We start from the raw sequence: 121,600 nt of genomic DNA on the forward strand, positions 1-121,600 counted from the left end.
TTGTTTTTCTTTATATGAAAACTTACTTGAGCACAGTACATATAAAACAGACAAACTGGGCCCTGGTTGACGTGCAGGACAGGGCACCTAGAGCTTTGACTTTGGCCTTTTTTTCCCCTTCCCTTTCTCCCTTTAGAGGCCCTTAGAGCATCTCTGAAAAATCCTAGGGCATTACCTTGAAAGCCACTGATGTAGTAAATCATAGCTCCAGGGCCTCTTGAAGTCCCTGAAATCTGATCATTTGGCTCCTCTTAAACTTATATTCTACGGCCTGGAGCCTCCACCTGGCATGAGTGGCAGGAGATGGGTAAGGCAGGTGGACAGCTCCAGGGCAACAGAGGGGTAGAAGAGGAGGTTTCTAGAACAAGAAAAGAAGCTGGACCAGATCTTTACAGGCTCTCCCTGAAACAGGAACAGGGCCATTTATGAAAAGGAAACAGTATCAGCACCAGGAGAGCTCAGGGGCAAGAAGGGTGAAACAAAAGGGGCTAGTTGTTTGTGCTGTCATTTGCAAGTCAGGAACTGATTGACTTCATAAACATTTTATCATACCTGACTATTTTAAGAGAAAGAGTTTTTGTGTATATTAAGATCCTTGTACAAGCGAATAATCTTTTTTTTTTTTTTTTTGGCCACACAGCACAGCTTGCAGGATCTCAGTTCCCTGACCAGGGATCGAACCCGGGCCACGGCAGTGAAAACCCAGAATCCTAACCACTAGACCACCAGGGAACTCTCAAGGAAATAATCTTTGTCACAGTAATTCCACTTCTAGTAATTTCCACTAAGGATACAATCACAAATGTGTGCAAAGAAAAAAAAGATATATACAAGGATATTCATTGCAGTTTTATAAAAGTAAAGTACTCCGAGAAGAAGAGGTATGTGAGTTGAACATTAAAAGGTGAATACGAATTAACCAGGCCCTTTGGGCCAAGAATAGAAAGAAGACAAGCTGTTCCATTTAGGGGAAACAGCATATACCAAGATATAAAGATGTGACAGTTTTGGTATTGGAGAACTTTAAGAAATTGGGAATTATTGGAGCAAAGGATACACTGTGAATGGGGGAGAGGATGAGGCTGAAAGGGAGGAAAATGTCAGAGGCAGAACAAAATTATAATTCATATTTTTAAAAATCACAGTAATTTTACTCTTTGAGTGAAAAACAGGTTCTTTAGGTTGGCATGTGTACACAGAGAAATAAGAAATCTAACCCTGTGTGTAGGAAATTCAAACCAAGGGAAGTAGTGAACTATCCTTGAGTTTAAATGTTATTTGAAACAATAAAATAAGGAAGATTCATGGGTCACGGTACTTTGATGTCAGATACAATCATCTCTACGTATGATACATTGGTCAAAGTTCAAGAACTGGTTATCTTTATAAAGATATTGCTCTTCTGTTTACAAGGTCTTCTCAACAGTTCTAGAATTATTTGGCTAATGTTTTGTTTCTCATGCAAAAAGTTATGCTTTTAACCAAGTTGACTGTAAAACCAAAATTTGCATATTGTTAATAGATTTATGCTATTTGCATAATAAAAATTGCTCCAAATTTACCATTATCATATTGACTCAATCATACTACACTGTTGCTATCACTGGCCTGTTTTAAAACTCCTCTTATAGGAGTTTAACAGGCAAAATCAACATCTTTTTGCTACTTCTACTACTAAATAATCTTCTCAACGTTTTTTGTCTCACCTCTTCCCACCACCTTATTGTTCTCTAACTACAAAGCACTCACCCAGGGGCTTCCCTGGTGGTGCAGTGGTTAAGAATCTGCCTGCCAACGCAGGGGACATGGGTTCGATCCTTGCTCGGGGAAGATCCCACATGCCGCGGAGCAACTAAGCCCATGCGCCACAACTACTGAAGTCCGCAAGCCTAGAGCCTGTGCTCTGCAGCAAGAGAAGCCACCGCAATGAGAAGCCCGGGCACCACAACGAAGAGTAGTCCCCACTCACGGCAAATAGACAAAAGCCGGAGTGCAGCAGCGAAGACCCAACACAGCCAATAAATAAATAAATAAATAAAAAGAGTAAAAAAGCTCTATAAAAGAAAAAAAAATGCACTCACCCACCACCACAACATTTATTGCATCAACAGACACTGGGTCAATGTCAGTACTTGATCACAGGTGGAAGGTAATCAGACTCACCTGACTGGTGAATTGAAACAATTGCATCTTAAAATCTCCCTCTGTAGACCTCAAATATTTAAGTCTCAGAGGAATGCAACTGGTTCTGAAGGAACAATTTATGGTGGAAAAACCTGTCTCACAACTTGGAATCCTAAGACTATAGAATTTTAGAGGTGCACACCAGCCTGCGTTTCAGAAATTATCCAGCTCCTTACAGATGAAGTAATTGAAGCCTAGGAAGACAACATAGTAACTATGTGACCTTGGGCAATTTACTTATTTTCTCTTGCCTTACTTTTCTTATCTATTAAATCGATCTTAGGGTGTGGAGAAAAGGGAACCCTCCTACACTTTTGGTGGAAATATTAATTGATACAGCCACTATGGAGAACAGTATAAAGACCAAAAAAACTTAAAAAACTAAAAATAGAGTTGCCATGTGACCCAGCAATCCCACCACTGGGTATATATCTGGAAAAGACAAAAACTCTAATTTGAAAAGATACATGCACCCCAGTGTTCATAGCAGCACTATTTACAATAGCCAAGACATGGAAGCAACGTAAATGTCCATCAACAGATGAATAGAGGACTTCCCTGGTGGTTCAGTGGTTAAGACTTCGACTTCCAATGCAGGGGCTGCAGGTTCGATCCCTGGTCAGGAAGCAAAGATCCCACATGCCTGGCAGCCAAAAAAAACAAAGCATAAAAAAGAAGCAATATTGTAACAAATTCAATAAAAGACTTTAAAAATGGTCCACATCAAAAAAAAACTTTAAAAAAACCCAGATGAATGGATAAAGAAGATGTGGTATATACATATACAATGGAATATTACTCAGCCATAAAAAGGAATGAAATAATGTCATTTGTAGCAACATGGATGAACTTAGAGATTATGATACTGAGTGAAGTCAGACAGAGAAATACAAATATATGATAGCACTTATATGTGGAATCTAAAAAAATGATACAAATGAACTTATTTACAAAACAGAAATAGACTCACAGACATAGAAAACAAATTACAGTTACCAAAGGGGTGTACAATAAGCTTATGATATATTTTCTATTGGATTAATTATTACAATACTCTTGTTTTCAGACTTTCCCCAAATAAAAAGTGTTTAGATTTACATGTACTGACTGTATCAGATTCCAATATAAAAATTCCATACTGTTCTTTCTTTTTTGCCTTTTCAAGTGTCTTTGAACTAATGTTTCCATTGTATAAAAAAGTTAAAGGGCATTGATTTTCATCAGATGAGAAATGTAACTCCACCCCAATGTTCATAGCAGCACTATTTACAATAATTGAGTGCCCATCAACCCAACTGCCCATCAACAGATTATTGGCTTAAGAAGATGTGGTGTATATATATATAATGGAATATTAGTCATAAAAGAGTGAAATATTGTCATTTACAGCAACATGGACCTAGAGAATATTATGCTTAGTGAAATAAGTCAGACAGAAAAAGATAAATATTATATGATATCACTTAAATGTGGAATCTAAAAAATAATACAAATGAATTTATTTACAAAACAGGGGCTTCCCTGGGGGCGTAGTGGTTAAGAATCCACCTGCCAATGCAGGGGAGATGGGTTCGAGCCATGATCCGGGAAGATCCCACATGCCGCGGAGCAACTAAGCCACAACTACTGAGCCTGCACTCCAGAGCCCGCGAGCACAACTCCTGAAGCCTGGACACCTAGAGCCCGTGCTCCGCAACAAGAGAAGCCACCGCAATGAGAAGCCCGCGCACCGCCACGAAGGGTAGCCCCTGCTCACCGCAACTAGAGAAAGCCTGCGTGCAGCAACAAAGACCCAATGCAGCCAAAAATAAATAAATTCAATAAATTAAAGAAAAAAAAACAAACGGAAACAGACCCACAGACGCGGAAAACAAATTTATGGTTACCAAAGGGGAGGGGGGCAGATAAATTAGGAGTATGGGATTAACAGATACACACCACTATATATAAAATAGATAAAAAATAGGACCTACTGTATAGCACAGGGAACTATATTCAATATCTTGTAATAACCTTTAACGGAAAAGAATCTGAAAAAATGTATAACTGAATCACTTTGCTGTATACCTGAATCTAACACAATACTGTAAATCAACTATACTTCAATTGAAAAAAAAAGAGAGAAAGAAATGTAACTCTAAAAGATATACAGCTTTCTACTGTGTAATTTTTTTAAAATTTATTATTTATTTATTTATTATTTTTTTGGCTGCATTGCGCGGCATGCGGGGATCTCTTTGATCCCGACCAGGGATCAAACCCGCATTCTCTGCATTGGAAGTGCGGAGTCTCAACCACTGGACCACCAGGGAAGTTCCTCTACTGTGTAATTTTAATTCTCATGTAGAACACACCGAGTTCAGACTCTGTTACAAGGCATTGCAGTCAACACAATGGATCTGAATGTAAATGAAATAACATGCTTCTGAATTTTCATGAAGATTTTATTAAAGCCTAAATTTCATACTAATATTCTTACATATGCATTATTATCATATGATGGAAAGTACTGTATATACAATGAAAAGGAAATCTTTTGTCTTGCCTTGACTCCTGTCTCTGGGTTCCCCTACCCAGAGATGACAACTAGTCCCAGTTTCTTATCTATCCTTTCAGAGGTATTTAATGCATTTTTCTGCTATAAGAAAGCAAAACTTCAATACACATTATTTTATTTGATCCTTACAAAAATTCTGTAAGGTAGACAGAAGAGGTTTTCTTCCCGATCACAGAAATGAAAATGCAGGCTCAGAGAAGTAAATCAATTATTATAACTCTGTTCTACAACTAATAATTTGATCACATAGTCAGATCTTTATTAAGCACCTCTTGCATCCAGGCACTGGGCTGAGGGATAGAGATAGGATGCCACGTTCAAATGCATTATACCTCGATGCTGTTTCTATTACTTGGAGTGGTTCTTGAATGCTTCGGTGCGAAAGACTGAACATTTTATAATTTGGGTGAGGTTTTCATACAATGTAAGCATGATTAATAGGGAAATCTTAATTCATGAGTATAATATACCCAGCACTATTCTGCAAGAGCTGAGGCCAGAGGAAAGAGAAAAGTAAATGTTGGCTTTTCTAACTATAGTATTTGCCTGCCTAGGCATCTGGGTTTTCATTTTAAAGATTTCTTAGGAAACCCCAGCTGTTACAAGGAAGTGTTGCTTTTGGTTTAATGTTTATCCCTGCTTGTGCACTCCACCCTTAAGTGATCTTAGTGACTAATAGGACTGGAACCAGTTCTCATTTACCAGATGCAAATTCCACTTTCCAGCTTGTTTTTTGTGCCTTCTGCTGATTTGCAGTCATAGGCAAAACTAGACTAAAGAACTTCTTAAGATAAATGAGAATAGGCAACGATGCAGTTGCTCTTTAATTTTGAAATTGGCCTGGCGCAGTGGCCTCACCTAAAAGTCATAGGGTCAGTCGGTCTGTCCGTTGGTCTTCTGTTCCCTGACAGTTAGAGGGTCCTCCCTGGCCACCTGCAGTGACTCAGAGGCAGCTGCAGAGAACAGGAAGGCCTGAGATTCATGTGACAAACCATCGGCCTTCACCAGGGCCAACAAAGCAAGTGGGTGTCATCTACCCCCCACCCCCCCCCACCCCCGCCCCTTAGCTTTATGTTGCATTTCTGGATTTTTTTTTTTTTTTTTTTTTCTGTCTCAAACAGCTCTGAATTTTCTCCTTGACCTAGTTTCATCTGTGGAAAAATTCTGTCCGAAAGGAACTGCTGAGATGTTGTCTGGGCCTGCATCCCTGAAGAAGGCCAACAATCTGCACACAAAGAATGGAAAAAATGTTTCCGTGCTTTAAAGATTACTGAACACACTCTTTCCAAAATGAATCAATTCCTTCCAGCAGGGATAATTTTCACTAATCGGGAAAACAAAGCTGTCAATATTCAGTAGCCAACCTCTTGATTTCAAAAGAGACCACATGTCCTGATAGTTTTTTGCAGTTTTTCTTGGCCAGGTTTAAGTCATTGTTTCCCCAAGTGTGGCCTGAGGGCCACCTACATTAGAATCACGAAGGTTAAGGAATCATGATCGCTAGAGAAGGATCCAGTAATCTGTGATTTTTTAACAAGCACTACAACTCATTTTTATGCATGAAATTAACTCAGCTAAATCAGAGTTCACAAGCCTTCACTGGTAACATCAAATGAGACAGTCCTGGGGAAGAGGGTTGTTAATACCTCCCCTGTTCTTACCTCTCTATTTCCCCTTATCCCTGCCAAAATGCCATTTCTGAAAATATTGCGTGGTCACTATAGAAGGAAATAGAGGAAAGAAGAGCTAAGGAAACAGCAGTGTTCTCGCTCGATTGTGCTGGTGTGGGAATATTTCTGACTTAAGAAAAACCTCATTTTCTAAAAGTTGTGAGTTAAGTTTTATTCCAGGACCTTACTGAGGACTATAGCCTGGGAGACAACCTCTCAGATAGCTCTCAGGAACTGCTCTGAAGTGGTAAGAGAGGAGCCAGGATATTTAGGAGTTTTTTTTGCTGGAAAAAAAAAAACCCATGTAGTTGAACATCGAAAGATTACTGCTAATCACAAAGAACAGACATGTCAAGTTAATGATTTTAGTGCTTTTCTATGAATCTATGTATGGGAAGATGCAAGGATCTGGGTTCACTGAAATTATTTCTTAGATATGCATCTTAACTAAGTCCAGTATCCAAAGCACAGAACGCTTCCTGTTTTTCTCTATCCTGAATTCCCCTCAGGGCGCACTGTCCTTGGTAGGTGGCTGAAGTGGCTAATGGCTTGATCCTTGTAGAACTGGGATGGTAAGCAACATTTTGTGTTTTCTGGAATGGCAGACAACATTCCCTGTCCACAGTTCCTTGGCCTGTGCTGGGAATGTGAGAGGTCAGACTCCCAAGGTGGCCGAACAGGAGAAAAAGAAGATAGGCAGTACATCCAGCACTTTGTCTATGTTGTGCCCACCTTTGGCAAGAAGAAGGGCTCCAATGCCAATTCAAGTCCTTTGTAATCCTGGTGTTCTCTAATAAAGCCCCTTAGTCCAGTCAAAGAAAAAGAATGATTTCACAAATGCCTTAAAAATAGGCATTTCTAAAAGGACTAATTTTAGAAAGCAAAGGACCAGAATGCTTAAGAATTGTCCACAAAGCCTGTTAAAAATGCAAATCTCCCCTTCTCCCTATTCTAATTAAGTACATAAGGTGTGGGGTCTGGGAACCTGCATTTACTAAACCACCTAAAATGATTCTAATGCAAATTGATCTGGGGGCACATTAGGTTATCACTTGTTTAATTTCCTGGAGCAAAGATAGAGGGGAAAAGAAAGACATTTGCAATGTCCACAGGAGATTTCATAGCCAGAACAGCAGTTTTCAAAGTGTGGTCTCGGACCCATGGAGTCTCTGAGAATTTTCAGGAAGTTTGAAAGATCAAAGATGTTTTTATAATAATACAAAGATTTTATTTGCCTTTTTCCTGTGTTGACTTTTGCACCCAGTGTCCAAAATCAATGTTGGGTAAAACTGATGGCCTAGGTAACCTAGTGAATTTGCTGATAGAAAACATAGGAAGAATAGCCTAAGGGGAAGGGAAGACTTTGATGTTGGATGTATTGATTTTGAGGTGCCTATTGGACATCCAGATGGAGTTGGTCTGTAGGCATTTATGGATCTGGAGCTCAGCAGAGAGTTCTGAACTGGACATATATGCAATGAATAGTAATTATGCTTCTTTACATACACCCTAAGTCTCCTGACTAGGTTAAATCTCCATGACATTCTCTTTTTGTCCAAGGATACACAGCCAAGGATACACTTATCTGTCTATGTAACCTTGGGCAAGTTAAAAAAACCTCTCTGTTTCTCAATTTTCTCATCTATAAAATGAGGATAAAGAACTTGTATTATAGGATTGCTGTGAGGATTAAAGAACCTAATAGTGTTAAATGCTAAGAATAGTGCATGGTACACTTGAAAATAAAATACTGAAAATGCAGACTTCTTTTTTCTATTTGGCCATTAGATGTCGCTCAATATCCAGGAAGTGTAAGAAACCAGCTGTGCATGATTAAGTTCCTGCTTGGTCCTCCAGGGCCTGCCCCGTCTCACTGTCTGAATCTGCAGTTTGCTTAGTCATGTATTGGTATCTGTGTGTCAGTTGTCTTGCTGTATATAGCCAGAAATCCCCTCAACCATCCAGAAAATGTGTTCTGCAAATGTCCTAATTTTGCCAATTAGGTCAGCATACAGTAGTTGAGGCTTTGGTTTATGACATACCAGGATGAAAGCACTCCATGGCAGAATTCCCACTCATCTTTCAAGGTCCTGCTCGAATGCCACCTCCTCTGTAGAGCCTTATCTGACCCTCTTCTTTAACCCAGAGCACTGCAGGAAAATCTCTGTCACGATACATTTGTATTGTGTTTGTTTACAAATGTCTCCCTAAATTCTAGAAAAGATTCCGAATCTCCTTCTTAATAAAAGAAATACACACTAAAACTACAAAGAAAAAGCCATTTTCACGTAGGAGATTGGCAGATATCCACAAATTTGATAATATATTTGGTTTAGGGTAACAGGCGATCCCATACATTCTTAGTGGAAGTGTACACTTGTTTATACTTTCTGGAAGACAATTTGGCAATCTGTCAAAATTTTAAACACAGCAATTCTTTTTCTAGACATTTTTACTAAAGCTGTATAGTACTTGCACACATGCACAAATATCAGTGTAAGGAGATATTCACTGCACAATTGTTTGTGGTAGCAAAAGACTAGAAGTGACCTAAATGTCCATCAACAGGCACTGGTTAAATTGCACGTCTTACAGTGAATTACCAAGCAGCTGTTTAAAGAAGGGAGTATGTTTATAGGAACTGATACAAAATTATCTGCAAGATATATTATTAGAAAATTGCTAGGTGGGGAAAAGTGAAGAAGTTGTAACAGTGAACATTTATTGAGCACTTTATTTATTTGATTTTTTTTTGGCCATGCAGCATGCAGGATCTTAGTTCCCTGACCAGGGATCAAACCCGTGCCCCCTGCACTGGGAGTGCAGAGTCTTAACCACTGGACCATCAGGGAAATCCCTGTTGAGCACTTTAAAATGGAGTTTCTCATTTAATCTTCATAGAAACCCTCAGAGGTTGGAACTTATCACCACGTTATAGATGAGGAGACAGCGAAGTTAAATCATTTGTCCAAATTCTAGCTACTGCTTGGAAGAATTGTTATTTAAACCCCAGTAGCCTGGATTTCAGGGCCCTTGCTCTTAATCAGTATACCACATTTATGTGCAGGGGATATATATATATAGGTGCCATATTTTCTAAAGGCAGGGTGTGTGTATGAGCCACATGGATTCACAACAGCCTGTCAACAGTGACTGCATCTGGCAGGAGAACTGAGGGCCAGTGGATCAAGGGTGGAAGGGAGAGATTTTCCCATTCTACACAAGTGGTTCTCAGCCTTGGTTGCATATTAAAATCACCTGGAGAACTTTTAAAACTACTGTTCCCTGTGCCCACTTTAGGTCAATTAAGTGAGAAACTGGAAGAATGGCCCTGTCACTGGCATTGTTTTCAAAGCTTCCCAGGTGATTCTAATGTGAAGTTGGCATTAAGAACCACTTTTAAACCCTCTTGTACCATTTGAATTTTTTTTAAACAATAGCAATTGTTACTTTAAAAAGAATCTCAGGGCTTCCCCGGTGGCGCAGTGGTTAAGAATCCGCCTGCCAATGCAGGGGACACGGGTTTGAGCCCTGGTCTGGGAAGATCCCACATGCCGCGGAGCAACTAAGCCCGTGCGCCACAACTACTGAGTCTGTGCTCTAGAGCCTGTGAGCCACAACTACTGAAGCCCATGCTCCTAGAGCCCGTGCTCTGCAACAAGAGAAGCCACCGCAATGAGAAGCCACCGCAATGAGAAGCCCGGGCACCGCAACGAAGAGTAGCCCCTGCACGCCGCAACTAAAGAAAGCCTGCGCGCAGCAACAACAGAGCCTAAATAAATAAATAAATAAATAAATTTATAAAAAGAATCTCACAGGGGAGCATTGTGTCTTATGACACCGATCTCAGGATAACAGATCTCAGGTTGACACATTTCTTTATTGTGCTAAAAATTCTCTCTCTAAAAGATGACATATGAGACTGGTTAATTTAGCAAAAACAAAACATATAGTTTTTGGGAGTTCCCTAGCAGCCTAGTGGTTAGGATTCTGGGGTTTCACTGCTGTGGCCTGGATTCAATCCCTGGTCAGGGAACTGAAATCCCACAACCTACGCGACAACCAAAAAAAATATATATATATATAGTTTTTACCAAAAATCCTTAATATGTATACTTCAGTTGACAGATTAGCTATGACCTGATATAATCTTTAAACGAGTGTATTCTGTTTCCTTATAATAATATGAAAAGCTTTCTGGCCTCATATGACCTTAATACATTGTAGATTTGTCAGCTATATCTGTTTCTTGCTGAAAGAGTGGCCAACAAAATTATTTAAATATATTTTATTTTTATGTTCCTGACATTTTCATTCCTCCCTCTTTCATCATATCACTTCTCTGCGAAAGCATCTTTGTGACGTCATAGTGCAAAAGAGCTGATATTCCATAACTCTGAGAAGTTAGCAATTTACACATAAAACACTTTCAGAAATGATTTAAGTTCATCACTAACAATTGTGTTCTCTGTTTTATTGACATACAACAGCTAAAGATGGGCTTTCCAGAAAACTCCAGTGAAAGCTTTACTAGGGGTAGAGTAGAACACACACCCTGATACCCAGGAGAAGAAAAGTTCATGCCTGATCAATGATTAATAGGTCGTAGGATAATAAACTTATAAGACTTGGGATGAGGAGTAACAGTGGCATGATGCATTTTTGGCTGACTTGAGTAGGGGAAGGGAAACATTGGCCTGAGGGAGGAGGGGTGGTGCTGAGTATGATAGCTGGCAGGTAGGTGATCAAAGGCCCACTTACACTGCCCGAGACGTGTGGGTGATTCCCCCCAAACCGCACAGTAGGTGACTTCTTGAGCATTATATAGGCATCCTCTGTCATATTTCTTTCTCCCCTTGGGAAAAAAAAGTCCTGGCATTCACCACCCCCTGTTCTCATCTTTCTTGAGAAGTGCTTTATTTTCTTTTTTGGCTTCGTAGCGCAGGTTTCGGGGATCTTAGTTCCCCACTAGGGATTGAACTTGGCCCCGGCAGCGAAAGCGCCGAGTCCTAACCACCAGACCGCCAGGGAATTCCCAAGAAGTGCTTTAAAATCACTTTTAATTGGTTGTGTATTTCACAACCTGCACAGGGGAACTGAGGCACAGTAAGAGACTTTCCCACGCCGTAAGTGTTCTGGCTTAACACCACAGTTCAGTATAGAACGTTGAGTGTAATGCTGGTTTCATAGTGAACTTTGGTTTCATCAGATGAAGACTGAATTGTATTTAGCCACAAGTGGATTACTTGACCCACTTAATATTTGTTCTCATTTTTACACATTAAAAAAGCCCTTCAGTAAAAGGCTCTCATTTGCCTCTCACATGGTCATTGCCGGAAAATGAGAAACTCAATTACATCCTGAAATTCCTTGCTGACTCAACAATAGACCTAAAACAATAGCACGCTAAAATAAAAATAGAATTATGAAAAAAATGCAATGTGAATTTAGCACAGAATACTTATAACCAATTTATTTGTATACATTGCCAGAGCGGCTAGACATTTATTTAAGAAACAGTTATTGAATACCTGGCCTTTCCTTTAATTTTCATTTTTCTTTGGCCACCCCTGGAGACTTGCAGGATCTTAGTTCCCTGACCACCAGGGATGGAAGCCATGTTTCCTGCAGCGGAAGCACAGACCTCCAGGGAATTCCCTCCTTTACTGTTCCTCTTGATTTATAGTTAATAAATATATTTGGATCCTATGCACCCTTTGTGCCAGACACTATTGTAGGCACTTATACATCACCTCATTTAAGTGGCTTCCCACTCGGATTCCCCTCCTCCTGACTGCCTTTTTCCTTCTCGTAGCCCATGTTTTGCCTGACTCCTACTCCTTTTCTCTATTATTTACTCTGCTGACATTATTCTTCCCCCTGTTACCACACTCTGTCCTTGGAAAACCAGCTATTTTTTTCTGTGGCACTCGGATCTTTTTCCTTTTTGCCTGTCTTTCGTATACGTTGATCAATGTGAAGAACATTCAGTGGAAACACACAAATAGGTTTCCTTAAAATACTTTAAAGTTCTAATTACCACTAACAATGTATGAATTTTTGGTGCTTCACATCCTCACCATTAGCTATTCTGGTAGGTATGTGGTGGTATCACATTTGGTTTTAGGTTGTATTTCCCCGATCACTAATGACGTTGAGCATCTTTTCCTGTGCTACTGGCCACTCACTTACCTTCTTTGGTGAAGTGTCCATTCAACTCTTTTGCCCATTTTTTTTCAAAGAGTTGGGTTTTTGTTGTTGTTGTTGTTGTTATTCAGTTGTAGGAATTCCTTATATACCCTAGATACCTGACCTTTATCTGATATATATTTTGTTAATATTTTCCCCCAGTGTGTGGCTTACCTCTTCATTTCCTTAAGGGTGATGTTTGATGACCAGAAGTTTTAAATTTTGATGAAGTCTACTTTGTAAGTTTTTCTTTTGTGGTCATTGCTTTTTGTGTTCAATCTAAGAAATTTTGCCTAATCCCAAGTCATGAAGACGTTTTCCTCTAAAAGCTTTATGATTTTAGCTTTTACATTTAGGCTTGTGATCCATCGTAAGTTTTGCGTATGCTGCGAGCTAAGGGTTAGGATTCATTTTTTTCCATATGAATATTCAGTTATTTCAGCATAATATATTGAAATAACTTTACTCCTTGGATTGCTTTGGTGCCTTTCTTGAAAATCAAAGGCCATATAAGGATGGGTGACTTGTATTTTTAAGTTATCTTTTTGTAATTGAGTTTTCATTTTATCATATTGTGATTTTTTTTAATTAATTTATTTTATTTTATTTATTTTTGGCTGCATTGGGTCTTCGTTGCTGTGTGGGCTTTCTCTAGTTGCGGCGAGTGGGGCTACTCTTCGTTGGGGTGCGCGGGCTTCTCATTGCGGTGGCTTCTCTTGTTGCGGAGCACGGGCTCTAGGCATGCAAGCTTCAGTAATTGTGGCATGCAGGCTCAGTAGTTGTGGCTCTTGGGCTCTAGAGCACGGGCTCAGTAGTTGCGGTGCATGGGCTTAGTTGCTCCGCGGCATGTGGGATCTTCCCGGACCAGGGCTTGGACCCATGTCCCCTGCATTGGCAGGTGGATTCTTAACCACTGCGCCACCAGGGAAGCCCTCATATTGTGATTTGAGGATCTGGTTTATATAATATAGTAAGTCCCCTACATATGAACAAGTTCCGTTCTGAGAGTGCATTCGTAGGTCCAACAAAGTTAGCCTAGGTATCCACCTAACACAATTGGCTATATAGTACTGAACTGTAATAGGTTTATAATACTTTTCACACAAATAATACATTAAAAACAAACACAAAAAATATAGAAAACATTTTTAATCTTACAGTACAGTACCTTGAAAAGTACAGTAGTACCAGCTACATCACCACTGCTTTTACGCTTGCTTCTGGACATCCTGGGCTTGAAATAAAGATACTGTACTACTGTACTCTATACAGTACTGTACTCTATACAGTACTGTACAGTAAAGTACACAAAAGCACAACCATTTGTAGAGGATGCACACAGGTGACAATGTACACCAGACACGTGAACTAACTTACGTGATTGGACATGCGAACACATGTTCGCATCTTCGAAAGCTCAAAACTTGAAGGCTCGTATGTAGGGGACTTACTTTATTGATTTTTTATTTTTGGACACTGTCTTTGGCTTAGTACATTGTCAGTTTTATTAAATGATCCTCCTGTGCTTAAAAAATGTAATTTTTCTCTAATTGTTGGTTGCAGAGTTCTATATCAATCATTTGAATAAGTGTTTTTTGTTGTACAAGTTTCATACTCTTGTGGGATGGCAAGAAGGCCAGTGTGTGGTTCAAACGGTAAGAAGAGTAGGAGTTAAGATCAAAGAAGCAGTGGGGCCAGATCATGTCTTAAAGTCTTGGGATTTTATTATAAGCGAGTTGAGTCTTTGAAGGGTTGTGAGCAGAGGATCACATTGATGCTGTGATGAGAATAGACTAGGAGGGTGTGGGGATGAGGCTTCCATAAGGGACAGGTTAAGAGACTATTGTAGAAGGCCGGGCAAGATAAGCTGATGGCTTGGACCAGGGTAGTATGGAAGAAAGAAGTGACAAGGGTCTGGATTCTGGAAATATTTTGAAGATAATGCCAGCAGATTTTGTTAATAGTTTAAATGTGGATTGTGAGAAAAAGAGAGGATCCAAGGATGACTCCAAGGGGACTTCCCTGATGGTCCAGTGGTTAAGACTCCACGCTCCCAATGCAGGGAGCCAAGATGCGATCCCTGGTCAGGGAACTAGGTCCCACATGCTGCAACTAGGAGCCCACATGCTGCAACTAAAAGATCCCACACGTGGCAACGAAGATCCCTCGTGCCACAACTAAGACCAAGTGCAGCTTCATAAATAAATAAATATTAAAAACAAAAAAAGGATGACTCCAAGATTTTTGGCCTGAACTGTTGGAAAAATGGAGTTACTGATTACTAAGGTGGGGGGGGAGGGGAGTATGTATGTATGTATATATATATATATCTTTGAGCTCCTTACAGGCATAGCCAGGGTCTTCTGTTTCTTTGCCATCTCTCAATAGTGACTTCATGAGCAGAATCCCAACAAATATAATGTTAATAGCTAATATATACCTAGTACTTATGTGCCAGGCATGGTACCACTAAATGTAAATTTAATCATTTGATGTACATTTATAGTTAATCATTTAATCCTTATACAAACCTAGGTGATAGGATCTATTGTTATCCCCACTTATACACAGGGACATTGAGCTCTACAGAAGTTAAATAACTTGTTCAAGGTTGTATAACTAGTAAAAAGGAAAACTGGGATTCTTTATTTTCCTTTTTGTAAGTTTTCTCCAAATATATATAGTGCCTTACTTTTTGTATACAAACCATTGTTTTAATTTTTGAACATGTGACAGAATCACATAGTTTACAATTGAAAGAACAAGTTTCTCTTTCGACCTTTTTCTCAGCCATCCACTTCCCCTCCCATAGGCAATCAGTCTTATTAGTTTCTTGAACATTCTTCCAGAGACATTTTATTTCATAAACAAACAGATAAAAAGTAGGAAATATTTTCCCTCTTTTAGTTTTTTCACAAAGGGTACATACTTTATACACTAAAATTTATATATTTTTCCACTTGGATAACTTTCTACATGGTTATTACCATAATTTATTTAATTAGTCTCCTACTGGTGGACACTTAGTATATTTGTAGTCATTTGTCGTTATAAACAGTGCTGAAATGAATTGCCAGGTTCACATACCATTTGCAGAGGAAGAAATTGGCACTATAACTGAGGTCTGTCTGACTTTAAAACTACTTCTACATTGATCTGCCTCCCCATGTCATTGATTGATTTGAGAAGATGATTCTCATTAAGCCCTCTCAATTTTATGAGAATACTTTAGGCCTTTGCCCCTGTGACTCTTGGCTCACAGCCCCAGGTGTAGCCACTCTTAACCTCTTAAGTTCCTGAACACTCAATCTCCTCAGGGGATCTTCGCCAAGAGCCTCATCTATATTCATATGACCCTGATTACAGACGCTAGAAAAAGGGAATAATAAACTCAGAGCACTTGAGACATTTTTTTTCTTTGCTTGTTGGTTTAAGGTAAATGTACTTTGGGAAGTAACCCAGAGGGTAAAAGTGTCTAGGGCAAATGGAAAGCTTTTCTAAAGTGAGAGGATAACCTGACTCTTGCAAAGACTGATTGCATAGAGTAACTTGAGCAGTGTATCAGCACATCCTGCGTGACACTTAACACTCATCGTTTTTGCCTTGCACAACTTTTCATTGTGTACGGGACGAACTTTGTTCTAGATTTGAGTCATTTCCTGTTGAGCGTCCACTTTGTGGTGCTAAAATGTTCACTGGTAGCATGATAAGATGAATGAAAACCTTAGCAACTCTATCTAGCTCTGAACTTTGGCCTAGTTTGTGTTGCAATAACACATATTCTTCTGTGAACTTTCACCTAGATATGTGATTCCCTGAAATTATTAATAGTACTGCAGTGAGCCTAATAATTTTTTAATATATTGATATTTGAGATCTCTAAATACATCAGAAATATTAGCACATACATTTAAAGTTAAAACTGCTCTTCCATCTCAGCCATAGAAAACAGCACTTGCCTATCTTTTTCATCCTGTGGTAATAATGATAATTAATATGTATTGAACCCTTACTACATGCTAGGTATTATTGTCAGCCCTCTAGGGTTACTCACAAGAGGTGGGTTCTATTATTATTATCTCCATTTTATAAAAGCACGAAAACTGAAGCACGGAGAGGTTAAGTAATTTGCTTAAGGCAATACTGGAGAGCTATTTAATAGGGAAACTGGGATTTAGACCTCCTGCAGCCTGGCTTTGGAGCCCATACTGTTAACCACTATGATATGAACTTGTTAGGACACAAAGCCCTCCATCTACAGTAAGTCCCCTACATATGAACATTCAAGTTGTGAGCTTTGAAAGATGCGAACATGCGTTCCATCAACGTCAGGTGTGAGTGAAATTGCAGCTTGCCCTCCGCCTCCTATTGCTGATCCTTCAGCTCTACCATCTCCCACCTCCTCTCCCTCCTCCAGTCAGTAACTCTTCTTGCCTGTTCACTCGATGTGCCCCTGTATGCCAGCTGTTGTACCGTACTACTGTACTTTTCAAGGCACCGTACTATAAGTTTAAAAATATTTTCTTTATTTCTTGTTTGTTTTTTATGTATGATTTGTGTGAAAAGTATTATAAGCCTATTACAGTACAGTACTATATAGCCGACTGTGTTAGTTGGGTACCTAGGCTAACTTTGTTGGATTTACGAACAAATTGGAGTTAAGAATGCGCTCTCGGAACGGAACTCGTTCCTATGTAGGGGACTCACTGTATCTTACTGCTACTGCCATTTCCTACCTGCCCTTCTCGTCTTTCTGTCCTACTTATCACCATCCCTACCCTCCACTGTCTTAGCCGAACACTGGCAAAGCTGAGTTGGAGAACCAGCTGTTAGCACACAGTAACCCAATTTAATGACTGTTGGGCTACACCCCACAGGCCTACAAGGCCTGCGCTTGTCCAGCTTCAAGACTGAAGAAAGAGCCGGGAGTCAGCAACAGAGACATCAGTGGTTTAATGGATGAGGGAGCTTACACGTCTGAAACAAGGTCCTGGAGCGACACCCCACCGTAGGAGGCGCTGGGCAGGCAGGACATGGTGGTGGCATGGTCTTCGCTGGGGATGCGGGATGGGGAATTACCAGTTTCAGGGGAATTGACGTCAGGTGGGCTCATTAGCTACCAGGGAAACCAGTAGAGGGGCACGCCACTCACCGCCCCTCTGATAAGCTATCACCAGCTGGGGCCGGGGACAAGTACGTAGGAAGGTCGGTCATGTGAGTAGGTGTGGGTGAAGCGGGCACTGGTCAGGCAGGCGATGTACAGGGAGCAAGAGAGCAGCCATCTTGACCACACCCCCCACCCCTACATACCCTGCACAACCCGTACATCTTGGTCCTCCCCTCTTCTGCGGGGTCAGGTACGCAGGGGGCACTGCAACCAGATACCACAAATTCAGTACAGACAGCAGCAGCCAGAGCATCAAGAATAAGACACCTAGTACGTTCAGGACAGTCATTTGCCCAGATACGGGCAAATTTTGGCCCTTACCGAGTCAGTGGAAAGGGAGTCACCAGCAGCAGTGTCCTGTCCACTTACAAGGAAGGTAAGGCCACCTCTGTTTCTCACAGACCCAGATCCACCGCCATGAGGAGGGGAAGTAACTAGTTTGGGTAGCCCAGAAGACCGAGGGTTTCAGAGGCAGACTGGAGGTATGGGGGACCCCACCGCGCTGCAGGCTTGCATTAAGTGAGGCAGACAGATAGGGAGTGAAGAATTACACCTCACGACAGGGGCATAGTCGTGTGTAAATATTAGTTTACATATTCCACACTTTACAAAGTGTTCATAACTGCCCTAGCAGGTGAGCAGGCATGGATTTTGTCCTGTTTTACCTGAAGAGGAAACAAAGTATGGTGGCCGTAAGGTACACCACTCAGATATCTTTCCAACTGCAGGAAGTAATTGACTGAGGGTCCCTGCTGTGTCTGAAATCCATCCATGTGTTTGAGCTGAGGCCATGCTTCCCATGGGCTGCTCCCAGCCGGTAATGAGTGCAGCAGTGATATTAAGGCCAGCTTGGGATTCCTCTGATGGCTTGAGGGGTCCGCAGCAGCTTTGCTGAAGTTCCATTAGCGTACACTGCACTCTAACATGCTTCAGGCCAGCCTTTCTTCCCTCTCTTCTTCTCTCCTGGGGAGGCCTGCATCACAGGCTGATGGCTCTCCCAGCCTCTCCTGGCTCCCCCATTTTCCCTTAGAGGCATTTCCTGTAAGTTTAAGTTTAATACTGTTTTGGCATCAAACATAGATCTAGGTGGGTGATTCCAGGCTGTGCTTTTTAAATTTTTTTAAAAATAATGTCCGTATAATCTCTTTTTATTTTATTAATTTACTTTTTTTTTTTTGGCTGCACCACATGCAGCCTGTGGGATCTTAGTTCCCCACCCAGGGATCGAACCCATGCCTGCCCCCTGCAGTGGAAGTGCAGAGTCTTAACCACTGGGCCATTAGAGAAGTCTCTCCAGGCTGTGCTTCTAATCAATGCACTTTGTTGTCTTTCTTTTCATGAAATTTATTTCAACTTGAAATAAAGAGATGGACACATCCTTCTTCCTACCAGCTTGCTGTCATATTTAATACTTTATTATTAAAAATATTTATGTATATATGATTGTTTGGCATATTGCATAGGCTGTAAATGAAAATTATTTTATCATATTAAAAATATGATTGTGGGCTTCCCTGGTGGCGCAGTGGTTGAGAATCTGCCTGCCAATGCAGGGGACACGGGTTCGAGCCCTGGTCTGGGAAGATCCCACATGCCGCGGAGCAACTGGGCCCGTGAGCCACAACTACTGAGCCTGCGCGTCTGGAGCCTGTGCTCCGCAACAAGAGAGGCCGCGATAGTGAGAGGCCCGCGCACGGCAATGAAGAGTGGCCCCCGCTCGCCGCAACTGGAGAAAGTCCTCGCACAGAAACGAAGACCCAACACAGCTAAAAATAAATAAATAAACTTATAAAAAGAAAAAATCTTTCCATCACCTGTTCTATAAAAAAATTAAAAAAATAAAAAAAATAAAAATATGATTGTGTTTTATTAAATTATGTAAATTTATAAGATGTAGTTTCATAAAACTTTCTGATTGGTTTATATGCAGACTTTGAGGTTTCTTTAGTTGTTGTTGTCTTTTTAAAATGATTTGTCGGGACTTCCCTGGTGGTGCAGTGGTTAAGAATCCGCCTGCCAATGCAGGGGACACAGGTTCGAGCCCTGGTCCAGGAAGATCCCACATGCCGCAGAGCAACTAAGCCCATGTGCCACAACTACTGAGCCTGCGCTCTAGAGCCTGCAAGCCACAACTACTGAGCCCACGTGCCACACCTACTGAAGCCCCCATGCCTAGAGCCCGTGCTCCGCAGCAAGAGAAGCCACCGCAATGAGAAGCCCGGGCACCAAAACAAAGAGTAGCCCCCGCTCGCCACAACTAGAGAAAGCCTGCGCACAGCAACGAAGACCCAACACAGCCCAAAGTAAATACACTTAAATCTTAGAAAAAAAAGATGATTTGTCTTCCACCATTCTCCATCTCCACTATTCATTGCCCTTATTAACACTCTGGGGTTTATTTTATGCTGGCCAGCCTAGAGTTTCTCGGAATTTACGCAGGCCAGAAGAACTACCTACCATTTGCAGGATGCCCTTATGGTTTGGCAGGGAATATAATAAAACCACAGATGCTAGTCTAAAGGGGAAGCTGTTTAAGTCTGTTGAAATGGTGTCACCAGGAGAATGGGGACATTGTAAGCTGTGAGCAGGAGCCCATTTAACATGGGGGGTGGGGTGAGGAGGCAGAGGAACCAGCAGGCCCTTACTTGGTTCTTCCTGGAGTTGGCTGGCAGCAATCTGGCTGGCTGTTCGCACAAGTTTCCAGGACGCCATCAAGAGTTTATTCTGAATGCACAGAATGTTTTGTCAGAATAATCAGGGCTTCCTTCAGTGTGTGCTTGACTGGGAAAGAAAGCAGGAACCCCTTAGTGGCCAATATTCTGGGAATGGTTGACCCTGGAGTGATGCATGGAAGAAGGGCTACAAAGTAAGGATGGTGGAGAGGATTCTGAAGCAACTCGAAAGAATTGAGTCTGTGGAAGCAACCCCCAGAGGCAGCAGACTGGAGCATTGTAATGTTCACCTCCTGCTCACGTGGCCCTATGGAGACAGGAAGTGTGGCTGGAGAGTCGGAGGAGAACCAAAGCCAGAAAGGCCAAAAGAAAGTGACAACTCGAGCAGCAGTACTTGATTTGGTGAAGAAATGAAGAATGTTGTTAAGGAACCGTGTATGTATGTGAGCAGACTGGTGATTAGCAGGAATCAGTACCTTACGTGTGCAAGTGCATGCACAGAGTGAGAGAGAATGAGAGAGAGAGAAGGAACGACATTACCTTGCCTCTTTCCAATAGTCAGAATCCTCAGATATTAACTATATTTAGGTCTCTTCGAGAGTAGGAGGCACGAATTTTCCCTCTGTTGCGTCTGTTACGTGGCAGGGCCTCCTTGAATACAGCGTATTGTACTTTGGGCATCACGGAAAATGGGTTCTTGTCTTCCTGGCAGTATGCACTGCTAAGAGCACACAGAGCTCTTAGCACAAGAGCACGAAAGTTCTTCACCTCGCTTCCAGCATTCTTCACCCACACATTCTGAGAGCTCTACCTAACAGTCCAGTTCTAACACATGTCTTTGACTAAGCATGAAGTTTGTTGTTGCCAAGAGTCCATTTAGATTAAACCGCTATGACCATTCGCCATTTTCTGAGTAGCCTGGGGAATCAAATGTAAACAAAAGGTGGGGGTTGAGGAGTGGGGTGCAAGGACCTAAAGGGAAACTGCCCGTTCTGACAGGTGAAGACAGTGCCTGCAGACTCAGGAGAAGGAGTCACAGGAAGAGGAAGCCCCGGGGGCTTCTGCTCTTTCCAAGATTTATATCTGCACAATTTCCTACCTAATCAGATGATTGGTAAGAAGCTGCCAAATCTTCTCACAGACTCCCACAGCTGCTTGGAGATTATATTAGGGCTTCTCAGTGATAGGCAGGACTGTCACAAGAAAGCATGAAGCTAGTGATGGTAATGTGTGATCCATCGCTAAGGGATGTGCATGCTGCTTTTTGTATATTAACCTTGTATCTTGCAGTAATCTTAGCTATAATCACTTATTAGTTCCAGGAGTTCTTTTGTCGATTCTTTTAGATTTTCTACATAGACTATCGTGTCATCTGTGAATAAAGATGGTTTTATTTCTTCCTTCCCAATCTGTACACCTTTTAGCTCCTTTTTTTGTTTTACTGCATTGGTTAAAACTTCCAGTACAATGTTGAGAAGGATTGGTGAGAGGGGACATCTTTGTCTTGTGCCTGATCTTAGTGGGAAAGCTCAAGTTTCTCACACTACGTATGATGCTTTTTGTTTTTAAATTTTCTCTGTTATGCTTTCTGCTTACAAAGTTGGAACTACAGCTCATTAAACATTTTCAAATGTTGTAACAAATATATAATATGAAAACAGAAGTTTTTTACAATCTCTGCATTCCTACCCCAAATTGCCGTAGCCAATTATTTGATATGTCTCTCTCAAGATGACATACTTTGTGATTTTGAAGTAGATTGTCTTTTATTTTATCTTTTTCTATGTTCTAGTTTCTGTAGCAGTTCTTTTTTTCTTTTTTCTTTTTGATTTGATAATTCGTTTTTCATTTTTTTTATTGAAGTATAGTTGATGTACAATATTATATAAGTTACAGGTGTACAATATAGTGATTCACAATTTTTAAAGGTTATACACCACTTATAGTTATTATAAAATATTGACTGTATTCCTTGTGTTGTACAATATACCCTTAGAGTTTATTTTATTCATAATATAGTTTGTACCTCTTAATCCCCTATCCCTATATTGCTTCTCCCCTCTTCTCTCTCCCCACTAGTAATCACTAATCTGTTCTCTATATCTGTGAGTCTGTTTCATTTTTCTTACATTCATTAGTTTGTTGTATTTTTTAGGTTCCACATATAAGTGATACCATACAGAATTTATCTTTCTCTGAAAGATTGTGTCTTAATACACAGTATCTCTGACCAAAAAAAAAAAATTGCACCCACTTCAAACTGACATTCCTTGACAGTTTGGGGTATACATAACCAGGCTGTGTGTATGTATTTATGTAAAAGAGAGAGACAGCCAGCCAGAATAAGTGTGATGAAATTGCCCCTGCTCCATTTCTAGGAAATGCTCCTGATTTTTATCTTTTATAGGAGACTGTGTTATGAATTAGGTAGCCACATCATTTATTTAACGTGAATATGTTAAAATTTAGTTCAGCCACAGAATGCCCTAATCAGAATTATCCCAATGAATAAATGAATGAATGAATAAATGGAATGGTTACGAGCTATGAGGCACATATGTGCTCATCTGTTGGAGAGCTGTCAAGAACATGGTGGCCTAGATGTGATTTCCACCCAAGGATCCCTGAAGTTCTTATGAGCACGTGAGGGAAGGGGCCATGTCTTAGATCCCTAGCAAGGACATCCTGGAGTGATGGCTTGAGGAGAAGTTCTTTTGTAAATGGTTGTTTGGGAACCCACAGTTTTAACTTAGACACCCTCATGGACATGAAACCATGGGCCTTTAGGGATGTACCACCCACCAAGCAGTTCCAGAGATTGGTGCTGGGCAGTTGGGGATACATGTTGCTTGGAAAAGGTAGATGTAGGGGCCTAAGGGTCCTCTGGGAATGGGTCCTGTGATACTGTAGCTGCCTCTGCTCAGCCTATGCTCCCACATCCACACCCACACTTTTCTAGAACATTTGAGAGACTATGTCTTGGTTTATGAATTAGACTTGTAATTTTGAAACTCCCTAACTGGCCATCTCCAAGGAGCTGTGGGAGTCCCTGACTCAGCGATGTGTGTAAGTGCTCACAGTTGGATTTTCTAGAACAAGTAAGCCGTACTCAGTTACTGGCTTTCTGTAATCAAGTTGCTAGGTAAAATTTAGCAATCATTGGTGACTCCTCTGGCTAATTGTTTTGTTTTTGAGCATTAAGTATAACCTAATAAAAAGATTATTTATGAAAAGACCTTTTCTGCCACAAATAATAGATATTCATTTTAGAGAATAGAGGTAAACACTAAAAAAAAATGAGCAGTAATCCTCCTACAAATGATAATTATAACATTTTGGCATATTTTCTTCTAAAATCTTCTTGCTTTAATAAGCTTTCAATAAATAGATATTATATAGTTGTATGAGAAAATTTTCCTTTCTCCTTTTATTTCAACTTAGGGGTAACTATGATGTCTTTCTTTTTTCTTCACAGAAATGCTTTATCATCTGTATTTTTCAAAAACATTTGACCATGAATTATTTTTATTCAATCCTGCTAGCAGGCTTGAGGGTTTTAGATATCTGTAATCCTTATCTTCTGTATAAAGACACATAGAGCTGTGATGTTTCTTTATGAAGGTATGAAAATACATTCTGTTAATACAGATTGTGAAGGAGATAATAAATTAGTTTGCTTTGCTTATTTAAATACACATTCTGTCAAATGGTATTCTTTTTTACTTACATTTTTTGAGGAAATTTGTTTTTAAAAAAGAGCTTTATATTGATCCACAGAGCAAAGTCCTTGGACCTTGATTAGCACTGCTTTAATTTGATCCTCAAATGGGCTATGACATTTCTAGCCTCCGAATTTCAAACCAAGCTGTTTCTGTATTTCCTCCTTGAGTGTTTGTAAGTATTTTGTCTTCAGAGATATATCCAATCTAAGTCATGTTGCTTAGATTGGAGTCATGTGGGTTACTGGGTAAACAGCCACCCTGCACACACAATTGTAAAATATTTATTTATTTATTTATTTATTTATTTTAGGCCGCGCAGTATGTGGGATCTTAGTTCCCTGACAAGGGATCGAACCCACGCCCCCTACAGTGGAAGCTCAGAGTCTTAACCACTGGACTGCCAGGGAAGTCCCCAATTGCAGAATATTTAATGTTCATGATATATTTAGTGAAAAAAGTAAGCTACAGAATAATATTAGTAATATAAACCCACTTTTATGAAAATGAAAGTTAGATAAATACACCTACATAGAAAAAATACAGATCTGTTAAAATAATATCAGGACTACTCCTATCAGTATGGTCTTAAATTTTAGAAGATCAATTCTGAATTCTTGATGAATTTTATAATGTTTATAGTAGTGTGGCTGTGTATGTCTGCTGAACTTTGGATCCTGATGTAACCCTGTCTTTACTTAGTGAAGCTTTTTGGATTTTTCTTTAATGAAATATTAAATCAAATGTGGAACTTTGGGTAATTGGCTCAGATAAAAGGAATGACTCATACTTGGATGACAAAATGGATACTGATCTTGAGGGTTTCATTCTGCAGCTCAGAGAGTGGGAGGATTCTCGAAATGGCAGTGACCTTTGTCGGTAAAGTCATGTTTCCCACAATTTCCTCCTCAGTTTTTTGTTGAGTCATTAAGGACTGCTAATATTGGCTCTGTCAAAAGCCAACCTAGAAAAAGCATCTTTGCCAAATCTAATTCCAGAGCTAGAATGTGGAGGTTGAGAGTGAATATAATAGCTGTCATTCCCAAAACTTTTGGCTCAGTCATCTTTCCAAAATTAACATACTTAAGCAAAAAACAAAAATCACTCCTCTCCTACCCCTACTTCTCACGTTGCCCTCGACCAATAGAGAGCTCAGAGAAATGGAAGGATCAGGCATCTTTTCAAAGATGAAGCCAGGCCCAAAGGACCACTTTCCAAGGGTAGCTGGCCCACAGCTTTTGCCTCCAAGAAAACTGCTGAAGAAGCCATCCCAGGAGAAGGTGCTTGTTTGAAGATCTGTGCCCCAAACAATTTTCATCCACGAAGATGAACATAAAGACCCACTGGATTAGATAATCAGTAGAATCTCTTCCTGCTCTAAAATTCTAGGGTTATCATCTGGGCTTGGTGGCCCAAAGTTAAAATGACCTATGATTCTTAATTCCTGAGAAAGAGCAAAAAAGAAATAAACATTTTATCCACAGACCTGATGTCTTTTGGGAACTGATCAAGCCTGGGGACTGACACATAGGTAGTGTATGGAAGGCAGTGTGCGCCTGTGTGTCTGTTTGGGGCAGGCTTTCGTAGTAATTTCACAAAGCCTTCTTCCCCATCTACCAAGAACAATTCCTTTCTAGTCCCCTGAGGAAATGCCCCGATCTTTTTTTTTTTTTATCCTCTTCCTTTCTTACTACCTCATTTCCTCTTGCTCTTTATTTGAATATTCACTCAACAAACACTTACTGGGGACCTCTGAGGTTTATTCTTCAGAGATAGCATGATATAGCTGAAAGGTTGTAGACAGGATCTTTGACTTAATTCTACCGCTTACAAACCTAATAAGCGGTTTGGACAAGTGACTTTGAGTCAGAACACAGAATAGGCATAGCATGTCCTTCCTACCTCACATGAGAATATATTTCATAAATTGTTAAAAAAATAGATTTTTATTAACTTGTAAATGCCCCTAGGGGAGGGCACTTAATAAACTAGTCTTTAGCATTTGGGTTTGAATTCATTTATGAAATGCATCTGACCTTTTAGTTGAGAGCACAGGCTTGTTAGGATTGGAGTGTGCTGGGGAGAGGATACTGCAGTAGGGAGACTCAAAGCACCTAGGGAAAGGAGGATTCTCAAAGGAGGAGAAAAGGGGCTGAAAGAGTAGGTGAGGGGCCCTCAGAAAATACTTTGCCTGCTTTTATTTCCCCAAGGTCAGGCCCTGACTGTTTGCGATCTGGATACACAGTGGACCTGGCCTCCAAGCAGATCTGCTTAGGTTACCAGGGACAAAGACCACTCATCCTCCAAAGCAAACTGCCATGCTCCAGCAACCCCCAAATCATATGTTCTTGGGGTTATTAGGCCTTGAGGTTGGGAATGGGCTTTCTTTTTAGTGTTGGGGCTGGCCAGTAAGCTCGAGTTAGAGTTTAAATCAATAAACCTATGTTATAAAGGGCAATTCTTCACGCCAAGATGATTTCATAAAACGGACTTATTGTTTAGTTGTATTTTTGTGTACATGGCGGAAAGGTCATGGAGTCGGACACCTCACATTCTAGTTTCGATTCTGCCCGCTGTGGTGCCTTAGGCAGATCCCTCAGCCTCTTGGTCTCTCAGAAGAGTGTGGTTTGAATGCAGTTTTCTTTTTTAAAAAATTTATTTTATTGAAGTATAGCTGATGTACAATGTTGTGTTAATTTTTATTGTACTTCAAAGTGATTCATTTATATATATATATATATATATATATATAGTCTTTTTCATATTCTTTTCCATTATGGTTTATCACAGGATACTGAATATAGCTCCCTGTGCTATACAGTAGGATCTTGTTGTTTATCCCTTCTATATATAATACTGTAGGTGAATGCAGTTTTCTTTTTCTTTCTCTCTTTTTTTTTTGGCCGCACCAAGAGGCATGCAGGATCTTAGTTCCCCGACCAGGGGTCAAACCCATGCCCCTGCAGTGGAAGCACAGAGTCTTAACCACTGGACCACCAAGAAGTCCCAAATGCAGTTTTCTTAAAGTATAGTTCTTGGATTACCTGCATCAGAATGACCTGGGCTACTTTTTAAACATTTCTGGACTATTTCCTAAATGAGGTGAATCAGAATCTCTGGGTATGAAACCGAGTTCCCCTCCTGAGTTTATGATGAACCTCTCTATCCAAAACTGTATTCCCTTCCTTGTCCTGCCTCTGTTCCCCTCAGGATTGAGAAGTATCAAAGAAGAGGGGGGAATGAAATGGAGCAGGACCCTGTGGGGACCTCCCAGGTACAAAAGCCCCTCCCTTTCCCCCCGTTTCTTGTTGGTAAAAAAAAATGTTTTAGTCTCCTAGGCCTTCCCTGAGTTCCAGAGAGCAGGCAAAGCAGTTGCTAATTAGGGAAATGAGAGAATACAGAAACAAAGAAAAAGCAGCTAAGCAAGAAAAGTAATGACAATAGTTCAGCAATAAAACAAGAGTCCTACTTCCTCCTCAAGGGATATAACTAACCAGATTAAGATTCCTGGGCTTCCCTGGTGGCGCAATGGTTAAGAATCTGCCTGCAGGGTACACGGGTTCGAGCCCTGGTCCGGGAAGATCCCACATGCCGCGGAGCAACTAAGTCTGTGCACCACAACTACTGAGCCTGCACTCTAGAGCCCGCGAGCCACAACTACTGAGCCTGTGTGCCACAACTACTGAAGCCCGCCTGCCTAGAGCCCATGCTTCGTAACAAGTGAAGCCACCGCAATGAGAAGCCTGCACACCGCAATGAAGAGTAGCCCCCGCTCGCTGCAACTAGAGAAAGCCCGAAAGCCCGCACACAGCAACAAAGACCCAATGCCGCCAAAAATAAATAAAATTTTTTAAAAAAGGACATTGTAAAGCTATACACAAGGTAAGGTATTGTTATTTTTTTGGGTTAACATAATACAGCTGGAAGGAACCCTAGATATCATCTAACTCCTTCATCTTACAGGCACTGAGGGTCAAGTGTATTTACTGTCTAAGAGTACACACCGAGTAATAATAAACAGTGTAGACTCTAGAGTCATACATACCTGGTTGCAGGCCCAGTCCTGCTACTCACTAGTGATCTTGGAGCCGAGGGCCTCACAGAAGTGAAGAGCTGAGTAGTACAGAGTGAGTAGAGTTTGCCAGTTGGGCAGGCACTCCAGGCAGAGGCAACAAGGGTTTGTCCAGAGAGAGAGGTCAGTGAGGGAGCGAGCACTGCACGGAGGCAGGGATACAGGAGCATGTAGCTGGAGCATACAGTGCTTTTGTGGAAGGGAAGAAAAAAGAATATAGGGGTGGGGAAGGAGGCAGTTGCCCAACCTCTAGAAGGGGAAACTTGAAGTCAGATTTTCTTTTTCTTGCTATTTTACTATTACTTTGTATCAATTATACACCCAGGTTGAGTTGCTACAAACTCTAAGAAATGTGTCTCTGTCAACAGAGTCTCTCATACTTTGTAGTCCAGGAAGGAAGATCAGGTGGGACCTGGGATATGGCCCGTCCCCTGGAGCCCCTTCTGCTTCCCCTGTGAGCAAGGCTCTCTTGGGCAAAAAGGCTATGGGCGTGGTTAGAAAACATTAATAATAGCTACCATTTCCTTGGGTCATTTGTAGAGATGTGGATGGGCCTAGAGACTGTCATACAGAGTGAAGTAAGTCAGAAAGAGAAAAACAAATATCGTATATTAACGCATATATGTGGAACCTAGAAAAATGGTATAGATGAACCGGTTTGCAGGGCAGAAATAGAGACACAGATGTAGAGAACAAACGTATGGACACCAAGGGGGGAAAGCCGCGGGGGGGTGTTGGTGGTGTGATGAATTGGGCGATTGGGATTGACATGTATACATTGATGTGTATAAAATAGATAACTAATAAGAACCTGCTGTATAAAAAATAAATAAAATAAAATTCAAAAATTCAAAAAAAACCAAGCAATAGGTACCATTTCCATGTGCCTGGCATTATTCTGTTGAATGTATTGATTCATTTACTCCTCACAAAAACTTTATGAAGTAAGCACCACTATTTTTTTCTCTTCTCAACTTTTCAAAACTTTTAAAAAGAGAAGGATAGCATGCATATAAAAAATAAAGTGTACAGTTTAATGAACTTTCACAAGAAGAGCAGACACATGTAACTAGCACCCAGAACAAGAAAATTATCTGCACACAAAAGGCCCCTCGTGGTCCCATCCAGTTACTAGCCCTCCCCACCCTCGAAAGCAACTACCAAGCCTCACTTCTGACAACAGAGCTTAGTTTGCTTGTTTTGTACAGTATTATTTGTATGCAGCTTCTTTCACTTACATGGCGTGTAGTTATAGGTCTGTTCATTCTCTCTCATTGTTGGGTAGTATCCTCAAACTTTTATTTTGAAACATTTAAAGCCCCAGAAAAGTTGAAAAACTAGTACATACAAGGGATAACCATACACCCTTTACCTAGAACATGAAGGACTGTTATTATTTCCAGTTTTTAAATGAAGGAACTAAGGCAAAGAGCAACTAGGTAACTAGCTCAGGTTATGTCCCCGAGATCTAGTCTCACCTAGCTTGCTACTTAAGTCAGTCATGACTGTGGGCAAAATGACCTAATGTTTCTGAGACTGTTTCTCATTATTAAAATGGGAGTAATAATCCCTATTGCACTGAGTTCCCAGATTGTTGTGAGGCTCAAACAACGAGGAACATATGAAAGTGCTTTGTGAAGAGTAAAGTGGTGTTAGTAAAGAAAGTATTTTAAAAAATGTAGGCTCCTGGGCCTCACCCCCTGTAGCTCCTAACTCAGTAGGGCTTGGGTAGGAGACAGAATGTTTAACAAGCACCCTAGGTGATTCTGATGCACTAGTCCCAAGACCAACTATGAAAAATCACTTCTGTAAAACAAAGGTTCTCAAACGTTAGAGACTAACAGAATCACCTGGAGGACTTGGGTGTTACTATTGCCACTAGCTCCATGTTCTCCCAGACTCATGAAGATGAAAGAAAAGCAGGTGCAGAATTTGGTGTGCTTTATCCTCTGGGGACTTGGAGAGTCTAGACCCCAACATTAGTCTCTGGAGCCCTCTCCTTCTCAGGTATAGAAAAGCAGAAGGAAACTTGCTTATCCTTAAAGAGATCAAGTGACTCACAGGTTTAAAACAAGTAAAAAGCATGGAGGCATTTACAGGTGAAAGGGCAAGAGCCTTCTGTTGCAAAATAAGAGGCCAGAATAGTGAGAAGTTTAAAAAAAAAAAAAAACCCTCACCATCATCACTCAAATTCCTGTTGTTTTACATCAGGGTGGTGACATTAACAATAGGCACACTAAACATCTGCTTAGAGCACCAACAAAGACAGAACAGCAAAAAGAAGAGAAAAAAATAATTTGATTGCGTAAAGCATTGAAGATGTCAATATAGGAGAAAAAAACTCATAAATTTTTGGACTTCCTAACAGTTATTTTATGGTAGTACTGCATTTTGTTTTGAATGACCTGGTGTGTGTAGGGGGGGCGGGAAGACACAATATTTGGTTTTAATTGCTGGGGGCCTCCAGATGTCTTCCGTCGAGTATAAGGGATACATTTTTTAATGGGTCGGTTTGGAGCTTTAAATATGCACAGTATCTCTGTGCATGCAACATTAGTTACGTAATTAAGGTAAATGCCTTTGAGGGTTTCCCACAGTTCAAACTCTGTAACTTGACAAAGCCCGGCGCCAGGCTCCTGCGTCCTCCCTACCTCCGCTTGCTCCCAATTCCGGAGGCTGAGGACCCGGCGCCAGTTCCCCCTCGCACCTCCCACCTGTCCTTTCTTGTTTACCTTCCCTGAGAGGGAGCAGGGAGGCCGAGGCCCTCGGCGATGTCATCAGATCCCAGGCCACTCACTCGGGGAGCGGTCCACGGAGCCCCTACCCGGGATGGGGCAGTTGCACAATTTGTTTGCTCACATAATCTGGTTCAAATCCTGAATTTTACACAAGAAGAAACTGGGACTCAGACGTTGATTTGTTTCTTAAAAAAAAAAAAAAAAGCCATCTTGCATAGTAATCATAGGCAGCTATCAACCCGGAGTGATTTGGGTTTAAGTCTCGCTGAAACAAACCAACAAACAAAAAAACCAACAAACGGTATTCTCGGGCCCTTTTTTGGAAATTCCGATTCAACTTTAAATCAGACGGATGTTTGAGGAAGTGACTTTAAAGTCAAAAGAGCAGCAAAACAGCCATCTCTACACGTCCGTCATCATTTAGAATTTCACAAAACTTTAGAAGTTGTTATAAATTAACAGTCCAGACGCCACTGCTTCCATTTTTAGAGACAATTCTATTCTGAGGACTGGTGGAAATCAACAGGTTAGTTACTGTTCGTCTGTCCGCGCGACTCCTCCACTGCCTTTTGCAAAACTACAAATCCAGCGTGGGCGCCGGCCGCATTTTTGTCCGGGGAACCCCAGCACCCCTGACCCAGCCAGGGCCCCCCCCGCCACGCCCACCCCGAAAGGGGCCCCCACCCCTGGTGGCGGGACTCGGCCCGGCCTCTGGGGGTCGGGTGTCCGGGAGCCGGCGGTCACGTGGCTCGGGGGCGGGGTGGGGCGGGGTATATAGCCCGGCGCCCGCGGGCCAGTCGTTGTGAACGCCGCGCGGACCCGCTGGACCCTTGGCTCTGAGCTGCTGCCGGCCGGTGGGTGCGCGCCACCTCTGCGGTCCCGGTTCCTCGTGGCTCGGCCCCCCGCGGGCTGCAGGCTGGACGTTGGCGGCCTCGTGGCGGTTTCCGGGCCCCGGCTGAGAAGGGGCTGTCTCCTGGGCCTGCGCTTTCCAGCCTCGCTTTTGTTCCTTGATTCAGGCTGCTTTTCTGCACGCTGCCTTAGTGCGGTTGTAGCTTCTTGGCTTGGTTGCGGGTAACAGTTTCCAGTCGTCCCGAAAGGACATTATTTAAAAGGAAACGCGTGAGAAAATCGTCTTAGAATTTTGTGGGGTACGCAGTGACAGACGGGCTATTGCTGCTGGCGTCTGATTTCCGCCTTTAGCGTGGTTCTCATTTCTTGTAAAAGTGGGACCCTTGGCCGGAGGGTGAACTGATTGGCTCCGAAGTGGTGGGTTCTTAACTTTCCAGCTCTGCTGCTTAGCAGTGAGGCTGTTTTGTGTGGCTGTGGATCGTTGGGGACACTAAATTGACATTTTAAAGCGTCCGGAAAAGTTTCTCATTTCCGCGGAGCACCTCCTTTCTCGTGTGTTTAGTGTCCCCTGAACTCGTTTCAGTTCTTTGACAAAGAAGGAGTAACCACCGCCCCCCACCAAAGTGCTCCATCTTGATCGTCCTGACTGTCCAAGATGTCTTCTACTTGGAATATCTCTTTAGTTTTACCATGGATTTTAACTTGGTTAGCATTTTTGTGGACAGATATTTATCTTCAAAAGGCATCTCTAATGTTCTGGTGGGGAAAACATTGAATTGAACACTTTAAGTGGGTGACTTGTACACGTGAGCTTTAAGAATCTTCTTTCAGAACAGTTTGCCCAGAGGAGAGCTCTGAGAGCCAGAGGGTGGGAAGAAATGCAGACTAAACTTGATCTTGAATTTTGCTCTACTTGAAATTAGCATTTGCTTCGGTTGGAGAATGAATCTGGGAGTCTTAGTACAGTGTCCTGAACCAAGTTTCTCTTCTGCAGATTTTTTCTTTCTCCAGAAGAAAAATGGCATCTGTTGCAGTTGAACCACAGCCGGTATGATTTATAAATAGCAGTTTCTTGATTCCTTTCCCTCCCCAGTGTGTTTTGGAAGTTAAGCTCTCCCTCCTCCTTGGTTGCAGAGTGTGGTGACAAGGGTGGCCAACCTACCCTTGGTGAGCTCCACATATGACCTCGTCTCCTCGGCTTACATCAGTACGAAGGATCAGTATCCCTACTTGAAGTCTGTGTGTGAGATGGCAGAGAAGGGCGTGAAGACCATCACCTCGGTGGCCGTGACGAGTGCTCTGCCAATCATCCAAAAGCTAGAGCCACAAAGTGAGTTTTGATTTCCCCCTCAAAATTTAGTCCTATGTACTCATCAGGAGTGAGCCCGAAGCTGGCTTGAATATGGTGAATGCCAGTGTTATGCCTTAAGTACGCATCAGGGAATCCTCAGCCTTTCCTGAGACACATGCTGCCTTTCCTGAGAAACTGCCAGGTGACCCTCATTGTCATAGAAGGTCTGCTTCATAACAATGGCAGATGTTATGATATTACCAAAAAAATCCCCCAGAGATGCTTCTGTGTTGGCAAGTGAGATCATATGGGGAAAGAGTGAGTGAACTGAAATAGCTGACTTCTTTGGGACTACACAGTATATGTGAACTGCTTTAAAAAAAATAAAATATAATAATATCAGCATACAATTCAATGGCTTTTAGTATATTCACAGAGTTGTGTAGGCATCACCATAATCAATTTTAGAACATTTTCATCACCCTGGAAAGAAACCTCATACCACTTTCTGTTTGGGGTGATGAAAAAGTCCTGCAAATGATAGTGGTAATGGTTGCACAATATTGTGAGTGAACAGTATTGTGAATGCCAGTGAATGTACACTTATACTCATTCACAGTCACTCCCCATCCCCCTCCCCCCGACCTTAGGCAATTAGTAATCTACTTTCTGTCTTCATAGATTTGCATATCCTGGACGTGTAATGTAAATTGAATCATAAAATATGTGGTCTTTTGTGACTGGCTAGTTTTCATTTAGCATAATGTTTCCAAGGTTCTTCCAAATTGTAGCGTCATATCAGTATTTCATTCCTTTTTAATATGGAATAATTTAATATTCTATTGCATGGATATATCATATTTTATTCATCAGTTGATGTTTGGGTTGCTTCTACTTTATGCCTATTATGAATAATGAATGCTACTGTGAACACTTGTGCCCAAGTTTTTGTGTGCACATATGTTCTCAATTCTCTCGGGTATATACCTAGGAGTGGAATTTTCAATTTCTCCACATTATGAACTACTTTTGAATAAGGGTTTAAATCATTCCCCCAAGTGGTTATGTCGTGGACTTTTAGGATTATACGAAACCTTTGAGAGATCAGTTTTCCAACTCTGCTACTTCCCAAATGAGTATAGTACTAGTTCTAGGCTTGGTCATTGTTGGGGGGTGGGGGGAGCTTGGACTAAAATCTGGGTCTTTTTAGGGAGATCCAGGGTGCTGTTAGCATACTGTTTCCTGGTGATAACCCAAAGTACACTGCCACCTACTGAATTAAGTGTAGGTGCGGATTAAACTAGCATGGAGATGCTAATTTTGAGAGTTTTCATATACCTCGTTCCCTGAATGAGGGTTCAGGTGAAGCCTGGCTTCTCGTGGCATTAACCTTAGGGAACAGTTGATGAGTTAAGAGGCTTCTTGGCCAGCGTCCTACTTGGCCTGTCACTGCCTCTGCTTGCTGCTCCCCCCACTTCCCACACCCATATCCTTATTTCCCTGTCAGTAGAAGAAAGTTGCCAGAAACCTGGCAAGAATCTTCTTTCTGGACTAGAGAAACCAGGCAAAGTATTGCATGGTAAATTTTTTTATGGTAAGAATGAAGGCTCAAGATATATATTCACTCTTACCCAGACTGTTAACCTTTTCATCATTTGTGATTCTTCTAGTTGCCATTGCCAATACCTATGCCTGTAAGGGGCTAGACAGGATTGAGGAGAAACTGCCTATTCTGAATCAGCCAACAAACCAGGTGAGCTTGGGACAAGAGTGCTGAGGCTTGCCACCTGACATTTTTAAGTTTTATCTCTTTAACACAGGCTGTGCAGACCATAAACAGGTAATACTTGTTTGTTCCCTCAACCTTGGATATATTTTTGAAAGAGTAATGATCACTCCGTTACCTCCTGAACTGTTGTCAGGTTGTCTTAAGAAGCAGAGATGAACTATCCACCTTTGGGCTAGAATACCTTTAGTCTGATCTCTATTAAATTTGTGGCTTCATCTCTGTAGGTGAAATTGCTTTCTCAAATCACTGATTCCCATGTGGCACTGGATAAATGCAGAGGTGGTAAATAGAGCCTTTTCTCACTTGGTACCCGAAAACACATCTAGTAGGATGGAGAACTGACACCTCTGCCTGTGTTTTGGCCTGGGGCTGTGTGCATAGGGCCAGGTGTGCATGATACCTATGTCTATACTTATAGGCATGCATGAGGGGCTCAGTATAAGCATGTCAATGTGGAAAATGCCATTTTCTCTAGAGTACTCCTTGTGCCTTAATTACTATAGGTTCATCTAGTGTAAAACAAAAACCAAAAAAACCTTGGGCTTCCCTGGTGGCACAGTGGTTAAGAATCCACCTGCCAATGCAGGGGACATGGGTTCAAGCCCTCGTCCGGGAAGATCCCACATGCTGTGGAGCAACTAAGCCCGTGCGCCACAACTACTGAGCTCGTGCGCCACAACTACTGAAGCCCATGTGCCTGGAGCCCATGCTCTGCAACAAGAGAAACCACCGCAATGAGAAGCCCACGCACTGCAACGAAGAGTAGCCCCCGTTTGCCGCAACTAGAGAAAGCCTGCGTGCAGCAACGAAGACCCAACGTAGCCAAAAATAAAATAAATTTTAAAAATTAATTAATTAGGGAAAAAAACTTGACAAATTGACAAATTTTCTATCTGTTTCCCTCATTTGGTCCTCCAACAACCCTTGAGTGGTGGCAAGTAGGGTACTTATACCTGATAAGGAAATTGAGGCTCATCAACTCTCAGTGACTTGTCTAAGACCTACAACTGGAAAGTAAAAGGGCCAGATTCATTCTTTAACTCTTCAACTATGCTACCTTAGTTAAGAACTTAACTAGGTTTTTATGCTTCTCACCAGGCGAATGATCTGCTTTTTTCCCTGTAGGTTGTGGCCAATGCCAAAGGAGCTATGACTGGGGCAAAAGATGCTGTGACGACTACTGTGACTGGGGCCAAGGATTCTGTGGCCAGCACAATCACTGGGGTGGTGGACAAGACCAAAGGAACAGTGACCGGCAGTGTGGAGAAGACCAAATCCGTGGTCAGTGGCGGCATTAACATAGTCCTAGGAAGTCGGATGATGCAGCTGGTGAGCAGTGGAGTAGAAAATGCGCTCACCAGATCAGAGCTGCTGGTAGACCAGTACTTCCCTCTCACCAAGGATGAACTAGGTAATTGGATTTTTTTCTTGAAATAATGTTGTACATCTTTTTTTTTTTTTTTTCTGTGCCATGCAGCTTGTGGGATCTCAGTTCCCCGACCAGGGATTGAGCCCGGTCCATGGCAGTGGAAGCCCCAGAATCCTAACCACTAGGCCACCAGGGAACTCCCAATGTTTTATATCTTAAAGCAATCTTTCTAAACAGCTTTATTGAGATATACTTTTATATACCAAAAAAATTCACCTGTTTTCATTCTAAATTTACAGTTACATGACCATCACAATCCAGTTATAGAATTTCTATCACCCCCAAAGATAAAAAATCCTTCATGCCTGTTGGCAGTCAGTCTCCATCCCCCCACCACCCCCACTGTCTGAGCAACCACTAATCTTTCTGTCTCTATAGTTTTCCTTCTTAAGGCACTCTTCAGTTTCACACTGAGTTGTACGTAGTAAGTCTTGAAACTTCCGGAGAAATTAGCCTAGAGAAATACTTTCTATAAATGGATTGTCCTTAATGGGCTGCTGTATAGAATCATTAAAGATTTAGTGCTCACTCTGTGCCAGGTAAGAAGCTCTAGTGGGAAGAGACCTGTGTAGGTGACATGTGTCACACAAAGGGATGTGTTCTGGGTTGCTAAGCCCAGCAGCAGACTTGAGGCATCTTGGGAAGAGGGGTCCATGATTGCTAGATGGGTGAGTGGCATCAACAAAGTCAAGATCCAGGTGAGAGTCCAGGCTTTGTCACTTAGAGCTGTGATCCTGGACTTTTTTTTTTTGGTCACTTCTATATAACTTCAGAAAAAGAAGCCAAAAAAGTGGAAGGATTTGATCCTGTTCAGAAGCCAAGTTATTATATCAGACTGGGATCCCTGTCCACCAAGCTCCGCTCATGGGCCTACCAGCAGGCCCTCAGCAGGGTTAAAGAAGCTAAGCAAAAAAGCCAAGAGACCATTTCTCAGCTCCATTCCACTGTCAACCTGGTGAGTACAACTTCCTTTAAAGGTATCTGAAGTGAGTTCATTTACCTCGAGGATTGGGAGTAAACATATCATGAAATCCAAGAATTTTAATCTTACCTTATGAACAATCCAATAGAAAAATGGGCAAAGAGTATACAGAAAACTTGCAGAAGAAAGAAAGTATAAATAGCTGAAATATCAATATATGAAGTGGCATTAATCTTACTCTGAGGGGTCAAATTACTGATTCCGGTTTTGTCCAGTGGCACTGGCAAAGTTAGATGCTGTGGGCGATGGTGTAGAGAAAGAGGAGTACTTGTGTTTTTGCACTTCCAGAGGATTCAAGGGACTCATAGGAAAGTTACAGACACACCTATGCCTGGAGCAGCTTTCCTTCTAGAAACTTATCCTACAGATAAGTATATTTGTTCAGAGTTGCAAAAGAGTATAAACAATGCACATCAACTAATAGGGGACTGATTACATCGATACATCACAGAAGACCACTGTGTAGCCGTTAAGGATTGCCAAGTTACAGAACAGTATGTGTTGTATGGCCATTAGAACCCAGTTTATTCTTGGAAGGGGAAGTAGGTGGCTGGCAACAGGGAAGAGGAAGTTCGAGTTCCTTTCTCTTTTGCAATTTTATATTTTACACGTATTAGATCTCAGTTGCTTTGCCTGTGATAAACTGGAGGTAAATTGGAGACAGTGGTTTAATAATTAAATAAGAGGCAATAAGTACTATGACTGCTTGGTTGAGTTACACATACTGATAACAAATAACAATGCTATCAGGGATAGGTCTCCTTAAAAACCAAGGATTTCTGTAAGAGTTGACGTTGGCTGATTTACATCGTGGATCGGAGGACAGGCTAACAAGAATGTCTGACTAGTTTGTTCCTGTGTCTTCTTTCAACGTGTTCTAGATTGAATTTGCCAGGAAGAATGTGCATAATGCCAACCAGAAAATTCAGGGCGCTCAGGATAAGCTCTATCTGTCCTGGCTGGAGTGGAAGAGAAGCGTCGGCTATGATGATACAGATGAATCCCACTGTGCTGAGGTGAGACAACTGGGACCGTCATCCACTACAGCTTCTGAAGAAGCTCTTACTATTAAGAACTTCTTACTAGAAACTTACTAATAAGTTTCTTATTATTCCTCTTAGAATACTCTTCTCTATCAAAAGTTTGAACAATACAGTGTACGTAGGTTGCCTGTTATGTGACCGAAAAGCAAAAATGTGCAACTTTATCTAACAATTTACAGATAGGCATATTGTCCCTATCAGGATACAACTAATTGAGAAACGCGGGCGTTGCCCTTACAGTGGGTACAGACTAAGTGAGTACAGGCATCTTTACTGTCATAGTGTTTTTTTGATAGCATAAATATAGTTGCTATGAGAATACTACATAGGAAGGGTACTAACTCAACCTTGGAGTGAGGATGGGTGAGTCAGATGGTTTGCTGGAAGAGATGAGTGGTAAGCTGAGACCTAAGGGGTGAATAAACTAGGTGAAAAGGCAATGAGGGGACGAATGTTCCAGACAGAAGAAATAGCATATTGTAGTCCTAGAACGTGGTTCTTTGCATTCCAAAAGCTAGTATGCATTTGCCCTTGAAATCTATATTAACTGTTTGTTCATATCATATCTCACTTGAGGAGAGAATATCTAAGTTGCCCTACTAATATGGAGTGTATTTTCCTTCTGTGTGGTCTCCCCTGTTAGGTTTCTTCAGCTTAAGACCGTGAACTTTGAAGACTCAGGCACTAGTTCAAATCCACACTCCAGCTGTTAACTGGGGCATGTTATTTCAACTCTAAGCTTACGTTCATGTTTATGAAATGTGAAATAATACCGCTTCACTCAGGGTTGTTACGAGGATTTTAAAAAGTTAAAGAATCCACACGTGTGGTGGATGTATAACCAGCTGACTGTAAGTGAACTAATTCATACATAGGACTGTTGGATCCACTGCTAATTCTTAAACTTGTCTTACTTTCAGCACATAGAGTCACGTACTCTTGCTATTGCCCGAAACCTGACTCAGCAGCTCCAGACCACGTGCCACACCCTCCTGTCCAACATCCAGGGGTTACCGCAGAACATCCAAGATCAGGCCAACCACTTGGGGGTGATGGCTGGCGACATCTACTCAGTGTTTCGCAACGTTGCCTCCTTTAAGGAAGTGTCTGACGGCCTCCTCGCTTCCAGCAAGGGGCAGCTGCAGAAAATGAAGGAGTCTTTAGATGATGTGATGGATTATCTTGTTAACAACACACCCCTCAACTGGCTGGTAGGTCCCTTTTATCCTCAGGTGACTGAGTCTCAGCGTGCTCAGGCGCAAGGTACAGCCAGGAGGCCCGGCAGCCTGAGCGCAGAACACATTAAACCTGTCCCTGTCAGCGACGCACAGGGCAGCCAGCCAGATGACACCTCCTCTTACGTTGAAACCTGCTAGACAACTCTGAAGTGGGGAAGCAGCTATCGAGAAAAAAAGGTCCTCTATTGTAGTCATTGCCAACTGGATTAAGAGCTTTAAAGTTTCCACTTTAACGGATGAGTTCTGTTGTTTACTTGGCTGGAAAGAAAAGAATGATAGACTGTTCAGAGCCTATCCAGAACTCACAAAAAGTTCCAGTGCAGTTACGGCCTCATTCTGTTGCCACTGTTGCTGTCTGTTTGTATTGAATAAAAACACCTTCATGTGCGCTGTTGTACGAACTCGTGTCTGCTCTCGTTTGGTCTGAGCAGGCCTCAGCACTGGTTTGTCTCACAATGCATGCTTGTGCACCCTCAGTTTTTTATTTTTCACAAGGGAATGCCCCCTTTGAATTGAATAAAATTCACTGCAGAATAGATCAGTTTTATGCTGTGTGTTACATGTGCTTTTAGTGTGGCTTTCTTGGAACTGCTTTGCCTGCATGACAGGGTTATTAATACACATGAATTCAAATGGGCTGTTGGGGAATTTGTAGTAACATTGGAAGACTAATGTTAAAAATGGAATGTTTGGTAACAGGTTTTAAACAAATTAAAAGCTAACGTTCCTATAAGAATTTTATTAGGTGGTCGTGGTTCCTTTCATTTGCCCATTTACTGGACCCCTGAGAACAGGTTTTTAAACTAGCAGAAGGAGCCACTTATGACTGACTGCCTTGCTGAAAAGAAATCAGAGCTGAGAGGAAGCAGTGACTCTTTGCATCAGTCTCACGTAAAGGTAGCAGTACTTCTTGCCAAGGGGCCATCTAACGTGTAAGGAATGAGGTTGTTCAGTGTCCAGTCTCAGCTGGACTTAAGGTACCATGTTGTCACATTGGGAGAAATCACTAACCTCAGTTGTGGGTGAGATGCCTTTAGAAGACCACATGAGAATAATTAGAAAAAAAAGACTTTGGACCCCCTGTAGAAAAGGGTTCTTCCTTCCTCCTACCTAGGGTGTCCAGACTTCTAATCCCCTCAATGTGGGTTAATTATTTAGGAAATATGGATCTCCTCATGACAAAGCTGCAGTATGCCAAACCTTTTCAAAAAAGCCAGTCTTAGAACTTGTGAAATAGAGCTACATGCTTCTGCCTGTCCTGCCCTTCAGCAGAACTGAAGTCTACGTCAAATTTGTCTCCTCTTTCTACCCTGCTTCACCCCTGTCTCCCCATGGAAACAAGGAAGCAGCGTATAACTTTACATGGACTTGTGTGAATAAACTTATCAAAGCTTACTAAGTTAGAGAACTAAATTTTTCCCCCTTGAGGTAACTCCAGGAATCAGTGAACATGTGAGCTCAGTTGGAGGGACTCCCTGAGATCCTTGAAGCTAAGGAACCTCTGGTTTCTGGGACGGTGGACTGTCATGATTTATGGGCCTCCAGGGTGGAACCAATCCATGCACTGGCCTGCCCATCCCTAGTGACTGGCTTTTCTAGAGACTCTACCTCTTAAAAAAAATTTTTTTTTATTAGTCCAAATTGGATGTGATCCTGCTGCCATTTGCCTCAAAACTTCAAGGCTGGTATTTTGTGGTTGATTCTAAATGGTTGGAAAATTTATATACTACAGCTGTACACAGACTTTCTTATACTGAACATAAACCTTTGTGTCTCCCCTTCATAAGAGTTATAGTACCTACTGAATTGCTAGTGAAAAAGAGACTTCTCAAAGCTGTTCATGAGCAAGACAGAATATAAAGAGACCTCTCTTAGTTTCTGGAAGAATACCACTGCCCTTGGTTTTGTCTGTCTGACTTTGTGTCTCAAGTTTGTGCCTACGTGCATTTCGTTTTGTTGTCAACATGTCTCAAAATTTGTGATGTCTTCGCTTTATTGTTGCATAAACTGGCAGTTTTAGTTTAACAAACTTTTTCCCAAAGAGGACAATTATTTTGAGGGGAAAAAAGCTGACTAAGCCTAGCACAGTCTATAATTATGGCAGGTTCTTGAATATTTGGCTACATGAAGCCTGGCATAGTGTGCCTGAGTGTTCAAGCCTACTTCTTTCCTTTGCATTTAATTATAATATGAACTTTCTAATTAGTTCTGGGCAAAAAAAGGAACATGGTATATTAGCCATTAATGTCTTAGCCTTAGTTTCATCATCTGTAAAGTAAAATTAGTGATGTTTTTCAACAGATGGAAGTGAAGTGTTTGAGGATAGGGTGTCTTTCTGTTTTGCACTAGTCATGAGGATACCTTCTGTGGGACAGTGACACATAGTGTCTTTAACTGGCCAGTTCCAGAGTGAGTAGTGAGTATATAATATGAGATCATGATTGGGAAAATATATCCACTTTGATAAGGCATGATAGATATTGAAGGAATCATGAAGTGAAACAGGAAAAACTAAAATTTGATTTACCTGAGATATCCCTTTTAGAGTATCATTTAGCTCATGGAGATGACTGGTGAGGGAAGGAGGAATAAGGAGAAGGACAGATATTTGTGCACAAATCTAAGAAATGGCGTCTAAATGATGCCTGGGAGAGCAGGTGGGGGATGGAAAGGAGGGCTCTTGCCAGCCTGACCTTCCTGGGCTCTCGAGGACTTGAGACTGGGCCAGGGGCCTCAGTCCTGATCCAGCTCCAGGAGTGACCTAGCACAGAGGCCTGCATGGGTGATGGTCTTGTGAGATGTCCCTGCCTTATAAACCAAGGTATTTGTTGCTTGTATCTCAAAGGGCAATACCTTCATGCTTTTAAGTGTCCACCTTCCCAACAGGTATCCTATAATGTAGGATATCCTATCATATTTTCACAGTTGCTATTTAGTAAGGAAAAGATGCTGGATAATTCCACTGTTGGATGTCTAAGTTCCCAGGCTATCCTGTAGCAGCCTACTTCATCTGAAAGATGGAGAAACTGGAAAGGAAATAGCATCGGGCTATTCGCAGAGGAGAAGAATAAGAAGTCATATCAGGCTTGAGGTCAACTTAGGCCAAAGAAAAGATGTTTTATGGTATCTTTCCTGTTCCCCTTGCTTACCTTTTGAGATTCTGATGCCATTCCCTCATGTTTGAGAAGTTACCGATTGCTAGAAGAAATTGTGTCAACTGGACCCTTACTGGGATAGGTTCAAGTCATATTTTTAGGGCTGGTTGGGGTTGAGGCCTTCTTGTTCACTATCCAGGGGTTGCTGAGCAGAGGCCGGGTGCTCAAGTGGAAAAGGCAGACTAGGAATATCACACCCTCAATTGATGATAAGGTAGTAAGAGGCAGGCAGCCCATGGCCCTGTTGAATTTGACAGGTGAGATTGCTGATTAACGCAACGCATCTTTAGTTGTTAAGATTGTCAGGAAGATGGCTAAGTGAAATGATAGGGTGGCAGTGTGAAAGCACAATGTTTGGGGGAGGGGACACAATTGCCTGGGATTTCTCCTCCATGCTTAACTTGCTTAAACTGGGCCTACAGATTACAGAGAAATGGGATATAATATAATGAAAGGTTTTAAGTCTCACAGAGGAGCCTCGTCTTGTTGTAGAATAGACCTAGGTTGTTTAGCTTGGTACAGATTTTATGAAAGTGCTGTTTGAGAGAGCCACATTAAAGATATGAGAGCCATATCATAATATCTATGTTTTTTGGCTAACTGAAAAAAATGTTTTCTAGAATTTAAGAAAGTGAGGAAGGTAGTAGATAGTGTTGTTAATTGATATTTTACAAGAGTAATGAATAGTTTAAATGGTGCTTTTGTGTAAATGTCAGTGATGAAGAAATGGTTACCATGTAAATGATCTTTTCATTTCTCTTGGGTATATACCTAGGAGTAGAATTACTAGTGGGTCATATGGTCACTCTATGTTTAATTGTTTGAGGAACTGCCAGACTGTTTTCCAAAGTGGCTGCACCATCTTACTTTCCCACCAATAGTACATGAGGGTTTTGATTTCTCCATATCCTCACCTACACGTGTTATCTGACTTTTTGATTCTAGCCGACCATTTGTTTTCTTTATTTTTTTCTAGCCAACCGTTTAAATTATAACTTAGCATTAATAGGAGTAGATGTTGAATAGTATGAATCAGGCACTTTTCCTTTTTCGTTGTCTACTCTACTCAGGTTAGAGCACAGGACAACTCAGTAAGGAGGTAGCTAATATCTCTATCTGACCGACTGCCTTGTATGAAATGGCCCTAGTGAGCTCTCAGCATGGATAAAACCATGCCATCTGTCAGTGAGCCTTCCTCTGCCCTCTTTGTCTATGCCAGGGATTATCAACTGGGGACAATGATGAAATGCAGATTCCTGGGTTCCACCCCTACAGAATCTGGTTCGTAGGTCTGGAGGTAGTACCAGTCATCTGCACTTTTAAAAAGCATCACTTAAAAAAAAAAAAAAAAAGACATCCTAGGCGATTAAATGCAGGTGGTCCAACGACTGTACTTTCAGAAATGAAGGAAACAGGAAACAAATGATTTTAATCTGAAACAAAGATAGGGCTAGGGTTACCAACAGTCCTACTCTTTCCAAACAAGAAATCTGGTGTGGGCTCCCTAAAATGTCTTATTTTAAAAAGAGCTGCACTGGTGGCACAGTGGTTAAGAAGACTCTGCACTCCCAAGGCAGGGGGCCTGGGTTTGATCCCTGGCCAGGGAACTAGATCCCACATGCATGCCGCAACTCGCATGCCGCAACTAAGGATCCCGCATGCCGCAACTAAGGATCCCACGTGCCGCAACTAAGGAGCCCATGTGCTGCAACTAAGGAGCCCACCTGCCACAACTAAGACCTGGTGCAACCAAAATAAGTAAATTAATATTTTTTTTTAAAAAAAGCTACTCTTAATTTACTTTAATTAACAAGACGCTTGGGAATTCCCTGGTGGTCCAGTGGTTAGGACTCTGCACTTTCACTGCTGAGCCTGGTTGGGAAGCTAAGATCCCACAAGCCATGCGGTGTGGCCAAAATATAATAATAATAATAGTAAAAACAAAATTTAACAAGACCCTTGGTGTAGACTCCATAAAATGTCATTTTAGAAAGACCTACTCTAATTTAGCTTAATTTAAAAAATTTTGTATTGAAGTATAGTTTACAATATTAGTTTCAGGTGTACAACATAGTGATTTGATGTTTTTGTAGATTACATACCATACAAAGTTATTATAAAACATTGACTTTATTCCCTGTGATGTACATTATATCCCTGTGACATATTTATTTTATACCTGCTAGTTTGTACCTCTTAATCCCCTTCATCCCTCTCCCCTCTGGCAACCACTAGTTTGTTCTCTTTATCTGTGAGTCTGTTTCTGTTTTGTTACATTTGTTCATTTGTTTTATAGATTCCACATATAAGTGATATCATACAGTATTTGTCTTTCTCTGTCTGACTTACTTCACTTAGCATAATACCCTCCAGGTCTATCCATGTTGTTGCAGATGGCAAGATTTCATACTTTTTTTTTTTTATGGCTAATATTCCATTGTGTGTACGTGTGTCTATCCATTCATCTGTTGATGGGCACGTAGGTCGCTTCCATATCTTGTCTATTGTAAATAATGCTGCTATGAACATTGGGGTGCATATATATTTTCATTTTATTCAGATAAATACCCAGAGGTGGATTTCAGGATGTATGGTAGTTCAATTGTTAATTTTTTTAAAAAATTATTTATTTATTTATTTGGCCATGTTGGGTCTTAGTTGCGGCAGGCGGGATCTTCCTTGTGGCATGTGGGATCTCTTTAGTTGTGGCATCTCTTTAGTTGTGGCATGTAGGATCTAGTTCCCTGACTAGGGATCAAACCCAGGCCCCTGCATTGGGAGCAAGGAGTCTTAACCACTGGACCATGAGGGAAGTCCCTAATTGTTAATTTTTTGAGTAACCTCCATACTGTTTTCCATAGTGGCTGTACCAGTTTACATTCTCATCAACAGGGCGTGAAGGGTCCCTTTTCTTCACATCCTTGCCAACACTTGTTATTTTTTGTCTTTTTGATGATAACCATTCTGACAGGTGTGAGGTGATACCTCATTGTGGTTTGTTTTTTTTTTTTAATAAATTTATTTCTTTTTAATTTATTTTATTTTTGGCTGCACTGGGCCTTCGTTGCTGAGAGCGGGCTTTCTCTAATTGCAGCGAGCGGGGGCTACTCTTCCCCTTGCGGTGCGCAGGCTTCTCATTGTGGTGGCTTCTCTTGTTGCAGAGCACAGGCTCTAGGCATGCGGGCGTCAGTAGTTGTGGCATGCTGGCTCAGTAGTTGTGGCTTGTGGGCTCTAGAACACAGGCTCAGTAGTTGTGGCGCACGGGCTTAGTTACTCCGCGGTATGTGGGATCTTCCCGGACCAGGGCTCGAACCCATGTCCCCTGCATTGACAGGCAGATTCTTAACCACTGTGCCAGCAGGGAAGCTCTCTCAGTGTGGTTTTGATTTGCATTTCTCTGATGATTAATGATGTTGAGCACTTTTTCCTATGCCTGTTGGCCATCTGTATGTCTTTGGGAAAATGCCAATTCAGGGCCTCTGCCCATTTCTTAATTGGATTGTTTGGCTTTTTGATATTGAGTTACTGTATGAGTCTTTCCTATATTTTGGATATTAACCCCTTATGGGACATATCATTTGTAAGTATCTTTTCCCATTCAGCAGGTTGCCTTTTCATTTTGTTGAAGGTTTCCTTCACTGTGCAGAAGCTTTTTAGTTTGATTTGGTCCCATTTGTTTATTTTTGCTTTTGTTGTCCTTGCCTGAGGAGACAGATAAAAATATATATATATTATTGAGACTAATGTCAAGGAGTGTGTATTGCCTATGTTTTCTTCTGGGATTTTTATGCAAATTAGAAAATGGCACCTTATCCTCAACACTTGCAGTGCCACCTTCTGGAAAATTGTCATAATAAATACAGGAATCATGGGGCTTCCCTGGTGGCGCAGTGGTTGAGAGTCTGCCTGCCAGTGCGGGGGACACGGGTTCAGGCCCTGGTCTGGGAAGGTCCCACATGCCGCGGAGCGGCTGGTCCCGTGAGCCACAACTACTGAGCCTGCGCGTCTGGAGCTTGTGCTCCGCAACAAGAGAGGCCGCGACATTGAGAGGCCCGCGCACCGCGATGAAGAGTGGCCCCCCCTCACCGCAACTAGAGAAAGCCCTCGTACAGAGACGAAGACCCAACACAGCCATAAAAAAAAATAATAATAATTAATTAAAGAGATCTGGGGAGAGTAGACAGCCAGTTAGCAACTTTGGGGAGCTCCGGCTAGAAAAGAATCTCTCTAAAAAAAAAAAAAAATACAGGAATCAGTGAAGTTTATGAATGAGTGGTGCCCCCTTATGGTTGTATGGTGAACAACCTGCAAAAATTATGCAACTCCCTGGAACCCTGGCATGGTCACTTGGTTTTCTTGAAAAGAATGTCCTTGCAGGGAGGGACTATGGTTATCTCATTAGTTTCATAGTAAGCATGTGATTCTGAGTTTGGCCTCAGAATGCCTGATGGGCATTCTCAGCAAAAGACTCCTTACACTCCTTCTTTGATGGTCCAAACTATTGTTGTTTATGCCAGTGGAAAAGGAATTTATTTTATAAATCTGTGAAGTGATTTCTCTTGTGCCACATTTCTAAAAACCCTATGAAGATGGTCAGGCACAACCACTACATTTTAAATTAAACTCGCCATGGAAACTTGATAGACTGTGGCTACTTCTTAGCTGCTCCACCCTCCCCTATTTCCTTCCCAGCCCCCCAAATAGGTTTTGGTGATGGTCCCGAATAATGAAAATTATATACTCTGATTCATTCTGGATATATGGAAGGTGAATTATTCATATGGCTCTCCTAAATCATCTCAAGGACTAGAGCTACTTTTTTTGGTGGTGGTGAGGCTTTTTTCCTAAATCCTAAGTGTGGAATCTCCAATCTTTTGCAAAGAACTCTACTTTAGGCCAGTAGTTACCTGATCTATAGGTGACTTTGGAGGTTTGTGTGTGTGAGAGGGTGGTATTTAAGAAACTGAAGAGAATTAAAGCTGCTATTTATTGAGCACCTTTTACAAGCTAGGCATATACTGTCTTTACTCCTCACTTGCAATGCAGTCAATTTGGTATTTTCCTCACTTGACAGGTGAGGAAACAGGTTGAAAAGAAGTAAGTGCAAGAGTGGGGATTTAGTCCAATGTCTTACTGATGTCAAAGTGCTTATTTTTTCCATTCTAGCAATCTAGCCACTGATAGGAGAGAACTGCTGCTTGCTTCCTTATCTGGGGTCCAGAAAACCCCTCTCTCTATATCTTCTTGTGTTGTAGCTTCCTGTTCTATTTTACATTTATTAAAAACAGAGTGATAATGGATGTTAAAATATACATTTAATAGAAATAGATCCAAACAGAGAGCTAAGCAAGGTACATCTTTTAACTTAAAAAGGCTAAAATTACAATAGTTGACTTGCCTGGCTAATGCCTTGAATCAATTTATATAAGCAATGTTGGCTTTTGTGGATGTCAGATTGGGTATAATCTTTGAAAAGTGAACATTCATGAAGATCTAGAATGTAGTTTGATCTCCCCAAACAGAAAGCTCAGAAATAAATAGTGGAAGTTTTTACCTCAGACCAGACAATCCTCTGAGTACCTGGGTTCTTACAGAAAAGTGCAATAACGGCCACAAACAGCCAGGTAAGGGGCCCAATAAAAAGCAAGATTCTCGCTTCGTGTTTTGTCTTTTAACTATTTTTAAAAATTGTGGTAAAATATACATACCATCAAGTGTACCATTTTAGCCATTCTTAAGCGTACAGTTCAGTGGCATTAAGTACATTTATAGTGGTGTGCAGCCATCACCACTATCCATTTCCAGAACTTTATTATCATCCCAAGCATAAACCCATTAGACAATAATTCCTTATTTTCCCTTCTATTTTTCGATGGATATTTTTTGTTGTTGTTACTGTTAGTTGTTTTGCCTCTGTCAAATTTTTTCCTCTGCTATCAAGATTTAGCCTTTAGTAACTTGTTATACCTTACTAATTTTCTGCTTCTAATCTTCTGTTGGTTAAGAAGTATTACTTTGCTTATCAAAATTGTATGCAAAGTAACAGTTAATAGAACTTCTTATCCCTAAAAGCCTTTCCTATGCAGAGAAGAGCTAGGGCTTTGTGATGGCTATTTCAACTATTCAAAGACCTTTTTGCTTCCTTAGTTCCTAGACACTTCCCAAAGGGTTTATAGTATTGGAAATCAAACTTATGGAAAAGAGGAGTATTATTGGTTTTAAGAGAATAATAGAAAAATAGACAGATGAATAACCAGAAATGCTTTATAGCTTGTATTTTCAAAAGCTTTCATTTAATTCATTCTACCACTAGTTGGTTTCCTTTTAAAGAGAAGTTTCCTTAGTGCTTTTATAATATGAGTGAATTGTGGGAATAAGACTATAAACATATTGAAGACAGCATAGTTACGGACAAAGTAAGGTTCATGTACATGCAGTAATTTATGTTTCTAAGAGCTCACCTGGACTTGACAACTCACTTCATTAGTGTTTGTTTTAATATCCAAGATTCTTCTTTTACAGGTACTTGATTTCAGTATCACAGAATTGACATCTGAGACTGATGAAATTCCAGATATTATAGCTTTGGAAGAGGAGGATGGACCAAATCATTCACATGCCAATGGCCCTCAGCCTTCTCAGGGAAAAATGTTGAATAACTAATAAGAAAAATCTCCTTTTGCTGAATACACAGTTTGTGTCACATTAAATTTCATGTTTGCTCATGTGTTTATTCCTGTGGCTTTGGGGATTAATCTATTGGGAGTTAATCTCTTTTTTGTCTACTTGGTCTTAATTGTAATGAAACTCTGATTGACCCAAACTTTTGGAAAAGAGTCTCGTTCTGCATCATATATTATTTTATAGAATTCTTCAAAGTTTAATCTTTGAAATGCCTATAATAAAAATGGGCTGTATAATCTTGAATCAGAGTGTTTTTTTAAAAAACTGATATAGTGGACTATTTTTTTTCCTCCCAGGATTCATTCCTGTTTCTTCTGGTAACAGCACCTTTATGTTTTGGGGGTGGGGGGTGGGTCTCAGTGCGTCTGCTAGTCAAGGTCTTTTTGCTTTCCCCTGGCCTAGGGGGTAGGCATATGACTAAAAAACAGGTCAACTGGGAGGAAGCATATAATGATGGGTAAAGGCTCAGACTCTGGATTCTAATCTTGGTTCTTCTACTTTCTAGTTATGTCACTTTAAACAAATAACTTAGTTTCTCTGTACCTCAATTTCCTCATCTGTAAAATAAGGATAATAGTAGGTTTGTTATGAAGAATAAATAAACATTTATAAAATCTTAGAGCAATGCCTGGCACAGAACAACATTAAATAAGTATTAGTTAAATAAATTGTAGAAACAATGGCCAAACCAGTATTGAGGAGCGCCCCCCAGTGTCCAGATTGTAATTTTTTTCCATTTGTCAGAAAAAGGTATTGTAATACCTTTTCCCACTAAAAGAAATCAGTGCTTCTTGGAGAAATGGCTGATTCCAGGTCTGAGGCAGGAAATGTACAAAATGAGCCTTGAACTTCTTGCTATTTCAGATAGAAAAGAAGCTGATTTGAAGAGGTTCCCATTGACTAAAGATGGAACAATCTGAACTTCAATAAGGATAATAATTGCAATAGATTGAACCCCAGCAAATATGAACCCCATCAAAATCTAAATATATCTATATCTATCTATCTATATATAAAACAACCTAATTGGTCACTTTCAGGGGATGATAGCAAACCAATTATTATCTTGAAAACTGGTAAATAGAATGAAAGAATCGAGACTTCCCTGGTGGTGCAGTGGTTAAGACTCCGCACTCCTGATGCAGGGAGCCCGTGTTCATTCCTTGGTTCAGGAACTAGATCCCACATGCATGCCGCAACTAAGAGTTTGCATGCTGCAACTAAGGGTTCGCATGCCACAACTAAGGAGCCCTCGAGCCACAACTAAGGAGCCCACCTGCCACAACTAAGACCTGATGCAACCAAATAAATAAATAAATATTAAAAAAAAGAAAAGATTAGGGCTGGAGGTATAGTTTAAAAAAAATAAAGTGAAAGAATCAAGAATTTATCCTTCTTGGGAATTCCCTGGCAGCCCAGTGGTTAGGACTCTGTACTTCCACTGAAGTGGGTGCAGGTTCCAGGAACTAAGATCCTGCAAGCTGCACATGGTGAGGCAAAAAAAATTACAAAATAATTTATCCTTCTTTATGTCTTCATCACTAGGTAAACAAATAGTAAATGAGGGAAAACCTCTCTCATAAAAGTATTCCTTCTGACAAATGAAAAAGACATGATATCTCAGTCAGTTAGGACTGCTATAACCAATTACCTTAGACTGAGTGGTTTAAACAACAAACATTTATTTCTCACAGTTCTGGAGGCTGGAAGTCTGAGATCAGGGTGCCAGTGCCAGCAGAGTCAGGTTTTGGCGAGGGCCCCCTTCTGGGTTGCAGAGTTGACTTCTCTTTGTATCATCACATGGTGAAAAGAGCAGAGAGAGGAAGCAAACCCTCTTGTGACTCTTATAGTTCTATGCGTGAGGGCTTCACTCTTATGACTGCATCTAATTCTAATTACCTCCCAAAGACCCAACCTTCTAATACCATCACATTGAGCAATAGGGTTTCAACATATGAATTTGGCTGGGGGGACACAAACATTCAGCCCATAACAAATGATAAATGAGAATTTCAACATTTTGCAATCACCTGTGAATAATGGTTCTAAGCACTTAGCATTTTTGCTTGTCAATGGCATAAACAGAGATATTACATATTTCCTGATGAAAAAGCATGTACCAACCATCATCTAATCTTGCCAAAGTGATCATACATGAGTCCAATCAATCCTCTGGATCCAGGTGCCAATTTGAACAAAGTACAGAGGACAGGGACAGTGGAACATGTTGAACTGTACCATGAGGATGCAATCAGTGAAACCCAGACCAGGAGACATTATTCAGGTCAAATAGTCCTGGTTCTTCAACAGATTAATTGTAAGAAAAAGGGGAGGGGGAATGAGAAAAATGTGTAATTAAATTATATTATTAAAAACAAACAAAAAGATACATGCACCCCAATGTTTATTGCAGCACTATTTACAGTAGCCAGGATGTGGAAGCAACCTAAATGTCCATCAACAGAGGAATGGATAAAGAAGATATGGTACATATATACAATGGAATATTACTCAGCCATAAAAAAGAACAAAATAATGCCTGTTGCAGCAACGTGGATGGACCTAGAGATTGTCATACTGAGTGAAGTAAGTCAGACACAGAAAGACAAATATCATATGATATCGCTTATACGTGGAATCTAAAAAGAAGGGTACAAATGCACTTATTTATAAAACAGAAGTAGAATCACAGATGTAGAAAACAAACTTATGGTTACCAGGGGTCATGGGAAGGGATAAATTGGGGGATTGGGATTGACATATAGACACTACTATATATAAAATAGATAATAATAAGAACCTGTTGTACAGCACAGGGAACTCTATACTCAATACTCTGTAATGGCCTAAATGAGAAAAGAGTCAAAAAAAAAAAAAGTGGCTATATGTATGTGTATAACTGAATCACTTTGCTGTACACCTGAAACTAACACAACATTGTAAATCAACTATACTCCAATAAAAACTTAAAACAAACAAACCCAGGAAAGACTAAAAAAAAAAATAAAAAAAGAGGCAAGACCAAAAAAAAAAAAAAAAAGCAAGACTAAACTATAGTGTCTAGGGAAGCATACTTGGGTGGTCAAACTACAAGACAAGGCAAGGAAGTTATTATTATTTTTTCAATATAAATTTATTTATTTATTTATTTTTGGCTGTGTTAGGTCTTTGTTGCTGCTCATGGGCTTTCTCTAGCTGCAGTGAGTATGGGCTACTCTTCATTGCAGTGTGCGGGCTTCTCATTGCGGTGGCTTCATTTGTTGCAGAGCACGAGCTCTAGGTGCGTGGGCTTCAGTAGTTGTGACGTGCGGGCTTCAGTAGTTGTGGCACGCGGGCTCAGTAGTTGTGGCTTGTGGGTTCTAGAGCTCAGGCTCAGTAGTTGTGGCGCACGGGCTTAGTTGCTCTGAGGCATGTGTGATCTTCCTGGACCAGGGATCAAACCCATGTTCCCTGCATCGGCCGGCAGATTCTTAACCACTGCGCTACCAGGGAAGTCCTGGAAGTTGTTATTATAAAAGTGAGGATGGTGGTTATTTTTCGGGAAAAGAGAGGTTTCTGGAATGGATGGAGAACTTTTATTTCTTGTTCTGGGTGATAGTTATGATGATGTTCACTTATAATGATACATTAAGCTATTTTTAAAAAGTAAATTGGAGTGCCTGGGGTATAAATCTTGAGTGGCGTGGCACATGGGCCTGCTGTTTCGTGAGCTTTATTATCTGGCCTTTCCGTTCTTTATTTATGCTATTCAGGACCATCTGATAAAACTCCTTCAGAGTCAGTTTTGCTGCTTGCAACCAAAGAACACTAATTGATTCAAGTGGCTTTGGAAAGTAACCACTAGCAGTGAGGTGGATATAGATAACTTTTTTGGAGAAGTTTTGCTATGAAGAGAAATGGACTGATAGCTAGAAAGGCATTGGGGTCAAAGGATTTTTTTTTTAATGATGGAAGATATTACATCATGTTTATATACATGGGAAGAACTGATGATGCTGCAGGAGAGAGTAGAGGACAAATGTTGGAGCAAACTCCTTGTGTGTGAGAAAGGGAATACAGTCCATCGAATGTGTGAGAGGACTGGTCTTAGGTAGGCACAACCTGATTCACCCGGATTAACAAAAGACAAGGAAGACTATATGGGCAAAGATATAGGCAGGTTGGTAAACTGTTGATGGAGGTTCTTTTTTGGAAGCATCTATCAATTAAGAACAAAGGACATCATTGAGAGTGAGGAGGAAGAAGGGGGTATTGGAAGTTTAAAGGAGGGAAGAATATACATGTAATTGTATGGAGAGTGAGATTTTGGGGAAATAGGGTGGAGAGGGCAGGCCTAAGAGTCTATTTCAGTTGTCATTAATTTTGGGTAATGCCAGGCATCATAATTGCATTTAGCTGCTAAGCTGCAGGTACGGAGTAGGCAGAGAATTGACATAATAGCCATTTGGATTCTGCCAGATAAATCTGGCAAAGACAGAAAGGGGCCAGGATGCTGAGAAGAGTTCGAGGAACTGAGAGGCCAGGGCATTGGAAAGATTACCTACATGGATATTGAAATCATCATTCCAGGAGTGATGTTGGGAGAGACAGAGAATTAAGGGCTAAATCTCAGAATGAGGTCCAGCAACCTGGAGATCTTAAACTTGACCTACACAAGGAAGACTTGTGGGTGACAGCATACTTTTCAAATGAGCTGGTGGTTTTAGTGAGGCAATACTTGCCTAAAGTGTTAATGAGAAATAAGTAGGCTCTCCACCCCATTTCCAGGTTCTGCTGTATATGGCATGCGGAGGAGAAAGCAGTCATCAACTGACAGGGCTGCAAGAGAAAGGTGTATGCGTAGGGGAGAGCCAGATTTCTTAAAGCAATGAGATGAAAGCAACATTCAGCACTTGAGGGCAAACAAGATTTTACTCATAATATATCCCAGGCTCAGAAGTTACGCCACTTGCTCAGGGTTACACATGTAGTGAGAACAGCTGAGGAAATCCAATGCTTTTTCTACTACAGTGACCAGCTTATGGTTTTTATCTGACGTAATAGGCATATACGAGCAAAAGGAACCACAAAGATCAGAAAAAAAGGATCAGAAAACGCGAAGCCGCAAGACGCCAGCAAAGGCCCGCAATCACCCGGAAGTTCGCCAGCCCCGCAAAGCCTTGTGGGTCTTGTAGGTTCTCGGCTGGTCTTGACCGGAAAAGACCGAGGCAAGGGTGCATTGCGTGGCGGGAGACACGGTCCTCTAAAGAAGCCCCTCCTCCCCCGGAAGCCGGGCGGCGCCGGCGCAAACCGCTTTTCCGGAAGCGCGGGACGCTTGGTTTGTGGTGACTGTGCTTTGGCCGCTGTGCCGTACTACTGTTAGAGGCTCTATTTCCCTGAGACTTTAGAGTCTCAGGCCAATTGAGGCATTTGAGGCCATTTGAGGCATTTGAGGCCATTTAAGGCGGAATGGTTCCGGGCGAGAGAGGATCAGGCGGTGGCAATGGAGGGGCCGCCGCCATCTCAGGCTACCCGTAGGCAAAAAGCCTGAGGGGCCCTCTCAGTCGTTGGAGCCTGCGCTTTCTTCCTTTGCCGGGCCCTGCCTACCGCGAAGATGAGTTCGGCCTGGGTCCCTTCTTTCGAGAAGGAGCATCTCTGGATGTATCTGCAGGCGCTCGGCTTCGAGCCGGACTCGGCGACCGTAGCCGGTGGAAAGATCGTGTCGCACACGCACCTCGGAGTGTAAGGAGGCCGGGGCCGGCGGGGCGGGGGAGTCTGAGCCTGGCCGTGCTGGCGTGACCCGCCTTGTTGCGGACCTCGTAGGTTGATGAATTCAGTAGTCGGTTACTGTGGCCCGGCACTGGCTGCAAAGTTCCTGCTCGCAGTGGCAGCTAGCCGAGTGGCAAGAGACTGTTACGGGACCTTGCCGGGAGCGCTTTTTAGGGGAGTAGAGTCTGCAGTTGGGGCGAAACTGAAGGGGCGGCTTATTCCTGCTTTGGTAGTGAAGCCGGGTGGTCTGTGAAGTCGAGGGAGAGGTGGCGGCTTGGTAATGGAGGGACTCGGGAACGCCTTCCGTTAGGTGCAAACGCCTTTAGGACTCGAGGGAGACTTTTAAGGTAGTTGATCTTTAGTTTATAATTTTCACTAACTGAAATAGCAGGCTGAAGCCTGCCACAGTTAGCCAAAAACTAGTAGAGAGTGGTATTAAGATGAAAAGTTAAAAAAAAGCCTCTTCCTGCTTTGCTACAGATGTTACAGATCTCATCATAGAACTTAATGCTTTGTTTATATTTCTATGTCTTAACTTATCAACTTTAGACAGTCTCTATTATCTTGCCCACTATAGGCCAAGGAAAATTTGGGATACATAGGCTATCTCCTGTTCTCAATCTTCTTGACGTTTGTAATTACGTTATTTCCGTTTTTCTTGTGGCAGTATTTAAATAATGTGCTTAGACCTGTGTTTCTTGATGTATCAGTCTCAAAAGGATCTCTGGATTCCCCACGATGTAATTTCACAGTGAAGGCCGCTATTCTTTATACGATAATTAGCGCACCTACACTTACCTACCCTCCTCTGCTTTCTCTTGACTTTTTTCAGCTGTATTAGAACTGTTTTACTGTTAAGGTTTAGAGCTGTAATTAAGTTTTGTTTGGTAACTATTTGTTTGGAAGTTACTACTATTTACATGTAGAAAGGTTTTGTCTAGAAGTCTAGTCTAAAAATTGACAATCAGTCTGGGCTTCCCTGGTGGCGCAGTGGTTGAGAATCTGCCTGCTAATGCAGGGAACACGGGTTCGAGCCCTGGTCTGGGAAGATGCCACATGCCGCGGAGCAGCTGGGCCCGTGAGCCACAATTACTGAGCCTGCGCGTCTGGAGCCTGTGCTCCGCAACAAGAGAGGCCGCGATAGTGAGAGGCCCGCGCACCGCGATGAAGAGTGGCCCCCACTCGCCGCAACTGGAGAAAGCCCTCGCACAGAAACGAAGACCCAACACAGGCATAAATAAATAAATAAATAAAAATTGACAACCAGTGGGTAGCATTTATCAGGTTATGATTATGTATTAATAAATGCGCCACCTATCTCACATGATTTGATGCCCCCCGTATGGCAGAGAAGCTTAAGCTTCTCCCAGGCCTCCCCTGAGGATGGTTCCCATTGCCACTGCATCGTCTCTATTGTTTTGGCAATCTTAGTTTTCTCTGCTCTGGCTTATTCAATTGCAGTCTTCTTTCTGCCTTTGAAAATTAAATAAAATCTGTCAAGTTCTGGTTCAGTGATGATATTTTTTTTTTAAAACATTTTCATAGATTTCCCCCCCCCCGCCCCCCTCCCCCCCTGCCCCATGTCTTTAGACTTGTCTCAGTTCGTTAGTGGGAGGGATATACTAAAACAGATGTCCCCTTTAAAATGCTTTAAGCATGAATGTGGCATCAAATTTACTTCAAAATTAAAAAAATTTTTTGATTCACTTATGTTTACATATGTTAGAATTCATTCTTTTTGGTGTGCAGTTCTATGTGGTTCTAGTTTCTGTGAGCATGTAATTGTGTAGCCACTTTTCTTATAAAGTTAAATGTACATTTAACATATGATCCAGCAATTCCATTCCTAGGCATTTGCCCAAAAGATTTGCATTTTGGAAAAATCATTCTGGTTGTATTACAGAGAATGGATTAGAGGGGGAATCAGGGCTTTGCAGTTAGGTAGACCTAAACTAAGGAGTCAGTGGGAATGGAAAGGAAAGGTCATTCATTCATTTGTGGGGTTTTTTTGTTTTTTCGTTTTTTTTGTTTTTTGTTTTTTTTGCTTGGAAGGTGATTCGCTTTTACTTATTTTGCCAGTGAATGTATAAGAGCAACAGTATACATTCTTTTGTCATCTATTTAGGAAAAATTTTAAAAGCTGAAGGATAATGTCGAGCCATATTCACTATGAGATATAAACCTAAACAAAATTTCTATTCCAAGGAAGAAAAAAATCCTGTCTTCCCAAAGGAAGACTTTGCCTGCTTTCCTTACATTGAAATGCAAGTATTGCTGAAAACCAGTTTTTAATCCTCCACTTGATACACAGCCTGAAGTGTAATTAGCTAAGTTTGCAAGAGGGGGTTATTTTGTTAGGGTCCAAGATGTGTCTTTATCACACAGCAATGTGTGTGTGTGTGTGTTTGTTTATCTATTTATTTTTGGCTGCGTTGGGTCTTTGTTGCTGCGAGCAGGCTTTCTCTAGTTGCGGCGAGCGGTGGCTACTCTTCGTTGCGGTGCGTGGGTGTCTCATTGCAGCGGCCTCTCTTGTTGCAGAGCACGGGCTCTAGGCACGCGGGCTTCAGTAGTTGTGGCTCCTGGGCTTAGTTGCTCCGCGGCATGTGGGATCTTCCTGGACCAGGGCACGAACCCATGTCCCCTGCATTGGCAGGCGGATTCTTAACCACTGTGCCACCAGGGAAGTCCCACAATGTGCTTTTTACAAGCAGACTTGTGGACCATGACTAGAGGACATGTACAGATTCCAGTTCAATACATGGCAAGGCATTTAAGGAGCTGCCAATAGAGCTGACTTTTTGATTATTCTAGAAAGTAGAGACTCATCAACGAACACAGTAATCCCATTCTGCAAAGCTGGAGGCTGGCTAAAAGGAGCATTCCCACCAGACTTTCTGTGCCATAGCAAAGGAGATGCACGGTCTGTGGTTGGGTACACTAAGATATTGTTTGACGTACTGTACAACCGTGCACTTTATAACAGGGTAAAATTGCAGTAGTAAATTGTCTAACATTTTTCTGAGGTTATATTCCATAAGCTTAAAATTCAGATGTACTTATTTAAAGCATTCAAAACACTGGGCTCTAAGAATGTTTATGCATAAGGTTAATATCTGCCCTATAGAGATTTATATATTTCTGCACAAATACCTCCAGTTTATCTGAACACATCGGTTTTGGACCAGCAGCTCCTGGCAGTGGGCGAGGTGGGTTTCCAGAAATCAGCACAGGTGCATTTGGTAAAAGTTCGGCAGGAACCAGGCCCATCCCAGGATGTGGTAAGTAGGGATTGAAAGCCATGGCAGGATTAGCTGCCAGGGATGGAGTCACAGGAAAAGAAGTAAGTGATGACATTTGAGCATTTTGGAGCATAAACTGCATCTGCTGGGCGAACATGGCTGCAGCAGTCTTTTGTTGAATCAGATTGTTCCGTCCATTAATTTCCAGCTGCATTTTTAAATGTGGAGGAGGGTGGAGGTACTTGCAGTTCTCTCTAGCACACCGACCCTTAAGGTCATAAGCAGCCCCCTCCATGGAATCAGCCCAGGCTCTACTAGGCCTTCAGTTGCCCGGAGCAAAGCAGAAGGCACTCTCAGCCCCCCCATTCATTTGTTTATTCAACAGATATTAATTGAGCACAGTATTGGACCTGGGTATACAGTGGTGAACAGAGCAAATGTAAACTTTTCCCGTATAAAATTTCAGTCCAGTGGGTGAGCAAACCTTTAACAAATATCTTTTTAAAAATTAGAAGTGTTGAAGAGAACAGTATACTATATGAAAAAAATAACAGGTTTGAGAGATGATAAGGAGGTAGGAACTTCATTTGTATTTGTTGAGGAATAGAAACATTCCAAGGATAAAAGAGTTGTTTGACAAAAGTATAAGCATGGGAATTTTAATGTTAACTCTTTTTTTCCAACTCAAAAAAGCTTATTTCAGGAAAATAGCTTTATGTGTTCACGGGAGTACTCAGATCTATTTGTCATGTCATCTGTATTATGAGGATAATCAAACTGCTTTCTAATGTTGGGATTAGATTAAATACTTCATGTTAAAGCTGCAAGCACAGGTATTAACTTCATATGATTGCAATGAAGATTAGATGAGTTGCTGCTTGTAAAAGGCTTAATTAAAATAATATCTGATAAATAATAAACTCAATAAGTATTTAGCTGTTTTTATTGTCAGAAAATGTTGGTGTGTATCATCATTTTCACCATATCTTAGGCCATGGTTTTCTCTCTACCTGATTAGGCTTTCCTTTTCTTTTTGTAGAATGTTTTCATTGCAGTAAAGCCAAGTTCTACTAGTTTTCTTCTATTCGATCTACATTTTCAGAATGAAAACAAAAACTTGTATGTGTTTAATTGTTTATAAATATATACATGAATTAGAAAAATTAATTTGCCTTGACCTCTTGAACAGAATGAAAAATATTAATGGGTCAGACTCTTACACAGCTTTTGATGATGCTTAGTTTTATTAACCTTTTTCTTTTCTTCTTTTTTTTTTTTTCCTGCTTCTATTTCTTTTTAAACCATTAGGAACATGTTTGACAAGTTGAACCGTGATGCCTTTCAGATAGTTTCTTATTTTTTGTTTCAAACGCTTGACCAGTCTCTCACTAAAGAAGTTTTCAAGTGAGTAAAAGTTATTTCATTTTCTTTTTGTAAGGGATTTAAAAAGGGATTATGACTTTATATAAGCCAGAATTTCAACTTTGGACTTCAACTATTATTTTGAATGGATGTTATAAAAATTAGGCTTGAGTCTTACAAATTTAGTACTTACCCTTTATAAATCTGAGTGATTTTTTTTTGTAAAATTATTGTAAATTAAAATAAAAATATAAAAATGTGAATATTCACTAGCCTTGGTTCTGAGTTATTTTGCATGTGATTTGGGTTTCGTCTATAAGAAAAAGTGTTCAAATTTGTTTTAATATTTATATTGTGCCCTCATCCTCTTATATAATAAGTCCATTGTTTAGGGCATTGTTTTTATTTGTGATAATTTATTTTTAATATTTTGCTTGCAGTTAAAGTTATGAGTGACCAGGAGAACAGGTGTATTTGAAACGTATTTTCGAAATCCCTATCATTAAGGTATAGGGCTTCCTCTGCTCAAATAAAAATAGATTTTTTGATTTTTTTTCTAGATTATAAACAAAATACAGCTTACTTTAACCAGTTCGGCAAATACAGAAAAAGTTAAAGAAGGAAGTAAAAATTATTCCCAAACCCAACTAGAGAATATCACTGTTGACATTCCAGCTTTTTAGTCTTTTTTTCTTTGCATACTTAATATTTTTCTATGAATATAGCATGTATGTTATGCTATAGAAATACAAAAAAAAATGGGACCCTAATCAAATAATTGCCTTAGAATAAAAATTTAGACAAAACATTATAAGGTGAAAGCAATAGGCAAATTTTAAAGTTCATTATTTTTGACTAAAACTGAATTTTTAATAATTTCATATCTTGTTTGTCCACAAAACAGTAGCACCCCTGACTGTAATATAGGTTATCTCTAGGGGTCATGATCTCTTATGCCATTCTTTCTGTGCTTTTCATGTGTAACCATGTGTTTTTCTCTCTTTTTCCCCAGGCATTATTATCCTAATTTATTTTTACCATCTTTATGCATTAGTCCAGTGAATTCATTGAGAGTGTTGTCTTCTTTAGCTGATTTTCAGTAATTTTAATAGTGATTCATCCCTATATTTAACTTATATATTCATTGATTATTTGCACTAAACTGAATTCAACCCTATAGATATTCATAAAGAAAAAGACCTAATTTCTTACAGGTTGGTGTTTCTCTTTAGTTGAAATTTATGAATGTTAGCCTTGATTTAGCATTAATATTTCTAGTATAGGAGATAAGTTTGATGTTTTAAAATTTTGCTGAGTTTGGTTTTTTATTCATAATTCTAATTTTTATTTTTGTTTTAAAGACTTTGTTGGCCTCCATTTGACCAAAAAAGTGATACTGAATTCCGAAAACATTGCTGTGAATGGTTAAAAAAGATTTCTGTAAGTATTTTCTTTCTGAAAGATGCAAACGTTTAAGAGGTAATTTTTTTTCTGGCTTTATTGAGGTACATTAATTTTTTTAGAGGTGAAATCTTTTTAATGCTTTTATGCTAACAGTATAAGCAAGAAATACTAATCAGGATAATACTTTCTGGTGGGTTTTGGTTGGGATTCTGTATATTTCTGGGAAGCCAGCTTTGTTGGCTAAGTGCATTAGAAATAGATTTTTGAATTCCTGGGAATCTATATCACAGTTTTTGTTTAAAGAAAAATTTTTTTTACCATAGATTATTTTAGCTTATATCCCTAAATAGTATCAATAATTGTGGCTTTAAATTTTAATTGCTTTTTGTGACTGAGTCCACCAAGAGTTTAGAAGGATTCAAAAATTCAACTTGTGGTTCAAATGGAATAATTCTGGTAAACCCTGTTATACTTCAAAACAGTATGATGTAAATATAAAGGTTGTTGTTGTTAAGATCTTCAAATCATCTTGTTTCTTTTTTCCATAGGCTGAATGTGGAAGTAACTTCCCTCAAGTTGTTGGTTCACTGTTTCTTTCTCCTGGTGGTCCTAAGTTTATTCATCTGATGTATCACTTTGCAAGATTTGTTGCAATAAATTATATAAAAACCCATTCTAAAAGTAAGTTAAACTTACAGTAGGAGTTTTTTCTGTTTTGATTCTTAAGTTTTTATTATTTTTTTACGATTTGTGAATCATTAAGAGATTTTAATAAAATGAAATAAGATAAAAATATTACTTTACCTCAAAAGGCAAATGGTTAATATTTTATTGGAACTGTAGTTTGAAATCCTCTTGTAATGAACATAGGTAGCAATACAGGTTATTTTCTTATGTTCTAATACAGGGGTTGGGAAACATTTTCTGTGTGAGGCCTGACAGTAAATATTGTATACTTTGTGGACCACATAAGAGTGTCTGTCACATATACCTGTTTGTGAGTTTTTTTTTATTTTTATTTTTTGTAATATAACCCCTTAAAAATGTAGAAAGCAGTCCTAGCTTTCTGACCTCAGAAAAACAGCCAGTGGGCCAGGTTAGACCTGCAGGTTATAGTTTGCCTATAATTCATTGTATTAAATGTTGTGTTGAATTTGTTAGAGATTTATTTTGGCTACTGGCAATGTGTTGGAATATTTTGGTTCACAATTGCTGTTTTAAAGGGATTTGATCTATTTGCTAAATTATAGAAACAAAATATTGGGTTTTTCAGCTAAGACTTAAAAGAATGCTATTTGTAGCTTACTAAGTATGCTGCTCAGTTTAATTGAGTTATGCTCATAAAACATGGGAGGTAAAAACTGGAAAAGTTGATGCAATAATATCCCATCTTCCAATTTCTAGAGGCAACCATTGCTGACATTTTGGTTTGTTTTCTTTTAGGTGTTTTTTGTTGTTGTTTGTTTGTTTTTTAATGCACATATTATATGTTTTAATTATTTTGAATAAATGATAGATTCTCATGATTCAAAAATCAGAAAGTGAAAAGTCTGTCTTCCATCTCTAACTACCTAGTTTCCCTTCCCAGAAGCAACCATTGTAATGAATAATACTAGCAAATGTGTGTATATTCTTTTTTTTAAACCCTAAATGGTGACATACATCTGGTTTTGAATCTTGTGTTTTTTATGCAACAGTGTACATTGGAGATCATCCCATGTCAGTTCATAGATCTTCCTTACTCTGTCTCTCTCTTAAGAACTGCATATTTGAATGGATGTGTCAGTGTATTTAATCACACATTTGTTCTGAAATCAGTTCTGCTGACAGTTGGCATTTTTCCTAATCTTTTGCTATAAAAACAATGCTACAGTGACAAACTTTATACATATATCATTTTGTGTATGTTCAAGTATATATTGTGTGTGTGTGCATATATATATATGTATATATGCACCCAAACACATACCTTTTTTCCAGTTTATCTTTTGTGTGTGATTTTTTAAAACATGTACATGTGATCTTGCTTTATAAGCATTTACATATTTTAAATTTAATGTAATGTAAGCATTTTACCAGCTTTTCTATTAGATGATTTATTCCAGTTACATGTAACCCAAACTATTTTATATGAATTATGTGTATTTGGATTTAGCAAGAGTTTATTGTACATAAGGCTTTTAAGCATGGGTTGTCATATTTCTCATTTAAAGCAGTTTCATTCAACATATTCAGTCTCTAGGTGACTTCTACATCCAGCGAATTCATCCCCTGTTAAATATTTAGGAGTTTTGGTTATTTCTTTGTGGGTAATCTAGGACCTGGATTTACAATGTTAAGTATGGTGTGGGGTCACTATTTTCCAGAATATCCATCTTTATTGTATTGCCATCTTGAAGTAGGTTTTATTACAGTGAAAACCTGGCCTGTCAAATGTTTAGATGGATTGTTCTCAGGGTCTGCTTTGATCATTAGTAACATAGCCAAGAATTACTTGAGAAATGGAGATTGGTTTTATTTGGTTGTCTTGTCCTGTTGGTCTTACTAGGAAGAAAGGTACGCTGATGGCAGCAATGAAGGTGATGTGATCTCACCTCATCTCTTTTAATTGATTTTCTTCCTTTGTTGTTAAAAGATCAGTTAAGAAGTTGCTTATGTGTAATGATGTATTTGTTCATGGATGTATCACGCTGTGATAATAAGAATTACTTTGGGCACATGGACTCTGAGAATTTTTAATTATGTAAAATACCTCAACTTCAGATATCCTTTTCTATTGCCTCCTTTAAAAATAGGTCATCCTTGCTTTTGCTGAAATTAGTTGTATCTTTTTGTATATGTGGCATACCAGCTTTTAAGGAGTTGTTAGTTAAATGAGGTTGTTAATCTCTCAATAATCTCACATTTTTATATTTATTAGCTTGTAAGTCTAAGTTTTGTATATTTTGTGTTCTGTGTAGATTCTTCTGTACATTTTACAGAGACATTTAACTTAAAGCCACAAGATTTGCACAAGTGCATTGCCAGATGCCATGTAGCACGTAACAGGTTTTTACAAATTTTGCAAAGAGAAGATTGTGTTACCCGAAAATACCAGGAAAATGCACAGTAAGTAATACTTTGAAAGTTAGAAAATGTAAATTCCTTTCTTTTTGAACAAATGTCATCAATATCCTTTCTTTTTTTTTTAACCCATTGATGTATGCACTTTATTTTTTTATTTTTTAATTCCATCAGTATTTATTTATTTATTTATTTATTTATTTAATTTATTTTTGACTGTGTTGGGTCTTCGTTGCTGTGTGAGCTTTCTCTAGTTGCGGTGAGTGGGGGCTACTCTTCGTTGCGGTGCACGGGCTTCTCATTGGGGTGGCTTCTCTTGTTGCGGAGCACGGGTTCTAGGTGCGCGGGCTTCAGTAGTTGTGGCACGTGGGCTCAGTAGTTGTGGCGCACGGGCTTAGTTGCTCCGTGGCATGTGGGATCTTCCCAGACCAGGGCTCGAACCTGTGTCCCCTCCACTGGCAGGCAGATTCTTAACCACTGCGCCACCAGGGAAGTCCCTCATCAATATCCTTTCAATGGCAATAATTCATGTCTACCTCAAACCCCCTGGCTGTTATCTTTCCATTTTAAAACCTGATAACTTCTGAATAAAATGTTTTAAAACTTTAGGCATACTGTAAATGAAAGTTTAGAGAAAAGGAAGATATCATTTTAGTTCAAAAACTCAATTTCTTTAGGTGCTTTTTCTTTTAAACATGGAAATAAATTTTTAAGCTGTAATTATAGTGCTTATTCTATTTTGTATCCTTTTTTCTCTTAATATTTCATTCTATAAATTTTTCCATATTGCCATAATGTATTACTTTTAATTTCTACTTAGTGTCTTAGTTGAAGAGGTATTCCATAGTTTCTTTAGCCATTTTATACTGTCTTATATTTACGTTTATCTATTCAGCACTTTTTTTTCTTGAGTTACTTCTATGTGCTGGATATTGGTTATACACTAGTCCTACAACATTAAACAAGACAAGCAAGGTTCTTACTCTCAAGACATAAATTGTGTCCAATTTTTTACAATTATAAACAACTATAGTAAGATAACTTTTTAAATGCTGTTATCTATTCCAAAAGCTACAAAATCCTTTGAAATCTCCTTAAAACTACAATGTTGCCTGTTTTAGGTAACATTTAAAATTATCCCCTAGGTATGTGAGATAAGGATAAGAGAGCGGAGTAGTCTTAACTGACCTCCAACAGTTTTACTTGAAGTCAGAGAGTATATGAGCCAAGAAGTCCTGGTCGTTTTCAATTGCCACCTATATGTTAGACCACTCCTGTAACTCTTAAAGGGAGTCCAGAGTCCCTTTATGACTGGCTGTTGGGTATATTTGGAAGAGTAGTCCTCAGAGGCCTTGAGCAAAGATATGAAATGAGGGAAAATATCAAAGCAGGCTATACTAGTTAGTTGTAATAGATTTACAGTTGTCATTTTTTATGTTTTCTTGCAGATTATCAGTTAAACAAATACAGAATTTGAGATCAGAATGTATAGGACAGCAAAACCAGATAAAAAAGTAAGTGACTTTTAGAGTTGAAAGTTCCCTGAGATACTAGTTTAGCCTCCCGCATGTTACCGGTAAGGAAACTGAGATTAGTTAAAATAACATATCAATAGCTAGTTGATAATAGGACAAGAACATAATTCTGATTCCTAGTCCAGTTCTAATAAATTATGATAGCTTTGAGCTTGAATTTTATTTTGGCTTTTAATAGGAATGGTTGTTAGCGGGTGGGTTTGCAGATTAATTAGCTTTTTGGATGGTAAATTACCATATGGTTTTTTTATTGACTAATGAGATTATTTAATTTTTAACTAGAATGGAACCCTATGATGACCAAAGTAATATACAAGAGAAAATTCAAAAGGTGAGACTTTTTTTTGAATTTTATTTTATTTTTTATACAGCAGGTTCTTATTAGTTATGTATTTTATACATATAGTGTATATATGTCAATCCCAATCTCCCAATTCATCGCCCCCCCCCACCCCATTCCCCCCTTGGTGTCCATATGTTTGTTCTCTACATCTGTGTCTCTATTTCTGCCTTGCATACTGGTTCATCTGTACCATTTTTCTAGATTCCACATACATGCGTTAACACATGATATTTGTTTTTCTCTTTCTGGCTTCACTCTGTATAAGAAAGTCTCTAGGTCCTTCCACGTCTCTACAAATGACCCAATTTCGTTCCTTTTTATGGCTGAGTAATACTCCATTGTATATATGTACCACATCTTCTTTATCCATTCGTCTGTCGATGGGCATTTAGGTTGCTTCCATGACCTGGCTATTGTAAATAGTGCTGCAGTGAACATTGGGGTGCATGTGTCTTTTTGAATTATGGTTTTCTCTGAGTATATGCCCAGTAGTGGGATTGCTGGGTCATATGGTAATTCTGTTTTTAGTTTTTTAAGGAACCTCCATACTGTTCTCCATAGTGGCTGTATCAATTTACATTCCCACCAACAGTGCAAGAGGGTTCCCTTTTCTCTACACCCTCTCCAGCACTTATTGTTTATAGATTTTCTGATGATGCCCATTCTGACCGGTGTGAGGTGATACTTCATTGTAGTTTTGATTTGCATTTCTCTAATAATTAGTGGTGTTGAGCAACTTTTCATGTGCCTCTTGGCCATCTGTATGTCTTCTTTGGAGAGATGTCTATTTAGGTCTTCTGCCCATTTTTTGATTGGGTTGTTTGTTTTTTTAATATTGAGCTGCATTTTTTAATATTGAGTTGTATATATATTTTGGAGATTAATCCTTTGTCCGTTAATTCGTTTGCAAATATTTTCTCCCATTCTGAGGGTTGTCTTTTCGTCTTGTTTATAGTTTCCTTTGCTATGCAAAAGCTTTCACGTTTCATTAGGTCCCATTTGTTTGTTTTTATTTCCATTACTCTAGGAGGTGGGTCAAAAAAGATCTTGCTGTGATTTATGTCAAAGAGTGTTCTTCCTCTGTTTTCCTCTAAGAGTTTTATAGTGTCCGGTCTTACGTTTAGGTCTCGAATCCATTTTGAGTTTATTTTTGTGTTTGGTGTTAGGGAGTGTTCTAATTTCATTCTTTTACATGTAGCTGTCCAGTTTTCCCAGCACCGTTTATTGAAGAGACCGTCTTTTCTCCATTGTATATCCTTGCTTCATTTGTCATAGATTAGTTGACTGTAGGTGAGTGGGTTTATCTATGGGCTTTCTATCCTGTTCCATTGATCGATATTTCTATTTTTGTGCCAGTACCATATTGTCTTGATTACTGTAGCTTTGTAGTATAGTCTGAAGTCAGGGAGCCTGATCCTTCCAGCTCCATTTTTCTTTCTCAAGTTTGCTTTGGCTATTCGGGGTCTTTTGTGTTTCCATACAAATTGTAAACTTTTGTTCTAATTCTGTGAAAAATGCTATTGGTAATTTGATAGGGATTGCATTGAATCTGTCAATTACTTTGGGTAGTATAGTCATTTTCACAATGTTGATTCTTCCAATCCAAGAACATGGTATATCTCTCCATCTGTTGGTGTCATCTTTGATTTCTTTCATCAGTGTCTTATAGTTCTCTGAGTACAGGTCTTTTACCTTCTAAAGTAGATTTTATTCTTTTTGTTGCAGTGGTGAATGGGATTGTTTCCTTAATTTCTCTTTCTGATCTTTCATTGTTAGTGTGTAGGAATGCAAGAGATTTCTGTGCATTAATTTTGTATCCTGCAACTTTACCAAGTTCATTGATTAGCTCTAGTAGTTTTCTGGTAGCATCTTTAGGATTTTCTGTGTGCAGTATCATGTCATCTGCAAACAGTGATGGTTTTACTTCTTCTTTTCCAATTTGTATTCCTTTTATTTCTTTTTCTTTTCTGATTGCCGTAGCTAGGACTTCCAAAACTATGTTGAATAATAGTGGCGAGTGTGGACCTCCTTGTCTTGTTCCTGATCTTAGAGGAAGTGTGTTCAGTTTTTCACCATTGAGAATGATGTTTGCTGTGGGTTTGTCATATATGGCCTTTATTATGTTGAGGTAGGTTCCCTCTATGCCCACTTTCTGGAGAGTTTTTATCATAAATGGGTGTTGAATTTTGTCAAAAGCTTTTTCTGCATCTATTGAGATGATCGTATGGTTTAAATTCTTCAATTTGTTGATATGGTGTATCACATTGATTTGTGTATATTGAAGAATCCTTGCATCACTGGGATAAATCCCACTTGATCATGGTGTATATGATCTTTTTAATGTGTTGTTGGATTCTGTTTGCTAGTATTTTGTTGAGGATTTTTACATCTGTGTTCATCAGTGATATTGGTTGGTAATTTTCTTTTTTAGTAGTATCTCTGTCTGGTTTTGGTATCAGGGTGATGGTGGCTTTGTAGAATGAGTTTGGGAGTGTTCCTTCCTTTGCAATTTTTTGGAAGAGTTTGACAAGGATGGGTGTTAGCTCTTCTCTAAATGTTTGGTAGAATTCACCTGTGAAGCCATCTGGTCCTGGACTTTTGTTTGTTGGAAGATTTTTAATCACAGTTTCAATTTCATTACCTGTGATTGGTCTGTTCATATTTTCTGTTTCTTCCTGGTGCATTCTTGGAAGGTTGTACCTTTCTAAAAATTTGTCCATTTCTTCCAGGTTGTCCATTTTATTAGCATGGAGTTGGCTTGTAGTAGTTTCTTATGATGCTTTTTATTTCTGCATTGTCCGTTGTAACTTCTCTTTTTTCATTTCTAATTTTATTGATTTGAGTCTTCTCCCTCTTTTTCTTAATGAGTCTGGCTAAAGGTTTATCAATTTTGTTTATCTTCTCAAAAACCAGCTTTTAGTTTTATTGATCTTTGCTATTGTTTTCTTTGTTTCTATTTCATTTATTTCTGCTCTGATCTTTATGATTTCTTTCCTTCTATTAACTTTTGGTTTTGTTTGTTCTTGTTTCTCTGGTTCCTTTAGGTGTAACGTTAGATTGTTCTTTTGAGATTTTTCTTGTTTCTTGAGGTAGCATTTTATTGCTATAAACTTCCCTCTTAGAACTGCTTTTGCTGCATCCCATAGGTTTCTTTTTTTCTCTCAACATCTTTATTGGAGAATAGTTGCTTTACAATGGTGTGTTAGATTCTGCTTTATAACAGAGTCAGCTATACATATACCTGTATCCCCATATCTCCTCCCTCTTGCGTCTCCCTCCCATTCTCCCTATCCCACCCAATCCCATAGGTTTTGGATTGTCGTATTTTTCTTGTCATTTGCCTTTAGGTATTTTTTGATAATCCTCTTTGACTTCAGTGATCTCTTGGTTATTTAGTAAGGTATTGTTTAACCTCCATATGTTTATGTTTTTTTTTTTTTTTTTTTTTATTATGTTGAGGTAGGTTCCCTCTATGCCCACTTTCTGGAGAGTTTTTATCATAAATGGGTGTTGAATTTTGTCAAAAGCTTTTTCTCCATCTATTGAGATGATCATATGGTTTTTACTCTTCAATTTGTTAATATGGTGTATCACATTGATTGATTTGCGTATATTGAAGAATCCTTGCATCCCTGGGATAAATCCCACTTGATGGTGGTGTATGATCCTTTTAATGTGTTGTTGGATTCTGTTTGCTAGTATTTTGTTGAGGATTTCTGCATCTATATTCATCATTGATATTGGTTGGTAATTTTCTTTTTTTGTAGTGTCTTTGTCTGGTTTTGGTATCAGGGTGATGGTGGCCTCATAGAATGAGTTTGGGAGTGTTCCTTCCTCTGCCATTTTTTTGGAAGAGTTTGAGAAGGATAGGTGTTAGCTCTTCTCTAAATGTTTGATAGAATTCACCTGTGAAGCCATCTGGTCCTGGACTTTTGTTTGTTGGAAGATTTTTAATCACAGTTTCAATTTCATTCCTTGTGATTGGTCTGTTCATATTTTCTGTTTCTTCCTGGTTCAGTCTTGGAAGGTTATACCTTTCTAAGAATTTGTCCATTTCTTCCAGGATGTCCATTTGATTGGCATAGGGTTGTTTGTAGTAGTCTCTTAGGATGCTTTCTATTTCTGCAGTGTCTGTTGTAACGTCTCCTTTTTCATTTCTAATTTTATTGATTTCAGTCCTCTCCCTCTTTTCCTTGATGAGTCTGGCTAATGGTTTATCAGTTTTGTTTATCTTCTCAAAGAACCAGCTTTTAGTTTTATTGATCTTTGCTATTGTTTTCTTTGTTTCTATTTCATTTATTTCTGCTCTGATCTTTATGATTTCTTTCCTTCTGCTAACTTTGGGTTTTGTTTGTTCTTCTTTCTCTAGTTTCTTTAGGTGTAAGGTTAGATTGTTTATTTGAGATTTTTCTTGTTTCTTTAGGTAGGCTTGTATAGCTATAAACTTCCCTCTTAGAACTGCTTTTGCTGTATCCCATAGGTTTTGGGTCGTCGTGTTTTCATTGTCATTTGTCTCTAGGTATTTTTTGATTTCCTCTTTGATTTCTTCAGTGATCTCTTGGTTATTTAGTAACGTATTGTTTAGCCTCCATGTGTTTGTGTTTTTTATGTTTTTTTCCCTATAATTCATTTCTAATCTCATAGCGTTGTGATCAGAAAAGATGCTTGATATGATTTCAATTTTCTTAAATTTACTGAGGCTTGATTTGTGACCCAAGATGTGATCTATCCTGGAGAATGTTCCGTGTGCACTTGAGAAGAACGTGTAATCTGCTGTTTTTGGATGGAATGTCCTATATATATCAATTAAATCTATCTGGTCTATTGTGTCATTTAAAGCTTCTGTTTCCTTATTTATTTTCATTTTGGATGATCTGTCCATTGGTGTAAGTGAGGTGTTAAAGTCCCCCACTATGATTGTGTTACGTCAATTTCCTCTTTTATAGCTGTTAGCAGTTGCCTTATGTATTGAGGTGCTCCTTTGTTGGGTGCATATATATTTATAATTGTTATATCTTCTTCTTGGATTGATCCCTTGATCATTATGTAGTGTCCTTCCTTGTCTCTTGTAACATTCTTTATTTTAAAGTCTATTTTATCTGATATGAGTATAGCTACTCCAGCTTTCTTTTGATTTCCATTTGCATGGAATATCTTTTTCCATCCCCTCACTTTCAGTCTGTATGTGTCCCTAGGTCTAAAGTGGGTCTCTTATAGACAGCATATATATGGGTCTTGTTTTTGTATCCATTCAGCCAGTCTATGTCTTTCGGTTGGGGCATTTAATCCATTCACGTTTAAGGTAATTATTGATATGTATGTTCCTATGACCATTTTCTTAATTGTTTTGGGTTTGTTTTTGTAGGTCCTTTTCTTCTCTTGTGTTTCCCACTTAGAGAAGTTCCTTTAGCATTTGTTGTAGAGCTGGTTTGGTGGTGCTGAATTCTCTTAGCTTTTGCTTGTCTGTAAAGCTTTTGATTTCTCCATCAAATCTAAATGAGATCCTTTCCGGGTAGAGTAATCTTGGTTGTAGGTTCTTCCCTTTCATCACTTTAAGTATATCATGCCACTCCCTTCTGGCTTGCAGAGTTTCTGCTGAGAAATCAGCTGTTAACCTTATGGGAGTTCCCTTGTATGTTATTTGTCGTTTTTCCCTTGCTGCTTTCAATAATTTTTCTTTGTCTTTAATTTTTGCCACTTTGATTACTATGTGTCTCGGTGTGTTTCTCCTTGGGTTTATCCTGTATGGGACTCTCTGTGCTTCCTGGACTTGGGTGGCTATTTCCTTTCCCATGTTAGGGAAGTTTTCGACTATAATCTCTTCAAATATTTTCTCTGGTCCTTTCTCTCTCTCTTCTCCTTCTGGGACCCCTATAATGCGAATGTTGTTGCGTTTAATGTTGTCCCAGAGGTCTCTTAGGCTGTCTTCATTTCTTTTCATTCTTTTTTCTTTATTCTGTTCCACAGCAGTGAATTCCACCATTCTGTCTTCCAGGTCACTTATCCGTTCTTCTGCCTCAGTTATTTTGCTGTTGATTCCTTCTAGTGTAGTTTTCATTTCAGTTATTGTATTGGTCATCTCTGTTTGTTTGTTCTTTAATTCTTCTAGGTCTTTGTTAATCATTTCTTGCATCTTCTCAATCTTTGCCTCCATTCTTATTCCGAGGTCCTGGATCATCTTCACCATCATTATTCTGAACTCTTTCTGGAAGGTTGCCTATCTCCACTTCATTTAGTTGTTTTTCTGGGGTTTTTTCTTGTTCCTTCATCTGGTACATAGCCCTCTGCCTTTTCATCTTGTCTATCTTTCTGTAACTGAGGTTTTTGGTCCACAGGCTGCAGGATTGTAGTTTTTCTTGCTTCTGCTGTCTGCCCTCTGGTGGTTGAGGCTATCTAAGAGGCTTGATGGGAGGCTCTGGTGGTGGGTAGAGCTGACTCTGTTTATGTTTTTTACGTTTTTTTCTCTGTAATTTATTTCTAATCTCAGATTTGTGGTCGGAAAAGATGCTTGATGTGATTTCAGTTTTCTTAAATTTACTGAGACTGGATTTGTGACCCAAGATGTGATCTATCCTGGAGAATGTTCCGTGTGCACTTGGGAAGAAAATGTAATCTTTTGTTTTCAGATAGAATGTCCTGTAAATATCAATTAAATCTGTCTGGTCTGTTGTGTCATTTAAAACTTGTGTTTCCTTATCAATTTTCTGTCTGGATGATCTGTCCATTGGTGTAGTGAGGTGTTAAAGTCCCCCAGTAGTATTGTGTTACTGTCGATTTCCTCTTTTATGGCTGTTAGCAGTTGCCTTAATGTATTGAGGTGCTTCTTTGTTGGGTGTATATGTATTTATAATTGTTATATCTTCTTCTTGGTTGATCCCTTGATCATTATGTGGTGTCCTTACTTGTCTCTTGTAACATTCTTTATTTTAAAGTCTATTTTATCTGATATGAGTATTGCTACTCCAGCTTTGTTTTGATTTCCATTTGCATGGAATATCTTTTTTCATCCCCTCACTTTCAGTCTGTATGTGTCCCTAGGTCTGAAGTGGGTCTCTTGTAGACAGCATATATATGGGTCTTGTGTTTGTATCCATTCAGCAAGCCTGTGTCTTTTGGTTGGAGCATTTAATCCATTCAAATTTAAGGTAATTATCGATATGTATGTTCCTATGACCATTTTCTTAATTGTTTTGGGTTTGTTTTTGTAGGTCCTTTTCTTCTCTTGTGTTTCCCACTTAGAGAAGTTCCTTTAGCATTTGTTGTAGAGCTGGTTTGGTGGTGCTGAATTCTCTTAGCTTTTGATTTTTCCATCGAATCTGAATGAGATCCTTGCCAGGTAGAGTAATCTTGGTTGTAGTTTCTTCCCTTTCATCACTTTAAGTATATCATGCCACTCCCTTCTGGCTTGTAGAGTTTCTGCTGAGAAGTCAGGTGTTAACCTTATGGGAGGTCTCTTGTATGTTATTTGTTGTTTTTCCCTTGTTGCTTTTAATAATTTTTCTTTGTCTTTACTTTTTGTTAATTTCATTACTTTGTGTCTTGGCATGTTTCTTCTTGGGTTTATCCCGCCTGGGACTCTGCGCTTCCTGGACTTAGGTGGCTATTTCCTTTCCCATGTTAGGGAAGTTTTCAACTATAATCTCCAAATATTTTCTCGGGTCCTTTCTCTCTGTCTTCTCCTTCTGGGACCCCTATAATGCGAATGTTGGTGTGTTTAATGTTGTTCCAGAGGTCTCTTAGGCTGTCTTTATTTCTTTTCATTCTTTTTTCTTTATTCTGTTCCACGGCAGTGATTTCCATCATTTTGTCCTCCAGGTCACTTATCCATTCTTCTGCCTCAGTTATTCTGCTATTGATTCCTTCTAGTGTATTTTTCTTTTCAGTTATTGTATTGTTCATCTCTGTTTGTTTGTTCTTTAATTCTTCTAGGTGTTTGCTCTTTAATTCTTCCAGGTCTTTGTTAAACATTTCTTGCATCTTCTCGATCTTTGCCTCCATTCTTTTTCCGAGGTCCTGGATCATCTTCACTGTCATTATTCTGAATTATTTTTCTGGAAGGTTGCCTATCTCCACTTCATTTAGTTGTTTTTCTGGGGTTTTATCTTGTTCCTTCATCTGGTACATAGTCCTCTGCTGTTTCCATTTTGTCTGTCTTTCTGTGAATGTGGTTTTCGTTTCACAGGCTGCAGGATTATAGTTCTTTTTGCTTCTGCTGTCTGCCCTCTGGTGGGTGAGGCTACCTAAGAGGCTTGTGGAAGCTTCCTGATGGGAGGGACTGGTCAAGACAACTTTTGAAGGGAGAAATTTAATCTTTCTTTTGTGTTATGCAGTGTTTACTTACTTAATTGAACTCGTATATCTCTCTTTGTAACAGTGTTTTTGTTTTTCTTTTTTTTACTCATTATAAGTGATATATGTATAAAAGTATTAACAGGGTGCCTTTAAAACACTTGAATATAATGGAAAAATTAGCTTATAATCTATCAGACTAAATATATACAAAAGCAGTTTTAAATTAACCAGTTTAAATTTGGGTAATTTAAAATCTTTCATGCCAGCAGGGAAAATCCAGCTTGATTCCAACTTAATCAGTAATATTTATCTAAATAAAATACTTTACGTGAAGGCAGATGGTAAATATGGAAGAAAGATGAGAAGTCATGTTGAGGCTGACATGGCAGTAGAGAGGAATCTGGCAGATATAAATGATCTGAGGCTTTCAGAGGTTGGCTTTAACAAATGTGGGTAGGAGTGTTTTCTTAGGCCTTTGTGTTTGGATGAAATCTCTCTCAAGCTCTTTGTTCTGATTCTATGGTCACCAAGCTGCTTTGGGGTATTAATTTGGCTTTTTAGGCACTTTGTCACTGGAAAAGGTGAGTGCCCTCCTCAGGAAGTAATTATTCATTAATTCAGTGAATATTTATTGATCACCTGCCATTTGCTAGGCATTCTTCTAGATATTATGGACTAGAGCACTGAAGAAGACAGGCAGAGTCACTTCCTTTATGGAGCTTCCAGTTTAGTGAATATGAACATTCCTATCCCTGAATGTAGTATCTTTGATTGTAGGCTTAATAGGTTAGGTTGGTATGAAACCCATTAAGAGTTTTCATAGCAGTCTCACTTGAGTTTGGGTAGTGTTCAGTTTTCCCTGAGTCCATTCAACTTTGAGCCATTGAGAAGGTAAACTTCTAGATTTGAAAAATCTGAGAACCAGATCCAGGATCTTTGTATGTTCACCAAGGAAATGCCATCCTATGAGATCTTTAGATGCCCAGCCAATGAGTCTTCCTTTGGGGAAACAACTTTACTTTGTACTGTGAGAAGACACAGACAGTAACACAAATATAATTAGTGTGTTTCCCCTCCTCTTTCCCGCTTACATAAATTCTTTTGAGGCATAACATACATATAAAAACGTGCCAAAATCGTAAGTGTGAAGCTTGACAAAATTCACAAAGTGGACACATCCATGTAACCAGCATCCAGTTAAAGAAACAAAATGTTACCTTCACCCCAGGAGCATTGAGCCCCCTTTCATTCACGACCATTTCCTTCCAAGGGTAAACACTATCCTCACTTCTTTTTTTGTTTGTTTTTTGAAAATTGTTTTCTTTTATTTTATTTATTTTTGGCTGTATTGGGTCCTCATTGCTGCATGCAGGCTTTCTCTAGTTGCGGTGAGCAGGGGCTACTCTTCGTTGTGATGCGTGGGCATGGGCTTCTCATTGCGATGGCTTCTCTAGTTGTGGAGCACGGGCTCTAGGCACGCAGGCTTCAGTAGTTGTGGCTTGCGGCCTCCAGAGTGCAAGCTTAGTAGTTGTGGCGCACAGGCTTAGTTGCTCCGTGGCATGTGGGATCTTCCTGGACTAGGGATCGAATCCGTGTCTCCTGCATTGGCAGGCAGATTCTTAACCACTGCACCACCAGGGAAGCCCTATCCTCACTTCTTATGCTAAAGATTAGTTTTGCCCATTCATGAACTTTGTGTAAATGAGGAGTGTATAGAATATATTCTTTTGTGCTTGACTTCTTTCACTCATGCTGTTTTATCCATGCTGTTGTATGTGTTCATTCTCATTGCTGTATAATGTTCTATTTTATGATTATAGGAAAGTATACTTTTTTTTTTTTTTAAATTTTATTTATTTATTTATTTATTTATGGCTGTGTTGGGTCTTCGTTTCTGTGTGAGGGCTTTCTCCAGTTGCGGCAAGTGGGGGCCACTCTTCATTGCGGTGCGCAGGCCTCTCACCACCGTGGCCCCTCCCGTTGCGGAGCACAGGCTCCAGACGCGCAGGCTCAGCAATTGTGGCTCACGGGCCTAGTCGCTCCGCAGCATGCGGGATCTTCCCAGACCAGGGCTCGAACCCGTGTCCCCTGCATTGGCAGGCAGACTCTCAACCACTGCGCCACCAGGGAAGCCCGGAAAGTATACTTTTTATTCAAGGTAGTTCTTCTGGTTGATTGCAGTTTTTGAGTATTACAAATAGGAGTGCTGTGAACATTCTTGTATGTGAATTTAATAAACCTAGGTTAATATATGGTTTTCAGCATTTTAACTTTTTGAAACTTGAATGACTCTTAAAATTGATGTGTAGTGTTTTCTTTTTCTCCTGAAAATCTTTTATTTTCCCTGATGGCATGTCAGAATAGAGGAAATGCTAATTGCATCTCCGTAGTATAAGGTTTCTTAGATACGTTTTGCAAATCATAGTGGGCTAGATTCTCCTGAGAAATTCTTTAGTTTTAAAGTGCCCTTGAAAGTAATATCAGTGCTTTTAGACTGTTAAAGTAGTTAGTTTTCTTACCAGAAGCCATTCCAGGAATACCTAATTTGTTCCTAGGAATGAACATATATTTGTATTTTACATATCTTTATGTATAGATTATATATAGACTTTAATAATTTGTCTCTGTTTTCGAAGGTTCGGTCTTTGTGGGCTTCAGTGAATGAAACACTCATGGTTTTGGAAAAAGAGAGAGAAGTTGTTAGTTCAGTCCTTAGTGTTGTTAACCAATATACTTTAGATGGAACTAATGTTGCTATCAATATTCCAAGGCTCTTACTTGACAAAATTGAGAAACAAATGTGTCAGGTAAGCATTCGATAATTAAGGGAGCTTTGAGAAAACTCCCTTCACATAATTTTTTTATATATTGTATATTGTTTTTCTCACAATGTTTATCTACTGTTTTCGGAATTTACCTTTGTGAATATATCTGGTAAATCTTTCATAAAGAGGGGTACTGTTGAACGTGTTTATATTCACATCTATCAACCTTTATTCATTGTCCGTACCTTGTACGGCACTACATCATATAGTGTAGAGAGTAGACGGTACTTAGCAGGAAGATGATATGATACCTAGTTCTTTATAAATTCTCAGAGAGCACCAATGATCTCCTGAATGCTAAATTTCTTTATAAAAACTCTTCTATTCTCTCGTTTTTCTTTCATCTTGATGCTATTAAGTGTTTTAAGGTTTTTTCTTCCTTTAGGTTTTGTGACCTCAGTGTCTTTGCCTTCCTGTGGTGTTTCAGACTGCTGTCTCCAGTTTTCCACTGGTTCCTTTTTCTCTAACTTTTAAATGAACATGTTCCCCATGGTTCCTTTAATGCCCCTTTTCTTTCCCACATTATAAATCCATCTGTATTTTCTTACCCAGTTCCATGGCTTCATCAGCCTCCTATACAATAATATTACCAGATTGGTATTTCCAGTCTCTCCCCTTCAACCCAAACTACATCAAATTATTTCCACTTGCTTATGGGACATTTCCATCTGAATAGCCTACGTTTTTTTTTCTTAGTAAACTTAAAATTTTTTGAGCATCTCCTATGTGCCAGGTATTATTATAGTGAAGGGGATATAAAGATAAAATATTGTTGTGACCCTGAAGAGTTTTCACTTTAATAGGTAACATGTCAGGCACTTCAAATTCAGAGTACATAAAAATCAGGATCTGTAAACTCAGATTCCTACAGGGGCTAGGCAGGTAATACTATATAAATGAAGTACGCTAATTATGTGTAACAATAGGGGTAAAGTAGGAAATGATGAGATCTTTGGGGAACTAATTTTGTGTGAAATCTGTGATTTTTAAAAATATTAGCAACTAATTCAGATGATTTTAAAACATTGGAACTGTGCAGGCCAAATAAACATGTCTAAGTTTGGAATCAACCTTTAGGGGTCCTTTAATTTGCAACTTTCGGTAAAACATGAATTCATGATCTTTCTCCAAACCTGATCTTTCTCCTCAGTCTTTATTTTGCTTTCCATTTATTTGCATTTCTTTTATTCTAGTTTCAGCTTTTTTTGCATGATATAAAAATGTAGCATGGTGTGTTAATTCTTCCACAGTAGTTTTCTTTGGGCCAGAATTATTTACATAGTTTTATTTTTGGGTAGACATTTGTTCTTTTTTTCCCCTCTTTTTTAAGGTAACCTTTTTATATAATAGTGAAAAATGTAAATATATATTTGTAGCATTTTATTATGTTAACAATCTATAGTTCACCACTTTTTTTTTTCAGTTGCACATAGGAAATGTTTATGAGGCTGGAAAATTGAATCTCTTAACAGTTATTCAGTTATTAAATGAAGTCTTGAAAGTAATGAAATATGAACATTGTCAGGCTAACCAAGCAAGACTGACAATAGACCTTCACTTCCTTGAAAAAGAGACCAAAGTTCAGAGAGAAAGATTGTCAGATCTGAAGCATATGAGGTACACTAGAAAGCTCTTCTGTTATTTCATTGGGGTAGGAGTAGGGTGGTTTTGATAATTTCTCAGCACAATTCTTGTTTAGTTAACAACTCAGTAGCTTTGGCAAACAAGTGTGAAAATTTTACTTGTACTCAAAAACCTTGTCACCAACTTCTAGAGAGACACATGAAGTAGCAAGGAAAATTAATGTAGTTTTCTTCTGTCTGGAGTATATTATTTGCCCTGAGTGATAATTCTTTATCAGATAATTCTGACTTTTCTCTAGCTTTTCTTTTGTAGGGTCTACTAATAAAACTAGGTTTCAGAAAAATTGTTTGTATTGAGCAGGGTGACCGGGAGGTATGAGTTCTCTTTAGAAATGGATAGAGAGTAGGAGTAGAATTTCAGCTTGAGTTCAGAACCAGGAAAAAATTGTATGGGGTTGGCCAAAAAGTTCGTTTGGGTAACATCTTAGGGAAAAATCCGAACGAACTTTTTGGCCAACCCAATATTTTTAAAGATAAATGGAGTATAGATGTATGATTGCTATTTGGTGTTAAAAGGAAAGAAGGTATTTTAGATTCTGAACTCTCAGTGGGAGAGTTTATGCAATTTAGGTGTGCTGTATTGGTTGAACTTTCAGTTATACTTTCTGCCCTTTCTCTACAAACAATAGTATTCTTCAGCGCTTTTTCTCAGTGCTTCTTTTTATATATTCATGTTTTGAATGAAGTTCTTTTTTATGCCGTTACAGGTATAAAATAAAAGAAGATCTCACAACTATAAGACATTCTATTGTTGAAAAACAAGAAGAATGGCATAAAAATTGGGAAGAATTTCTTGGCCTGTCTCCTTTCAGTCTAATTAAAGGTTGGACTCCAGTAAGTAATATTGACTTGACTTTTGGAGAGTAGTTTAATCTCTTGCAAACTCTTGATTTATCATGTTACAAATGACCTGGAAATGCTATATGTGTGTATGCTTGTCATCTTTGCATCTGAGCCTAAAGTTCAAATATTTTGGTTTCTGTGATTTTTCTAAATACATTTTAGAATGTTCATTAAGCTGCTGTTGTGATATAGTTAATATTTTTAGATTCAGTGGATTGTATTAAAAAGAAAATGAGATCGGGGAGAAACTGGAGCTGAGGCTCAAGTCACCCGTGGGGGCCGAGCCTGCCATCTACCCGTGGCCGCTGCTGGTCTACGACAAACCCCACGATGCTGCTCATGAAATCATCGAGACCATCCGGCTCAAAGATTTGGAAAGACATAGTTTAACAGAAAAGGAATGCGTGAAGGAGAAATGGAATTCTCTTGCCTGAATTTCTGCAGACAGAAATAAAGAATCAGTTACGTGAATTGGAAACCAAATTACATAAAGAAGAATTATCAGAGGAGGGCTACCTGGCTAAAGTCAAATCCCTTTAAAATAAAGATTTGTCCTTGGAGAACGGAGCTCATGCTTTCAGTCGAGAAGTGAATGGATGTCTAGGAAACGGGAGCCAGACAAGTGGTGAGGGCCGCAGAGTGGAAATAGCAGAGAAAAGCAAGTCCCCCAGACCTGTATCCAAACTTTGCATGCCCAGGAGAAGCAAGTCCGATGGAGAAACAAAATCTGAAGTCTCATGTAGCCCCAGGATTACAAGGCAAACTACCAGGCAGACCACCATCACATCTCATTTCACAAGGGGCCCTGCCAAACGGAAGCCTGAGGAAGACCCTAAAAAAAGCAAAATCAGATGATTCTGTCGGTGAAGAAGAAAAAGACCAGGAGGAAAAGAGACGTAGAGTTACATCCAGAGAGCAAGTTGCTGGACCGCTCCCTGCAGAAGAACCGGGAAGAGTAAGACCAGGAACACACGTGGAAGAAGAAGAAAGAGTTGATAAAGTAAAGCCTGGTCACCTCCAGGAAGAAAAGAGACTCAAGTCAAACCGAAGGACTAACACCTAAACAGAAATCTAAGAAGGAGCCAGACAGAGATGCGAGGCCTGGAGGAGCTCAGGCTGAAATGAATGAAGGAGAAGACAAAGATGAAAAGAGGCACAGAAGTGAACCCAAAGATCTAGCTAGCAAACAGAGACCAGAAGAAAAAGAACCTGAAAGAGTAAAACCACAAGTTTCTGATGAGAAAGATGAGGATGAAAAGGTAACAAACGCACATGGTAAACACAACAGCTCGACATGGTAAAGTTGCCCGTCAGAACGAAGGGACCTGGACCATCCTCTGGGGGTCTGTGCATGCCTGGAGATGCAGAACATGAACATTCAGTCCCCTGTGCAATCTAACAGCTCTAGTCCACATGTCTCACCCCAAACCCAGGAAACTAAACCTACTAGAGCAGGAAGCAAAAATATGGTAGGACTCCTCGGAATGGCTGAGCCTTTGACCAAAGACCAAGCCCCACAATCCCTATGAACACATTGAGAATTTAGTTTGTTGCAAAGCACTGCTCTGATCTTCACAACTATGGCGGGAGGTGGTGGTGGGGGGAGTCTCCATGGGACACACCCGGACTAGAAGTCCGAGTGGCATTTAATAAGTGACTTAAACAAGGACAATGTGCAATCCCCTTTTAATACTTCTGATCTCGGTGAAGAGCAAGTCTCACTTTGTTGCCAGTGCATCTCAAAACTTTCCCTGCAGTTGGTTCATCTTTCAACAAAGACAACAGGGTTTAAGTCCTGAGTTTTTGGCCGGTAACAGTAAGGATTACAATTTAAAAAAAAAAAAAAGAAAGAAATTGAGACATTCCTCTTTATTTTAGGTACTATTACATTTGAGGCATAGTTGGAGGGCAAAGTAGCCCTCTTGTTCCTAGTATCATACTCCTTAGTTTAAAAATAGTTACAGGATAATTTGTATGTTTGCTAATTCTTTCGTGGTGGGAAAAAAATATCATCCATTCATAGATTTACTTAGTATTGTTACTGTGGTACTGAGTAAAGTGTGTATATTTCAAAATAACAAATTCTGTGTTTTAAGGCTGTGGATCTTTTACCACCTATGTCTCCCCTTTCGTTTGATCCTGCCTCAGAAGAAGCATATGCGAAGAGTATTCTTTTGCAGTACCCTGCTTCACTTCCAGGTTGGTTATTTATTTTTTTCTCTTTTAAACTTCCCTCTCATTAATATTTCTCACTATGATAGTAGTTCTTTTATAAACTTTCATGTTTTTTTTCCCAGTTATTTACTGTGGTGAAATGCACATAGCATTTCAGTCATATGAGCCTCAGTTAACATGAGGCTTTTTGTGTCTCCTTTCTTTCAGTTGCACAGTTTTTTACTTTGCACAATGTTTTCAAGGTTTATCCAAGTTGTAGCATGTATCGATACTTCATTACTTTGTTCGAATACATTCTGTTGTATGATTGAATCGAATTTTGTTGATCTATTCGTCCTTTGATGGACATTTGGGTTATTTCCACCATTTGGCTATTATGAGTAATGCTGCTATAAATATTCGTTTACAAGTTTTGTGTAGAAGCCCACAATTTTTTAACATGAAAGAATAGTACAGTAATTACCTGAATACTTAACTGTTGCTTGTTTCAACAGTTGAGATTTTTGCTTTAAATGTGTATGTTTGTTTGCTAAACCATGTAAGTCTGAGACCTTAACACTTCACTCTAAGTGTTTCAGCATGCATTCCCATGAAAATAAGGACTTTTTCCTCTTTAATTACCATACTAATATTAACACCTAAAATTAATAATCATCTCATTCAGTTTCCTCAAATATCATACCATTATCACACCTAAAAAATTAATTTCTCTACAATATCTAATACCCATTTCATACTCAGTTTCACCAATTGCCTGGTACTTGTGTACAAGAAATTTTTATTGGGTTCAGTAAATGTAAGGTAGATAGGTGGAGGGATAAATGAATAAAAAATGTATGAATTATGTAGCCAGTCTGGAGCAGGTAATAAGTATAGGTCACAGTTGAGTTTAGGCAGGCCATCAGTTGTGGCAGCAGTTAGCACAGGACTTAGGAAGAAAAAGGATGAACACAGCTAGGATAGGTGATTGGTTTGGGAGTCAGGTGTATGTGGGGAGGACACTAGTTGGGAGAGATCATAGACCAGAGAGCAAGGGTCAAGGATAGGCGCCAGCATAAGAGTAGACACAAAAGACTGCATAGTTTGATTAATGAAAAAGATCTTCAGATACAGAGCTTCAGATACAGAGCATTGCTTATGATGATAGAATTACTTTGATAGTTCTTGGCATATTTGGTTGCCATTGTGTTCTCACTTCAGCTTGGAAAGGGCCTTTGTACTCTTGGCATACTTAGTTTAGGCCCTGTGAAACCATGAAATTGTCCTCACGTCCATCTGGAGATTTCTATGTCGCCTTCAGAGTGAGGGAATATTTGTCTGTTTATGAAGTTTAGTTAGAAGTCCACATTTTAAAAGTGTTTGATAGGATCTTTGGGGGTAACCCTTTCCTTCAGACATTGCAGAGTTTGTTCTCTTGGGATTCCTTTTTTTTTTTTTCCTCTAGAGCCTTGGTCTGGGCTGGGGAACCTCAACATTATTTTATACTTTTTGTAGTAAACCACTTTACTTTGCTTAAAGTAAAACAGCTTTTTCCCTCCTATACCTTACATATTACATCTTTCTTGAAGTGATTTTTCTTTTCAGTGGATTTTAAAAATTATATTTCAGCATATTAAGTACAGGAATATTATAAATACCTGTTTACTGAACACTCTTGTCAAATCTTTGCAATATTTGCTTTAGATTTTTTTTTAAAGTACTAGTGTTGTTAACCCTTGAGTATCCACCCTTCCTTGAGTATTCTTTTTTTTTTAATTGCAGTATAGTTGATTTACAATATTATTTTAGTTTCAGGTGTGTAGAGCATAGTGATTTTGGGGTTTTTTTTCAGATTATATTCCATTATAGGCTATTACATGATATTGGCTATAATTCCCTATGCTATACAGTAAATCCTGTTGCTTATCTATTTTATGTATTAAAGTAGTTTATATCTGTTAATCTCATACTCCTTTGTCCCTTCCCCCGCTTCCTTCTCCCCTTTGGTAACTGTAAGTTTGCTTTCTGTGTCTGTGAGTCTGTTTCTGTTTCGTATATAAATTCATTTGTATTATTTTTTAGATTTCACCTATAAGTGATATCATATAGTACTTGTCTTTCTCTGTCTGACTTATTTCACTAAGCATAATATTCTCTGGGTCCATCCATGTTGTTGCAAATGGCAGTATTTCACTCTTGTATGGCTGAGAAATATCCATTGTGTGTGTATGTGTGTATATATATGCCACATCTTCTTAAGCCAATAATCTGTTGATGGCACTTGCGTTGCTTCCATGTCTTGACTATCATAAATAGTGCTGCTATGAACATTGGAGTGCATGTGTTTTTTCAAATTAGAGTTTTCGTTTTTTCCACCCATATACCCAGGAGTGGAATTGCTGGATCATATGGTAGTTCTATTTTTAGATATTTAAGGAAACTCCATACTGTTCTCCATAGTGGCTGCACCAATTTACATTCCCCCCAACAGTGGAGGAGGGTTCCCTTTTCTCCACACCCTCTCCAGCATTTATTATTTGTAGACTTTTTAATGAGAGCCATTCTAACAAGTGTGAGGTTGACACCTCATTGTGGTTTTGAGTTGCATTTCTCTAATAATTAGTGATGTTGAGCATCTTTTCATGTGCCTGTTGGCTATCTGTATGTCTTCTTTGGAGAAATGTCTATTTAGATCTTCTGCCCTTTTTTTAAAAAAATATTTATTTGGTTGCACCGGGTCTTAGTCATGGCAGGCAGGCTCCTTAGTTGCAGCTCACTGGCTCCTTAGTTGTGGCACGTGTGCTCCTTAGATGTGGCTGGTGGGCTCCTTAGTTGTGGCTGGTGGGCTCCTTAGTTATGGCTTGTGGGCTCCTTAGTTGTGGCATGTGAACTTTTAGTTGTGGCATGCATTAATTGGGTTTGTTTTTGTGATATTGATATGTATGAGCTATTTGTATATTTTGGATATTAACCCCTTGTCCTTGACCGTTCATTCTGCATTTGCAGAGGTAACCACTATCCTAAATCTTAAGTTTATTCTGATGTATGTTTATAAAAATAATTTTACTTTGGATCTAACCATACATATACCATTCTGCTGTTCTTAAGTTTATAAATAAAATTTCTCTTATCCCCCAACATGTTCTTTGTAAATGTTTATTTTTGAACCAGGATACAAGGAGGGTTCACTCATTGTATATGGTTGTTTCGTCCTCTTACTGACTTTTATTCTAGGATAATGCCCTACCCCTTAAAAAAAAAAAATGACATTGATAGATATTCTTTTTAACAATCATTGTGTGTGATTTACCAGTACATATACTGATTTTTTTTTGTCAATATTACTTTTGTTCTATTCCTTCCTTTTGAGAGGTATATCTCGAAGTATATCTTTCACTTCTTTTAGTGACAGACCCTGAATAGTAAGATCTCTTAGTCTTTCTGAAAATGTCTTTATTTTTACTTACTCATGAATGATAGTTTGGATTCAAGATCAACACTTACTTTTCCTTGGGACTTTAATAATATGATCTCATTGCTTTCTGCCTTCTTTTGTTTTTGAAACATTTGCTGTTGGTCTAATTGTCATTCATTTGTAGGTAATTTTTGATCTCTGGTTGCTTTTAAGACTTATTTATTTTTGTATTATGCAGGTTCATTGAGCTGTATCTAAATGTGGATTGATTTTTATTTAGCCTGTTTGGACTTGTGTGTGCTTATTCAGTGTGAAGGCTCGTATCTTTCTTCAATTCTGGAAACTTATTCACTAATATCTCTTGTAATATTACCCCCCTCTCTCATTCTTTTGGTCCTTTTCTTTTATACCTCATATTATTGGGACTTCTAATTCTGTCCCCCATATCTCATAAATTCTCATTCATATTTACAACCTCTTTGTAACTCTGGACCTGCATTCTGGGTATTTTCTTTGTATCTCTCTATGGTTCAGTAATTATCTCTTTATTTATGTTTAATCTCCTTTTTCACCTGTCCATTTAGTATTTAGTTTTCATGAATGTATTCTTTATTTGCTTCTTTTTTCAAAACTGCCCATTCTTTTTCATGGTGTCATCTTCTTTCATTATGGCCCCTGTTGTTTCTTTTTTGTTGATCATTTTAAATGTACTGATTTTTATCTTTATCAGTTTTCCCAGTATCTCTTCATTTCAGGTACTTCTCCTGTAGACTCTGCCTGCTGATGTTCTATTGAAATATTAATATTAAAATATTTGAATGAAATGTCAACTTCAGTGGGTCCCTCACCTCTGGAGGAGTCATGTGGGCCCAGGATTGCAGAAGGGTCTCTACAGAGTGGCCAAGAGTCCCAGGGATTTCTCTTGAACTAGACCAGTTAATGTCTTTGGTTTGGGATTCCTAAAACAAGTAGCCAGTATAATTATGGATTTCACACCTCCTTTTGAATAGGCTAGTTTTAGATGACTTTCCTTCCTTCCTTCTATACTTTTTTTTCACCAAGGAGTCCAGGTAGACAGCAGGCTTTCCCTGTCCAGTTGGCAGAATTTTTGTAATCCCTTTTCAGAGGCAGAGCAGTCTTTGCAGTGTCTTGTCTTATGGCAGTCTCTCAGATCCCAGCCTGAGAGGCCTGAGATGATGTTTCTTGTTACCATGTAGGCATTTAAATCTCCTGTGTTCAGCCCCTGGAGCCTGCCTCACTGAGCCCTTGTTTCTCAGTTTAAGTTTACCCTGCTTGTTGTGCTTTCCATCTTTGGTTCTGTCATGTGATGATTTTTATTCTTCTGGGCTTTCCTTTTTTCTTACATTTTATTTAGTAGTTGTAGTGTCTTTACGGTAGGAGTCAGTGTCTGCTTTATTTTCGTTTGCTTTGTAGTGGTGAGTTCAGTTTGTTTTAACCTCCTAAATGCACTATTATGACTGTGCCCTCCTTTGCTATCTTTGCATCTTAAGTTTAGTTTTCATCATTTCTTGCATGTGATTGTGTTCTAACTAGCTACTCTGCCTCCAGTGGTCTATCTGTTCTATATTCCAAATGGCTGTCAGTGATCTTCCTGTAATGTAAATATGATCCTTTTCACCTCTTGGTGTAATACCCACCAGTGGCTTTCCATCACCCATCACCTTTGGAAAAGAGAAAAAGGCTCTAGATGCTTTTTCACTTAGCAGCTTTTACCTTACAGACTTTCTTTCATACCAGAACAAATGTGCATGAACTCTGCCTACCACCACCAGATGGTGTTTAAAGTTGTGCATCATCATTTTTATTTTTAAAAAATCTTTAAATTTAAAATATTTAAAAATTAAAGTATAGTTGATTTACAATGTTTCAGGTGTACAGCAAAGTGATTCAGTGATCTGAAAAGGAATATATATATATATATATATATATACACACACACACACACACACACACACACACATATATTCTTTTTCAATTCTTTAACATTACAGGTTATAACAAGATGTTGACTATATCATCATCATTTTAGTTAATGGTTGTCTACTAAGTTTGTGGTATAGTTGTATTTGTGCTTATTTTTGGAATGTTTTATAAATAACAGTAACTCCATCATAATTAGTAGGTTCAAAAGCATAGGGTATTGAGAATGTTATGAGGTGGCATTATGATGAATTACAAGGAAAACTTTACATAGTATACACATTGGCTTCTTATACAGTAACACTTTGGACACATGTATAAATAGTCTTTCAGAAGCTAACATGTTGAAAGAAGAGGAGCTCCTGGAATATCAAATCCTTTGAAATACAGCCATGGCTTTTGTCATCAATTTCATTGCCTATCATGCTTCCACTAGATACACCTTATGCTGTGGCACACGAAACATGCAACTTATTCTCTTAGTACTTTCATGGCTTCTTCATGTTCCCCACTCTGGGCCAGGTGCCTTTCTGCCTCCTTGCATTCTGTGCATACTTGTATCATAATACTGTAGCAGTATACCATAATTCTGTATGTACTTGTCAATAGTCTTTCCTGTACTGACTCCTTGAAGACAGGTCTCCATTTTTAATTTCTTTTTCCCATTGTTAGTGCAGTAACGACACATAGTTATTAAATAATATGTTGAAGAATAAATACATAGGTTGACTGATGTCCTAAGTGCTGGGCTAAAATATGCTAAGTACTATAACTTTTTGGCTGGTTTATGTGGTAATTGCATTATCTGTGTACTTAAACATGAAGCATGGCTGTATAATACTTGAGAATTATGGCTTGTCCCTTTTTGGGAAAGTTTGTGTGAGCTATCTTTCTAGGAAAGCCTATTGTACATATTCTCCATCACTGTCATGCATACTACTTTATACTTAATAATTGAATAATTGTCTTTTTCTATTAGGATTTATTTTTGTTTTCTCCTGTTTAGAAGTTGTTGTAGAACTTCAAGAGATCTCTGAATATTAGAATGTACAATCATAATTAAAGAGTAATTAATTTTTCTATTCCTTTAGATACACGTAAGCAACATATCCAGGAAAATGATTGCAGAAGGGCAAGTGATATACTGGAAACTAAATGTGATCTAGCCAACAGGTAAAAGAAATTTGATTTTCATATTGATTTTTTTTCTCTTAATTAATTTTAGTCCCATCTTCAGCCAGCTTTCAAGCTTCTGCACTGTGAGATAGCTCATAACTTTCTTCTCTTAACCAGACAGTGTTTTCCTACTGTGGATCCACGTTTTCAGGAAAGATTCAACATTTCTGTTGCAAGGGCATTTTTTTCCTTCTATTCTTATCTAAATGTTGGGACTCACGGGGATTACCTAATTTTTGAAGAAAAAGACATATATGAAAATTATCTAATGCAAGTTTGGGAATTTTTGCCTTTTTGTGTCTGTGAACGTCTTTGAAATCACTTGTGGCTGTTGACTAAATCCAAGAGTTTAGGGACTTCTGAGATGATCTAGTTGGTAGTTTTCAGTCTGTGTTCTGCAGCGCCCTCTGGTGCTGTGGATGAATCAAATTTAACCGGTGACTGTTCCAGCCTTTCCCACTTCAACCTTAGCAGCCTACTCCTTTATCTGTACTATATATATTGGGGCTTTATATGCCATTTGATAAAAAGAGTTCTGTACTTAAAAAAAATTTTTTGGGGAAGACTTCTGATTCAATCTAATCCCCAAATTTAGCATATGAAAAAACTGAACCTAGTTAGTTTGTTGTAACTAGGAGTATTCTTACTTTATTGTCTTTTTTCCTCTATTATCCTATTTATCCCTTCAATAAACTGATGCCAGATTATAAAAGCAGAAATCTCTAAACTAAATGTGAATGTGTCCCTTATTGAAACTAAACATTAGGTAGCAGTCAAACACAGATATGCTAAATAGATTCCTTTATTATTTTGCTTTTTCTGATTAACCTTTGATTTAAATAGTTGATTTTCAGTTCAACTTCCCCATGTTAATGAAGCACAGATATGGAAACAAAATACTTAGGATAATTCTGAAAGAAAATTCTAAATTTTAAGTGACTTGAGGCCCCCTTCATTCTGTATACTCTTAATAAGTTAATAAGTTGAAATACCATAACTAGAGTAAAACTTACATGTGAAATTATGCTATTGGCAGTTTCCTCTGCAAATTTTCTGGTTCACAGGAGGTCAGGACTACTTGTGGGAGAATTTTATTTTTGTTCTTAGATCTAGGTGTGATGTTGAATTTCTGAGTACCTAAAGAAATAGAATGAAATCTGCAGTGAAGACCTTGTAAAGTGAAGAAATTGTAAAGTTATTGGGCTTGCTAATTTTACCCCCTTATCACAATTGTTCTTAAAGCATGCCTCTTAGAGGGAAATAGTTGGTGCTTCCTGATCTCAGTTATGTTTTTGGTCTGTCTGTCCTTGAGAGAGCAGATTAAATATTTTGATTTAAAGTCTCTTGCTGGACTAAAGATTGATGGAGTTAGTAAATTAATTCACAAATCTGATTTTATTTATGAACTCCATTCAACCTCAAGATTCTTTCTTGAAGTAGAATTTTGTACTAAGATGTACTGTCAGAATTCTACAGGAGCCAGATGCTCAGCCCCTAAGAATTTAATTCAAATAGAATTCTCTTAATATAGGAAAAAGTTGTATTAAATAATTTTGACTTCCACATTTATCCTTTTCTAAGCTCTTGGACCTTTTAACTGTCTTTTCACGCTTTATTTTACTTATAGGTTGGGATATTGAAAGGAGGTAGAGGAAGGCTTTTGGTGATGAGGGATAAACGCTTAATGGGAAATGAAAGATTATTACTGCCTAATAGGAGAACAGAAGAGAGGTAAAGAGTTGAGTTACTGGGATATGGAAGTAAACATGTTGCTCAGAATTCTTTACTGTAAAAGGTATTTTGTAATAAAATGTTTCATGTGTAATGTGGATAGACTGCACTTAAAGAAATACCCTTTTTTTAGCATGTAGTTCAGCTATTATACTAAATATTTTATTTGTAGTGGCATCATCTTACATCAATATCAGTGTAGTTAATTGGGAAATTCATATGTGGATATGGTTAATATAATTATGCAGTTAAAAAACATGAGATGAATGTAGTTTTTAGAGTAAGTGTGTTGTTTGCCCTTTCACATGTGCTTTTCATTCGCAAGTACTAAAATATTAAGTAGTCTTCTCCATAAATCTCCTGGCTTGGTTTTGATCAGAGTGAGCTCATGGAGGCTGCACCATACTTACAATCAGAATTCAGTGATTGATGATGCCTTTGCTATACACTCTGGGTACTACCTTTCTTTGCAGTGGTTTCTGGAAAGGAGGGTTCCATGATATTTCTAGTGGTGGTGATACAGTTCTTCTAGACCTTTAACCTCTACAGTTTCTCCTTTACTACATTTCAGAGATAGGGCAGTATGATCTTGCATGCATTCCAAACAAACATCCTTAGTCTTAGAAATTGAATTCTAATCTCATTTTATTATTTCCTTTCTCTTTTTATAATTTCTCTGTTAATTGTAGACATGTTATAACAACAACAAGAAGTGAAAATAAAAAATAATTAGCTAAAGTTTCCAATTTCCAATAAATCACTTTTCAGATTCTTTCCCAAGTTCTTTTTTAGACTTTATTTCCAATTCCAAAGTCTTGTATTCTAAAATACAAAATTTTCTCAACATTAACATAGCATAAATGCAGTTTTGTTAGTGTATGTGTATGTTTACTTAACATTATATTACCGCTTAAAATAGCTTTTTAACATTTCATTTATTTTTAGACTTTAGGTTTTCCTCAAAATTTTTGCTGCTATAAAAAGCATGTCTTTTTTCTTTTGGTAGTGCTTTTAGGGTTAATTTCCACAGTGGGATCAATACCCTTTTTATCTGGATTTCATGGGCCTCAGTTTTGGCTTGGCAAGTGGGTAGAGAGTAAGGACTGAGCCAGGGCTGCTTTGAAGTTGACTTGAATTGAGATATTAACAAGGCTAATAGCATGTTGCCAATTCAGAAATGAGAGAGAGGAGGTATAGAATGTGGTTCCATTTTTCTCTATTATGAGACTCTGCAAGAATGATTCAGATAGAAAAATTTGGTGGCATCTATAGAACCTCATCTTCAAGTGACATTTATTCATTGATCCATCGTGTGGCACTACCAAGCGCCAGGCACTGTGTTAGGACTTGGGAATAGCCTTTGGTAAGACATAGTCCTCATCCTCAAGGAGCTCACCAGTCTTTTGGTGGCATCTTAGTGGCGTTGGTCCATAGGGCTTGCTGGCCCTGCTTCAGAGGGCTTTCTGATCATTTTAATGTCAATTTTGGGGAAGAATGTGGATAAAATCACACTAGATAGTAATCACTAATCTTTTGCCTTAGATATCTAGATTATATCCTGTCGAGGCGAAGTTGAAACAAGCAACTTCAGTGATTTTGAATTATGTTTGGAAGGTAGATTTCAAGAAGGGCACATTTGAAAAAGTTTGAAAGGCATATTTGCTATTATATAAAATATTTGCAAAGTTGTTAATTTTGTACTTTTCTGTCTATGAACAGAAGGAAAAACACCGGCATGCTTGATGTTGAAGTTGGTTTCTGTGGTAATCCTGCCTCCATTTTACCTAGAATAGAAAAGCTTTTGGTCAGTGAGCAGACCCAATCCATGATTGAATTTGAAGGCACTTTCAAGATGAAGATAAATAAAGTTATCATTACTTTGAAGGCTTAAAAAATTTAACAACTTATTTTGTAATTATAGTGAAAAGATGCATAAGGTTTTCATGTTTACCAAAAGGGACAAGAGAATCTAAGAGATTAAGGAACACTATGTGTGGAATGCCGCAAATACGCATTGAATAACCTTATGACTTTACTGTAAGTGTAATGTATTTGCTATAGAAAATTCAGCATAAGAGAAATTGATTCTGGACCTGAAATATCAAAAGAATCTTACAGTCTCTGCTACAGTGCTTCTGTGGTCTGAAGCCTGAGGACATTGTAATAATGTGATTCTAGTTAATTGAATTTTTTTTCTTTAATTTATTTTTCTTTATTTATTTTTGGCTGCATTGGGTCTTTGTTGCTGTGCATGAGCTTTCTCTAGTTGCGGCGAGCGGGGGCTACTCTTCATCGTGGTGCGCGGGCTTATTGCGGCAGCTTCTCTTGCTGCGGAGCATGGGCTCTAGGCGCAGGGGCTTCAGTAGTTGTGGCACTCGGGCTCAGTAGTTGTGGCTCACAGGCTCTAGAGTGCAGGCTCAGTAGTTGTGGCTCACGGGCTTGGTTGCTCTGCAGCATGTGGGATCTTCCCAGACCAGGGATCGAACCCGTGTCCCCTGCATTGGCAGGCGGATTCTTAACCACTGCGCCACCAGGGAAGTCCCTAATTGAATTTGTTTTTACCTTGTACTCAAGTTTTAGAGTGTTCATCAAGTCATCCAACCCTTGTAAAAAATGCTGTTGACTTAAAATACATAGTGGGTAAGGATAATGTTCATAATTTGGGAGGCTGATACACAAATTGGGCTGAAGTACTGCTCTAATTGTCACTGTACTTCCCTAGAATAATAAACTGCCTTTTGATGACCGGGACGAATTGAGTGAAATCGTAACGGACAGATACGGGGCAGACAGTTTCCTTAGAATATTCAAATACATCAAGTGAATGGAATTCTTTCTTACTCATAACTTGGATTTATTAATTTTTTTTCCTTTTAGCCCTGCTTCTTTTCTGTTGCAGCCCATTTCACCATCAGATAGAAACAGTGTTACACTACTTGAAAAGGTACATTTTAAAACAATTTAAAATTAATTCTGACCATACTCACATAAGATAAAATATTCTTTACTTTAGTTGATATCCCAATTAAATTTATATTTTCACATTTCCTAGTATGTGCACATTATGTACCATTCCTGTTTACACATTAGTTATTACTTCTAAATGGGAATACTGGAATTTTTAAACTGCCAGTGAACATTTAATTTTACAATAATGTTAACCTTTTATAGATAAACATTAATGAAGATGAGGTACAGTTATTAAGGTTTTAACATTACATGTCTATCTTCTTCAGGACACGAAGTTGACAACTCCTAGAGAGAAAAATGAAACAGTTTCTAAGAAAACACCAGAATTTGAAGCGGAAGACTCTTCATCATCAAATATTGCAGAGAGTAGTGCATTTGGAGGGTCTCTGCCAGCTAAAAAAAGTGATCCATTCCAAAAAGAGCAAGATCATCTGGTAGAAGAGGTTAGAAAAAGATTGTAATAAGTATACTGAAATGTCATTTTCTCAATGGTGTTGGGGTTATAAGTAAAGTACAGTTAATTATTGATTAGGTGTAATTTGGGAAGGGAGGTCGCAGATAATAAAAATCATGGTTAAAGCAGAATTGGCCCTCCCCAAAAGTAGAAATAGATATAAAATAAACTTATTTAGTTAAGATTATATCCATGGTTTAGAAGCCATGTCCCATTCTGTATCTATCCAAAAGTATAAAAATAATACATGTATAATATTTTTGGAATTAACCATTACATAAATTGTTGGATAAATACACCCAATGATTATACTTGTTAAAATACTCTGTGAATGTTATCTGTTGCTTAGCTGAGCTTCCTCTTTTTTTGAATTTTAGAACAAAGACTATACAATATATTATCACCGAGTGAAGGTTTTGTCCTTCTGCTTTTTAAATATTTCAAAAGTGAATAAATACATGATTGTTTATGATCTTGGTTTTCTTAACCAGCTCTGTTCCTTAATACTTTTCTACTTTTCACGGGCAAGTGACCACATAATACGACTATTGCTGAGTATTACAGAACTCGGTTTACACAAATGAAATGGTCAGGCCATTCTTTAATGTTATTATTATTATTTTTTTAATTAATTAATTTATTTTTATTTTTGGCTGTGTTGGGTCTTCGTTTCTGTGCGAGGGCTTTCTCTAGTTGTGGCAAGTGGGGGCCACTCCTCATTGCGGTGCACAGGCCTCTCACCATCGCAGCCTCTCCCGTTGCGGAGCACAGGCTCCAGACACGCAGGCTCAGTAATTGTGGCTCACGGGCCCAGCCGCTCTGTGGCATGTGGGATCTTCCCAGACCAGGGCTTGAACCTGTGTCCCCTGCATTGGCAGGCAGGTTCTCAACCACTGCGCCACCAGGGAAACCCTTTAATGTTATTTTTATTACATATTTCCCATTGTTTGAATTTGGATAAACAGCCAGAAAATAAATCAGCTGTTTTACATTCCTGAGAGACTGAAAGAAAAGTTTGGTTTAGTGCATATTGATTGAGGTATTGGAGTTCCCTCCTTTATCTTGATCCTGAAAAAAGTTAATAAATATTGTCCAAATAAGAGAGCTGGCTGTCAGTCATTTTTCTTGTTTGCAACTTGAGGAAGTTGGACCAGTTTCATGGTCTCTAAATATTTTTAAATCTCTAAAGTTCTGTTGTTTCTCTGTATTAGCTGATTGACTCTATACTAAAGAAAAGATGATTAGTCATTCTTTTTTTCTTTCCTGATATGGGAGGAAAGGCACATTTTCTGGTTAAAAGAATTTACAGTAGCAGTGGAATGAGATAGGATGCAAGAGGAGAGCCCTAAAATCTCATAAAACTCTGAAAGTAAAGTGAAATTAATTCTCTTTAATAGTGTTTATTATGACAAGGAATATTTAGTGTTAGAATTCTAAGGAGCCCTCTATTTTCATGGAGGAGGGTGAATTGGAGTCAGTTTGATTATGGTTGTAGGCAGTTTCTTTTTTAGGGATTTCAGGGTGCAGAGATTTTAATTTGCTTGTTTTTTGCTTTCTGGTTTTATTAAAATGTTGTTAATACAGAGTGCTATTTTCATATTGTACACTTTCTTTTCTCTATTTTAGAAATGTATCCCTATGTTTTCACTAATTTATGTCTGATGATGAGGTTTCTGGCCAAGAAGTTTGTTGTCAGAATGTACTGTGTTTATTAGTAGAGGTATTACCATGCGGTGGATTATGATTAAGAAGAACCTGCATGCTTTAGAACCAGTCATTTTAGCAGATATGGAATTGTGAAGCTCAAAAGTGTGGCAGATAGTAGTTCAGATCACTGCAGTCAGAACTATATCTAAATCTTTCCAAGTATAAAGATTTCTTATCTTTTCTCTCCTGTGTAACAGGATATCCATTTAAGATAAGGGAGGAAACGGGTTTGGGGTTTGATTTCACCTTAATAGGATTGTGCCTGAAGAGTCTATGTGGAGTGTCTGGGAGCTACATTGTTGAGTTTATTTTTGTGCTTGTTGTTCTTATCAGGGCCTTTGTTGCATTCTACCAGTGGGCTTGGTAATTTTTGCTTTACTTTTTCTTTTCTGTTTTAGGTTGCAAGGGCAGTTTTATCTGATTCACCACAGCCTTCTAAAGGAGAAGAAGTAATATTAGAGGGACTAATTGACTCTCTAGTTTCCGACCCGTTCTTAACAAGGAATCAAATTCCCCGAACTCCAGAAAACTTGAGTAAGTTAATAATGTTTTTTGTCACTAGTTTCTTTCTTAGACATTACTACTATTAGAACCATGGTCTGATAAATCTTTTGGAAACTCACTTTAAAACTTTTTTCTGTATCTTTCAATTTAGTGACATTGGCTCTGTTTGTTTTCATGTGGGGGACTTTTATTGAAATATCAACTGTGGGCACTGTCACTTATATGGCAGTCCTTCAGCAGTATTATTTTGCCCTAGAACTGTACAATTTTGTTTTAGTTGTTTTACTTGGCTTTTTCCTGGAAAATATTTTAGTTGATCACTTCAGAAATAACCTCTGCCTCCACATCTGATCTGTGATCAACATTTATAGAGTTTGGAGGCTGTACTCTTCCAGTCAGCAACCAGCAGCATCATCCAGAAACTCTGCACAGAGATCTTACCTACCTCTCCCAAGCTAATCAGACTCCCCCATACTTTCTTCTTACAACCTATATTGTGTGGGCAAAGTTCTGATATTCTTGTCCTCATGTAGGCACATCATCCTGGGTGAGTGATTAAATATAATTTCCATTATGCTACTAGAAGTGACATGTCCAAAGTTAAATGGATTCAGTTCACGTTGAACCTAGCCACTGTATAGATTGGTGGTTGGCAAACTACGTCTTGCAAACCAAATCTGGCCCACCCTATGTGTTTTTGTACATAAAGTTGTATTGAACACAACCTTGTTCATTTGTCAGCGTATTGTTTATGGCTACTTACACATTACAGTGACAGAGCTGAGTAGTTTCCACAGATAAGATGGCCTGCAAAACCTGAAGTATTACTGTCTGGCCCTTTACAGAAAAAGTGTGTGTGTGTGTGTGTGTGTATGCTGTATATATATAGGTATATATAAATATAAATAAATAAATAAATAAATAAATAAATAAGCATGCCAAACCCTGGCCTAGATGGGCAAGAAAATATCTTTTTTTCTATTTGTTTATTTATTTATTTATTTATAAAGAACATCTTTATTGGAGTATAATTGCTTTACAATGGTGTGTTAGTGTCTGCTTTATAACAAAGTGAATCAGCTATACATATACATATATCCCCATATCTCCTCTGTCTGGCATCTCTCTCCTGCCCTCCCTATCCCACCCCTCTAGGTGGTCACAGAGCACCGAGCTGATCTCCCTGTGCTATGTGGCTGCTTCCCACTAGCTATCTATTTCACATTTGGTAGTGTATATATGTCCATGCCACTCTCTCACTTCATCCCAGCTTACCCTTCCCCCTCCCCTTGTCCTCAAGTCCATTCTCTACGTCTGCATCTTTATTCCTATCCTGCCCCTAGGTTCTTCGGAGCCATTTATTTATTTATTTTTTAGATTCCATATATATGTGTTAGCATACGGTATTTGATTTTCTCTTTCTGACTTCACTCTGTATGACAGACTCTAGGTCCATCCACCTCACTACAAATAACTCAATTTCGTTTCTTTTTATGGCTGAGTAATATTCCATTGTATATATGTGCCACATCTTCTTTATTCATTCATCTGTCGATGGACACTTAGGTTGCTTCCATGTCCTGGCTATTGTAAATAAAGCTGCAATGAACATTGTGGTACATGACTCTTTTTGAATTATGGTTAAGAAAATATCTCTTTAATACATGTGATTTGTATGTGCTGTGTGAAAGTATATGCACATTTCAGGAACACCTTTCATTTTTTGTGTATGGTCAGTTGGAGATGGAATTCTTTGATGTTGTTGGGCTTTGGTATATTGTGGAGCCTTGTCATCCAACTGGCATATCTATGAACATGTACTGAGTCAGCAGTTTTATCTTAAGCACTAGAAATGAAATGTTTAGTTGCATGTTCTGTTTGGGAATTTATTAATAACTTGTGTAATTTCCCCCTTCATTTAATTAGTAAGTGAAATTAGGAGCTCATGGAGAAAAGCTGTTAAAATAGAAGATAACAGAAGTACAGAACCAATTCAAATGGATACTGAACATAGAGAAGTATTGCCAGAATCCTTACCTGTGGTGCATAATCAAAAAGAGCTTAATGTGGACAGTTTTTTCTCAGCAACCACTGTGTCCGATTCTAGCCATTCTCATTTGCCTGAAGAGAAAGTTGTTTCAGATTGCCTCAAGTGTGTGCTTCAGAAACCTGTGGTAACCAGTTGCATAGGTGAACCAACAACACAAAATCTGTCAGATTTGTTAAATAAGGACATAATTTGTAAGCAAGATTTGGAATGTACAGCTTTACAGAACAAGTTTTTAGAAACTAGCCAAATAGAGACATTCTCCCCTGCTGTAGGCAATAGGAGAGATGTGATAGGTCGCAGTGAAGAAGAGTATATTAAAATATCAGACCACTCGAAAGCTTCTTACAAAGATCTTTCCATGCATAAAAGTATGTTATGGAACTCTTTTCAGATATCAAGTGGAATTAGTTCCAGTTTTAAAGATAGTGATTTTGGCATATTACATGAAACTCTTCCAGAAGAAGTTGGTCACTTAAGTCTTAATAGCTCCAGTAGTACAGAGGCCAATTTTAAACTGGAACCAAATAGTCCTATGCACAGTGGCATTTTCCCAGAAGGTGCTGTGGGAGGAAGACAGAATACTCCAGAATCAGACTTTAATTTACAGGCTACTTGCAGTGGATATGAGGCTCTGAAGAAATCTCTGTCCAAGCAAAGGGAAGAAATTTGCCTCTCTAATCCTGAAACACTTGAAAGACACAAACCAGAATTGAGCCTTACTTCCCAATACATGCAAACTGATGATATGCTTAACTTTTTGGGCACTCATGATTTGCACATTGACTATACAAAACCATCTTCACGCATGTCCCTTGGTGAAAGAAAACGGTCTCTTTCACCACTAATTAAGTTTTCTCCAGTGGAACAAAGATTGAGGACCACAATACCATGTAGTCTTGGAGAACTTCTACCTAATTTAACAGGTAAGATTTAACTAGATAATGTGCGTATTAACCTGCTGAAGTTTTCTCTCACCTTCTCCTAAAAATAGCATGCAGTGAATGTTACACGATCTTTATTGTTAATGTGACAAAATATGCTCCTTATTCCTTCACCTAGGATGAGAAGAGTGAACCCATCATTTTTATGGGTACTTTCAGAATGTCTAGTGATTTTTAACACTATTTTATTTATTTATGGCTGTGTTGGGTCTTCGTTTCTGTGCGAGGGCTTTCTCCAGTAGTGGCAAGTGGGGGCCACTCTTCATCGCGGTGCGCGGGCCTCTCATTATCGCGGCCTCTCTTGTTGCGGAGCACAGGCTCCAGACGCGCAGGCTCAGTAATTGTGGCTCACGGGCCTAGTTGCTCCGCGGCATGTGGGATCTTCCCAGACCAGGGCTCGAACCCATGTCCCCTGCATTGGCAGGCAGACTCTCAACCACTGTGCCACCAGGGAAGCCCCTCTAGTGATTTTTATATAGCTTACAATTGGTGTGGGACAGGGGTGGAAAACAAAACCAAAAGCCCGAAACCTGTTGCTTTTGTAATACAAACTACTGAAAGTAAACCTTGTCAAAATCTTTTTGGCTAATGGAAGGTGGTTCTAAAAAAGTTGAGAAACGCTATGTTAAATATCATTATAATATAGTGGGACTTCCCTGGTGGCGCAGTGGTTGAGAATCTGCCTGCCAATGTAGGGGACACAGGTTCGTTCCCTGGTCCAGGAATATCCCACATGCCGTGGAGTAACTAAGCCCACACACCACAACTACTGAGCCTGCGCTCTAGAGCCTGCGAGCCACAGCTACTGAGCCCATGTGCCACAACAACTGAAGCCCATGCACCTAGAGCCTGTGCTTCGCAACAAGAGAAGCCACCGCAGTGAGAAGCCCACACACCGCAATGAAGAGTAGTCTCCGCTCGCTGCAACTAGAGAAAGCCTGTGCGCAGCAACGAAGACCCAACACAGCCAATAAATAAATAAATAAATAAATTTGAATTTTAAAAAAATAAATAAATAAAAGAATATAGTATCTGTGATTTTGTTTGAAATAATTTGATGGGGGTGCAGTGACAAAACAAGGTAGGTCATTGTATTACTTTCCTAGGGCTGCCGTGACAATGTACCACAAACTGGGTGGCTTAAGACAACAGAAATTTTTTGTCTCTGGAGAAAACAAGTTCTGGAGGCTAGGATTCAGAATCAAGGTGTTGGCATGGCCGTGTTCCCTCTGAAGCCACTAGAGCAGCGGTCCCCAACCTTTTTGGCACCGGGGACCAGTTTCTTGGAAGGCAATTTTTCCATGGTGGGGGGGTGGGGAGGTTCAGGTGGTAATGTGAGTGATGGGGAGCGGCAGATGAAGCTTCGCTCGCTCGCCTGCCACTCACCTGCTGTGCGGCCTGGTTCCTAACAGGCTGCGGACTGGTAGTGGTCCACGGCCCGGGGGTTGGGGACCCCTGCACTAGAGGATGATCCTTCTTGACTCTTCTAGCTTCTGATAACCTCCAGGTGTTCTTTGGCTTGTGGCAGCATAACACATTTCTGCCTCCATCTTCACATGGTATTCTCCCCTTGTGTTCTGTGTACCTTCTTATAAGGACACCAGTCCTATAGATTAAGGGCCCATCCTACTCCCATCTTACTTTTTTTTTTTAAATTCATTTCTGTATTTTTGGCCGAGTTGGGTCTTTGTTGCTGCGCGCGGGCTTTCTCTAGTTGTGGCGAGTGGGGGCTACTGTTTGTTGTGGTGCGCAGCCTTCTCATTGCGGTGGCTTCTCTTGTTGCGGAGCACGGGCTGTATGCGTGCAGGCTTCAGTAGCTGTGGCTCGCGGGCTCTGGAGTGCAGGCTCAGTAGTTGTGGCGCACGGGCTTAGTTGCTCTGCGGCATGTGTGATGTTCCCAGACCAGGGCAGGAACCTGTGTCCCCTGCATTGGCAGGCAGATTCTTAACCACTGTGCCACCAGGGAAGTCCCAGAATAATGGTAATTTTATTGCAGTTACATATTTGCATGTGAACTTTTTACTGAAATTTGCTACTACTTGGAATTTGTCCTATATTTTCTTCATAATGTTTGCTTACCCTTTTTTCTCTTTTTGAAGTCAATTTTGCAGAAGAAGAAATCTTGAATAAGAGCCTTGATGCAAAAGAATCTCCATCTGACTTGAAAGATGAAGCAGTAGCCCAGTCAACTTAACTATGATGAACTTAAGTTGAAGCAATGTCACAGGATAAAAACATTTGTAATTTAAATACACATTGGAAGTGTAACTTTTTCAGGGTCTAAAAAAGTCCTAAATAATGCTTTTTAGCCTTCTCTACTGATTTTAAGTAAGGAGAGTATGTTTGGATTTTCTCTCTCTGTATGGATATGGGGTTGAAATATGAAGTATTTGGAAAGCAAACAAGTTATGAGAAGCCATTTTGGTTTCTTGCATAATCTTGTAAGCATGAAGTAAATGGCAAAGTATTAGGTTAATTCAGTATGTTCTAATTTCAGTTAATTAACATAAGGATGAGTAGTTTTTGATGTGTTTTATTAAGTGGTTAACTTAATAGCCATTGGATATACTGATCTTTCTTTTTAGGGAAATAAAGAACTTTTATTGTTTCTTTTTACAACATTCTGGTACTAAACAAAAAAAGTGAGGAAAGTAATGCTTTGGGGTGTATAATCAAAATGATAAAGTATAAGTTTGGGAAAGCTCTAAAGAGGCTTAATGATTATTCAGGTAGGTTGATCCTGAAAAATGATGTTTGATGGAATAAAGTGCATGTGATGATAGTGAAGACTGGAGCAGAATGAATTTAGAAAAAAGGAAAAAGGTGGAAGATGACTAGATACTTTTGAGGGACACTAACTATAAATCCATTCAGTGGATTGTATAGCAGTTTTATATTTAGTCTAATTTAGACTTTGAGAATTTAACTCTAGTTTTTTATTTTAACAAAAAATGTAAATTAAAAAATTAGTCTGTGTTTGGTTTTTTTTGGAGGGGCACTGTTTTTGGGGAAGGGAGCTAATTTTTTTTTAATTTTTTTATTTTTAAAAATTTTTTATTGGAGTATAATTGCTTTACAATGTTGTGTTAGTTTCTGCTGCACAGTGAAGTGAATCAGCTATATTCATACACACATCCCCTCCCTCTTGGACCTCCCTGCCCCCCACCCGCCATCCCACCCACCTAGGCCATCACAGAGCACCAAGCTGAGCTCCCTGTGCTATACAGCAGGTTAAGGGAGCTAATTTTGATTGTTACTTTCCTCCTGAAAAACCATCAGTTCCCCACTGCCTACAGAATAGCTTCAAATTAACTTGAGAAAATTGAATTTGGGGTTAAATAACTTGTTCAGTGTTACACAGCTAAGTCAGTAGTGAAGCTAGGATTTGACCCTATTTTCCTTCCTTAATATACCAACAAGACCTCCTAGAAGTAACTAAAAGGCCAGGATGTAGGATATGGCTGCAGGAGTGGGCCTTCTGTACTCTAAATGGGAGTCAGATGTGAGGCCTCCTGTACAGTGTCCTGCCTCATGTAGTCAGACCCCCTGGCCAAGAAAAGGGCTTGTCTTTAGCATCCAAGTGAATACATGACATTGCCCTCTGCGAACCAGGAGGTTAAGCACACACTGGAAGGGTGGTAGCACCTACAGCAGCCCTGTGTCTAGCCTCAACTCTTAACCATCACAGCCTTGTCCAGTTTGCCAAGAAACTAGCAAGAAGAGGAGAAAAGTTGAAGGGAAGAGTTCTGGAAGTGGATGGGCTTAATACTTCGTCTTTCTTCACTCATTTTGGCTTACTTTCTCTGTGTTGCTTGTTTGATCCAAGTTTGAAGGCCAGTCTTTTTTTGTGAGAAATGACAGAAGAAAAGCACAAATAACTACCTTCTTTGCAGTGGAAAAGAAAGAGGAAGAGAAAAGCTTCTCCTAAGGTGCCATATTCTTTTATTAACAGAACAAATAGGGACTGTGTAAGTCTACTGGGTAACTGTCCTCTAGTCTTAAGAAACATAGTATCGGTAAATCCAAAATTAACATGCTAAGAAGGTAGAGCTATCATATTAGCATCTACAAAGTGCCAGAGCTATTCCTGGATACTTAATAATACATATATCATTTAATTCTTATACCTCTGTAAGATAGTTATATTGTACCTATTTTACAGGTTATGATACCAAAGCTAGGGAGCTTAAATGACTTAGGTCTAAGATGGACTTGAGGAATTACCTGGGATACATCTTAAGAAATATATTCTGTAGGTCCAAAGTGAGGATTGGAAATCTGCATTTTAAATAGCTTCCCTGGTAATTCTTAGGCTCAATAAAAAGCTTGAGAGCCACTGCTAGGGGATACAGATTCACATTTAGCTCTGGGGTATCTTAAAGAAGTTAGGTACACTATTACATTCTGCTTTAGAGATCTTAGCTCTCTGATAAGGAAGCTGAAGTTCACCAGTAAGTGTGGGCCCTGAATTACTGGGAATCACAAGACCAAAATATCTTTGGATATTAATGGATTTACAAAAACCACATCGTTGTTAAGTGAGTCACACCTGTGATAGGCTGACAGTTTTTGGCATTCTTCCCTGTCCTTTGTATGCCAGTAGTATAAACAAAAGTATATTAGATTTGTCACTTTCTCCTAAACCATTTTGATTATGACTCCTCTTCCTTATCCAATATTGCCTGCATACCTGCCTTTTGACCTTAAGGGACTGCTTTGACCATATCACTTCTTGGTTTAAAATTCCATTAATGGTTCATTGTTAATTCCAGAATTGAGTTCAAATTTAAAGGCATATAAGGTCTTCTCCATAGATTCCTCTTTTCCCCCTTCCACTATGATCTCCCTTTTTTTTTTTTTTTTACTGAAATGCTTTGGTGGGCATGTGTCTTTAAAAATCTTAATGCACAGTTCTGAAGCTGACGGGTTCAGAACAAATCTCACTTTCACCTTGAAGTTTTAGTCTCTTATCCATGGGACTGTCCCTTCTCTGAAATCTCCTATGGCTTATGTTAACTTTTATTCACTTAGTATTTTTCATTTATTGCTTTTATTGTATTTTTTCATGGTTGTATGTGATTTCTCCAGTTGTATTGATTAAATACATACAGACATATACTTACGTAGATGTGTGTGTGGGGTGTGTCCATACATACATATACTCCAAGGGCCATAGATCATCCTTAGCAGATCAATATTGAAGTATTGGAATTGTTTTCTTTGCCTTCTGTGTGATGGAATTAAAGTAATGGTAAAGAGGGAGGGCTACTTTATTGCTGTAAGAGTACTTTTTCTCATTACATTCACAGCAGAATATACCTTGTTTTATTCACTATTCATAAGATGAAGGTGTGTAAACTGACTTCTCTATCAGTTTGAAACTTCAGATAATGCCCCTATGTCCTAATTGTTTTAAATGTTTAAAGAGGACAAGCATATAATGTTGCTTAACATGAAAAATGTTACCAAGTGGAATAAAGACTATTTGTTAAAATCAATTTGGGGGAATTTAATTGAAAACAAAAATACAATTATTTTGAAACCATTCTTTACCATGTGTTTCTTAAACATGATCTATGGAGTCAATTTTATTTAAATTCTTGAGACCTGTATAAAAGGAAACCCTGTTTTTCCCCTACTCTGAGTATACTAAAATTAAAGAAGATATGTTTAAGGACATTTTCCTTAATGTAAAGAAAGTATTTGCTAAAGTAAAATTCTCTTTCACGTTAAGTTGCAGATACATAGTTGATAAACCTTTTGCCTTATGCACTGTGAATGTTAAATCCACATCCTGAATTTAAAATATTTGTGAGTCCTCCATGGGACTATCTGTAAATGTTTTACATACTAGTCTTGAATAAACGTTCATACCACCTAGCTCTAGATTTATTAAATGTATTTTAAAATGATTTTTTTTTAATAAATTAATTTTATTTATTTATTTTTGGCTGCGCTGTGTGTTTGATACTGCTCACGGGCTTTCTCTAGTTGCGTCGAGCGGGGGCTACTCTTCGTAGTGGTGTGCGGGCTTCTCATTGCGGTGGTTTCTCTTGTTGCGGAGCACGGGCTCTAGGCGCGCAGGCTTCAGTAGTTGTGACACGGGGGCTCTAGAGCGTAGGCTCAGTAGTCGTGGTGCACGGGCTTAGTTGTGCCACGGCACGTGGGATCTTCCCGGACCAGGGCTCGAGCCCGTGTCCCCTGCACTGGCAGGCGGATTCTTAACCACTGCACCACCAGGGAAGCCCTAAAATGATTTTTAAAAGTACATATATACCCTCAGAGTTCATTTGGAGTCTATATTAGTTTATTGCCAAAGGCCCTAATTAGACTAGCTTAATAACATATCTGAACAGCTTCTTGCTCTTTATGGGTAGGGATCTTGTCATTCACAGGTGCTGCTATAAAGGATTTAATAAATGTTAAATAACTATAAAGGTTTGGAAATTCCCTATCACTTATATTTAATGTCTGTAAATAGAGATAATGCCTCATTTGTAAAATGAGAGGCGAGAGGAGTTGATCAGAGGTGTTTCGGCTCTAAGATACTTAGATTTCATTTAAAACAATCTATGAGGCGGCTGAAACGGGGCACTTTAGGTCTGTTTTTTGATTTCACTATACCACACTGCCAATTCAAAATAGGAACCTTAGAATTCATTCCCAAAAGTATGTAATCTAAGAATCTGATTCAAAATTATCCAATTTCCAGACAAATACAGATGGGAAAGTGATCTTGCCCAAAGCGAAACAGTATTCTTTGAGAGAAGTCACTTAACTTCCTGGCTTTAGTTTACTCAATCTATAAAATAAGGGAACTTATATGAAGGAATAATTTACAGCTAAAAAGCTAGGATTTTTATGATGAACTTTTCTGTCGATGGAGTTAGTAGTGGCATGTAACGGTTAGGAGAGGGGGAGGATCTGCAATTATACTGCCTAGGTTCAGCTGTATAACCTTATAAGGTCATACCAGTTTTCTCATCTATTAACAGATAAAAGTAATCTACCTCACAGGTTGTGAGGATTGAGTAAGAAAATGCACATCAAGTATTTAAGAATACCTGGGATTTAGTAAGGGCTTAAATATTTAGCTAGGCTTCACATCCAGTAATTTGGGAGTGGGGAGGAAGAATGGCTCAGTGGGTGGTATTGACAGCTGACATTACTGAGTATGTGCCAGGTACCATTCTAAATGTTTTCCATGTTGTTTAACAAGCACAGTAAAATTAAGTTCCTTGCCCAGTTCACAGAGCTAGTAAGTGAAGGGACTAGAATACTAACTCAGCTCAGGTGGTCTAGCTCCAGAGACCGTTCTCTTAACCACACTGCTACAGTTGCTGTGAAACATCGTTAAGGTGATGGGAGCCAAGATCAGAAAATCAAACTTACCAGTTAAGCAATACTTGCGGGCAGTCAGAATCTATAGCTTTAATATTAACCACCTTCAAATTATTTCAAATAAGACCATATTTTAAATTGCTAACAGCAAATGTTTATTCATGGTTGAAGCCAAAAAGAATTTATAAATGCATTTTAATACCTTGCTGATAAAATAACATTCCACCTTTGCAACCTTGTAAGGAATACAGGAAGATATTGTAAAGGCTTTGATGTGTACATCTATTATAACCAGGTAATCAGAACACACATACACACATACACCACCACCTACTTTAGTGTTAACACCATACCAACTTTTCAGAAAGGCCATCTTGAAGCTCTACTGGATAGCTGAGTAAATAGCGTCCAAGGCTTAAAGACTGGGGAGAAGGGAAGAAAGGGATGGAAGTAAGCAGCACACATTTCAAAGCCCACTTTTAAGCACACGACATTATGAATAGTAAAAGAAAAAGGGGGAAGGCAATTCAGCATTTTCAGAGAGCGCATTTTGGCAATATTCAACGCATAAGAAGGCTGTGCTTGGGACCATCCACTCTCTCCAGCTTCTCAAAGTGTTTCCTGGCATTGCGAATGTTGATCAGAGTAGCTGCAGAAGGGATCGACGGATCTGACATAACCACCATCACGTACGTGTTTGATGTGAAGATGTCGATGAACGCAGCGAAGTTAGAATTCCTAACTTCCATGCTCTGGAAAGAAGCGGCCAATTTACTGCAGCTCAGCTTGAACTGCTTAATAATGTTGCTGATCTTCTCGAATCGGTGGACGTCACGCTGCTCTTTGCACTGGTAATGGGAAATGACCAAGAACGTCGCTCTCTCGAACAGCAGAACTTCATCGGCCTCAATAATCTGGGCAAAATTCCTGAGGTTCATCTCCAGCTGCTGAACATTGGGAATCAGCTGATAGACAATACTGGACCAGGCTTTGTAGAGCGTTTCATCCCAGATGGATGTTCGAAAACAGGCACACTCCAGCGGGCGAGACAAACGCCTCAGGTCTTCCTCTCGCTCTTTAAAAATCAGGTCACGCTGATCCTCCTGAACCAGATCCATTTTGTGCACCAGGCAGAAGATTTTGGCATCAGGAGAGTTCTGGAGGATGGCTTCCAGACACGACTGGTAATAATGCATGTCCTTTTCCAGTTCGCGGCTCTCCACGTCGAACACGTAAATCAGAACCTCGACATTACGGAAGATGTTGTCTCGCTGGCTGGTGAAGTAATTTTCCATGAAGGTGTCCTGACCGCCACAGTCCCACAGATTCAGCACCAGGTTGCCGAGAAATCGGACGTGGGAGTGCTCCACATCAATGGTGGCACCCAGGCGCCGGGTATCGCGAGCGATGTAATTGGCAAAGATAATGGACCTCATGCTGGTCTTCCCCGACCCGCTCTTCCCCATCAACAGCACCTTTTTCTTCATGGCTGTATTTGGCATCACCCGCCGGAGCTGCCGCGGACTGGGCCTCAGGGCGCGGCCTAACTGCAGCGCGGTCGGAGGGAGGGAGGGGCCGGGGGTTGCGGGGGGTCCGACAGCCGGGCCGTGCAGCTGTGCAGCCGGGGAAGCCGAAGGTGCGAGCTCGGGGCTGGGAAGGCGGCGACCGGTGAGTTCTTTCTCGGGGGAGAGCGCCGTGGGATAGACGGTTGCAGGCGCTACGGAGAAACGCTCGCCTTCCGGAGAGGAGAGTCTCTGCGTCTCCGCTGCCACCCACTTCCGGCGGCGATCTCGCGAGAACCCGCGCTCTCGGCCGTGGCTGCCCAACGAGCTTTGATAAACCGCTGTTTTAATGAAACGCATCAGGGCCCACCCGAAAGAGAAAATGGAAGGTGAACCCAGGACTCTGGTGTTCTGTTCTCCTATTTACACGGGGCTTACGGTTGCAAATTGTACGTGTGTGGGCAGTTGGGAGAATGCTGCCATCTCGTGGCCGAAAAAACCCCAGCGCACCACTACGCGCTTTAAGAGCGCGGTGTGCTGTTGCGTGGTTTTAGGCCTGAGCAGCAGACAGGGAAAAGCCGAAGAAGGCTTAACTTCTCCGCCCAGTTAGGCCTCCTCAGATTCCCTGGTTTACTCAGTACAAGGACAGGGGAGATAAAAACTGTACAGATGTTCAGAAGTAAGTGATTGCCCATTGCTACACAGCTGAATGGTAGTGAATCCCTCCCGGGAGATATCCTAACTCCCAGTTAGTGCTTTTTCCACTTGGAAGCAAGTTCCTTTCTTACACCTGCTTTCTCGGTAGTCTCAGACTTTGGGATTTATAATCAGAATTCCAAAGCTTGAGGAAACTCTAATATAGAACATTACTTACTCCTCACAATAACCCTATGAATAAATAACCTCATTTTCAAGTCAGTAAATCGAAGCTTACAGGGGTTAGGTAACTCTACGAAGTTACACGTCTATTACATAATGAAATGCAATTTATTTTTAAAATATAAATTGTATATATTTAAGGTGTCCATCATGATTTGATATACACAGTGAAACGATTATGGTCAAGCTAACCTATCTTGTATAGTTAGCATTTTTGTGTGTGTATGTGGTGAGAGCACATGAAATCTACTCTCTTAGTACATTTCCAGTATTCAATACAGTGTTAACTATAGTCATCATGTTGTAGGTTAAATCTCTAGACTTACTTATCCTGCATAACTGCAACTTTGTATCCTTTGACCATTATCTCCCCATTACCCTCACTTCCTCCTACCTGGTAATAACTATTCTCCTCTCTGCTACTATGTATTTGACTTTTTTAAGATTCTACAGATAAGTGAGATCATGCAAGGTTTTTCCTTTCTGTGTCTGGCTTATTTCACTCAGGCTGATGCCTTCCAGTTTCATCCTTGTTGTTGCAAATGGTAGGATCCCCCTTTTAAAGGCTGAATAATATTTTGTTGTATATATAAACCTCCATTTCTGCTTTTTTTAATGTAAAAAAATCTCTTTTGATTTCTTTGTTTAAAACTTAACACATCTTCAGTTTTCTGAGCCAGTAAGAATGTTCTGTAACACCATATTCTACAGGTGGATATTGACATAAATTTTAGCTAAAATATATCAACAGAAGAATTCGTACTGTTCCTTAGAAAAGCTGAACATTTTTGGTCTTTAGCATTCAGTTTATTTAAATTCTTCTAGTACATATATTGGATTACGGTGATTTTCCCCCCCTTTTCCCCAGTGTTATTGAGATATACTTGACATATAATATTGTATTAGTTTTAGGTATACAATGTAATAATTTGATATATATATATATTGCCAAATAATTACCACAATAAGCTTAGTTAACACCCAATCCCCTCACATAGTTACAATTTTTTTCTTGTGATAATAACTTTTAAGATCTACTCTCTTAGCAAGTTTCAAATATACAATACCGTATTGTTAACTATAGTCACCATGCTGTACATTACATGCCCAGAACTTATTTATCTTATGACTGGAAGTTTGTACCTTTTGACCACTTTCACCCATTTTCCCAACCTCCTCACACCCCACCTCTGGCAACTACCAATATGCATCTATGAGTTTGGTTTTTTTAGATTCCACATATAGATGAGATCATATAGGATTTGTCTTTCTGTGTCTGACATATTTCACTTAGCATAATGCCTTCAAGGTCCATCCTTGTAGTTGCAAAAGGCAGGATTTCTTTCATTTTTATGGCTGAATTCCCTCTCCTCTCTCTCTGATATTTATTGATATATTAATATCAATCACATTTTCTTTATCCGTTCATCTATCAGTGGACACTTGGGTTGATTCCACATCTTGGCTATTGTAAGTAATCCTGCAATGAACATGAGGGTGCAGATATCTTTTTGAGATAGTGATTTCCTTTCCTTTGAATATATACCTAGAAGTGGGATCGCTGGGTCATATGGCAATTCTATTTTCAATTTTTTTGAGGAACCTCCATACTGTTTTCCATAGTGGCTGCACCTACATTCCCATCAACAGTGTACAAGGGTTCCCTTTTCTCCACATCCTCGCCAACATTTGGTATTTGTGGGGTTTTTAAAAAAAATTTTTATTGGAGTATAGTTGCTTTACAATGTTGTATTAGTTTCTACTGTACAGCAAAGTGAATCAGCTATATGTATACATATACCCCCTCTTTTTTTGGATTTCCTTCCCATTTAGGTCATCTATTTGTGTTTTGTGTTTTTTGGCTGTGTCGGGTCTTAGTTGCTTAGTTGCAGCACGCAGGATCTTTGATGAGGCATGAGGGATCTTTCATTGCGGCGTGCTGGTTTTCTCTTCTCTGGTTGTGGTGTGCGGGTTTTCTCTTCTCTAGTTGTGGTGTGTAGGTTTTTTCTCTCTCTAGCTGTGGTACTCGGACTCCAGAGCACGTGGGCTCTGTAGTTTGTGGCATGTGGGCTCTCTAGTTGAGGCACGCGGGCTCAGTAGTTGTGGCCTGTGGGCTTAGTTGCCCCGCGGCATGTGGAATCTTAGTTCCCCGACCAGGGATTGAACCCACGTCCCCTGCATTGGAAGGCGGATTCTTTACCACTGGGCCACCAGGGAAGTCCCTACTTGTTTTTTTTTTAATGATAGCCATTGTGAGGTGATATCTTACTGTGGTTTTACCATGCATTTCTCTGATGATTAACGATGTTGAGTATCTTTTCATGTGCCTGTTGGCCATCTGTATGTCTTCACTGGAAAAATGTCTATTCAGGTCTTCTGCCCATTTTTAAACTAGGTTGTTTGTTTTTTTGATGTTGAGTTGTATGAGCTGTTTATATATTTTGGATATTAACCCCTTATCTGTCATATCATTTGCAAATGTTTTCTCCCATTCAATAGGTTGTCTTTTTGTTTTGTTGATGGTTTCCTTTGCTGTGCAAAAGTTTTTGAGTATAATTAGGTTCCATTTGTTTATTTTTGCTTTTATTTCCTTTGCTTTAGGAGGTAGATCCAAAAAAATATTGCTGCAATTTATGTCAAAGAGTGTTCTGCCTATATTTTCTTTCTCTCTTTTTTTAAAAAACAATTTTATTTATTTATTTATTTTTGCCTGTGTTAGGTCTTCGTTGCTGTGCACAGGCTTTCTCTAGTTGCAGTGAGCGGGGGCTACTCTTCGTTGTGGTGCGTGGGCTTCTCATTGTCGTGGCTTCTCTTGTTGCGGAGCACGGGCTCTAGGTGCGCAGGCTTCAGTAGTTGTGGCACGTGGGCTCAGTAGTTGTGGCTTGCGGGCTCTAGAGCTCAGGCTCAGTAGTTGTGGCGCACAGGCTAAGTTGCTCCGCGGCATGTGGGATCTTCTTGGGCCAGGGCTCGAACCTGTGTCCCTTGCATTGGCAGGCAGATTCTTAAGCCCCTGCCTATGTTTTCTTCTAGGAGTTTTATGGTTTCCAGTCTTGCATGTAGGTCTTTAGTCCAGTTTGAGTTTATTTTTGTATATCATGTTAGAGAATGTTCTATTTTCATTCTTTTACAAGTAGCTGTCCAGTTTTCCTAGCACCACTTATTGAATAGACTATCTTTTCTCTATTGTATATTCTTGCCTCCTTTGTCACAGATTAATTAACCATAGTGTGTGGGTTTATTTCTGGGCTCTCTTTTCTGTTCCATTGATCTACGTGTCTGTTTTTGGAAGCACAACTGATTTTTGTGTATAGATGTATAGATTTTGAATCCTGCAACTTTACTGAATTTATTAGTTCTAAGATTTTTGGGAGGGGGCAGTCTTTAGGGTTTTCTATGTATAGGATCATGTCACTGGCAAACAGTGAGAATCTTACTTCCCCCTTTCTGATTTGGATTCCTTTTATTCCTTTTATTTTTCTTTTGTATGATTGATATTTACAGTATTTGTAGTACTATGTTAAATAGAAGTGGCAAGAGTGGGCATCCTTGCCTTGTACTGAATCTTAGGAAAAAAGTTTTCAGTTTTTCCCCACTGATTATGATGTTAGCTGTGACTTTTCATAAATGGCCTTTATTATGTTGAGGAAATTTTCTTTTGTACCTATTTTGTTGAGAATTTTTATCACAAATGGATGTTGAACATTGTCAAATGCTTCTTCTGAATCTATTGAGATGAACATGTGATTTTTATGTTTCATTTTAATGTGGTGTATCACATTGATTAATTTGCATAAGTTAAAACAGCCTTGCATCCCAGGGATAAATCGAAATTGGTATAATCTTTTTGATGTGTTGTTAAATTTGGTTTGCTAGTATTTTATTGAGGATTTTTTCATCTATGTTCATCTGAGAGATTGGCCTCCAATTTTCTTTTCTTATGTTATCAAGGTGATGCTGGCTTCATAGAATGAGTTTGGAAGTATTCCCTTTACTTCCATTAAAAATTTTTATTTATTTATTTATTTATTTATTTGGCTGCACGGGGTCTTAGTTGTGGCATGTGGGATCTTAGTTGTGGCATGTGGGATCTTTTAGTTGCAGCATACGGGCTCTTAGATGCAGCATGAAGGATCTAGTTCCCTGATCAGGGATTGAACTGGGCCCCCTGCACTGGGAGCCTGGAGTCTTAACCACTGGACCACCACAGAAGTCCCTTCTATTTTGGGGAAGATTTTAAGAAGGATTGATATTAATTCTTCTTTTAGTGTTTGGTAGAATTCAGCAGTGAAGTCATCTGGTCCTGGATTTTTCTTTGGAGGTTTTTGATGACTCCTTCAGCCTCCTTATATGTTACTGGTTTGTTCAGGCTTTCTACAATATTTCTTCTTGATTCAGTCTTGGTAGGTTGTATGTTTCTTGGAATTTATCCATTTTTTATAGTTTATCTAATTTGTACACACATAATTGTTCATAATAGTCCCTTCTGATCCTTTTTATTTCTGAGACATCCATTGTGATGTCTCCTCTTTCATTTCTGATTTTATTTGAGTCTTCTCTCATTTTTCTTACTCGAGCTATGGGTTTGTTGGTTTTAGTTTTTCAAAAAATCCAACTCTTAGTTTTGTTGATTTTTCCACCTATTCTCTATTTGATTGATTTCTTCTCTGATCTTTATTATTTCTTTTCTTCTGTTAATTTTGGGTTTAGTTTATTCTGCTTTTTTCTAGTTCCTTGAGGTGTAAAGTCTGGTTGTTTGAGATCTTTTTAAAGGTAGCTTTTCATCACTTCGTCCTAAGTCCTCTTAGTCCTGCTTTTGCTGCATCCCATAAGTTTTGGTACGTTGAGTTTTTGCTTTTGTCTCAAGACATTTTTTGAATTCCCTTTTGATTTCCTGTTTGACCTAGTGATTTATTCAAGAGTGTGTTGTTTAGTTTCCATGTATTTGTGAATTTTCCTGCTTTCTTACTTTATTGATTTCTAGTTTTTCCATTCTGATCAGAAAAGATACTTGATATGATTTTGATCTTAAATTTTTTAAGACTTGTTTTGTGACCTAATGTGATTTATCCTGGAGAATGTTTCTGTATGCACTTAAGAAGAATGTGTATTCCTCTGCTGTTTGGTGAAAAGTTCTGTATATATCTGTTTGGTTTATAGTGTTGTTCAAGTCCACTGTTTATTGATTTTCTGTCTGGATGTTCTGTCTATTATTGCAAGTGGGGTATTGAAGTCTCATATTATTATTGTATTGCTGTTAATTTCTCCTCTCAGATCTGTCAATATTTTTTAAATATATATTTAGGTGCTCTGATGTTGGATGTGCGTGCATTTATAATTGTTATATTTTCCTGTTGAGTTGACCCTTTTATCATTATGTAGTGACCTTCTTTGTCTCTAGGGACAGTTTTTTGTTTTTTGGGTTTTTTTGACTGAAAGTGTACTTTGTCTGATAGAAGTTTAGCCACTCCTGTTTGTTTTGGTTACCATTTTCATGGAATTCCTTTTTCCATCCCTTCACTTTTAGCCTATGTGTGTTCTTGGATTTAAAGTGAGTTTCTTATGGGCAGCATACAGTTGAATCTTGGTTTTCATATTCTTTTAGCTACTCTGTATCTATTTATTGGGGAGTTTAGTCTATTTACATTTAAAGTAATTATTGATAGGGAAGGATTTACAGTTGCCATTATGTTAACTATTTTCTCTTTGTCTTGTAGTTCTTTTGTCCTTTTTTTCTCTCTTGTTATCTTCCTTTGTGTTTTGTTTTTTTTGTAGTGTTTCGATTCTTTTCTCTTTTTCTTTTGTGTAACTTCTATACGCATTAGCTTTGTGATTACAAAGGGCCTAAATAAAATATCTTATAGTTTTAACAGTCTAAAATAGACTTAAAATAAGCTGATAAAAACTTAACTTCACTTGCGTATAAGAACTCTCCATTTTTACCTCTTCTCCACATTTTATACTATTGATGTCATAATTTACCTCAATTAATAGTATGTATCCATTAATATAATTTAGTTATAGTTGTTGAAATGGAAATTTGAACTCATATAGAGTAACTGCAGGGTCTACTTGCCTAATAATAGGCCATACTGCCCCCCTGAAAATATAACATTGTTCTGTCCTTGGTCTTTAAGTAGATGAATGAATTAGTGTTATTCAGTATCATTCATTCAGAATTTATCAGTGTTTTCAGGATACTGAAGCTTCCTAAGTTAGGATACTCCAGATCCACGATACAGCCCTTTTTAGTGTGCTATACTCTATTCTAATGGAATATATAGGTATTCCATTCTTCCATTCACTTATTCAACTGTCTCATCCTGTCCATCTGATACACATCTGTAACTTGCCTAATGGGGGAAGAAAAAGTCATTGTTTATCATCGTACTATCATTGAGGCAACAACTAGCACCTTGCTTTGTATTCTGGACTAAAACTCATTAAAAACAGTGCTGCTTTTCAGAAAAAAATAAAATAAAATAAAAAATATTTGAATATTGGGCTTCCCTGATGGCACAGTGGTTAAGGATCCGCCTGCCAATGCAGGGGACATGGGTTCAAGCCCTGGTCCGGGAAGATCCCACATGCCGCGGAGCACCTGAGCCCGTGTGCCACAACTACTGAGCCTGCACTCTAGAGCCTGCGAGCCACAACTACTGAAGTCTGTGCGCCTAGAGCCCATGCTCCACAACAAGAGAAGCCACTGCAGTGAGAAGCCTGTGCACCGCAACAAAGAGTAGCCCCTGCTCGCTGCAACTAGAGAAAGCCTGTGCACAGCAACAAAGACCCAATGCAGCCAAAAATTTTAAAAATAAATAATAATTATTAAAAAAATAAAAAATAAAACAATACCTTGTAATTAAAAAAAAAATTGAATATCTAGTACGTGTAGGGCACTATGTTAACATGTGTGCAAGACAAGAAGTTAAAAAATCCTCCCTTGCTCTGGTTTATGGAAATAAAACATACAGCAAAATGTCATAATACAAAATAATGTATGGAAAATCTCATTACATTCAAACTCAATTTCATCTCCTTGGTGACATCTGTTCTGGGATCCTCAGTGTCTCCTCTACAGGTGAAATGATCTCCTTTCACTATCCTGGGATTTCCTTCCCCTTTCTTAAGTACCCTTTTTCCTTGATCCTATCCGTTCCTCATTTTTTACCTTATTCACTCACTTGGTGGAACACATTCTCCAGTAGCTTCCTGATAAAAAGCATGAGAGCAATAAAAGTTTCAAGTCATCGCCTTTCTGAAATTGTCTTTATTTTTACTCTGACATTCGGTTGGTTGGAAATAATATTCCCTCAAAGTCTTAGAGGCATTACTCCATTGTCTTTTAGCTTCTAGTAAGTCTGATACCCGTTAATTTGTGTTTGATCTATTTACTATTATTATTATTGATCTATTTTTTCTCTCTTAAAAACTTAGATTTTCTCATTATCTCTGGCATTCTGAAACTTTGAGCCCCAATTTGCTTTGTGTTGGGCCTTCTCATGTCCTTTAATTCTGGAAAATGTTCTGGACTTTTTTGATGATACATTTCTTCTGTATTCTCTGTTCTCTCTTACCAACACTCCAGTGATCTGAATATTGGATCTCATGAACTATCCTCTAATGCTTTTATATTCCCTTTCTTATTTTCTATTTGTCTTTTTGTTCTGTTTTCCAGGAGATTTTCATCATCTTAACCTTCTATCTCTTCTTTGGAGTTTTAAATTTTGGTATCATATTTTAAATTTCCATAGGCTATTTCTTTTTCTGATGGTTCCTTTACAAATATAAATTATTTTCTTGGACAAAACATCTTTTACCTCTTTGAGGATATTGGTAACATTAAAGAAAGTTTTCATCTCTGTTTAGTCTTGATTTCTTCCAAATTTCTTTTGTTGGTTTGTTTTGTTTTAGTCTGTCTTTTTCATGTTAGAAACTTTCCTCAGTTGTCTAGTGATTTTTGGCTGTCTGCTCCTATTTAAATTCATTTAAAGCCTGTGGGTAGCACTGGCAGACTATGAGGTTCATTGGAAAGTCATCTGGCTGAGCCATTTCTTTGAGGAAACTTCTGTTGCCTGCATCATTAGACTTGTTCTATTTGGCTGCTTTGATTCTTCCAAGATTCTTCTGCTGGGCTGGGATGAATATAAGCCTGATAAATAACATTCTGGTCATTCTAGGAGAAGAAAACCAGGGTCCTAATATTCAGTTTATAGGCAGACTTCACTTAATCCTCCTATTTTCAACATGGTACTCCATTCCTCAATGTCCTTGGTGTTCCTCCAATTCAGAGACACTCTGGTTTACTCTTTTCAGGGAATAAAAACTGATAGCATTTGGGATTAGTGGGAGAGGAGCAGTTCCCTGGCTATCTGGAATTGGGGAGGGGACCTGTGGGTCTAATTGCTTCATTTTTTAAATTACTGAGGGATAATTGATGTACAATATTATATGTTTCAGGTATACAACATAGTGATTCACAATGTTTAAAGGTTATATTCCATTTATAGTTATTATAAAATATTGGCTATATTCCCTGTGTTGTACCATATATCCTCTAACTGCTTCTTAAACAGGTCTTCAATCAGTCCTTCTGTTTCTAGTGTTTTACTGTCACTGATGCTGCTGAATCTTGAACATTTTGGAGGTTCTGTGGTAAAAATAATTCTTCTTCCCAGCTTTCTTTGCTGTTGGCTAAGGATTCAGTTTTCTTGGGTCAGCTAAGTCAGGCACCATTCTTCCTTGTGCTTTTCTGCTTCCCCAAATTTGATGTTATTATCTCTTATTCTATCTTTGTCCATACCCTGTCCTCCCATTACTCTCATTTTGGTGGGATTTTGGAGAGAGAAAGATAAATCTGTATGTTTAATCTACCACCTTGTTGGGAAATAAGAAAAATCTTTACCTAAATTATTCAAAACTAAATAATAATTTGATAATGACACTGAAGGGGACTTTTTACAAGTGATTTTTTTCTTAAAAAAATCTTTCTTGGGCTTCCCTGCTGGCGCAGTGGTTGAGAATCTGCCTGCCAATGCAGGGGACACGGGTTCGAGCCCTGGTCTGGGAAGATCCCACATGCCGCGGAGCAACTAGGCCCGTGAGCCACAACTACTGAGCCTGAGTGTCTGGAGCTTGTGCTCCGCAACAAGAGAGGCCACGACAGTGAAAGGCCCGCGCACCACGATGAAGAGTGGCCCCCGCTTGCGGCAACTAGAGAAAGCCCTCGCACAGAAACGAAGACCCAACACAGCCAAAAATAAATAAATTAATTAATTAAAAAGAAATCATTCTTGACTGTACACCTGAAACTAACACATTGTAAATGAACTATACACCACTGAAATTGAAATATTAAAAAAAACTTTATTGAGGTATAATCTACCTACCATAATTCATCCATTGTATATAAGGTACATTTCCATTACCACAGCTCATTTTTAGAATATTTCTATCACACCACCCCCCACCAAATTTCTCTTGCTTCTGTTTGCAGTCAGTCTCTACTCCCAACCTGAGACCCAGGCAACTACTGTTTTGCTTTCTGTCTCTATAGATTTGCTTTCTCTAGAAATTTTATGTAAGTGGAATCATATAGTTATTTTGTATCTTGCTTCTTTCTCTTAGCATAAAGTTTTTGAGGTTCATCCAAATTGTAACATGTTTCAGTATTGCATTTATTTTTATTGCTAAATAGTACTCCATTGTATGAATATATACTACTACATTTTGTTCATTCACCAGTTGATGGAAATGGGAATTGTTTCCAGTTTTTATGCCATTATGAATAACGCTACCATAGACATTCATATTAAAGTTTTTGTATGGACACATGTTTTCATATCTCTTGGGTAAATACCTATGGGTAGAATTACAGTAAGTATATGTTTAACTTTTAAAGAAACTACCAAACTTTTTCATAAGTGGCTGACGCATTTTATACTCCTACCAGCAATGCATGAGAGTTCCACTTTTTTCAGATCCTTGGGAACAATGTTGGTTCATAGCCATTCTAATGGATGTGAGGTGGAGTCTCACTATGGTTATAATTTACATATCCCTAATGATTATTGATGTCATACATTGTGTTGGGGGTCCTGAAGACCACCCCCCAGGTTCCATGATTTGTTAGGGGGACTCACAGGACTTAGCATGTTGTCATGCTCATGGCTATGATTTATTACAGTAAAAGAACTCATAACAAAAGTAGCAAAGAGAAAAGACACATGGAGTAAAGTTTGGAGGAAGTCAGGCACAGGCTTCTAAAAGTCCTTTCCCAGTGGAGTCACACAAAATATACTTAATTCCTCCAGCAACGAGTTGTGACAACACGTGTGAAATGTTGTCTACCGTGAAATCTCATTAGGAACTCAGGGCCTAGGGTTTTTTATTGGGGGCCAGTCATGTAGGCACCATTTACCTACCATGCACCAAAAATTCAGGCTCCTAGAAGGAAAGTAGGTGTTCAGTGTAAACTACATTGTTTACAATTTAGGCACAGTGAGTTATTGTTACTAGGGAATGGTGGGAACTCTCCTGAGATCCAAGTTCTTAGCCAAGGGCAATCCTTGCAAGTAGGACTTTCTAAGCATAGCAGTCTCAGGCTTGCTTTGTTAACTCTTTTCTGCACAAGTATGTTTTCATGTGCTTATTAGGCATTCATATATTTTCTTAGATGAAGTATCTCTTAAAATCTTTTGCTCTTTTAAAATTGGGTTGTGTTATTAAGAGTTGTAAGAGTTCTTTGCATATTCTGGATATGGTCCTTTATCAGATAAATGATGTGCAAGTATTTCTCTCAGTCTGTACTTATCTTTTTTATTTTTCTTTATCAACTATTCTTTATTTAATTTTTCACTAAATTATTTTCTTTCTGTTGGCCTTATCACTGATATCAGTTCCAAGTTGCTTCAGTGGTCACTCACATAGTAGCAATTTTTTTTCTTTTTTAAAATTTTACTGGAGGGACTTCCCTGGTGGTGCAGTGGTTAAGAATCCACCTGCCAGTGCAGGGGACATGGGTTCGATCCCTCGTCCGGGAAGATCCCACATGCCGCAGAGCAACTAAGCCCGTGCACCACAACTACTGAGCCTGCACTCTAGAGCTCATGAGCCACAACTACTGAGCCCATGTACCACAACTACTGAAGCCCGCGTGCCTAGAGCCCATGCTCTGCAACAAGAGAAGCCACCACAATGAGAAGCCCGCGCGCTGCAACGAAGAGTAGCCCCTGCTCCCCGCAACTAGAGAAAGCCTGCGTGCGGCAATGAAGACCCAACACAGCCAAAAATAAATAAATAAACAAATTTATTAAAATAAAATAAAATAAAATAAAAATTTATTGGAGTATAGTTTATTTACAATGTTGTGTTAGTTTCAGGTGTACAGCAAAGTGATTTAGTTATACATGTATATATATTCATTCCTTTTTAGATTCTTTTCTCATATAGGTTATCACAGAATATTCACAAGTGTTCCCTGTGCTATGCAGTAGGTCCTTGTTGGTTATCTATCTTTTTTTTTTTTAAGTAGGCACTATCATTTTTTCTTTAATATTTATTTATTTATTTATTATTTGGCTGTGCCGGGTCTTAGTTGTGGCAGGTGGGCTCCTTAGTTGCAGCAGGCTCCTCAGTTGCAGCCTGCCAGCTCCGTTGTGGCGGCTCGCCAGCTCCTTAGTCGTGGCATGCAAACTCTTAGTTGCGGCATGGATGTGGGATCTAGTTCCCTGACCAGGGATTGAACCCCAGCCCCCTGCATTGGGAGTGCAGAGTCTTAACCACTACACCACCAGGGAAGTCCTTTGTTATCTATCATATATAGCAGTGTGTGTGTGTTCATCCCAAGCTCCTGATTTATCCCTCCCCTCCCCTCCCCCTGCCATGTTTCCCCTTTGATAACCATAAGTTTGTTTTCAATATCTGTAGATCTGTTTCTGTTTTGTAAACAAGTTCATTTGTTTCTTTTCTTTTTTAAAAAATTAGATTCCACATGCAAGTGATATCATATGATATTTGTCTTTCTCTGTCTCACTTAGTATGATAATCTCTAGGTCCATCCATGTTGCTGCAAATGGCATTATTTCATTCTTTTTTATAGCTGAGTAATATTCCATTGTATATATGTACCACATCTTCCATGTCCATTCCGCTGTCAGTGGACATTTAGGTTGCTTCCATGTCCTGGCTATTATAAATAGTGCTGCAGTGACCATTGGGGTGCATGTATCCTTTAGGATTATGGTTTAGGATTATGCCGAGGAGTGGTATTGCAGGATCATATGGTAGCTCTATTTTTAGTTTTTTAAGGAACCTCCATACTGTTCTCCATAGTGGTTGTACCAACTTACATTCCCACCAACAGTGTAAGAGGGTTCCCTTTTTTCCACACCCTCTCCAGCACTTACTGTTTGTAGACTTTTTGATGATGGCCATTCTGACTGTTGTGAGGTGATACCTCATTGTAGTTTTTTTTTTTTTTAAAGCACTTTTCTTTTTTATAGCTACTTTATTTATTTATTTTATTTTATTTTTGGCTGTGTTGGGTCTTCGGTTCATGCGAGGGCTTTCTCTAGTTGAGGCAAGTGGGGGCCACTCTTCATCGCGGTGCGGGGACCGCTCTTCATCGCGGTGCGCGGGCCTTTCACTATCGCGGCCCCTCCCGTTGCGGGGCACAGGCTCCAGACGTGCAGGCTCAGCAGTTGTGGCTCACGGGCCCAGCTGCTCCGTGGCATGTGGGATCTTCCCAGACCAGGGCTCGAACCCGTGTCCCCTGCATTAGCAGGCAGATTCTCAACCACTGCGCCACCAGGGAAGCCCCCTCATTGTAGTTTTGATTTGCATTTTTCTGATAATTAGTGATGTTGAGCATCTTTTCATGTGCTTTTTGGCCATCTGTATGTTTTCTTTAGAGAAATGTCTATTTAGGTCTTCTGCCCATTTTTTGATTGGGTTGTTTGTTTTTTTGACATAGAGCTACATGAGCTGTTTGTATATTTTGGAGATTAATCCTGTGTTGGTAACTTCATTTACAAATATTTTTTCCCATTCTGAAGTTTGCCTTTTCATTTTGTTTATGGTTTCTTTTGCTGTGCAGAAGCTTTTAAGTTTAAT

At 39.2% G+C, this 121,600-nt stretch overlaps 3 protein-coding genes and 1 non-coding gene across 8 annotated transcripts; 3 read left to right on the plus strand and 1 right to left on the minus strand.

Annotated features, from left to right (window-relative positions):
- Window positions 1–31,719: 31,719 nt before the first annotated feature.
- On the plus strand, window positions 31,720–49,643 carry PLIN2 (perilipin 2). Of its 3 annotated transcripts, XM_036855261.1 has the most exons (9): window positions 31,720–31,822; window positions 32,812–32,865; window positions 32,952–33,147; window positions 34,779–34,861; window positions 36,023–36,308; window positions 37,100–37,281; window positions 38,190–38,324; window positions 39,272–39,562; window positions 49,267–49,643. In XM_036855261.1, the coding sequence occupies exons 2-9, from the start codon at window positions 32,836–32,838 to the stop codon at window positions 49,405–49,407; spliced, it is 1,344 nt and encodes a 447-aa protein (XP_036711156.1). In that variant the 5' UTR covers window positions 31,720–31,822; window positions 32,812–32,835; the 3' UTR covers window positions 49,408–49,643. The 3 variants fall into 3 exon arrangements, with proteins under 3 accessions (XP_036711156.1, XP_036711154.1, XP_036711153.1); XM_036855259.1 differs by lacking the exon at window positions 49,267–49,643 and having other exon boundaries at window positions 31,777–31,822; window positions 39,272–40,325; XM_036855258.1 differs by lacking the exons at window positions 31,720–31,822; window positions 49,267–49,643 and adding an exon at window positions 31,834–32,116 and having other exon boundaries at window positions 39,272–40,127.
- Window positions 49,644–54,662: 5,019 nt separating this feature from the next.
- HAUS6 (HAUS augmin like complex subunit 6) lies at window positions 54,663–104,648 on the plus strand. Of its 3 annotated transcripts, XM_036855167.1 has the most exons (18): window positions 55,018–55,149; window positions 58,365–58,454; window positions 59,724–59,819; window positions 61,139–61,217; window positions 61,730–61,862; window positions 64,142–64,289; window positions 65,693–65,758; window positions 66,062–66,110; window positions 77,051–77,221; window positions 78,663–78,856; window positions 79,590–79,716; window positions 81,822–81,924; window positions 88,327–88,408; window positions 93,020–93,086; window positions 93,379–93,555; window positions 95,672–95,807; window positions 97,704–98,750; window positions 100,868–104,648. In XM_036855167.1, exons 2-18 carry the CDS (start codon window positions 58,450–58,452, stop codon window positions 100,960–100,962), a joined length of 2,775 nt encoding a protein of 924 aa, XP_036711062.1. In that variant the 5' UTR covers window positions 55,018–55,149; window positions 58,365–58,449; the 3' UTR covers window positions 100,963–104,648. The 3 variants fall into 3 exon arrangements, with proteins under 3 accessions (XP_036711060.1, XP_036711061.1, XP_036711062.1); XM_036855165.1 differs by lacking the exon at window positions 58,365–58,454 and having other exon boundaries at window positions 54,663–55,149; XM_036855166.1 differs by lacking the exons at window positions 58,365–58,454; window positions 65,693–65,758 and having other exon boundaries at window positions 54,663–55,149.
- Window positions 92,804–92,937, plus strand: LOC118897583. Its single transcript, XR_005020475.1, has one exon.
- A 1,592-nt stretch (window positions 104,649–106,240) lies between the features above and the next one.
- Window positions 106,241–108,063, minus strand: RRAGA (Ras related GTP binding A). Its single transcript, XM_036856649.1, has one exon. The coding sequence runs from the start codon at window positions 107,969–107,971 to the stop codon at window positions 106,670–106,672; it is 1,302 nt and encodes a 433-aa protein (XP_036712544.1). The 5' UTR covers window positions 107,972–108,063; the 3' UTR covers window positions 106,241–106,669.
- Between the last annotated feature and the right edge of the window lie 13,537 nt (window positions 108,064–121,600).

The sequence above is a fragment of the Balaenoptera musculus genome, chromosome 6, assembly GCF_009873245.2.
Source record: "Balaenoptera musculus isolate JJ_BM4_2016_0621 chromosome 6, mBalMus1.pri.v3, whole genome shotgun sequence".
NCBI classification, from domain to species: Eukaryota; Metazoa; Chordata; class Mammalia; order Artiodactyla; family Balaenopteridae; genus Balaenoptera; species Balaenoptera musculus.

Excerpts from the sequence above, each read along its gene's own strand:
- PLIN2 (XM_036855259.1), top strand. The coding sequence starts at position 32,836 with ATGGCATCTGTTGCAGTTGAACCACAGCCG. Across the intron at positions 33,148-34,778 it reads CCAAAAGCTAGAGCCACAAA|TTGCCATTGCCAATACCTAT; the intron begins GTGAGTTTTGAT and ends TGATTCTTCTAG. Across the intron at positions 37,282-38,189 it reads TCCATTCCACTGTCAACCTG|ATTGAATTTGCCAGGAAGAA; the intron begins GTGAGTACAACT and ends AACGTGTTCTAG.
- HAUS6 (XM_036855165.1), top strand. The coding sequence starts at position 55,022 with ATGAGTTCGGCCTGGGTCCCTTCTTTCGAGAAGGAGCATCTCTGGATG. Across the intron at positions 61,218-61,729 it reads AATGGTTAAAAAAGATTTCT|GCTGAATGTGGAAGTAACTT; the intron begins GTAAGTATTTTC and ends TTTTTTCCATAG. Across the intron at positions 78,857-79,589 it reads TCAGATCTGAAGCATATGAG|GTATAAAATAAAAGAAGATC; the intron begins GTACACTAGAAA and ends ATGCCGTTACAG.
- RRAGA (XM_036856649.1), bottom strand. The coding sequence starts at position 107,971 with ATGCGTTTCATTAAAACAGCGGTTTATCAAAGCTCGTTGGGCAGCCAC.